At 44.0% G+C, this 143,792-nt stretch overlaps 3 protein-coding genes and 1 long non-coding RNA gene across 14 annotated transcripts; 1 reads left to right on the forward strand and 3 right to left on the reverse strand.

Moving 5' to 3' along the window:
* Positions 1 to 11,224: 11,224 nt before the first annotated feature.
* On the forward strand, positions 11,225 to 26,996 carry AMZ1 (archaelysin family metallopeptidase 1). Of its 2 annotated transcripts, none has more exons than XM_032703840.1 (7): positions 11,225 to 11,280; positions 18,526 to 18,851; positions 19,484 to 19,651; positions 20,541 to 20,669; positions 21,000 to 21,163; positions 22,618 to 22,794; positions 26,278 to 26,996. In XM_032703840.1, exons 2-7 carry the CDS (start codon positions 18,548 to 18,550, stop codon positions 26,845 to 26,847), a joined length of 1,512 nt encoding a protein of 503 aa, XP_032559731.1. In that variant the 5' UTR covers positions 11,225 to 11,280; positions 18,526 to 18,547; the 3' UTR covers positions 26,848 to 26,996. The 2 variants fall into 2 exon arrangements, with proteins under 2 accessions (XP_032559731.1, XP_032559732.1); XM_032703841.1 differs by lacking the exon at positions 26,278 to 26,996 and adding an exon at positions 24,459 to 24,507.
* Positions 12,049 to 28,879, reverse strand: LOC116794783. 2 transcript variants are annotated; one of them, XR_004359882.1, is made up of 5 exons: positions 28,860 to 28,879; positions 24,543 to 24,671; positions 17,400 to 17,483; positions 14,879 to 14,930; positions 12,049 to 14,080 (listed from the first exon to the last, which is right to left on the reverse strand). It is a non-coding gene; the product is annotated as an uncharacterized LOC116794783 (long non-coding RNA). The 2 variants fall into 2 exon arrangements; XR_004359883.1 differs by lacking the exons at positions 24,543 to 24,671; positions 28,860 to 28,879 and adding an exon at positions 20,988 to 21,276.
* Positions 28,880 to 32,164: 3,285 nt separating this feature from the next.
* GNA12 (G protein subunit alpha 12) lies at positions 32,165 to 74,053 on the reverse strand. 4 transcript variants are annotated; one of them, XR_004359881.1, is made up of 5 exons: positions 73,663 to 74,053; positions 61,501 to 61,716; positions 40,393 to 40,443; positions 38,621 to 39,414; positions 32,165 to 34,458 (listed from the first exon to the last, which is right to left on the reverse strand). XR_004359881.1 is itself a non-coding variant. In XM_032703842.1 (4 exons), the coding sequence occupies exons 1-4, from the start codon at positions 73,981 to 73,983 to the stop codon at positions 38,845 to 38,847; spliced, it is 1,158 nt and encodes a 385-aa protein (XP_032559733.1). In that variant the 5' UTR covers positions 73,984 to 74,053; the 3' UTR covers positions 32,165 to 38,844. The 4 variants fall into 4 exon arrangements, 1 of the variants encoding a protein (XP_032559733.1); XR_004359880.1 differs by having other exon boundaries at positions 32,165 to 37,617; XR_004359879.1 differs by having other exon boundaries at positions 34,897 to 39,414.
* Positions 74,054 to 93,130: 19,077 nt separating this feature from the next.
* Positions 93,131 to 137,933, reverse strand: CARD11 (caspase recruitment domain family member 11). Of its 6 annotated transcripts, XM_032704411.1 has the most exons (25): positions 137,557 to 137,933; positions 116,844 to 117,056; positions 116,108 to 116,245; positions 115,133 to 115,458; positions 113,997 to 114,176; positions 111,971 to 112,123; positions 111,752 to 111,877; positions 111,067 to 111,264; positions 110,402 to 110,581; positions 109,310 to 109,364; positions 108,010 to 108,107; positions 106,771 to 106,874; positions 104,467 to 104,519; positions 103,766 to 103,898; positions 103,049 to 103,250; positions 102,490 to 102,616; positions 101,153 to 101,393; positions 100,642 to 100,738; positions 99,487 to 99,582; positions 98,394 to 98,526; positions 97,778 to 97,957; positions 96,499 to 96,623; positions 95,550 to 95,665; positions 94,784 to 94,999; positions 93,131 to 94,657 (listed from the first exon to the last, which is right to left on the reverse strand). In XM_032704411.1, exons 1-24 carry the CDS (start codon positions 137,567 to 137,569, stop codon positions 94,795 to 94,797), a joined length of 3,492 nt encoding a protein of 1,163 aa, XP_032560302.1. In that variant the 5' UTR covers positions 137,570 to 137,933; the 3' UTR covers positions 93,131 to 94,657; positions 94,784 to 94,794. The 6 variants fall into 6 exon arrangements, with proteins under 6 accessions (XP_032560302.1, XP_032560306.1, XP_032560303.1 ...); XM_032704415.1 differs by having other exon boundaries at positions 93,132 to 94,999; positions 110,402 to 110,542; XM_032704412.1 differs by having other exon boundaries at positions 93,132 to 94,999; positions 99,487 to 99,570.
* Positions 137,934 to 143,792: the final 5,859 nt, after the last annotated feature.

Below are 143,792 nucleotides of genomic sequence, written 5' to 3' on the forward strand. Positions count from 1 at the left end.
ATGGCAATCCAGGTGGTATCAACGCAGAACATCACAGATCAGAAAGAAATTATATCTCTGGTGGCTGGTACTGTGAAAGGAAAAGATTACAAAGCTCATTTCAGCTCTTTGTCTGCATAGGGGCAATGTTATGTTGTCTGATCTGTACACAGGTATGAAATTCTCAGAGTTGCTTTCAACACATTTCAACAAAGCTCTGAAGAAAGGATTCATCCTTTAACTGCTCAGGCTCAGACAGACACAGGAGAGAATAAGCATCTTTGGCTCAGTCCTACACAAGCAATGGCTTTATGAAAGCTGCCAAAAGAATGGCTGCTAATTTTCTGGTTTAATACACTAGACATTTACAGTACAAAGAATATTCTTTGCCTAATTATACTAATTGCACAACTTAGAAAAAAAATGGTCCATAAATGACTAAGGCCGTTGCTTTAGCTTCGGCGTATGTGACCTGTGATTACAGATCAACCCATGCACATCTTTGCAATTTTCTTCTGTACATCTCCAATAAAATTTGCCCTACCTTTCAATGCATATTCATCAAGGCTTCTAAAACCCACTGTGCATTAGAGAGGAAACTCAGCAACCAACTTCACTGCAGAAGGTCTCAGCAATTTACAATGGAAAAATATACCAGTGGCAGCAGCTCTGTGTCATTTCCCTTCTGAGCAGTGGTTTTTGTCCTCTGCTGAGAAATAAAGCACCACTTCAACGCAGCCAGACCTCAGCCTGCGTCAGCTGTGCTGCTCCACAGACAGGACAGGTCTTGCCTTTAACCTTCGAGCCAGCACACGGAGAAATGGGATTCAAAGGAGCAGTGTGTCCGTCTGAACGAGGTGGAACAAAGCTGTAAGGAAACACACACATCGTGGGTACTCTCATACCTCATCCCCTGGTGGAAGGGGAAACGAGGAGTCCTCATCAAGAGTTCCTGCAGAACCACAGGTGCAATTACACAAAGGTTTACCTCAGAGCAAAATAAAGCTAAAGAAAACAGTGTTTCTGTCCGTGATATCAATACCGAGTCTCTGCAGCTGAGAGTGTTTATTTACGTTATAATAAACATATAACAGGGCTGCAAAGATGCCTTTCACACTGCTGCCTCCAAAACAAACCCCTCCAAACCAAGTTACTCCCCAGTTGCCTGGTTATTAAACTCTTGTGCCAGGGCAGGAGCTCACTGTCTGGGTCAGAGGGTGCACCCACTCCTTTGAGAGACGTTGCTTGATGAGATCAGACCAGATGTAAAGCAAAACCACAACGTTAGCTCCTGGAGAGTGTTGGGGCTTGAATTGTCACAGGTCTGACCCTTTTCCCTCCTTGTCAGTGCAAGATAGGTGGGAATTACCCTTGAGATGTAGATATCCTTCAGATCTTCAGTTCTCCCAGTTCATTATCTCTCGGGTCTCGCATTTCCAGCCTCCACTGACCCCATATTCCCCAAGCTTTCAGGCTGGGTCAGTAGAGGGGAGCAGGGAGCTCATGCTGCTGTGCCCAGGGACATCCAGGCTTGTCCTGGCTGGTCCCCTACCACTGAGCTTTGGCCTCAAACCAGCTTCTGGGCTGGGCTGTGACCAGCACGAAGGAGCTGCAGAGCCAGGTCTGGCAGATGGTGAATCCAGGCTGTATGTCTTGAAACACGACTTGACCCAGCCAAGCCAGCTTGAAAATAAACCCTTATTAAGCTGCATTAGCCATTGCACTTGAAGTTCTTCTAATTTAGCTCCTATAGGCTGGGGCACAGGTGAGCCCTGGAGCCCATCACTCCCAGTAACAAACACCCCTGAGAGGACTGATCTCATGATTACAACTCTTATTATGTGCCAACAACAAAAAAGCTGCAGTTAAAACACAAATGGCAATGGTTGCTAAGTGACAGCATCCATACAGGCTTGTCACAGCCCTGAGACAAACAGCTGTGGCTGCACAGCAATCCTGTCTTGTCCATGTAATTGAGGATAAAAATGCTGTTTTCATTACTGTCTGGTAACCTTGACTTCGACCTATCAGAGTATTTTGTGCTTTAGGTTCTGACAAAGACCCCCATGAAAACAAGGCTAAAGCCTCCACTGACTGTAGCCAAAGTGATTCTGATTCAAAATACTTTTAATATTGCATACTCCTTCAACATATTTTCTTCCCAGTGAAGTAGTACATAAGACAACAACAAGTCTTTCTCAGCTAAGTGGTCCATTTCTGACAAACAGGGAGCTAGTGACAGCATTTTCAGAGAGAGTCATGTGAAACAACAACAACAAAATCAGCAGAAAACCCCACCTGTCGGCTTCTAAAGTGAACCTGTGGTCTTTGTTCAACCACTGAAGCTTTCTGCAATATTTGGAAAAAAATATAACATTTCGGAGCTGCAAACAACACATAGCCTTATAAATAAAGTATTTAAACTGTAAATTTAAAATTACATGAAGTGATGGTTGAGTTGTTCAGGAGCCTGAGATCCAGCAAGGCACAAAGGGCTCACTTGCTCCAGTGAAAGGAGTGGTGGGACCAAAGCCCCATTTTTCCTGGGTGTGGTATTGCAAACCCCTAAATTAAAGAGACCCTAATTAGCACAACCGGCAGCAAAATGCATCCAAGAAAGATTATTTGTTTAAAAAGAGGAAAAGTAGTATTGCAGCAGGCTGTGCACAGTATCTTTCTTACCCTGTGTGCTCCTACATGCTGCAGAAGAACCTGTTCGAGGCCGCGCTGGCAGCAGGGACAAAGGGACGGATCTGTCAGCGGCCTGTGAGCAGAGCAGAAGTGACCAGGAAAAGCCACCACCCGGCTGCCAAACGGAGCGAGAAATGCACCAACAGGCGAGCACAGCTCAGCACACACAGCTCAGCACACACAGCTCAGCACACACAGCTCAGCACACACACACACCCCACAGCACACCCCTGGGAGCCGTACGGCACATCCATGCTGGGATCAAACACCGGGATCATCTTCAACTGCCAACGCAGAGCATCGTGGTGTGAAACGTCCTACCAGAGTGTGTGTGGCCACAGTCACCCCAAGCAGCAGTTCTCAGTGACTACCGAAGATAATTATACCCTTTCCTAATGAATTCTCCTCTGCACCATCCACAGAAGCCTCTATTTCCAGTGCCAGGAGTAAGAGCCCTGATCCTGCTGACAGCTCTAACAACACACGAGTTTTTGGTGCGGTCAAAGCTCATCCGTGTGGATAAAGCCAATTGACTGTTGCCTGTGGTCACTTATCTCCATGTCAGCATGGTAAACACTTCTATTTTGCACTGTGCCAGTGTAAAATGTGATTTTTTTTGTTCCTCCATATTTTATCCGTAAACACAGCACTTTCCCTGGCTGTTCTCATCCCTCAGATTCCTTCACCACAGCCAAGAAAACGAGTGTGTCTCGTACTGGTACTAAAACCCCGTGTCACTGCTCTCCAAATCCTGCAGCACAGGGTGAATATTGCTGTGCAGACAAAGGTCTGACTTTTCAGCAGCATTAGATTAGGCAGCTCAAAGGTGTAGTGGCGGCTGGCTGGATGAAAGGCACGTTCCCCTCGTGCGCCACGGTGCTGGCGGGCAGAGAGCTCAACTCTGCCACTGCCACAAACATGGCATCATGGAGGGGGAAAACAGAGAGAGAGAGACAGAGAGAGAGAGAAACCTCCTGTCACCCTAATTCCTGTTGAGAACTTCTGCCCCGTAGGGATCAGCCTTGCCTTCCTCCCTAGTTTGGGAGCATCTTCTCCGCCCTCTATTTATTACAACGAGATCAAAGATTCATCTCCATGGAAACATCTGAGCTCAAAGAGTTTCTGCACTACAGCTTTACATCCTGCACGTAGGGCTTGGCACTGGTTTTTGAAACAGAAGCTTTGAGATGATCAGCACTCGGGTCCCTACAGAAGTGGTTTGATTAGTAATAATCAATAGTCTGTGCAGTGTGGGTGAGTGTGTAACACACACACTGCAGAGAGGAACTGCCACTGTCATGGAATCTGTGGTCCATGGACCCTTCAGCTTCCAAACTGCTTCCCTCATGTCCAGAGCAGATGTGGGACACTGACAGAGGTGTTCCTCAGCAGTTGGCACCTCAGCACTTTGTCCTCACATCTGAAGTTTGGTAGGACTTCCAGCAGCTACAGAGACCAGAGACATGTGGGCAGAGCTGCTGGAGCTGCTTGGATTTACCCAATGGAAACAGCAAGTGGCCCAACACCCAGCCCAGCAAAGACTTCATGAATTCTGCCTTCCAACTGTTGCCTCTGGACCAGCAGTGCCTGGGGCACCGGGGATGGGTCATTCCAGTCACTTCCCTCCCAGAACCTCCTGTTTCTTCAGCACAGTCACTCCCACAACTAGTTCCCAGGAGAGGGGAAAATAAAAAAAATTAAGTAAACCAGACATGTTTAATGCTATTTTTGTTCCCTGTTCAGTTCACCACATGGCCACACAAACTGTTAAACTGTCGTGCTGGGGGCAGGAGCAACCAGCCGGGAAGAAGACTATTCAAACAGCCACGGCAGCTGCTGCCGACAGAACGGGGCCGGGGAGCCGCAGCCTCGCAGGAAATCCCGGGTTCTGCTCGACTCTCACATGAAGAAAAGGAGGAAAAAAAGGAGAGAAGCAGAACTCATTTGCAAGACTCACATTTTCACAGGCATGTCCTGAGAAGGGTGAGCAGGGCCTGGAAAGCACGTGAGGCTGCATTAGCACTGGAGCAGAGCTAAGAGCATCCACCTGGAGAGCATCAGCCAGCACCTGGGGCAGGAGGAATCCCCGTCTCTCACCGCTGCCAGGGGCAGAAACTGCTCCTGAGAAAGTCACACCACATCTCACTCTTGCTCCTGGCAGTGCTGAGCCCCAAGTTGCCCATATGCACTCAGAATGTGATTTTTATAATCATATTAAGAAATTTCAGAATAGCAACTGTGCAGAGAGCAATCCAGCTGCCAGCATTTAGCCTTATCCTAGGGCACAGGCAGAATACGGCAGCCATGAATTAATACTGCATAAGCTGCACCATGCTGAGTTTCATAGCTTAATTATAAAAGAGAAAGCAATAATCAAGGGATCTGTAAGGCTAATAAATGTTCTGAGAACACCAAATGTGACACAAGATCCGCAGCCAGTGCGACAGGACATGAATGCATTTAAAAAGCACATTAATCACACACCGTGTGTTAATTCACAGTTGGTTCCCAATGGCAGTGCTTGGCCTTTTGCCTCCTTTGCAGCATCACCAGGCACAAGTGGATCATCACCCAGCCCAGAGCAAACTGGGCTGTGGTCTACCCACCCAAGAGCAAAAACTCAGTCCAACAAGACACAGAGATTAGCTCTGATTTAAAGCTCTGCAGCCCTCTCTGCCTTGCGCCTAAGCTCCGTTTAGTGCTCCCACCTGTCCTGGCACGGGGAGGTTTCTGGGTCAGTGACGTGTCCACCCGGCTGCACAGCACCTGTCACCTGGCCAAGGACAGCACGAGGGCAAAATCAGCCCCCTGGCAAATCCTCCAGCCATCTCTGCAGCAAAATACTTGAAAGCGCTTCTGTTCCTCGGTGCCTCCAACTATCTCTCCCCTCCATCTCGTATTTCATCTCACTGCAGGGTTTTAATTATGCAGACAGCTCATTTCAAGGTCTCTCATTCACAGGCTTCCTTTCGTCTATAGGGAGTGATTCTGTAGGGAGGGCTTGTTTCAGATTACTGACCATGGGAAACTTGATGTCTCTGCACCTCTGTCTTAGGGAAACCTCTGATAAACCTTAAAACAGAGATGCCAAATTCCTGTAGACCGAGATGCCAATGCAGGACGTGACCCAGCTCTGAACTGGTGACATCAGCAAGATGCTCCTTGAGCTGAAATACTGCAGGACTTGGTGCCAGTCAGGTCTGCATGTATAGAAACTTGAAATGCTCTCAAACATTCACTTCTGCCCAATAATTTATTGTATCAGAAGAAGTTTCCTATCTGTAAACGTCTCATCCTCTTCACAGTGCTCTGCCCAAGGATCTATTATCAAAGATCTATTTCAAAAAAAAAAAGAGCTACCCTTCTTCACTCACTAATAATCCCAAATTTAACTATGTCCTACTTAACATCTCCTCTGAAACCAGGAATTGAGATGCTATTTCTGCTGGCCTCAATAAATGGGCTCTGCTGAATTCCAGGGAACCCACAGAGCAGACACCAGGCGGAGTACTGGGATGGAATGTTCAGGCAGCAGTCTCCTCCTTCCTCAGTGTTCCTAAGGCCTAATCAGGAGCCAAGAGGAAATAATCATGAAAAAAAAAGAAAAAAAAAAAGGAAAAAAAAGATAAATAGTCATGCTGTACATTTTCCAAATCTTCTAAGCCAGGCCAGATCTGTACAATGAAGTTGTGTTCTCCTTGCTGTAAAAATATGTATCTGCCCCCTCCTCTGCCTCTGCGACCATCTGGGTACCTGAAATCATGATTCCTCATGGGAATGAATCATGGAGCATCCATGCTGGCTTCCTACAGAGAGACTTCAAACACAAAATCACTGGTAAAAACTGAAAAAGACCCTTAAATTACTCTTAGATTGGCACAAGAAAGACTTCGATCAGGTACTGCCTAGATCTGTGGGCTGACATCTCTTCTCAAGAGTGTCCAACTCCAGTAATAAGTCTTAATTCCGAATAAACCCATAATATTAGAAGCTGCCCAGACACACACGGAAGCCTGATCTAGCAACTTATTTGCAAATAAATGGCTCCCTTTCATCCCCCTGCAGATCTTCTGCCCAGTGTTTTCATCCTCACTCCAGCGCTGTTCTCTTTTTCTCTCTCTTATCTTTTCCTCCAGCATCAGCTGTGGCAGCAGATTGCACTTACTAATCAAAGAGGGGCTGGGCTCTCTGTGTTTGTTCCTTAAAGTCTGTGGCACCACGGTAGCACCAGCCAAACACTTGTTTTCATTAAAGCTCCTCCCAAGCCTGCCAACAGAGCCTGGGCTGTGCCAGGACACAGCAGAGAGGGACAGTTTTGCTGGTCCATCTTGTTTCCAGACGGAGCACGAGCGCTGCCTTAGGGACACTAATGCCCCCACTCCATCACCTACCAGAAGGTGCCTGCTGCTCTCTTCTCCTCTTCTGCCACTTCCTACTGAGGGAAGGAAACTGTTCTTCATTGCTGTTGATCTCAGCTGCCTCACTTGGGTTTCTCAAGGGAAGCAGGGAAGAATGTGAGTACCACACTCGCGTTGCTATTCATCCATGAGGTTCATCTGTAGGGCCCTGTAGGAAAGGGTGATGGACAGGACACAAGTCAGAGTCACAGGGCATGTCCTGACACACAAATGGGACAGCTTGGGTAGCTCCCAAGGCAGCAGCTGGGCAAAGGAGGGGCCTTTCCACAGCACCAGCACAATGCACTGCATTTTTATGGTATCAGTGCAGGAGACAAGGAACATTTCATCTCCCTTCCATGTCCCCTGATGTATGGCAGGGAGCCAAAACAACTAATTTCAGTCAGGAAGCACAAAGCTCCCGTAGCCTTGTCAGCCACAGTCCCTCAAACTCCCCTGTTCAAGGTGAAATTCTGCTTTACTAATTCCTCATCTCCTCCTTCAGACTGTCTGTCTGCCAGAACCACCAGATCTTCAGCTTGCAAAGGGAATGAACCTGTCCCCAGACAGGTCCATGCTACATCCTCCCAATAATTCCATGGGAACTCTCAATCTCCTCTGCAAACCAGTCAGTCCTGTTTCTCCTCCTTCCCATCACCATTAATATGTAGAAGATCTCACCCCTTGGCTTTTGTGCCTGTTCCTCCTAGCAAATCTTGCAGTTGCCTCATTTCCGTAGAGGCAGCAACATGAGACCAGATTCTTACTTCTTCTATGTGTGCATTCCCTAATTCTCCTTCTTGTGCACAGCAGAGTCCAGAGGTGAAACAGCTCCTGGCCCAGCTGTGGCTGCAATTGCTTTAGGACCAACACCAAGTAGCTGCTAGTAATTCTGTGGTGCTGCCCAAACGTAGGTCAGAGCTTGGTGGCTGACCAGCAGGCAGAGAACATGAGCTGAACCCACATTGCTCTCTCTAGATTGCTGCTCATGTCCAAACTTTCAGAAAGTTTGCTTGGGTTCATTTATGCTTTGCAGTGGCAGCACAAACTGAAATGAAGAGGTGCCCTGGCCCCTTTGAAACTGCCTCAGGATTACAAACATGCAGAAATAACACTCTGACTTTTGAATAGCCAAAACTCCAACAACAGGAGAATATTTCACTCCTGCAGTGAGCAATTTGCTTTCTGAAAAACAGCTGCACTGATACTGAGAGTGCAATCCACTGGGAAGGAGCCCCTGCAGCAGCTGGTTGATGCTGCCTGGGGTCACCTCCCTTCAGTCAGGCTTCCAGCAGCCTCATGTCCACCTGGGGTGACAAATACAGAGAGACCCAACACAGGCCAACACCACCAGTCTCACGTGCACGAACACCCCACCCTGGATGGCAGGACAGGGTAAAAAAAGCCCCATCAGACAGGCTGGGTCTGAGTAATTCCCTGGCTGCCCTTGCCCAGCTGCTATTCAGAAGGGGACAACCCAGAGCAGCACCATCCAGGAAGGATGTAGAAATACACATCGAGAGTACAGTCTTTGAGTCATTTCCTAAAATCTAGGTGGGGCCACAAAGTCACCTCTTCGCAGAGATCACTACCTTTCACCCCATCCTTGCTCTGCTGAACCCAAGAACACATGCTTGGCTGAAGCCCGTTTGAGGAAAGGCATCTTATCTTGAATAGAAAACACTATCATATGGGAAGATTTTCCTTTCCCCAGTAATTTGTTCCAGCAGCTAATCAACTTTATTCTTTAAAAAATTAACGCCCATTTTCTCATTTCAGTTGGTCTGGCTCAGCCTGCAGCTGTGGGTTTGGGCTGTGCCTCTTCCCTCTGGCTTACACAGCTCGTGGGGTACCTGCCTTTTCTCCTCGTGGAGCTATTTGTGTATCTACACAATTTTCTTCAGATAAACAGCTACAGTTGCTTAAATTCCAATCTAAGGCATCAGTCTGGGGATTTTTCCATGCTGTTTCTCCCCAAGGACTTGCTGCTCCATGAAGTTTCCTGCACTCACCTGCCCAAGGCATGTGCCTCTCTATTTTACATCCTTCTGCACAAAGCTAACGCATCGTGGTCTCTCCAGGAAACACAACTCAGCATAAACAACTGAGTTCAGAGCAGAATAATGACTGCTGCTGATCACTGCAGATAAAGGCCACTTGTGGTGAGCATCATGCCTCTGCTGTGACCAGCTTTAATTGCAGCTGAGCTAATTCTGAGCGTGGCCATCCCGGTGTCCTTCCACTCCCTCCGTAGCCCCAAATCCCCACCCCTCCAATTCACTGTGTGTCTGCCCTCTCTAACTCCTGGTTGTCTTCTCATCCAATTTTTGACCTCTTCCTGCTCCCTTTTCCCTTCCCCTTCTACTGATCTCTTAATAAAACCACTTGCTTCCTAAAAAGTCAGAGAATGACTGTGTGGCTGTTTCATCTTCACTCTCTGTCCCTGCCTCCATCTCCCTCACTGCCAGCTCTCCTGGGCAAGGACTACCCACCTCCTCCTGTGCCTTTCCAGGAAAAATGCATCATTATGAGAATATTTAATAACACCAGTCCTGTTTACCTGTGTTGGTCAGTCAGTGGGCTGGCAGCTAAGCCAACTATTAATCATTAAGTTTACACAATAGTTTTCTTAACAAAAAAAATGATGCATTTTTGGAGCACGGTCTATCAGCACGTCTGGTTTTAACTCACAGCTTCCTCAGGTAGGAGCCGGCTCTTCGAGGCTGTGTGGTTCTAAACATGTTGATGGTGTACTTGGAGCAACTTGCAAACAGATAATTGAAGTTAATTAATACAAATAAACTCTAATTACAAGAAGCAACCAATTAAAACAGCACAGAGGGCATCTCCTGTGCTTGGGGTAGCAGCTGGAGTGGAAGAGGATGCTATTCCAAGGCCTTAGGACTCTCTCCTGCCCTCCCCACATGCTGAATCTCGGGAAGGTTTCCCATAAGGAGGATTCATGAGCAGTCACTGCTGCCAGGAGAAGCTGCTGCTTCGCCTCGGCCTGATTACAAGAGCAGCAAATTAGGGCAGTTTTTCACCAGTGATGCTGTCAGTGCCTTGAGAGCAATGCAGGTCCTGGGAACACAGGCTGCAGCACGCAGGGATGGTCTTATCCTGGTGCTTGCTAACCCTGCAGAACAGCACATGGGCATCTGTGCACTTCCATGGCCACCTTGTCTCCAGTGGGACGTTCTGCTGGCCCTTGCAAAGCCTGTGGTTGTGCCAGGTGTGCCAATGCCATTTGGGCACTACAGCTCCTGAGCCTGTAAAACATATTTTTTTTTCCTTAATTTCAGTTTATGTCACTTAGGGACACACTTACCCAGGAATACCCAGGCAGGGTATTCCTTTTACCTTCTATCTAAGGATGGCAGAAATGAGGGATCAAAGCACTCAAGGGATCAAAACATGAAAGGCAGAATAAATGAAGCCATGAAGAAATGGGAAGAGAGATCCAGTCCTTTATTGTAATTAACCTTTCCAAGAACAGATAATATTCCCAAATTAAAGGACATCGTGGGACGCAGAAATGCATCCAGGTCATGTGGGAGCGATGCTCTGAACGAGGCATCAAGGCGAATGCAAACACGGCTCCCAGGGCGGGGACGGCACCAGCCGCCGGCAAAACCAGTCTCCAGACACCCGCTCCTCGCCCAGCTCTCATTAGAGCAGAGATTAAAGGGTTTCCACCCCCCGGCACCGCCGCGCTGCTCAGCCCCGGGCTCTTGCGGGAATGCGCTTCCCCGAACGAGGGCTGACTGCGCTCCCGCTCCTCTCCCAGGCTCCAGCAGCCGGGCGGGACCCGCCGCTCCCGGGACCCGTCCCGCCCCTCGCCCCAAGGGTCCTGCCTCCTGCACCCCGTGTCCTCCCGGCACCCTGTGTCCCTCCTTTCCCGGTGTCCCTCCTTTCCCGGTGTCCCCCCGCTCCGTGCCCGGTCCCTAAAGCCGCCCCCCCCCTCCTTCCGCCGCCCCCCGGTGGTTGCCCCGCGCACCCGCAGGAGGCGGCTCTGAGCGGCCGCTCGGCGAATCCCGCGGGCTCCCGGCGCCGAGCCCCCCTTTGCTCCCCCTTTTCTTCCTCCTCCTCCTCCTCCGTCTCCTCCTGCCGCTCCTCCTGCCGCCGCCGGGCTCCGCTCCGCCTCGCCAGCCCCGCGCCGGGTGCCCCGGCCCTGCCGCACCTCCCGGCCTCCGCAGCCCCGGCCCGGCGGGCGGTGAGTCCTGTCCTGGCCCCTCGGGCAGATCGGGGGGGGGTGGGGGGAGTCGCAGGATTTCCTCTATGGAGGGGAGGGCACGGGAGTCCGGGCGGCCCCTGGATGCGGCGGGACCCCCCTGGAGGGGGGAGTGCGGGCTGGAGCATCCCCCGTGTGATGGGCATCGCTCCCCCGGTGAGGGTGGTCGGGCGCGGGGCATCTCCCGGGGTGATGGGTATCGCTCCGCCCGTGACGGGCATCACTCTACGGGCGATGGTGGCCACCTCGGTGGCGGCGGGTCACGCTCAGGGCATCTCCCGCCGGGGGCTGGTGGCCGCGCTCGGTGCATCTCCCACCGGGAGCTCGGGGCTGCGCTCCGGGCATCACCCCCACGGGCTCCAGGGGTCCTGCCTGGGCACTCTCCTCTCACCCTCTCCTGGGGTGCTGGGGCTGCCCTTGGTGCACCCTCCTGGGGGTTTGGGGTGCCAGGGGCTCAGCTCGGGGCATCCTGTCCCGCCGTGCTGGGGATTGTGCTCGATGCATCGTCCCAAGGTGCTGGGGGACTTATTCCTTCCCTGCACACCCATCCATGCGATTCCTGCACCGGGGATCAGCATCAACAGCCCCTTTTCCATATCACGGGGGCTTAGGTGTCCCAGGAGCAGCACCTGCTTTTGCAGCGCTTCCAGAACATGCCTCGTGCCCAGCAAAGCTCTGGCTGGCAGAGCTGGCTGGTGGTCAGGGCACAGCCCCTATGAAGGCTCAGGATTGGGGTCTGTCATTGTCACCCGCAGCCGCGCTGGTCGCAGTAACACCCTGGAGCCCCCTCCTTCTCCTTGGCTGTGAAACGCCCACAAACACCCCCTACCTGGCGGCACCACTTAAAAAGCACTCGATGCTGGGAGGAGGCACAGCCTTCCAGCGCTTTTGTACCGTGTGATGAACCACTTTTATAACGCCTGTGCTCCAGCAACCATCTCCCCTTAGCCATACCTGGAAAATGCAGCCTCTCTCCCGGCTAACACTGGGGTTGTCTCACAGAGACCATTTAGTCTGTCTAGACAAATATGATGAAGAGCAAAGTGCCTGGAGCTGTGAGTGATTAGAGCTCGGGTATCTCTGCAGTGCCGCGTTTGTTGTACAGCTCTGATAGATGCTGCTCAGTGCTTTTGGGTTGGCAAGTGCACAGCAAACAGCCATGGACTTGGGGGGGTTGTTCCGTGTCAGAGCAAGGGAAGGAGAATGCAGCCAACCCTTCATCACACATGTGCATGGGAGAAGCATCACAGGCAGTTTAACCAGACTAAAAAGAGCAGAGAAGGCACTGAAAATGATGAATAAATGGGTGGTGAGGGGGAAAGCCATATACTGCCAGCTTGCTTTCTTGAGGGTAGCACAGAGAAGTTCATGAATGCTTGTATGACACTTAGAGAGCCTCAAATGGCAGGGACTGAAAAAAAAGAGTAGCACTATGTACGAGCACAGAATAAATAAAATCCTTAGAAGAGAAGACTGGAACTAAGGATAATGTATGTCCTCAATACATATTAAAATGAAGAACAGCGTATTGAGAGAGCAGGCTCTCACATAAAACAAAATCAAGGGCAAAGTGGATGTGTATGTGTTCTTAAGTACTTAAGAACACTCAAATAAGAATATTTAAATAAGGATGGGTGGAAGCATCTGTCTCCATCTTAGGTATTTAATGAGCTTTACAAATCTAGTCTTTCATCTTGCAAACCTTTTTTGCATATTGGGGAGTTGTCCATCTGACTTGTCCAGCAGTCCAAGTTAATTTATAAGGCAGATTCATGGGAGGACAAACTTTCAGGACTGAGCCTTGTGGCAATAACATATTGATCACAGTTCCAGTAGGACAGGTAGATTCTCCTCCTAGTGAATGCATGTTTGAATCCCTGAAGGTTTCCACAGCACCCGGAATGACTCTTTCTGAGAGAGACCACACATACCATCTGTTTCCAAGTCACAAACATATTCTAGAGACATTACAAGTAAATATTATTGGGATCTGGCAGTAGGTGAGGCCAGAAGGCTTTATCTGACTTTATGGTCTGGAACATACACAGATCTGACTCGGTGTTTTGTGGCTGTTTAATGTGAAGTGAACAGAGGATGCTACAGTTCTATGTGGGTACAAGTGCAGAGCTGATCAGGTCCAAAGCATGTTTTCTCTGTGAGCAGAGGGGATTGATTCTGAGAAGTGCTGAGCATCTCGAAATTGCCTCCATTTCAGGTCTGAACACGGCCAAACAGATTTGGTCTGACCCCAGCAGCTGAGCAAGCTCGGCAGGCAAAGCCTGGCTCCGTGTGAGGGGCTGTGTTGAGCTCCTCAAGGAAGGAGCTGGACCAGTCAGAATTTTACTTGGACCAGGGCTTCTCAGTCAAGGAAAATCTCTTTCTGTATGTGTTAACAAGTACACTGAGAAAATTGCTTTCAGGCTGTCATCAGTGTGATCCTGGGAAGCACAGGCAAGGAGGGGCTGATCCTCGAGCAGCACTTACAGACACCAACTGCAAATCTCAGGGAAAGAGCTATTAAGCAACTAGGGCATGTGTTGATAATTAGTTATCGCTTGTTATGTTTGCTCTGGGCTTTTCATTTCTGTTGACTGGCGATGAATTTTCTGCACTATCACTGCTTGTTTACAGTACAGCTCCTAATGAAGGCAATTAATCAGTTTTAAGAGACTCCACTAACATCCCTCTGACACCCAAAGAGCCCAGTTAAGTCAGTCTGCCTCCAAATACTTCAAAAGAGCCGGGATGGAACTGAGGGAATCTCCTTCTGTGCATCTGCAGCCTGGGAGAGTCAGACGTAGAAATTACTTGCAGGCTGACTTGTAAAATAAACAACTTCAGAATGACCAGCTTAAAAACAAACAAACAAACCAACAGAAAACAAAATATACAAATACCATCTCTACAGTGTTAAGGCCAAATTCCATACAATACCAAATAAATCCATTATGCACTGAGTGCCCTTTCTGGACCTGTACAACACAGAATTTCTGCACACAAGACCCTTTCTGTCTTGTTAGAATATCCCAAATACTTGCACTGTATGTATTGCCTCGGCCTTTGAGAATTTCCCTGTTACTGTCAGCCCCAGGCATATCTATCCAAGAAAGCAATGCCAATATATTAGAGAATAAATGACATATCTGGGAATTACAAAAAGAATAATTCATAGCTAATTTTCAATTACAGAGAATAATTTATATGTGTCTGATTTGCAAAGAGAATAATTTATGAGTAACCTGAATTGCACATGAAGCACATTAACAGGTTACTGTGGGAAAGGGAGCATAGTGACTGCTCAGCTGTCACATGCTGAGCCTGGATTTTGGGGCATTTTGTGTGAGAACACTCACTGTGGAAAAAAATGTGTGTCAAATTCCATAGTAAACAGATTTGTGCAATATGCCCAATCTGAGCTGAAACCTCTTGTATGGTACTGAAAGCCAGACACACAGAGCATGTTGTCCTTGGAGCTCCTGCCTCATATCCCACCCCACAAGCAGAAAGGCCACAACTGAATCCTACAACATAATCATGGGAAAAGGCTGTTCCCAGCACACAAACAGCTAAGTACCCAAACCTTTGAGCTGTGTGTGGTTCCACTGCACTGCATGGATGTGATGATGAACAACCTGAAACAGCAAAAAAAAAGAGAAGAGTCTCCACAAACTGGATAAGGATTCCCAGCTCAGGCTGGCTCCTTCCCTGCCCTGTTAGGAGCCTGTGGGTGCCAGGACACAAACACGTTTCATGCTGCACAGAAGGACATTGCTTGTTCAGATTGGAAAAGGCCTCCAAGATCATCAGTCCGACTTTCACGGACTTCACATGATCCAACACGGGTGCTCCTTGTTTAGGAAAAAATAGTGTTAGTAAATGGCTGCAGGATGACAAAGTACAGATTGGGAATAGGATGTTTTCCTAAGGGTAAAAGTAAACAATGGCATGGGAGTGGAGGTGGTGAGTGTCTCCACTTGCAGCAGGTCTTTACATTATCATCTTTAAAGCATTTTCTCAAGTGTAATTCCAAATTATTGGCCTTTTAAATAAAAAGAGTTACTTTCTCCTTCCTGGGACTCATTAGCCAGGTCCTACAGTTTGTCATTGAACAAGAAGCCAAATTAACTGCTTTTTACTTTAAAGGCATGATATCTCCTTCCTAAATACCTGAAGGGCAGAAGGATGCACTGGTGCTTCCATTTCTTCAGCCTCACCTTGGCATCTAAAAAACTGAGGAGAAAGGGAGAAATATCCAAGCTAAAGTGCCATTCCCTCCTGAAGCACTGCATCAGGGAGTTAAACCAGGCACTCTCGAAAGAAGAGCTAAAAATTACAAAGCCCTGTTAAACTATTCAGTTAATGAAACACCATATCCATATATTAGATCAAGCACAAATAACATCTACTACAGTTAATGTTGTAAAATGGCTTCTTTTTTCAACTGCTGAAGTTGCCCATAAACATTTTCTGAAGCATTCATTTTCTCCAGTGAAGTATTTTAGAAAAGCTTGCTAAAGAGAAGTAATTGTGTTGGATTTGGAGAGTGCAGTGGGTTGCTGCTATTCTTTGAGAAGCAAACCCAGACACTCCAGGAGAAGGAGGCACATGTCACTCCAGACTGAATTCCTGCAAGTGAATTCCTGTGCTTGAGCTTTCGAGTCACTAAACTGTCACCATGGGCATCCTTGGGCATGGTGAACGTCACAAAACACCCATGGGCATAGCTGGGAATGTCTGGAGCTGGGTGAATATCCCCTTTTAGGGAGTCCTGAGAAACAATGTATAACCCATAGCTTTGGGCTCACTCTGTATTCCACGAGAGAGCCTGGGGGGAACACATGCTACAAGACTGTGCACTCATTGTGTTTGCTGTCACATACATCCACTCCTCGCTGCTTCCCATTCAGCAGAGAAAAACCCATTCATTTTCTAACCAGCTCCTCCTCCCCAGACCCACACTCCAGTTGTCGCCCAAAACACCAATGAAAGAGGCTCCAGAAACCCCCTTTGACGAGACCACTCTCAGCCTGGACCAAGTGCAAAGTCTTTCCCTCATTTCCCTGGGAGCACCAGGCAGGCAGTAGCTCACATCCTCAGGGAGCTCAATATTGCTAACAGTTTCCCAGTGAAAGTTCTGCATATGACCAGGAAAATGATGCTTGTATTTAAAGTTTGTGCAGAACAAGTGAAATCTTGTCCCTTAGGAAAACCTTCACCTTGCCCAAGGCAAAACTCCTGATGACCTGGTGGGGTCAGACTCTCACTTCTGTCTCCCAAATCTGGAAGCAAGTCAGAAGAGCAGAGATTTGGGTGACAAAACACAGAACAACCTTACACAAACTCTCGCTGCTGCCTGTAAAAACCAGCAGGACCAATTTGTACATTTTTCTGGGCAGCAAAAAGAGGCGTCTGAGAAAGCATCTCAGGTTGGATTTCTAAACTTTCCCTGGATTAGGGCCCTTGTACCACTTCAGATCCCCCTGTGCCATCTGCTGTCAGCCTTTAATGTGAGCGAAATAGAAAGCTTGCAAAAATGAAAGAAAACTGCTTTCCTGCTCCCTCTCTGGGCTACACACCCTTAGAGACAAAAAGATCACACAAAACGAGTCCTTTTAAGGACTGCTAATACATACACTTCTCTTCCCAAGGGTTAGATGTGAAGGAATTCAGTGTTAATTTTAATGGGCTGGCACCTTCCTCTTACAGTGCAAACTACCTCTGCATAACTGAGGAAAGACTTCGGCTCATTCGGTACTATTTTTTCAAATGTTGAATTTTCTTAATTATACTGCTGTCCTCAAGGGCCACTGAACGCCATTTACCTGGCAGAGCTAAACTGCAGACCTACTTAAATCATAGCCTTAACCAGCTCCTCCTTGAAATATTTAATCCTTTTCTTTTCTCTGATTGAATGCTGCTGTTTTAGCAGTGATGGTCAGCAGTTGATGCATTTGGTATCCACCCAGAAAGCTTGTCTGGCTCCTTCTAAGTTACTATTAACTTGCCTAGAAGAAGATAACACTTATTACTAGAAACCTTGTGCTTTTGTACACATACACCTGTGTGTTTTTCATTCTGCTGAGTACAGGTGGAGCACTTACCTGTGGTAGGCAACGTTGCCTGAAGTACTGCTCCAAAATACTCCAGTTCTACTTGGAATGACCTCCTTACCAAAAAATCACTGCCTTTGGAAAAATCCAGACATAGGTTAGTCAAAGAGGTTGTGTTGCCTCTTTTTCTTCCCTTTCCTCAAGCTGCCAACTGGAATTTCCATAAGTGCATAAAATGCAGTGGAAAATAGGTGCTTGACTCGCAGCTTTGGAGAACACCAGCCTTAGAAAGGACCCTGGAGAGGATATTTCTGGGATGCTCTGAATTAATTTCTTTGTGCTGCAGGCTTTCATTTGCTCTTTATTTGCTGCTTTACATCATCCCCAGCCCTGCTGATGCTAACACGGTGTGACATGAAGCTATTCATGAAGTGACATGATGGCAGCAGGCCCGTATGTGTCTTGGTAGAGAGGCAGTACCAGCACACAGGAATCTCACACACCAAGTCCCACCTGGGGGTCAAACCTTCCCAAATCCTGCTGGGCAAACCCTCCCAAATCCTGCAGCCTCACAACAGCACTGTGAGCCAGAAGGTGCCTGAGGGTAATATCTAAGATTAAAAGCTGTTAGAGGAAATCATCAGCAGTGAACTGCTGCTTTCACAAGTAAGTCAGAAGTGCAGGCTTCTGATGGACAGATAAAGGACAATTGACCTCTTCATGGACCTATTCCAAGGGATGTGGTTTAGCCCAAGCAAAAAGCAGCACCACCTTCCCACATCCTGCAAGGTCCAGCGCAACCAGTTGCACAACACCCAGAGGTATTTCCCATCCTGTTGGGCCCTCAGGATAGAGCACCAAAAAACCCCCAGATCCCCATCAGCCAACCCCAAACACCGATCAAACCATCTGATTTGCTCCAGATACCCTGCAGCAACCTGGGGCTGTGCATTCTTGAGCACCATCTACTGGCACAGGGTCCATGAGCTGGTGTCTGCACACACACGTAGAGAACCCTGTAAGAGCTGCTCAAGGCGCGGGGCTCCAGGCCAGCACGGTTCTGATAAGCTCCCAGTCAAACCTCACAGCTGGGGTGTTGGGGGAACTGCTGTGAGAGCAGAGGAGGTGTGCAGGTCCCTCAGGAGGCCACGGCTGATGGCAACGTCTCCTTCCTCAGGCAGTGCCACGGTCCCTCCGCGATGCTGCAGTGCAAACACGCCCAGGAGTTCAGCTTCGGGCCCCGCGCGCTGAAGGACGCGCTGATCTCCACCAACCCCGCCCTGCAGGAGCTCTATGCCAAGGCCTTCTCCAGGGCGGAGAAGCTGTTCCTCTCCGAGGCCTACAACCCCCAGAGGACGCTGTTCTGCTCGCTGCTCATCCGCACGGCCTTCGACTGGATCCTCAGCCACCCCGATGCCCCCGAGGACTTCGAGACGTTCTACCACGCCATGCTGAGGAGGAAGCAGAACTTCTACCGAAAGCACATCTACCTGCAGCCTATAGGTAATGTGGGCATCTGTACTGAGCCACCAAGGAGGGAGGTGGGTGGTGCTGAGTGCTGCTAACTCCCTCCTCTAAGGACTAACCTGCAAAATGCAATTGCCCCAGTGAAGATAAGCGTAGTAGCAAAGGCTCTGACACACCCCCAGTCCAGGGTCACAAGCCACGATGACAACCATGGGTAGACCTCCCATATAAATGGTATATGTGCCCCTGGCTGAGACTTGCTATGAATTTATGCATATATATATATATACATATACATATCTAACTATGAAACAATGCTGGAAAATACAGCATTTCTGGAGGTCCCTCCCTGATGGTTCATTAAACACAGCCACCCATTCCCACATTGATCTTTCTGCATAACTTAAACAAGAGACAATCTTCCTAGATATCTGCTCTGCTAATGAGAGCGTACTAATGCCTCAAGTCACCTCTCAGGAAGAGCTCCCTCTTCTCCTCTATATCCATAACCATCTAGAGGTGTCTGCCACATCCCAGAATGAGCAATTAACTCCAGAATGACCCAGCCTGCCTCCTCCCCAGTGGCTGTGGCCAGTCCCACAGAATCCCTTCAGACCCTGTGGTTCACCCTGCCTTTCAGGGGCTGATAACAGAGCTTCTCTTCTCAGACTTAATCGAAGGGCCTGCTGGGCTCTCGCTGCTGGATTCCCTCCAGAGCTGTGTCGAGTCTTTCTTCCTGGGTCTCCGTGTGAAGTGCCTTCCCTCCATCCCCGTCTCTTCCATTCACTGCTGCTTCCGCCACAGCCGGGACTCCGACAGGGTGCAGCTCCACGCAGGTGAGGACCTGGCACCAGGGAGCCCATAAAGGCACCAGCTTGGCACATGGGCATGAGCCCTCCCTTAGGAAATGCCTGAAACAGCCCTTCATTGCCAGAGCAGGGAGGGGATGAGGAAGGGAGTGAAAAGGGAGAAATCCTGTTCCCGTGGAAAGCCCAGAGCTTTGAGGCTGGAAATAGGAATGAAAAACAAAGTGACTTTCATCATATTTTCCTCTGCTGTTTGTATTTTTTGGTGCTATTATGATTAGGTCCAGCTCTGCAGAGCGATCGGATCAGCTCCAAGGGAAGGCACTGTTGGTTTGGTGTAGTCTGAGTTCTCCCATCTCTTGCCCCGAGCCAAAGTAAATGATTGGCCTGGGTGGTGTAGGTGGGGAACTCACTGGCCTTTCATGTTAGGAAACTTCGGTTCAAGTGTCACAGTTCCCTGGGGAAACAGGTTTTCCACCTGCCAAACTCCTGCTGCACAAACATCCCCCTGGAATGAGCTGTTTGCAGGTACCACAGGCAGCACATGCTCAGCACAGCCCAGCACAGCCCAGCACTGCAGCCATGTGGCTGTTCCAGCTCCATTCTGAAATGCCTGAAGGGAAATTCTTCTCCCAGGTGTTTATTTCCATGGGTTAGTACCCAATTCACCTACACCCCTGCCCTTAGCTCTGCTTTGTTTTAACTCTGTGCTCAGCACCACTTCCAAAGTCAGGTCTGCTCTGATTTCCAGGGATGGGCTCCACAGCTGTGGTTCTCCATCTGAGATAATGAATGGAGCAGCTCTGTCTGCCTGTGGCTTGGATTACATCCTCCTCCCCACGAGCAGCAGAAATTCTGGCTCTTAGGTGCCTTCCAGGGATGCTTCATTTTAATGAATGTCTCTCTGGTATTTTTCCAGATGGGATCCTGAATTTCCTGAAGAACAACAAGCCAATGGATGCCCTGTGCGTCCTTGGACTCACTCTGCTGGATCTTTATCCATGTGAGACCTGGAGCTTCACATTCAGCAAATTCCTGCCAGGACAAGGTGGGATTGGTATCCCATGATGATCTTGCACTGCATATGAATAAGGCAGCACTGTCCCAAAAAGCCTTCCCTAGGAGGCTGGAATGGCCAAATCTTAAAATATTATTCAATCCCTGATAAGGGGAACTAGGTTTTCCCAACTTAAAACTAAGGGATCTGGGGCTCCTGATCCAAGGTGCTACAAACCTTTTGGACCTTTTTGGAAGGGGGTCTATCACACCCTGTGTGCTCAACTGGGCTGTGCTACGACAGCTGTATTTTCATGCTGCCTAAGGTGAGACAGAGTCGTAAGAGAGTAGATGCCTAACTTGTACTCACCTCTCTTCACAGAAGTGGGAGTCTGCAGCTTTGCCAGGTTTTCTGGGGATTTTCCCCAGGCTGGTTGTAGCAGCTTGAACCCACCCACACAGAAGGAAGAGTTGTGTGAAGTCCTCAAGGAGAGCAGAGACCGGACGCTGCAGTTCAGTGCCCAGGAGATGGTCCAGTGCTGTAAGGTAGGACCAGCCAGCTCCTGCACCCCATGTTTCTTCCTGTGTAGGGTTAAATATTTCAGGCCTGGGCATAATCTGTGTCTCAGCCCAGCGAAGCAGGAATGAGGCTCTGCTCCCAGAAGGCACAGGCAATCACAGCTAAGGCCACACACACTTAATTCAGACATAAAAAGCTTGTGTTTTACTGCACTGTGTAGACAACAATACCATCAGTTATAGTGAAGCTACAGGACTTGCCTTATCACAGAATCACAGAATGGTTTGGGTTAGAAGGGACATTAAAGACCACCTAGTTCCAACCCCCTGCCATGGGCAAGGACACATTCCACTACACCAGGTTATGTCATGGAGCAGCACTGAGATAAACTCCTGCCCAGCTCCCAGGCTCATGCTTGGGTAATCCTGAGTACTTTGCTTGCCAGGCAGTGCAGGGCCAGTAGGATCTGTGAGCTGATTCAGAAGTTGGAGTTAATCAGAATATCTGGTGGAGTTGTGTGTAACTAATTAATGGCTGGGAAGGGGTAACTTCTTCCTCGGACATCGGCATCCATAAGGGGAGAGGTCCATGTGCCAGACCTGTTACATGGATGGATGAGAAAGATACCTGAGGCAGGTTTGCACATATAAATATATGCAGATGCCCTTAAACCCCCTTCATCTCCATCACATCCTCTTCAGGAGCGCTGTCCTCCCTCATCCCAGCATCTTCCCTGGGCCAGCTTTGTCTCTGGTGTTCCTCCCAAAGCTGGCCCACGTGGAGCAGCCACACCAGCACCTTTGATGCCATTTCTCTTTGCTAACCTGGCATTTGCTCAGGATTTTCAAGTCTGAGGTCTTTTCCTGTAGTAATTTCCAATGAGATTAGGTGGCAAAGGGAGGAAGAAGGGAATCCTCCATCCTCAGCCTTTCCACGGTTGCCAATTCCCAAGGCAGTAATGCTTGGCCAGCTGACTCCAGCTTAGTTTTTTTTGCTTTGGCACAAATGTTAATAGCATCTGTTTTGGAAGGGCCCAGATCTGTTATTGCCAATAACGCTTCTCAGATTTCTCACATGGACTGTGCTGCTCTTTTCAGACCCCAGTGGGACTAGTTTTCCTCCTTAAAAACCCCAAAACAACAAAAAACCTCCAAGAACCACAGTGTCCTTGGTGGAGAGCGACAGCAGCACTGCCCCACAGCTCCGAACATGCTGCCCACAGGGGCTTCCCACAGCTGCTTCTCCCACACCCACCCTTCCTTCTCCACAACACAAACATGGATGCTGGGGGAGCTGGGAGAAGGGACCCAGGTTCTCCATTCACCTCAGAAAAGCCTGTGCTGGAGGATTGCCAGAGCTGAGCAACAAGCTGGTTTAGACCATCAGGGTGTGGGGAAAGTGGAACAGCAGAGGAGGAAGAGGAGGGGGCAGTGGAAGCAGGAATGACAACGCACTGCTGTGATTTTTGCTTTCCTGAAAGGTGACCTGTCACGAGATCTGCCACCTGATGGGGCTGGGGACGTGCCGCTGGCTGCAGTGCATCATGCAGGGAGCGCTGAGCCTGGACGAGGCCCTGCTGCGGCCCCTGGAGCCGTGTCCCATCTGCCTGAGGAAGCTGCAGCACGTCGTGGGCTTCAAACTCATCGAGCGCTACAGGGTGAGACCCCCCAGCCCCCCCTGGAGCGAGGGGCAGAGAGGGGAGCAGGGCAGCTCCCCCCAAAGCACGGGGCACAGGTGCTGCAGCAGCGGGGGGAAGGCAGGCGCTCCCAGGGTGAGGTGCTAAGGGAGCAGCTCACACCTGAACAGGGGGGGGTTGGTCACAAGGAAGCACTTTGCACAAGCTCAGGGGCTTTTGGCTCTTCCCACGGGACACTGCCACAGTCCAACCATGTTTTCTTACTCCCAAAAATGAGGTGGGGAGGGCAGGCAGATTCCAAGCCGGAGCGGCAGCGAGCACCGATTCCCACAGCAACACCCTTTCCTGTGCCACCCTGGATTTCTGCCTCTCTGGGGCTGCTGGGAACAGGGAGGAAATATTAAATGTGTATTGTGCTGCAATTCCTCTGTTTAAAGACATGAGAAGGGATCCCAAATTATTACCCCCTAATAAGTGGAGGGTCACAGACTCACCTTTTGTCCCTTCTCTCCCACCCATACAACTGCTAACACCACATTTAGACAAATCAGGAGTAGTGCTAAGACACCCTTAGCTCTTGCAAAGGGTTTTCCACCTCTGCTCTGTAAAAAGCAGGATTTAAAAAGCAGGATTCAGTAGCCAAATGGCTGCTGTAATAGAAATAATGTCACCATTCTCACTCAGCACCCATCTCCTCCCTGGCTGTAATTCCTGCCTGACACACATCATGTTCAGAGACAGGATTTTCCACGGCTGCCTATTTTAAAGCCTGGGGGTTGTATTTGTAACAAGATAGGAGCAGAATGAGAAAGGGGATGCTTGTAGTTTCATTCAACTTGCAATCAGACACACAGAACCATGGCAAAGGATGTGGGAAAATACACATTGGTGTGGTTTTGCTACTTTTCTGTGGTGCTGTCAGACCCTTCTCTGACTCTCTGGGTGTTTGGTCCCTGCATCTGCCCAAGAGGAGTCTAAATTGCCCTCTAACAGAGGAATAAATTCTGCTTTGTTTAAACCCACAGCCTGTCAGCATCCAGCCAGTGCTTTCTAGACTAAAACTAACTGCTACCTGAATTAAGCTTTTCTAGAAACATTTTTGCCTTTACACCTCCAGCAAATACGGTAATTGGCTCAGCATCCTCCAGAAACAGGGAACACAAACCTGAAGGAAGGATACACTTGCCAAGTGTCACATCTGCTTCCTTGACAAGGCAAAGCTCAGTTAGATATAGTACAAGTACAATAAGAGAGTTGTGATAATCTCTGTAAGAGGCTTTGCCATAATGTCGAGAGGAAACATAAATGCCAGAGATGAATTAAATAGTTAAGGAACCTGACAGAAGAGAGCAGAAAGCATTTGGAGACAATATCAGCCAGCAAAGTTAACTTGCCAAGAAGGTTAAGTGCAAGTCTGAAGTCACATTTCCTTTTGGAAAACTATCATGGATCCCCACCTGCCTCAAAACAGCCCCAGACACTCCTAACAACTCCAGGAAATGCCAGACCTTAGTTGTGCCTCACCAGCAGCAGGTGAGGCACTGCTGAAGTCTGGGAATGAGACACTGTTATGGGAAGAGCAGCACATGGGGCAGGAAACCAGTCCTTATGCAGCAGAATGATCCCCTCTCTTTATTTATTTATCTGAGTTGCACTCAGAAACACACTCCTTTCTTTCATCACAGCTGCTAATTCCAGCATGAGTCATCTTGAAAACCGAAAACAAATTAATTCTCCTGGTGTTTCCCCACCACAACCAACATCTCTACCTGCTGCCTCTGCAGCATCCCTGGCTGTTCTGGAGGTGGCACCTCGATGTGGTTGCAGTGGCCACACACACAGAGACAACAGGTCTCAGTGACATCCTTAGGGTGGGCATCCACTCCAAACGCTCTTGCCTGTAGATAAGCAAAATCCATGCAGAGGTTATCCCTTCCTAGTTAAACAGGAGAACACAGGAGGAGGCTGCAGCCCTAAAAACCCACCCGAAGTCCAAATCAATAAACCACCCAAAGGATGAGAGACTGAATTTCGTGGTTCTGGTTGTGATCTCTAGTCAATCATCTTTTGCCTTAAATAACTCATATCTAGTGTTTGAACATCCACATTTCCACAGCTTTTTTTCTTCTTGGGAATTGGGCTAGTAGCAGCTATGATTCCTTCCCAGATTGTCTATTCCTGGGAATTTTAAGAGGCACTATGAAATCACAGGCTGGTTGCAGCCTTCCAGTAGCTTTGCTGTCCCCCAGTCCAGCTCCCATTGCAGCTTCTGGCGCCGCCTTTGTTTTATAAACCCAGAGGGAGGGAAGGGCCATTGGAGGTGGGATGAGGCAGGAGAAAAGTTGTCCCTTTACAATTTTTCTTGTCCCAGAGAGAGGGGGCAGGGTGGATTAACTAAGCTGAAAGAGTCCATTTTATTCTTGTATGAAATTCTTCCCTGAGGCTTCATGCACAGACTGAAATGAGAACCGGGGCCGATTTCTCCCACCCACTCAATTTGAGCTCTTTATCCTTTCTGTCACTTGCCTGAAGAGAGAGCAAAAGAGGAGGGAAGGGGGAGGGAGCAGCAGGGCACTGTGGGAGAAGAGAGCTCTGCAGGGCTGGGAAGCTCCTGCCTGCTCCTCCAACACTGCAGCTCACCCTGAGCTGAGCACGGATGGACCCAGCCTGGAACACCAGGGGTGGCATCCCAGGCTAATACTGTCACTGCTGTTCCTTAGAGCAACCAAGGCCTGTGCAAAGGTATCAGCTGAGAGCTACAGAAAGTAAAGATGAAGAAATAGGCCACAGGGGTGTGAAAAAAAATCAAAAAACACACAACTCTCCCCCCCTCCGCCCCCAAACACTGTCAACAGGGAGAGATCACCTTTTATCCAGGGATGACTGGAGTACTGCAATTCATTCCCTAAAGCATAAGGAATAAATGTGCCAGGAGAAATCTGTTTTATGCCTCATTGTAGCATTTAATATTTTAAAAGGAAATTGTCTCAGACATTTTCCTTTCATTAATTCTTTCCTGGAGCCCAGCCTTCCCACTTGTGCAATTCAGCTCGAGAGGGGAAGAGCTATTCTTAGGAATAAAATGCACATTACCACAGGCATTAACAACATGATGAAACAAGATTCTTTACCACTATCTCAGGAGCTTTTATAATGACACGGCTTCCTCTGGAGAGGCACTCGTTTGGCTCTCCTGGAGATCACATCCACACAGCAGGGAGTGATTTGGTGCAGTTTTCTCCTACCATCTTCACTAATAGGGCAGATTAAGTCCACATCTGACTGGAGGCAGCTCTGCCACAGACATTGGCTCCAAGAAAATGAGATAAGAGAAAGCCAGAGTAGGGTGACCACGAGTTGTCTGAACCCATCTTCTGGCAGAGAGGACTGTGGCAGCTGAAGCTGGGCCACCCAAGACGAACAGGTTTACCTGGCAAACACTGGGAAAGGTGTAACTGGCTTCTCTCATTCTCTACAATGAAACCTTTTCCCCTCTCACCACAGAAGCTCTACACTTGGACACAGACCGTCTTGTCCACATGGCCAAGGAAAGAGTCATCAGACCTGTCTGCCTCGGAGGACATCCTTCCGTTCAGCTCCGACTCTGGGATGTGCTGCGAGAACGACTCCGAGGCCGTGACCTCCCTGTCGGAGCCGCTGACCCCGGACACGTGCAGCCAGGGCCTGTCCATCGGCCAGGAGCTGGAGCAGGATGAGCAGCCCTGCTCCCTGGCAGAGGCACAGAGCCAGCCCCAGCTCGCCGGGCCCGCCAAGTCCACAGACACCATCAAGGACTACGAGCTGTGGCTGGAGATGTGCATCGCTGCCCTGGAGAGGAACGTCTCCGAGGAGGAACTGGCTCAGGTAGACAAGGCCGTGGATGCCCTGGCTAAGTGGGAAATGTTTACAGGACAGCTGCCTGCTATGAGGAAGGACCTGCCCTTTGCCAGGGACAACACTGGGCTACGGAAAGTTCTTGGAGACAAATTTTCCTCCTTGCGGAGGAAACTGAGTTCCAGAAAACTGTCCAAAGGGGAATCGTCCCCTCATCGTTGGCGGTGGGAGGACAACTAGGCTGGGTCTGCCTTGGGTTGGGCCAGCTTTGCTCCCACAGCTCTGGGTACGTTACTGCCCTGCTTACAACCTTCCTAACCCCAAGTTGTTGCTGTCAGAGAGAAAAAGCAACTCCCCACAGGAATAAAAGGTGTTTTGTTTTCTGAGATTGCTACCACGGTTTTGATGTGATCGGTTCTTCTCTAAGGGTTTTTCCTGTGCTGGTCTAAGTGACATGACCCCAAACCCACACCAAGCCATATGTAGGTGCTTGTATTTTCTTGCTGTGTTTCATTTGGTCTGAAGTTGGCCAGGAAGAGGTCAGCCAGGTCCACACTAAGCACTGAACATGCTCACACAGAAGCTTGGGCTGCCTGACCAAACAGATGTAAGTTAAACCTGGGCAGCTCTCCCGCATGCAGAGCTCTCCTCTGCTTAGCACTTTAGTCCCAGGCACAGATGATATTCCTCCCTCTCCTTTCTCCCCACTCCAAATGCTCATCTCTGCTCTGGCCCCATGAGCTGGAGGTTGTGCCGAGCACAGGAGCACAACCAAGGCTGATGGACTCTCGCTATGAGTTGGGGGGGGAGAGATGGAGGAGGATGGGCACAGAGTCAGTGAGCAAAGCAGAGAGATCCCTGGCACTGGGATCAGCTGCCACAAAGAGCAGTGTCAGTGTGACGACTGTCTTTTGGCCGACTCTCAAGGGGATCTCCAGAGCTGCTTCACTTCAAACAAAGCCAGGCTTGGAGCGTGAGCTGGAACTACTCACATCCTCTGTAGATTGGCAGAGGAGAGGAAACCTTTGGAAACATTCACACACTCATTGACTATTAACTTAAAAGGGGGAACTGCATGTGCATTCCTCTTTTTTTTTACCTTGAGAAGTTACCCTTTGGCCTTCTCTGCTCCGTAAGTCACCCCCTGAGCAGGAACGGGTGCTGTGCTGGCAGTAGGAGCGCAGAGCCTGCCTTCCCATTGCCAGGGCACGCTGTTCCCTGGGGCTATTTATAGCCAGAGCTCAAGAGGCCGATGGGTTTTTTGCTTTGTAACTGCAGAACACCAGGGGAAGGCCGACCCTCTCCATGCCCAGTTCTCCCAGCACTGATAACACTCCCACAGCTCGTGGCTACGCTTCAGATTTCTCCAGTCTAAAAATACCAGCAGGTAGGACCAGGTCCAGCACAGCTGGGAGGGAGGAGAGGATGTTTCTCTCCAAGGAGTGACGACTTTGGCTTTCCTGAGCACTTGCCCTGTGCACTTTAAGGGCCTCCAACCACGCACGAACCCCGCAGTACAATTTTAGGGAAGAGGATCACTGGGACGCATCTGAGAAACGCTTGAGATTTACGCACGCAGGTGAGTGGAAGAGATGATCCTGTAATAAATTCAGCTGGATTCCGGAAACACAAGCACTTCACATCCGCATGATTCATGCAGGGAGAGAAAGGGAGTTTGGCTTCGGGGCTGATGACGGCAATTCCTGGAAGCGTTTTTCCAGGCTGAGCCCGGACGGGCGCAGGCGCGGGGCCGCTGCTGCCGCCCTCTCCTGGCAGCCGCAAAGGTGATGGGGCTTCTCATCCAAGACATTCTTCCCAGCAGCAGAAATTTTCCAAACAAACCCTGCTTGAATTACAAATCCATGCGCTGCCCCCGCACTTGCTCGGTTGTTGCCTTGACAGATTTACTATTTTAAGCACGAGATTGCTTTCTGTTCAGCCTCGCTTGTTCTGTACTGAGGTATGAGGCTGAACTTTAGAGACTTTCCAGAAAGAGGCCGTAAACTCAGGATGATAGTCCTGCCTAAGGGAAAGGGGCAGCTTTCTATCATAAAAGTCCAAAGACAAAGAGGACAGGGGTGGCACAGGAACAAATGATCTGCTGGCAGAAGTCACAGGTGGGAAACTCCCTGTGACACTTCACTTAAAGACCCACCTTAGTGCTGCTGTGAGAGCAGGAATTTCTGCTCAAGAGCTGTTGCTGACCAATAACCAATATTTTTGACACCATCACTGACAGAATCATCACTTACCTGCTCAGCTCGTCCAGAAGTGCTCCAGGTAAGAAGCAAACGAGCACGGCAACTCAGAGCTTCACCTGGGCAGCTCAGCAGGGTCCACAGCCCACAGGCAGCTTTGCAGTGAAAGGCAGAAAAGTGACTGAAAACCCTTTTAAGCCTCAGGCAGCTGGAGCAGAGGGGTTCCTGCAATAACACTGCAGGGTTTGGTCATGCAAAGATATTCCCGTGGAGGCAGCTACTCTTCACACCAGCAAAGGTTTCCAGAGGTGCTGCTGTAAATTACAGCACAGGGTCTGTAAGTAGTACTTTGCACCTGGACTACACTACACCAGTATGAGTAAGGACTGGAGGCAACCTGGGTCTCAGAGGCATAAAAGGACTGGCCAAGGTTACACAGAAAACAAAGGTTACAGCCAGAAGTAAAGCTCAAAGGCACAATTCCTACTCTTCTCTGCACATGCCAGAGTTGTAGGGGGACAGAAAACAGCTGACAGAGGAATAAGTAGTAAAACAATTTCAAGATAAGCCCCTAAATAAGATTTCCTGCATTTTAAGCAGCAGGTTTCTGGGGAGATACTTCTACTTGGAAAGCTGTGGGAACAGCAGCATAACTTGCAGTTAATAAGCTGCTGAGTAAGCTGTGGAACTGAAATACAGATGAGATAATTAGGAGTCACTTTAGAAGGTCAAGCTGTGGATCAACCACCAGCAAGGAGGAGGGTACTCTATATATAAGTGCACACCCAGAAGTCACTTGCAGCTCAGCAGCCGGGACTGGAGTTGGCTACAAAAGGTCCAGAACAGTTTCCCTGCGTGGCAGGCAGCGGGCAGGAGACCTGGGTGTTGTTCCCTGTGCAGCCACAGTCTGGTGAGCCTTTGGCAGAAGGCAGGCAGGGAAAGGAACTGGGCTTTCAGGTGGGAAGGGCCTGTGGGTCCCATGGGGCAGCAGGCCCAGCAGCCCTGGAGCTCCCTGAGCAGGGGCTCGGGGCTCTGCCAGCCCTGCGAGGCAGCGCTCGCGTCTCTCTGCCTCGGGACTGTGGGCGCCGCGTTGTGACAGGCAGAGGATCCTGAGATGAATTGTGCACGTGACCCACCTTCAGGAGATCCCCCAGGGACCTCCTGCCTGATGCTGCTGTTGGCTTTCATGTAACAATCTCCAAGGCAATGGCACAACATGGACTCGTGTCAGACTCCTCTGGCTCAGAATATCTCCCAGACCACACCATCCTGTGGCTACCTAGAGCATCCTCCACCATCAAAGCAGCTCAGTCACACCCCTTCTGCCCCAAGCTCAAGAAGACTTGTTTTGAAGCAACTTGTAAAGTCTGTAATCCTGAAGAGAGCAGAAAACAGAGTCTTTTAATAGTTTTACGAGCTCATAAAGACAAATATCTTCTCCCGAGAATAAACAGGCAGAACATTCCACTCCTACTCTGAAAACAAGAACTTGCTGTAATTGAAGAGTGGGAGTACAACACAACCATCCACAGGAAAAAACACCAACAAATCCCCCCAGAGTCTTTACTAGTTAGGGGTGAATTTGCCTACAACAGCTTGGAAAGGTGGGAGAGGAGAAACCGGCGTCTTCCATACAGATTTCATCAGCAGTATCCAGCACTTTGTGATTTAACAGTGGCTGTGACCACCTCCCTCCCCTAAAAATGGTACTTTTCACTGAAGTCTGTTTCTGCTCTGCAGAATTGAGGCTTTAAAGGAAAGCTATTTTTTGTAAAAATCCCTGAACACTTTTCCTCATAAGTCTTCCTCCCTTAACACCACGCAGCTTCCCAAGATGCCAGCCAGCCTTGGGAAAAGTGGCAAGAAATTTGATATTAATAACTGAGCAAACTTCCTCCCAGATCTGTACAGGATAATGAGATACCAGGCTGGAGCTAGAAACCACAAGGATTTAATTTCTCTTCTCAAAGAGTTCTAACAAACACTTAAATATTACTATAACCTCCCCAAACCTTCCACCTTGTGCACTGGAGCAAAAATACAAGCTATACTTTGCATTTTAGAGAAGCCTCTCCCTGGGGAAACAGACATGTTTTCCCTTTTATCTTCTGAGTGTTGGATTACTGAAATTACAGAAGAGATGCTCGAGTAACAGGTAGTCGTGCAGATCCGGGAAAGAGAATTCCAAGTTAATAGATGGAGTTTAGGCTCTCCTTGGGGTATAGACATTCACTGGCACTGTGAGCAAACCTACCTGCAGAACCAACTGCTTCAGCCTCTGCTCTCATGGAGCAACATCTGTGCAGCTATGAAAGGTACACCTCACAAGAATATTTTGGCTCTGAAAAGGGCCAATTTGCCTTTGCAGAGCTGACCAAGGAGATCATGTGGAGCTGCTGCTGTTGCTGAGAGCTTTCCAGATTCCCAAGTATGTGATCACACCTGGAAACCTCCTATTAGTGCACCCTGAGTTTGCAATTCATCTGCCCTCACTTTCAGAGATGCTGAACACTGACAACACGTTACCTGAAAGTACTCATCAACTCCAGGGACAAAGAGACAATCATTCCCAAACTACACTTCCAATGATCAGTAAAGAGGACAAACAACACTCCATGAAGTATCCTGAATTGTGCCCCTGCCAGTGGAACTGAGCTGGCATTAACAGATCACACAAGAAACAACTAAGACTTGCCACGAAAGTCTGCCAGACGTGACCTTTCCAAGTACAAGGGAGGAAAGGTGAACAGCATTCCTAAGAACTGCAGCTCGAGTTCTGGCAGCATTAGCTGGCACAGGGTGGCACTGCCATGTGACAGGGACACCGGTGACTCTCCAAAGGTCAATGGTTCTGCAGTGCTGCACAAGGTACCAGGGCACACAAGTGAGCCCAAAAGAGTGGACTGGCACTGGGAAAGCAGCAAGTCCAGTTCCCATGGCTGTTTATTACCAGATGCTGCACAGCAGAGAGGAATCTCTAACAGGTGCTGGCAACTGCACAGGCTTAACTATCTTCTCTTGCTGAGCTTCAAATGCATAAGCAAACTCCAGCTGTGTCCCCCCTCCCACTTCCCATCAGTGCTAATGCCCCAGAATCAGCTCCTGGAACACTACAGAGAACGAGTTACAAGTTTTACACAGGTTAATGTCTCATCAGCCTTAGCTCCTGGACACAGGAAGAATGACTCAGCCTCGAAGTGGAGGGGTGGGAGATACCTAGAGATTACACAGAGATTTCATTGCATGACAGCTGCAGTTCCATGCTGTAATTTATTCAAAAAGCATTTCTCTCGCAGAAAATTTTTGAATAAAGCAAAACAATGTCACTTCAGACTGGTGAAAAGATAAAACCCATAAAGAACAGTATAACAAGTCAAGTTTTAATAGATTTATAAAATTCATATATACAAAACAGTAAACTAAGTCACCAAAGCTATAAAATACACTTTTTACACATCACAATATAATTTTATCTAGTACACAGTTTTCATAAGTTGAAACTATTACAGCAAGTAGCTGCTTCTATCACAGATGCTGTTTTGGTGCTAGAAAGACACTTATGTGAGCAGTCTGGAACTGTGCTTTTACTTCATGCATTTTTCACCTTCTTTTAGTTTGTCACTGGTTTTTAAGTACTTTCCTGTGAATTGTTAAGAAAATTAAGGCTAAACTCAGGCCTTTGTTGCCCAATGCAGTGAACTGGTTTAAAAAAAGACTGATATTGCATAGTATGTGTGTTAATGCATAGGCACCAGAGAGCAAGTACATTGCAGAATAGAAGATAACATTACTTGGCTTCCTAAGCTACGTGGTCATGTCACGAGATAACCTGGTGTTTTCTCAGTTTGCTTTCGTACATATTGGTTCCACAAACAAGACAACTCATCACTAGAGCAAGAAACACTAGCCATGTTCAGCACAGTCTCCAGAAATACTTTTTAATGTGTATCAACAATTCAAGCTCATTCCACATTCCAGGTAACACGAGCTGTCCACTGGAGGGACGCTCGTCATCCTACGGAGAGTTAATGGCTTCAATGCAAACGGGAGTTTGAACACTCATTTCCAAACCTTAGTCCACCAACCACCTTTCCAAGTCTCATGAGCTCCCAACAGATCATTTCTCTTCCACATCCCCCTTCTCCCTTCTGTCTCCTCTCAGCCTTTGTGCCCAACCACCTGCACACGAGCTCAGCACAAGAGATTGATGGGAAGGACCGGCAGAGAATCCACACCACTCCAAATCTGTCACTTCCCTCAAAAGATGCTCTCTCAGGTCCTAGTTCTTAAAAAATTTTGCTCTCCATCACATGCTCTCCATCACATGTAGTTTTTATTCAAATAATGGAAACAGCCTCTTACCCAGGTCTCTTACCTTCTCATGCTCTGGTATCTTGAAGAAAGTTTAAGTAGCTGTCAGGAAGGAGTAAGATGCACTGTCTGGCCAGAGATCTGCATAGTGTATTTTAGTAAAAATTGAGGTTTAGCACCCAGTTATGAACAGATGAAGAGAGATTTACAATGGCAGGGCCAGCCTTGCCAGCCTGCTGTTCTTAATTCACAGCCAATAGCTCTCTGGAGTCACTCAAAGCTTTTGGGTCAGTGCAGATGGCATTTCACTTCAATACAGTCAGTCCTCAAGCACCATCAGCTTTTGGGATCTGTTTAGAAACTAGCTCCCCTCTCCTGCTCCCTTCCAACATACTTTGGCTTTTTTTACCAGAATGCCCACCTTGGAAGTCAGTGCTGCTCTTTTTTTCCCCCTCTGACTGAGTATTTTCACACCAGACAGAAGATACGACTTTCAGACGAATGCCAAGAGCTGGGCTGTGATACAGTTCCTCAAGCCAGGCACAGAACCACTAGCACTGACAATCTAGTACCTCCACACTCCCCACCCCATAACAAAACAAGCATAGACACACAGACAAACTTCAACACCGCTTTCCAAATGCCATTAGAAAGATAAAAACGTCAAGAATTGAGCTGAACTGCCCAACCACCAAGATGAGCACAGGGACAGCATCATCTGGTAACACAGCAGCAGTTTCAGCTTCAAATGTCCTGGCTTTTCTCATTTCCATCTATGTAAAAAAAGATTAGTGTTAAAACAAAGAAGTGCCCACTTCACAGCACAAAGCAGAGATCACTCCAGCTAATTACAAAACAGGTATTATTAAAAAGCACTAGGTTTTGTATTGTCTTACCAATTATTCCTCACTAGGCTAGACAGTCCTCATCTAGAAGTGTGGGGAGTCAGTATTAACTCAGGCCAAGTCTGGCCCAGACCATGCCAGTCTTCCTGATCCATAATGGATGCTCCCTAAAAAAAACTGTTAAAAGCTCATTTACAAAAGTAGGCACAGATGTTTTAGAGTTGCTACTGAAACACCCCACCCAGCACTTTGTGTTACAGAATTGGAGTATGAGGTAAAGAGTTGGCAGTGCTATATTAAACCCCTGACTACACCACGTGATTTTATACTAGAAAAAGGATATAGAAAAGAGGCTACAGCTAAACTTACAGTTCTTGTCATGAGAGATCAGGGTCTGGCTGACAAGACAAACTGCACTGTGTGGAGGTGTTGTTGCATATCATGTTTGTCTCTCAAGCTGGTGTGCATCAAATCATCCATCAATCCAGCAGATACTCCTGAAAATTTGATGACACAAGCCAACCTAAGTCAGGTTTCAAAACCCAGAGGGGCCTTTTACAGAAATCCTGTACGTCCATGCAGCAGAACAACTTTTTTTTTTTCCCAGAAGTAAAGAGGTACATGCATAGAAAAGACTCCAAAACATAAGTTAATGTAAGTTTAAACATAGTTAATACAAAGACACCCATCTAAAGGCAGCAGAGGACTTGTTCTCTAAGATGCTGTTCTGTGGAAGGCAGCTGTGGCTCACTAAAGAAAGCTGCTGGTTTCTTCAGTGGTTCCGTTTCTATTCCTTTAATTTCTTCAATTCCATAATTTTTTGCAGATCACAGTAACCAGGATGGGTGAATACCTGGGGGCATGGGGCCATAGGGATGGGGGGACAACACATCAGCAGGATGGGACACACTTTTCAAATGCACTGTTTTTCATACCATATTTTAGCTCTCCTGGTGGAATTCCATTTTTGTCTGCAGTGCCATGGACAAATGAGTTCTTCCTACTCCATCTCCCTACAGTTCCTTTGCTATTAGTTTCTCCACTCTGCCTGCCTGGCTGAGGTTCAGGCTTCAGCTGCCTCAGAAAGCCTGGAAATGGTCATCTTCAGGAGCTCCTTTGCGCTTGTAACATGCCTAGTTCTAGGTTTTACACAGCAATAATTGAAAAAAATCAAATATATTATCAAGTTAATAAGTCAAATAATTTATGCTGCCATGCTTAATAAGATCAATTCTTTGTATCAAACTGAAAGAATCTTTGAGTTGTAAAATTGAGTGGCCAGTAACTTCAATTCCATAAACAATATTAATTTTAAACATTAAGAACCACTTAATTCCTTTTAAGTGACAAGTGCCTATTAAATATGTCACTTCCAGAAAACCATTCTTCCTTTTTAGTTCCAATTCCCCGTGTCACCTTGCAGTGCATCCAAGAATTGTTCAGAGAATGACAGCACTGCAATCTGAAGGAATGGGACTGACTGACACATCTATTAGCTTAAAGCCTGTTTTGAGGACAACAAATATAAAGTAGTGTTTGATAAATGACTCCCATTTAGTTAGTTTTTCTACTTAAACTGCAAGATTATGTAAGTCTCTCCCACAGGCACAGGCTGGAAGCACTTCCTCTCTTTGTCCTCAGGAGAGACAACCTGTTTGCAACACTCCATCACTGGTCACTGACCCTGGGGTGGCAGAGGAGGGACAGCAAAAAGCTGCTTTTTTCTTTAAAAAAAAAAAAAAAAAAAAAGGAGTTGTTCAAGGTCTCCATTTGGTTATCATCCTGCCTGTGACCCATTTCCTGACCAGCCAAATGAACAATAAGCCCATAAAGTTAACAAAAAGAGATGTTCTCTCCAGCTGTGTTTACCTGCAAAGTTCTCCAGGATGTCACTTAAAGTTTTCTATTTGTTTCTAGTGAAAGGACTAAGCAACCAACCAAGCCTGTCCCGAGATGTTTGAACAACCTCACCTACTTAAGCTCTGCTGTAGTAACTAACCGATTTACCATAACACGATTTTCTGGCTTTACTATACTAAAACTTACCTTGAAAAAACCCAAACACAAACCCCTCAGTTGTGGCAAGAAGTGGAGTGTATTTTGCAGAGGAAGCTGACACTTAAACCCCCCCCCCCCCACGTCCTTTTTACTCATGGGTCACCAACTTGGCAAACTTGAAAAGTGCTTGACTTTTGCAAAAAGAGTTTCCTGATCTCGGGTTCCTACTGTGATCCATCACTATCCAAATTTGACAGAACACTGAGCCCACAGAGCCAAACTACTGACTGGCCCCTCACTTAGGCCCATTCCATCAATGAAAAGAAGAAAGGCAACAATGGGCCTAAGGTGAGCAAACTGGCTCCCTAAACCTGACTTAGTGTGCAAAACTGCCATATTGTAACAAAAAAAAAGCTTGAGAGCTCAATATGAGATCTCTCATGCTGTTTCTTTTCCAGGTGCAGATTTTAAGTTACTTAAAATAAAAGTTGCATTATTAGCTCTGTTGAGAGTTTTAAATCCATAGGGTGACCAAGGATACAAAACCATGGATGAGTATCAAGAGAAAAACAGGACAGGAAATTCCATGCTATGCCTCCAGGTAAAACTACAGTAGATTCAGACAAAAAAACTGAGGTAATTCTTGAGAAAAAATACAGTTGAAAGGGAATGTTTAACTCATCTGAGAAAACAAGCATAATATTAACCCATCTGGAAAATTTAGTGAAAGAATAAAGCTCACAGCAAACTAAGAACTGAAGTCAAGTCAACCTAGAAGTCAGGTCAGCCCACAACTGCCTTCTCTTTCCCAGTGTCTTGTGTGAAGTGAAAACCACTACCAGGAACTCAGAAAACATCTGACAGCTTTGAAAGCAGCCTTAGCCTTCAGCCAAACAAATGGGCTTAGAGAAACCAACCTCATGTGATGACTAAACTTGTCTGCATCACACCGTGTTGGAACATTTACCTTTTCAAATGTAATAATCTTAAGATCTTCCTCCCATCTGAATATTAAGAGTCACAACATTATTCTCCTTCAAGGTTAGAAATGAATAAATATTTAAAAAGACAAGTTGGTCCTGGCAAAATAAGACTTGTTGCAAGGAAACTAATTCCTGTTTAAGTTTGCTCAAATTTAAGTTAGATTTTCCCATCTGCAACTTTTCAGTTGCTTCTTACCTCGGGACTGTGCCTGTTACAAGCACTGACACAGCCACAGCTTTTCCACTCTGGAGCCTGCACAAAGAAAGCCAAGGGGGCTGCTACATCAGGCAACTACACAAAAATACTGATATGAACATCTGCAAGCTTCAGAGGGGAAGAAAGATTCCAGATTTTATCCAAATTAACATGAAAGGACAACGGAACGGGACTTTTCTTTGACCACATTTCCCATGGGATTACCAGCTGAAGTAAAACATTGCTTGTTTTGACATGCCATTACAGGCTCAAAGGGGATAAGAACTCCAGGGAATCTGCTGACTTTTTATGGGTACAAACAGCCCTTCAGGTTTTATTCTTGGATAAAAACTACGACAAAAATTGCACAGTAAACTATGTGTGAGAGTTACCTAAAGGAGAGCACTACAATATCTTCGGTTTGTCCATGTACCCCACTGTAGTAGAAAAGATTCAATGTCTGTACACAAAAAAGGCACCTGACAGAGACTGAGAGCACAAGGAAATTCGGAGTTCAGATCAACATTATTCACAGCCTCTTACCATTTCACACACAATCCACTGCCCAAAACTGGCAACTCCAAACTCAGCTGTGCTCAGAGTTACATGTGCATTACTATAGGCTAAAGATCCCATTAAGACACAGATTAAAGGCTAATTTTACAGCAAGGTCTTGCTGTCCAAACACATCAGTGCAGCTGGAAAAGCTGGGATCTCTAGGGTGCTCAGTCTTCCTATAAGGTCAGCTGTTGGGACTAATCAAGCAGCTGCTGTGCTACCAAAACCTTTGCTTAAGAGTTTGATCAGCTTTTAAACCTGTGAGTGTAGATGAAGCCCTGTCACACGAGATACTGAACCTTCACACACGCTGCCCACTGTGAGAACAGTGCTGGGTTTCCATGGAGTACATCTCACTTGAGCACCCACTGTGCAGATACGTGGTTGGGTGCTCCAGCACAGGCTGCTTCACCAAGGAAATCAGTTTTCCCATGATGGAACAACCTTCACCTATAGTGCAAAATAAACCCTTCTCCATATCAGTGAGGCTTCAGCTTCCCATCCCATTCACTCCAACACGAGTTTCCTTACACAGCTTTAGATTTCTGCCTCAGGAGACTCAGGCAAAACCTTCAGACAAGAGCTGTGCATCCACCTCGGCAAGTGGACTGTAGACCCTTGGCAAAGCTGAACACGCACACAAGATCTGGTTATATTCCTAAGGGTTAACAACAGGACTTCCATTAACATTCTCCAATACAGCTGCCAATCTCATTATGTTTAGATTAGTTTGATCGATTCAGCACCTCCAAACTACAAAAAAAAAAAAAAAGGCAGTTTGTACGACTAGTGTCTCTGAAAAACGAGCGTATTCACTTAAAACAATGTGTCTTCCATACATGGTTTGTCAGAGATCTCTTTTTTTCTAAGAAGGCAGAAGGTGGTTTGTGTTGTTCAGCGTCCCAAAATTGGTACAGAACCTACCATGGCCAGGGTTCAGTAGTGTTTCTAGTCCAAATGATTCAGTAGCTAACATCAACATGTGACTCCTCCGGCCTATAGCTCCTGTTTGGACTGGCTAGTTTACAGCATTCCTGAGCCAAGTAATTCGCATGGGTCCTACACCGCATGCAAGGGCCATAAAGAAAGGACAAAAACTTTGATCTAACCCTCCAGCAAAATTGTAACAGAACACTGGCTGCTCTCCTTCACTGCAACATGATATCCTTCAGGTTCTCCTGCAGGATCGTGTCCTTCACTGCGTGGAACACGAAGCGGATGTTCTCCGTGTCTATGGCCGTGGTGAAGTGGTGGAAGAGCGGCTTGGAGCGGTTCCTCCTCTTCCTGTCGAAGCACTGCACCAGGTAACGCTGCACGTCCTCCAGCCTGTGAGGGTCGCCCTTGAAGTCCGAGAAATACTTCTTAATGCTGACAGTCTTTACCTTCTCAACGAGAAGATCCATCTTGTTGAGGAATAGGATAATAGAAACGTTAAAGAAGAGCTTGTTATTGACTATTGTCTCAAAGATATTCATGGACTCCACGAGTCTGTTTGTGCGCCTGTCTTCCATGAGAACCTGATCGTATTCGCTGGAGGAGACCATGAACAAAATGGAAGTTATTCCATCAAAGCACTGGAACCATTTCTGACGCTGAGATCTCTGTCCACCCACATCCACCATCTTGAAAGGAATTTTTTTAATGATGAAATCGTGCTCTACGATCCCCTTCGTGGCTTTCCTGGCCAGCAAAATATCTTGTTTGCTGGGGAAGTAATTCTGGAAAAGAAAGGAGAGAACTGTCAAAAGGAGTCCTTCAAAAATGCTGTCCAAGGCCAGAATACTGAAGTAATGGGTAAAATCACCAGGAGCCATACTTTTTAAATTATCAGGTGAACAATGAATACTCAGCTTTAAAATACTCAACTGTTGACCATTTAGCTCAACACTGGTGAACATCTAGAAGACCCTGAGACAAACAAGAATAAAAATACAGGACTAATCCACTTGTTCACATTTTTATCCTGCAAGCCTCTTGTTTTCAGGCTGAAGTCTATTTTTTCATGATCAAATTCTTAGTGTTATTTGTTATTTCCACTTAGTGTTCAATAAAGCAGATCACCAAGTCATCACTGAAAGGATTTTTTGTTTTTTAAAAATCTAGTTTTTCACAGTTCATTACTCCTAAAAAGACCATCTCAAAAGCTTTAGTGGAAATATTCCTTCCAGGTTCACACTCCCATGACCAGTGAGTACAGCAACACATTCTACCATAAGTTGTGGCCCAACCTACCACTGTAGAGAGATTTGTTCTTCAGCAGCTTATCATTGTTACTATTTGGGAAAATCATCTCCCTTCTTTCCCTTCCAAGTCTCCTGACAGATGTTTGAATCCTAGAAGTGCTAGTAATGTTTTTAATTTTTTTAAGGTTCCATTCTGCTACCTTAAGTAGCACCAGCCACCAGAGCATCATGAAAAGTGAATGAGATCCAGAGATTGCGTAGAAGGGCTGATAAAAGAAAATATGTGCATAAATACAACTTCCATCATCTGTCAAAAACGATTAAGCAAATACTAAGCTTCAGTTTCATAGGCTGGAGTCTACTATTTCTAGAGAAACAACACTGGAATTATTTACTACACTATTATTTAGAAAACAACAAAAAACCCCAAACAAAAATCAATGCTCATTGCACACCCAGGCTTCCACTGTCTCTTTGAGCTCTCTGGTTCAGAAAGAGAAGGTGGTGTCTTACCAGCTGACCGATGCGATCCAGGTTATCCAGGAAGTATTTCACCGATTCACCCTGTGGAAAAGGAAAGAGATGGGAACTAAGCTTGTTTCTAGGACAGCAAATCCAATTGAAGGCCTTTTCACTTTCCAACATGCACTGAGGGCTAACAGAGCAACATCCCAAGTGGAAGCTTGGACACCATCCCGATACACTTCAGGGGCTGGAACAATACAAGCATTACAGAACCTAATTCACAAACTGCTGATAACCAAGTGGGGCTGCCATAATATAGTACTAATGTGTAGGAAAGGCAGAATTTCTTCTAAATGCAGTTCTCTGTTAGGTCTAGAGAAATCAAAGGTGAGTAGAGATTTGAATAAATGCTCAAATCTATCCAGTACATCTTCACAATGAAAAGGAAGTGTCATTAAAGTCAGTTCTTTGACTTAAAGAATTAGGTTTTTTTCCCCTTGTAAGGTGAATGCAGTTAACTGACACTGAATGGGAGTAAAACGAAACATTTCTAAGAAACCAATGTATTTTGTTTAAAATTAACAAAGGCATATCCTAGACTGGGTGGCATATCTTCAGGAAAGAGAAAGATTTAAGTCACCCACAATTTGTGATGATTTAAGCTAAACTTGCTTGTCACAAACAAATGAAAAAAAGGAACATTCTGAAGGACTTTCTCTTTTACAGACAGCTTCCCTTTTAGGCTCAAGAGTTTAACAACGGATTTGCCCATCTTGTAAAAAGTTTAGCACTTATACTGAGAAGAAATAGGCAGCATTTACAGGGAAAAAACATTTTTTTTGGTGAAAATTTCCTCTTGCATAAGAGGTTTGTGCAGACTGCTCTGGGGTGAAACTCTCCTTCCAACACTTCCCCTGCATTTCTTCAGATGAAGATCTATTCAGTGAGAAAGTATTCTTCATTGTCCAGGACATGTGTCTTGCAGTTGTAGCCATGTAATGAGAGTGATAAAATGGAAAATCCTGCTGCCTTTTAATAATTTTAGGCAGCAAAACAAATTCTTTATCACGGCTGTGTCAGCAGTGACCTAACTGACCGTAGGTGCCCTCAACCAAGTCACTAACTCAGAATGGAACTTTCTCCAAGTACCAGCTCAGACTCCAAGAGCAATATAAATTCTTAAATCACACCTTCTCCTCGACACCACAGGCTTGAGGCAGCAGAACAGAATTATTCCCCTGCAGTACAACTGTAAACAGATGCCAAGACAACAGTTCATTGTGAGGAATCAGACTGGAGATCAGAGGAGTCAGGGTATCACACAAGTACACACTCCCAGCATAAGGCACAGACAAAAAGGAGCTGGAGCTGATTATTTCCTAACATTTAAAACTAAAAGTGTCTTTTCATAAAAGAGAGAGAACACAGTATTTGCAAAAGACTACCATGTATCAACAAAAGATTTACAGTGGATTGCTAGCAGAACAAATTATCTTTTTTTGAGAGAGAGTGGTAGTGGCGGGGGGGGGGGGGGAAAGTTTCCAAAGAACAATTGCTCTAAGAGCTTCCTTACAATCATGAATTTTCATAAGGTGAAAGTAATTTCCTGTATTTTTTGGCACTCTGTGGATCAGAAGAGATATCACAGACCGCATGAATAAGAGAAAAGGGCTTCCTGTACAGCATTAGTCATGTTTGGGAGATGGGAGAGCCCAAAAAGAAAAGATCACTGAAGCTACAAAAAAAACCCCTTCTCTCTCTATTGTGCTCTGTCCCACACAGTACCCTTAGATGTGCAAAAATACTGCAAAGGGGCCATCTCTGATACAGCTTCTTCCTATTTTCTAGCAGGAACCCAGTTGCTTTAAGAGGCCTTGCTGTCCATCCACCCTCCCACACAGAGCAGGAAACAGCTGGATGCCTTAAACTGCTGGGACACACAGGCAGGATCACCTGATTTACAGCTTCTGCCTCCCCTATTTCCCACCCCACACATCAATCACTTGGACATTTTGCACATTTATAAGGAGGTAAGAAAATAAACTGATTACTGAAGAAAAAAATGTTCATTTTTGCAGGGATTTAGGGAAAGCAGGCTTCTCTAGTTTCTTACACAGCTCTTCCTAACGCTCCAATTAAGCCAAGTTAATTAACTCTGGGAAATTTTAAGCAGTAATTGCAAAACACTTGGAGAGCTGGGTAACCAAGTCAGGTTGCTGGAACAGGTGTGAGCACCATATGCACGGTCTGACAGATCTGAAGGTGCCTGAATATTCTCTTCTAGCACAGAATTCAAAGACATCCAAGTATTTAAGTCAAAATATCTGTTTCCAGTCAAAACAACAAACCCCCAACAAGCTCCAGAGGGTCTGAAGTCAAAAAAAAGCTCAAAACATTAAAGCACACAAACATGAAAGGAGGAAAACCACCCACCAAAAAGCTCCCAAAACAACAACCCCAAGCCCACCACACACTGAAAAGCTGCTTTAATGATTCCCTGATTAAGTCCTGAGTTATGGCCTACGGAAGTGTGGATTCAGTTCCTGCTCCAAAGGCTTCTGGAATAACCTTGCCCTACATCTTAGTCAGATTCACAGAAAACTGGGATGTTCTGGGAAGTGGGGGGGGGCATTTCAGTTCATCCCCAGGCAGCACACAACTGATTCAGCATTGACTTGATGAGCAACTTGTAACATATTTAAATGAGGAAATTACTGAAACTCCAGGTTTTATGACTGTTCTGTGTTAGTATTTTTAATCAGAACAATTATACTAACTGAACATTCCTTTCTATTCAAATTTTTCCTTGGCATCCAGGGAAAATAGACAGCAATATTAATGAGATCTAGAAGGCAAGTTTATTTAGCTTTACATCAAGGTGCACTTGAATGCAGTTTTGAATTCCATTGATAAATTATTATTTTTCCAAAGCTACCTCGTGCTTCAGGTATTATAAACCCATACAAATGTCTGTGGGTATTTATATGCATGTATATAAAATACACACCCACAAAGAGTTTATAAATCCAAGTAGATTTTCCATTCAAGGCAAAGTATTACCAAAATAAAGTATCAGCTGCCCATCTCATGTTAAATTATTTTTTTCTCTTGAAGACACTGACCATAAAGAAGCTGGTTTGGCTCTTTTGGGGCAAATTCTTAGTGTTTCTCTAATATCTGTCTGACCATTCAGCTGCATTCAAAGCTGGCTTAGCACTTCAAATGCTCTCCTTCTCCAGATCTTAGCTAGTTATTTCTGGTTCAGCAGCATGACTTCCTATAAAAGTGGCAGCAAATATTTGCAATTGATTCATCAGATACTAAAAATATCTTTATGCAGATTGATGACTCCAGTTTCGGTATTTTAACAGTTCTAGTGAAAAAGAGATTTTTAAACTCGCCATCTATTTTAAGCCACGTTTGCAAGTAGCAAAATAGAAAGCCAAAGTTATTTATACTATATGTATATTATTTATACACTATATGTGTATTTATACTGAATGTAAATACCTAAATATAATCACTTCGTGGTGTGTTCACTTAAAAAAAACAAACAAAAAAGGTCCAGGTCAGATCTTTTACAGGCTGGTGTTGGGAAAAAAACTGTTGCAGCTCAAGAAACTTCCTTAGATCAATGACATTCATAGAAGGTTGTTGAGCTTTTCAGAAACTAATAAAACTCAAATCTTGTTGTATTTCGTTGTTAGTACATTATTTCCTTTAAAATATATTCTAACAATATTCATAAATAACATTAAAATCTGAAAGACTTTTAATTTCAACCACCACAGTACTTAGATAGGAAGCCCCATCACGTCACAGTCCCAGCAGAGTCTGCCAGTGAAGCACACGTGCACTGATAATTCTTATTTAATTCATTTTTAACAAGTAGTCCATTAGTATTTTCACATTTGAAAGTTTTAACAGCAAAGCCTGAGATGACCATCATGTATGTGGCTGTTGACACAAACCAGCTAGCTGGTTTTGGGGTTTTTTTTAATCCTCCTTGATTATAAATCAAGATGTCCAAGCGTTGTCCTGCACAGGACAGCGGTGGGGAAGGGAAGAGTGACCTCTGAGTTATGAATTTTACATAATTCAGACAGTCCTTTTGAGTGCACCAGAGCACAGACCATTAGTCCTCAGCTTCTTCTCCCCACACAAGAGTTACCACAAAGGCCTGGCTGACTCATCCTCTCAGTGCTAATCTCCTCTCCCTCTGCAGTACATATCCTCTGAGTAACAGTTTTGCCAACTGGGACCAAGAGAAGGAATAAGAGATGCTGTTCCCATTGTTCAAGTAGGATGAGTCACTGCACATCTGGGAACTGGGAGAATCAAGAAACACAAACAGAAGGCCAGAAATGAGCCCACAAGTTCCACAATGCAGCATCTCTACTGGATTTTTTTTTTTTCAATTATTATTTTTTTAACTGCCCTATCTGCAGCATGAAGTTTGGTGAAGCCAGACAAAATAGTACAATTTGTTTAAAAACTGACTGGTGGAGGAGAAAGGGAGGAAAGTTAAAATGTAAACATATATTCCTGCTTCCTGAAATAGTCCTCTGAAACTCTTTTTATATGCTAGATTATTTCGACCACGGCATTCTCAAGGGGCAAAGGCCATGAAATTAAGGAATTTTTAATCTCTGTATTTTGTACTATGTCAATGCCATCTTAACATTAGCTCCAAACAAGTCACTATGAAAATAACTAATTGAATTCAACATCCCTGTCCCTTCAGGCAACATTGGGAGCACATAGGAAATCTCTACACAGAAATATTATAACTAATCTGGCATCACTTCCTTTGCCATTGATAGCCTCATTTCGGGCAGGGTTCCCAAGCAGTATTCATTTCATGAAAATAAATGCACAACAGATCATATGCAGATTACTTTAAAATACCCACAGAAACTCAGTAATAAGACATGTTCTGCAAGGCCAGAATTTATCAACTTCTCACTCAGCCAGTTATTCAAAGTGACTCTTGGTCAGATCATAAGGGGCAGTGAAACATCCCAGTGTTCAGTTCCCTGAAATACTGGCTCATTTCAAACTTTTCCTTCTGAAAAGCAGTTCCTCTGAATTCTGCTCTGAACTAAAAAGACTTGAAAGGGGACCCTGTGTTCCAAACTGGTTTTTTTCCTTTCCTTGTCCCAAGGCCTTTTTGACATAATATTAATTTAGCCCTTCCTGATCATTCTGTCTCTGGCTGCTAAATTTAGAGTGCACAATTTAAGGCAGACCTGTCCGTCTCAGCTTGTTTCAGATGATGAATTAAACCACACACAGGAAGGAAATGCTATGCTTCAAGGAAGCATAAAATACACATCTAACAATTCCCATAATGCAGATCCAACAGGATTCTCACAAATACCACAAAACACCCAGAAAAAGAGATATTTTAATTGCCACAAACTGCAGCTGAATCTGCAAGGTGAAAGAACAGTGATCTTTCACTGTTGGGAACCCACCCTCTGCTCAGGAGCTGTAAATTGTTCAGCAGCAGGGCTGAGAAACACGGAGGAAATCCAGAAGGACACATGGGAATCCTCCCAGCCTTTAAGCTCTGAGATCTCAAATACACAAATACAATGGACTTAAAGCACTGACAGGTAATTTCACCCAAAGCTGGCCTTTATATAAGGCACCATTCCATTAGGGCTGCCAGAGACACATAGAGACAGAATGCAAACTTGCAACCAAAACCTTTGTTTTTCAAACATCAAGACCTCATTTTTTCCAGCTTTCCTGGGATGTCAATCATCTCTTGATTGTAAAAAGTTTGAATGTTACTATTTCAGATGTTTTATAAAAGCAAGAGGCCCAAGGGAAGAGCAAGGTTACGAGCACAAGCCGGATAAAATAACCAGGAGACAAGCATTTGAAAATGTTGGAGATGTTACATCAGCCAAGTTTTTAGAACCCAAAACCTCACCAGAAAACAGAGATACAGGAAGCACTTTCCTTAGTGAGCCCTACTGGACACAAGCAGCAGGTTTAACATCCTGCCTCCAGAACACACACAGCCTTTGGAAGTGAGCACAGGGACACGGCTCCAGGTTCCACACCCTGGTTCTGTCCAAGGGTTAAAATTTGTATGAATTGTAGAATTTTTTGCAACAACAAACAAACAACTCCCCCTTCCCAAACCAGCAGGCTCCTTCAGCACTTATTTCTAAACCTGCACTTCTTTTCAGCCTCACTGGTAGCAGGGCATGGATTTACTACAGCCAAAAGCTGTTCTGTTCTCTGTGACAGCTGACGAATTAAGTATTATTTTCCAAGGAGGTGAGCAAGTCTGGGCTTGTTCAGAATTCCCTCCGAGGATGCTGAAGTAACCTAAATTGCCCCAAAAAGCTGATGCCCATTACACCATAATTCTGTTCTACATCCTGTCTGGGCACTGAAATTTATTGACACAAGACAAACATTAATTTTTCATTCAATCACCAGCTCCAAGGCAGAGACCAACCACTTCTCCATATTTAAGCTGTACAGAATTTTAACTATCAAATCTCTCCAGTGTTATTTAACTTCCTCCTTAACAACAGACTGAGCTCCTGGCTCTTATCCAGCAACTCCAGGGCTTATCCAAGTCGTGGCTATCTGTACCCTACCAACACACCAACTACAAAAAAGTACCATATGGTTCTAAACTTCTAAAAATTACCTCTTCTTTATACTGCCTAGTTGTACAGTAGAGGTATCAGATGTTGAAGTCTGAAAAGATTTTCAAAATTCACTATTTGTCAGCTCAGTACAAATGGACAATGGAAGAATTGGTTTGTACATGTGAAGATGGGTTTTTATAAACTCATTCTACCTGACATGGCCAATCAGTGTGATTTACAGCACATGGATTAAAAAAACAGGTGATAAATATGTATTTGATTTTCCCCACGAAGTTTAGGCTAATCTGAGCTCCCACATCAGTGCTAAGATTTGTGGATCCTCGTGACTGGAATTCTATCCACAGCTAAGAAACACTCCTAAGAGGAGCAGAGTTCTTGTGCTGAAGGGTGACTCTTTAAGATGTGTTAGCTTTTTCCAGCAATCAAGCACAGCAATTCTTTCTCAAAGTGCTGCAAGGGAAAAATGAAGTTACATTTTTTCCTGAAATGCTACGTGTTTCTACATCAACAGGATGTAGATGAGATAAATTACTTTTGGTGCTATGTTAACAATTTTGTCCATTTGTCTCAAATATGCACAACAGCAGCAGTGCTTCCAGCAGGAAAGGGACTTTCTGTTAACAGACTAAGGCAGGCTCATCCTTCACTCTAAGCTTCAAGAAACATTAACAAAAAAATCCCTATTATTTTGATTTTACTCCTACTTACTGTCTTCATCACTGCTGTTCCTGCTTCCCAGATTCACAATGACTGGAAGAAAAACAGGTGCAAACAGCAGAGAAAACAGTACCGGCCACAAAGAAAACACAAAGATGCAGAGTGAACACTAACATGCGAAATTTTAGCTTCGAAAACATAAATCTAGAAAAATCCTTAACCAAACTTGCACATTAACCACTGACTTGCAGCTAAGAAGAGCGAAGGAGCAGATGCAACAGGATATGTACCAAATTCACGTGGAAGAATGTGTTTAGACAATGAAGAGAGTTTGACTGCTGTGTCCAACATCAGCAGCGAGCCCGGCTCACACACACTCATCCTGGCACGACTGGGCGACAGACCTACTCATAAGCATCCCATGAAAGGATTCCTTCCTGTTTCCCTGCCAACTGTCTGAGGGAATACATTGTCTGAGGCTGCTGCCAGAGCCCTTTCATCTCACACACCGGAGGTTCTCCGTGAAGCTGAACGAGCACACGCCAGCCCAGCTCCTCACTCCCGGCACAGCCGGCTCCACTGCTGCCACGGCTCCAACAAAGTCCTGAGCTGAAAAAGGAAGGATGGGTCCAAGATTCTGGCCAATCACTAGTAAATTACCCCATTTATTCTCAGTGGGCAGCTGCCATGCAAAAATGGGCATTTTCAACTAACACGTCAGAATTTAGAAGCGACGGGATGTTTTTACATCACCGGGAATGATGTGCAATCCCGTTAGTCTGTGTCCCAGTCCTGTGCTTTGTTCCCAGCAGAGCAGTATGAAAACCTGAAACTTGCTCTGTTTACAGAAGACATCTGCAGAACTAGAATAGACACTGACAATAAAAAAGTACCTTCTGAATTAATCCAGTCAGCAGTACTGACTATCTGATCAAGACGAAATCACAAGTTTACCAGCGAGTTTCCCTTCCAAATCTTATCAGATTGAGGGATGGGAAATAAGTATCTTAGATCTTGTGGGCTGAAAAGGCAGCTAACACCAGCCATCAGAGAATGTTGAGCTTGGACTTTTCCATGGCAGGTGGCCAGCTGGAAAACTAAGCAACTTGGATGCACTTACAAAAGGCATAACCTTGAATATCTCGCAGAACGATGCTTCCTGCTCCACTTACACACCAAAGATCTGCTGCAGTGCCCTAATGCTCCACTTTCTGTGGAAATATCAGCTCAGACATGTTTTACTGAAATTTGTCCATGTCTGGTGTTGAAAGGTGACTATGAGGATTGGAAGGTGTCATTTATCCCTTATAATGCTTTAAAAATTTGTTTTGAACAAGATTTTCTCCTTTTGTCTGTATGTATTCAACCAAGAGGTTTTTAGATGCAATGCAGATGAAAATTACAGTACTGAAAGATTCAGAAAGCTGCTCAGTATGTGAAAATTAGGTTTTAGGTGGAACTCAACTGACCTAAAATGCAAGCTAAGTCTTAGTTGCACTCAGGTGTGCTATTTAACAGTTTGATTGCTATAAAATCAAGTGTGTAGAGAACAGAGTGCAGAAAAAAAATTAAATTCCACCTTGCTGACATTACTCTGAATTTGTTCCCCATGCCCATTACCTCAGCACTTGGCAGGCTCAACCACAGAGAACAGAAGGCTTGCAAGTCTGAAGGACTCCTCAAGCCAGTTTCCACATCTGATTTTCAAAATTCATTTGGCCCAGAAACAAAAAACTCCTTTTTCCAATAATAGTTTGGTATTTGTTAATTCTAAGAGACTGACCAACTCTGAAGTTTATCAGCTGTTACTGTATTTGCTCCCCCAGGGACTTTCAACTCAGTGGAAATTCAGAACATGCACTACCTTGCTCTCAGCACGATGTTACTCAACATCTTGTGTTCACTCACATCAAGACTTGTACTGGCTTCTACCAACTCTGACCTTTACACACACCTGTAAATCCCCCAGATCATGAGTGATCAAGTTGTCTCATGTTTCCCTCTGGAAGTGACTGCCCTCCCCACAACCTCATCTCTCCTGCTCCAGTGCCAGTGCCAGCCCTGTGTGTCAGGTTCAGCAGATGAATGAACCTCAAAGGAACTCTGGTGACCTGAAATAAACCTCAGTTTCCATTCACAATCAGGTTAAGTGTTCACAGTGATCAGACTTATGGTCATTATCTCAAAACTTGTTTTATTTATTCATATCTAATCACATCATAGCAACTATTTTAAATATTCTCTCCTCTTTTAAAGATTGTTTTGGCATGAGGAGGGGAAGTTCTTCCAAATTTGCACTTAAACCTTAGCACTACTGATACTTCAGTGTGAAGGTTTCAAGCACACTGAACTGCTTTTTATTTATTTTCAGAATTTGTTCTCTTTCAGATCTGAAAAGAACTCTAAAGATGAAATAAGTGATTTGAAATAAGTGACAGGTTCCATCCTTAAGGCCTCATCCACACACAGAAATTAATCAAGCCCCAGTGGAAAATGAAGTGGGTTTAACAAACTTTTCCAAGCTGTTGAGCAGACTAGCCTATTAAAAAAAATCCTAATTAAAGCCTCAGTCACATCCTACTGAACTGCAGAGAGGGCAACAGTCCAGCCACGTGCATGGCCAGCTGAACTCCCTGCAACCAGGAATGCATGTGCTGGAACAGGGGAAAGAAGACAGAAAAAGAGGATAGAGTAGGTGGCTCTTTTGTCTCCTGCCCACATCTGACATCATTACTGATTCAGTGCTGTGCTCTGACCAGACTGAAACTACATGGATCAAAGTCTTCAATTCAGAGATGGAATTAAATGGGAAAGAGTTCCATCCATAAATCACTGCTTTTTCAGTTTGAGATTTTACTGAGTTTTCCAAAGTAGAATTAAGTGAATATCAAGGAAAGCAAGTCAAATTAAGAGGCTTTGGGGGTGGGGTGGAGAGAAGACCTTCTAAGGACAAACACCAGCAGTTTGTTCAGGAGTAAAGCCAAGTGAAGCACAAGTCTGCCACAGTCTGACTGCAGGAATCTGTGTTGTATACAGAGGAGACATTTGAAAGGTGTCAATAAATTACTTCTCAGAGCAACATGTTTTCCACTTTCTCAAACAGAAAATCTTGCATGATGTTTCCAAGAAGTTTTCCTGCCCTCCCCCAAATACTAAGTCAATAATAGAGCAAAACAGGTTTACTCCACAGAGCTGCTTTAGGTATAGCTGCAAAATGACGAGAAGGTGGAGACCATGCTGCCTTCTGCTTTTGGGACAGAAGCCTTCCAAGCTAGTGCAGGTCCAGAGAAAGGAGAAAGTGAAGTACTGATCATCTTCTTTGAGAAGAGACCTCAACGCCTCTGCTCCTTCCATCAGTGTTCAATCATCAGTTTGTGGAAGTATGGAGCAGGGAGATATTTTCTGCAACAGGATCATGTTTAGATGCATCTTAAGTCATCCCATCTATGAAACCCTCTGTTGCACAGCTATCATTGCACATAAACTCAGAAGTCAAAAGCCAAACACTGTGTTTCCTCCCTCCCTCTGCTCACCATGTCCTCCTCCACATTCAGTACCTGTGAAACAGAGCCTGGATTCGAACAGTCTGAACATTTCAGATACTCAAAAAACTTGGAACACCAAAATTTAAAAAACTGATTTTTGAGGTACAGGCATCTTATTTTAGCACCAGGAAAGATTTATAGAGGAAAGGAGCCATTGTTTGGAAGAGGGATCAGTGAGACAAAGACAGCATTCCTTGGCATGTGCCAGGTTAAGGCGACTTGTGATCACTTGTGATGCCACTTGCTCGTTCCTTCACCAACACCACAGCACATCCCTGCCTCAGCTGTGCTTACCTCAGTTGCAGGGCTGCACTCTGCCTCACATGAGCTTCCCAATTTACAGCAGGGTTTCCAAGAAAACCAGTTGTGCCAACATAAAGAGGAGCACAATGCAAAGCAGAACTCCCCAAACCACCATTTCCTACTGCTCACCGTGATTACTCTGTCCCAGAGCTACAGCCCAAGGGGAGCTGTAAAACACTCCATGTTCAGGGCAAAGCAGGCTTGTCTGGGAGACAGCAGGAGCAGGGGAAGAAATAGAAGAAAAGTAGGTTAAAGCCAATTACAATCTTTTCAAGAAGTCATTGCAAAAAGATCAGGAGAGTCAGCAAGAATAAAACATCACCAAGAACAAGTTACTGCTGCCTAACTATCCCACCTGCATCTTTCTTTTCAGCTTTCTGCCATGTCTTTTAAAGAACATGGGCTCATTGAACAGAATGCACTGTCACAGTGACAAGAATTACTTCAAATCTCTGTTAAATATAAAAATACAGAAGATATGCCAATAAGACTTCCTCATAAAAACAGACCTAGTTTTGTTCATTTGTTCTTGTTACTTGTTCTTGATCCTACGTAGCTTCCTGTAAACTAGGATATTCAGGAAAGCCTGAAAGCATTCATTACCCATTATCCTATTAAATTCAGTGGCCCCTTTGAAAAATCCAAGCCTTAACCTCTTACTGCTTTTTCTCAAGGGAACCTTTTAGAGAATTTTTAAAGACACTGAAATCACCCTTGCTCGCTGTCCCAATTCTAGGTGGAGAGAGCACAAGGTTTGGCACCAATAAAAAGCTGAACTGGTACCAAAAGAAAGCTGAATTACTACAAAGAACATATAAATGAGGTGCAAAAGGCTGACTTGTAAAACTGGAACTTTCTGAAGTGCATTGTCAGCACTGCTGTTCTGAGCACAGAGCGAGCCACGTCAGGGACACAGACTGAACAAAACCAGTCACCTCTTCTCGTGCAGAGCCTTTTTTTTGGCCTAATTTCCTGAAATCAGCCACAGGGTCAGAAAACTGCTAATACAGCACACAGCAAGCATCAGGAGCTCCCTCTTTTATTTCACACATCTAAGCCAGTCCTTGCTGGATCTTCAAGTAGTGGATATAGGTTTCATGCACCAAAAACTTTGAACACCCATATCATGGGAACACAAACATTAAAGTCTCCTTTTCAGCTGTATCTTTGAGACTGAAGGGTTGAAACCAGTCTGACCAGTGGAGCCCTTCCACTAGAAACCATGTTCTTTGATTGTTTTTCAACAGATAAATATTAATATATGCGTCTCTGCATAATTCAGGTATTTTTAATCCAACTAAAAAGTTGTCCTTGTGCTACCATGGCTTTAATGTACACATATGCTCATTACCTAATATATGAGCTCTCCTGCTTCCACCAAATTTCAGTAGGAACTCTTCATTAGACTTCCCAAGTCACACAAAGGGTGCACCTTTAAATGAGCCTAACTTTTCAGGCTTCTGGAATATATTTTCAATACTGGGAATCTCTAGGGAGATACCGGTTGCCAACTTTAAGGTCTCTTGAATTATTGAGATCCATTAGGAACTTTCTGAATACGAAATTAAATAGCATAATCAAAAGCTACAGGCTGCTCACTGGGCTGGATTTGCCTCTGCCCAGACCTTTCCTGCACACTAGAAAGGGATAAAGAGATTACTCCAGTGGTTTGTAGCTGCAGTTGGGTACTGGCTCAGACAGCCTGAACTGAAAGTTTCCTTCCTTGTTTCTCACAGCATGTGCCAGCATTTCTTGATGGGAATGCAAAGATTAATTACAGCTGTACTTGCTCTGAACAAATCCTCATATTCAATACAGTCCTGCAAGATTTAGAGTAGCACTAATTAGGGCTTAGAACAACAATTCTGCAAAGACAGACACACCGAGTATTTTTTCTAATTATTTTAAGCATAATAAAATTAAAGCTCCTTTCCAGAAGCAGGGTGGTATTTATTCTCAAGAGCTGGGAGCCAAAAGAACTTTTCCAGTCTAAGAACATTAGATTTAGTGTTTCAGTGCTATTGCTGAAGGTTAAGACATCAAACTATAACTGCTTCCACACACATACAGAGAGATAGGGATGAGCACAAAATCTTTTGGGACACACAGACAGTTCTCTAATGAGCTCAATTACCAAGAGGCAAAGACAAAAAAAATTTTGTACTTGGCAAAATACACAGCAGTAAATCTTTAAACCAGAAAAATGGCAATCATTAGGCAAGATGCAAACTCTTCTAATGAATTTTCAACATGGGAGCTGTAAATATGAAGTTGTTTCTCTCATTCAGCTTAACCACACCAAAAATACAGTCACGATGTATTGGCATCCAAGGGCCAAAAGCAAAAAACCCCTACAGGAAGCCCTACCCAGTACCATAAAAATACCAGGCTTTTTAATCTACCTCCAAGATTAAGGAAGTTAAAAGGTAGGGCCACACAAAGTCTGAATTTCAGCCTTTTGGTACCCACAGACAGCAGGGTATTAATGAAGTGCATTAACTGTACATCTTATGGACTTCAGCAGTGATTTTACAGAAAGTTTTGATCTTGAAGTAAAATAAAAATTTAAAAAAAAAAAGTAAAGTGCTGGGAATTCACTATACAGAGTACTAGGACAGCCAGTAGCACAGCTCTTTTTACTCAGCATCCATCCCAGTTCCCATATGGTAGGCATATCAATTTCTTGTTATCCACTTATTTATTATGTATGATCTGCTCATTACTTTCCAACTTATCCTCCCAATTCCATGCAGGCTACATTTCATCCAGCTGTTGCACTTTGTCATAATCTAAGGCCAGGAGAAATTCATGGCAGGAATCCTTTTTTTTTTTTTTCCCACAGAGAATTTAACACAGAGGCCTTTAATGCTAAGAATTCAGGTAGGTACAGTAAGAGATTGCTGTTCTCTAACACTTTTCCATTTGCACCATTTTAAAAAAAGTCATAACTCATGACCTTTCTGGTTCTTATTATTTCTCTCCAATAGCAGAAAGTATTTAAGAATGGCTAATAACTGTTTTACCCATCACAGCTTTCTGCTTGAGAGAACAGCTCCTGTCCCTGAGAAAAGATACTGCACGAGTGGATTTTGCTGAAATTCAAAATGATTTGCAGTGTAAAACAATCTACAGCCTTTGATTCTCTGAATGGTTTTGAATCCAGCCGGCTTTAAATGTAGTTCTTCTCACCTCTTGCTCAGTGGCACTTTAAGCAGAACTGAGACTCCCAAGTGCAGAATTCCTTCCTAGGGGTGACAGACAAGGTGACATCTCCAGCTCTGCCTCCTGCTCTCAGCCCAGTCCTCAGTTGGAACCTCTGACTGTCAAGACACGCTGGCACAGCCAAACCCCACACAAACACTGCTCCAGGAGCTCTCTGGTGGCAGCAGGCCCATTAACATATCTCATTTAAGCATTTATTTTTAGAATACTGCAAATATATAAGGAGATTGAGGATATAACTCCTGTAGATGCAAACTGACAGACTCTAGAGCATTAGCCAACACCCACAGAATTGTGTGTAAAGGTTTTTAATAAAACCCAAACTATAACTCACTGACTCTCGCCTCCTTTAACAAAATGCCACTTTTGTTAGAGAGTTCTTACTTAAGACCCTGATCTGAAAAAATTTTCCTATTTGGTCATAGAGACAGGATTAGAAGCCAGGGACTCCAGCTGCTAATCCTTCCTGCTGCAGACCTGCCACGATGCTTTGCCGTGTTATACTTAAACAAGCAATTAACTTCTGCTGCTGTAGGAAGATGAGTCAGACTCCATAACTTGACCATAAACTTACGAGGTCTTGGGATCAGAGAACAGAACTAGAACTAAGAATTTAAATCTGGGTCTCTGGCACTTAATTGCCACACTACTTGCCTAAAACTCTGCTTAGATATTTAACTAAGGAGAAACATCTCCATAACTCTCCCTGGTGTATGAGTCCAGAGCCGGGTATTTTTCATGCTGCATTGATAAAATCTGCAAGATAGTGACCTTTTAAATTAATCTTACATTCTATGTCAGATTAAGCCACTGTTTCAAAATATTAACATAAGAAAATCAGATTATATAGGGCTGTTACTATTATTTTTATAACAAGCAAGTGGCAAAATTAAGGGAAGGCTTAGGTTATATATATACATATAATACAGCATTATCATTCCTTACATGTCATAGCTATAATTCAGACAAGCCTATTTCCCACCCACTTGTTCACAATTTGCTTTAAAAAAACCCAAACCTTTTAATATTCTTAGATACAGATTTATACTTGACTTTCAGCACTAATGGTGCAATGCAATTATAAAGCATCAAGGCAACAGCAAATGTGAGTTTCTGCTTTGTAGCACTACTGTCAATCCCTTGGTTTTTAAAGAATTTTGTGGGTTGGAGTGGTATGGTCCATCCAGATCTAGAAAATTAAAAAACCCACATAACTTCCCCAGCAATAATTTAGTTTCACAGGAGCTCTGCACACTAGGAATGCCCATGCAAAGCTCAAAAGCAATTTGGCAAAGAGTTGCTGCCTACTCCCAATTACATGCATTAAATGGTAACAAGATTTCCCAGGCTGGTGCTTTGAGCAGCGTGGTTATTCCCTTTGTACAACTCTCCAGCATTGGTCAAGCCCCACTGGATTTCACTCATGAAATATGAGAGTTTCATGGCTCTGGAAAAAAAAAAATCATCCTTGCAGAATAAGCAACATTCACAGTCTCTTGTGTAAGCTCATGTTCAAACAGTAGTTTGCAAAAAGAAGAGCTCATGTTTGTGTTGCAGCCAATGGGATAAGCTGGGCTTGATTTGACACTCGGTATTTCCTCAGGAGAAAGTGCATTAGCAGCGTGTTACATCAATGCACAAGCACTCCTGCATTTCAGGGCTGTGCCATATGTGCTCAAAGAGTAAACTGCTTAGGAACATGCTTTTAAGGCCACCTCTACTCTGCCACTGCACCTTAAAAAGACAAATTATCAGTTGGAAACTTTACACTTCAGGATTCAAGAAATCTGTTAAAGTGCACTGAGTAATTCTGACAAAACGCAGCCCAATCCTGGAGATTTCTTTGAACGTGCCACTTCAAAAGTCACCTACTTCTGCTGCCCCACCTCTCAATTCACTTGGCTTCTAGAGGCAGTCAAATGTTGCCACAAAACCTCCCTGAGCCTCAGCAGCTGCTGTACAGCCCAGTTCCTGATCACATCGCTGCTGTACCCAGCACTTCCACACCAAAACAAAGACATTTCAGCCACAGTTTGTCCACTCTGAATCAAGAATTAGTGCAAAAGACTAGTGCCTCACCTCCATGCTGCCCAAAACACACAGCTGGCTGCCTGTGAGGTTTTGAAGCCATCAGCTCCTTGTAGAGGGAGAAGGCAGCAAAAAGCTCTACTAACCCCAGGCTGTTCCCTGTGCAGCATTTCCAGCACACTGTCTGTTCTGGCAGGCACAATTTAACCACTTCCATTTAGTTCAAGTGTCTGCTTAAAAAAAAAAACAAACCAAAAAACATGGTAATTTATAGGGGGAGTGACCCATATCCTATGACAAACACCCTCCAACTTCCCCCCAGCTCAAAACACCCAGAGAATGGTGAATCAACAGGAAAAAAAAAAGGGTCTTTAAAACATTTTCCAGAGTCTTCCCACATCCATGGCTTCAGAGGCTCTTAGTATCTGAAGTATTAATGGAAATGTTCCATACAATTCCCTGTGCACAGATCTAAAAATAGGTATGGACACAGTAGTAAGTTTTTGTCTATATTTGCAAGACTCTTACTTCCCTCTCAGGAACCACGACTTCCCATTAACACTGACATGTATTATTTAAAAAAAGGAGCTATTAAAACACCAGAAATTCTTTCAACAATGCAGTGAACATCAGTAATAATAATAATAATAATACATCAACAGCAACCATTAAATATCAATTGATACTCTGGTGATGGATCACAATTTTTCTTTAAGAATTGCTGAAGCCAGTTGATGGCCTTTGCAGATCTGCTCATCATCAGCTGAAGCTCTCCAGCAGAGCCAGCACACAAAATACATCTGTTCTTACTGTGACAAAAATACCCTTTGCATGCCAAGCCCTGTTTGTCCCATCTTTACCCACAATGACATCAAGCATGCCAAGCTGCAAGAAGTCAAAAAAGTATCTAACCTTGCTTCAGATTTTTTGTTCTGGACACATTAAAGCTGAAGTGAATGAATCTCACATTCTCCCACTAAAGACCTGGGAGGATGAAAAAGACCCAAAAAACCAAAACACCCAACAAAAGAGAAACCACCTGACCAAAGCAATTCCTACCTTGGTCTTGCTGTCCATGGTTTGTGACTTAAACAGAAACATCATTTATGGGTGAAAAAAGATTGCAACTGAGCTCCTAAATACTTGTTACTGGGCTCAAACTGAAGACACTTCCACCTTCCAGCTAAATCCTCCTGGAAATCCCAAGGCCCTTTCTCCAGAAACCATTCCAAGTGGGATTTGTCTCCCTCTGGTGGCAATGGAGGATTTACAGCCAGTTGCCCAAACTACCAGAGGCAAAGAACAAATGTTACAGGACGTTTGGAGACACGTGATCAGTGTATTCCTTTCCACCATACAGACAGAAAATGGGGTGGGATAATGAGGGGAAAGGAGAAGGGGGAAGAATCACATCCTGATTACAAAGGAATTCCTATTCTAGTGGTTAAAAACGAGGACACAGACGTGACAATGTAACCAAACATACAATGAGGCTTTTGTCCCCAAACTACTTGGCTTGTGTACAAGGAACAGAGGAACTTGGGTCGGTGGGGACTGGCTGGGGCAGGGGAAGAGGGAGAGGCTGATGTTTGTGAAAAGAAAGAGAAATTGGTTAGTCTGCTTTAAGAAACGCTGTAGAGAAAAAAAAAAAAGAAAAAAGCAGCCTGCTATTGTAGAATCCACCCACTCACTTCTGAAATGCTCAAAGACCCAGACAGGGATTTACAACCAGCACTTCTAGCACTGAGTGTGAAGCAGAAAACACTCAAATGCCCAGAGGCAGTTTGTGTGGTGCCAGAGAAGCAGCTTTTAGATTGCACAGGGTTATGGTCAGAGCCATTTTCTTTCAACAAGTTTGTTACTGCTGAGTCAGTCACTGAGCTTGGCATTACAGACCATAGGAAGGCACCTGCACACTGTGATTTTCAGCTCTAGTTAACCAACCAACACCAACCAACATGTTTTACTTTTTATTTTTAACAGTCACACAACTTCCTGGAGAAACAAGAGCATTCAAAAACAGGCCAATAACCTTACAGCTTAAAAAGCCAAAAAAATAACAATAATAATAATAATAAAAAAAGAGCTGGTGTTCAGTTGACTGCAAGACCAGGGTAAAGGAAATGCAAGTGCTGAGTGAGGTTGTTTTTTCAAACAGTGTCGAGACACATTCAGAAAGATCACAGTAATGTAAAGCCTAAAAATTTTGGTGATGATTTAAAAACTATTTTAAAGACAATAAATTCAGTTTAAACCAAGCACATTCCATTTAATACTTCACTTATACTATGGAAGAAAGAGAGTGCTGATGCAGAGGTTTTCTTCAGTCTTAGTTAAAATCAGTTCAGAAAAGATTTATTTTTTCAGAGTCCACTATATCTGGCTTCTATTTATTTACATGAGTCTATATCCAGCAAGGGTTTAAACTAAATGAAGGTATGGGTTTATACATATCATATGCAGTTACAAATTAGGAATCTCCTTAAACCACCTCTTTCTTTAAAAAGTTATGCAGCTTTAAACTTTTTTTCTTTTTAAAGGAATTGGACTGTTGCTGATTCCCATGTATTCAGGGAATCAGACTCCTGCTGAAGCCAGTAGCAGGGCATGGAAACTTGTTCAAGTGATTAATTTGTTTAGTGATCAATCCAAAAGCAGCATTTGTATCCTTGAGACCAATCTACTCCATTTAAAAAACTTTTATGCAGCAAGCGCTTTTTTTTTAAGTTACAGCTGAGTTACTTTCTAATCCCCTGGTGTTGCAGCCTGCACAATAAAATAACAGCACCCAGGATTTTCAAGATGCTGACACTGGGACTGAGTTACACACTGTTTCTATACTACTCACAAGGGAACAGGGCTGGTGCCTGCAGCAGTTCCAGCTGCCCCAGTAACATCACACAGGTTATGTGAATGCCACCCAAAAAGATGCACCAAAGAACTAAACCATGATATTGAAGATGACAGAATATTAAATGATCACTTCCATGTCTGCTTTATTTTTCGGGGGCTTTTTTTATTTTTTGGCATTTCCTGTTTAGCCCTCAAAGCCAGAGAATGCAGAGGTAGAGGCCTACCACTCTTGGAACACTCCTTATCCACCAACTGGGCTCTTTTTTCCAGTTTGATGCAATTTTATTGTGGGAATGAATCTCCCACATGATCCCAATCTGAATCTCCCTCTACAAACAAAATCCATGCTTGATCATAGCCTTTCCCAGGAAAAGGAAAAAAACCAAATAACAGTCTTAGCAGGCTGCTGATGCAACTATTGCTTACTATACTGGATTGCCCTGGCAGTTGTATCATGATAATTTCAAGTTCCCCGTGGCACGAACCATCTTTTTATTCCACATTTGAACAGTGCTTAGAACAGCAAAGTCTGTGTCTGCAGATGCAAGGAATAATGGAACAATTAATCCATCCTCTCTCCCCCTCTGCACATCCTTCCCCCCGCCCCCCGTGCTGTAACATGGAAATTGTTTCATTTTTAGCCTAAGGAAGTGAGGTTTATACAATCATCCTGTGACAGCTTTACCTCAGCATTTCATTTATTCTTGAGCCATTTGGCAGTCGCACGAGGCTTCAGAGACAGATTTCAAAGACGTGCAACAAGACTCAAACAGGCACCTTATTAGTGGAGACAGATGAGCACCTCAGGGCTGCAGCACGAGTTTAACTATACTGTTAGACACCAGAGAACCCACAGAGAGGAGCAGCACGAGGAGACAATCAGAATTTCACTAGTGAGTTTCTCTACTTCTCCTTTACCTGTATTTGTAAAAGAATCTAAGGGAGACTGTGCAAAGCCATGTTTCTATCCTTTAATTCCTCTAATGAAACATACATAACACATCCAGGCATGAAGAATTTCACCTTGCACTGTTTGTTTTTTTGGTTTTTTTTTCCCCAAGAAAACCTGAATATAGTTTGGGGATAGAACACCCCAAAGAATGAATTCTACCTGCAGACTGAAGCTTAAATAATACACTAAAATCATAAACTAGATTTATTAGAAGAATTAGGAAAAAATCCTATATAATTTTCCAAGGACTAGTAACCAGTAACTAGTAGCTTGTTTCACTGAACAAGGAAAAATAGAGAGAAAAAAAAAAATCATCTCCATCTGAGATTGGAAAAAGGAGAGGATTATGAACAGCTGACAGAAACATATTCCATACCAGAAGTGCGGCTATTTTGGCACAGGGGCATGAAAACCTCACAAGAAAGCAGGGAAGACAGCACATTTTTAGGCTCACTGTCATCTTTCAGCTGCTTATCCAAGTTTCCCTTGCAGCCGTCAGGATGAAAAGAACCAGCCAAAGAGCTGCAGTGGGATGGGTGCTGCATTCACTTCAAAAGAGCTGCATGCAGGAGGAGTTTGCCAGTATCAATACACTGCAGGCTGGCAGGGCTGAGAAGTTACAAATTAAGTGTGCCTTCATCAGTGACCTACTATGCACAGACCTACTGAGCTGCTAAAATATTTTTAGTTCAACCAATTCCTGCCTTTTTTGGTTCCTCCTGCTCTTCCAGTTTATCCAGTCGTGTGCACTCTTCCACTCCCTCTTACTGCCATGCAGTTTTTCGAGTTTGGCTCCAATTACCACTTGTGTCTGCTGCTGGAGTGCTCAGATTTACAGCACTACTGCAAACAGCTCGGGGGGGGGGGCTGAATGGTGCAGGTAGAGTGCTCTGCCAGCTGAGGAGAGATTTGTCCAGCAGGGAACTCCTCCTGCCCCTGGGAAGATGGGTGTACTCACCAGCTGGTACTCGCTCCGACGGCTGAAGGCTTCCTTGATTCCCGAATCCCTCCAGAGCGCGCCCAGGGCGGGTACATAGAGCTGGAAGGTGGCAGGCTCGATGGGCATTCCAGCTTTGTTTTCAAAGGCCATCAAAAACATTCCGTGCTTCTCGTTCTCCGTGTACTGCCAAGGGATCCCCAGCTTGTCCCGTGCATCCACCAGAACCCTGCAGCCCTAAAGGACGATTCAGATAAGAAAGTCAGTGATAAAAAGACGAAAGTGCAAAAGAAAAAGGACTTGAAGGTACTGGAAGATTATTTTTTTGACACTGTTCTGGTGAGACTGAACTCAGCCGAGAATCATGTTGTTTATTGCAACATCTCCAACAGAAATAAGATAGAGCTTGCTTCTGTAAGCAGCTCAGCCACAAAATATTTCTCCAGGTGGAAGAAGTATTAGCAGCAACAGCTACTGGCAACAAGCAATGCTGCCAACAGATAATGAAAGTAAACATCAAATGAGCAAGAGAAGTGTCTGGGAACTGATGTGTAGTTTTAAAGTAACATCATGCCTGAAACCATATTCTTCCACCTTTTATTTTTTTCTTTGCATTTAGGGTTTAGATACCAAAAGGAACATCCTGGCTTTCTCAAACAGTAGGAGATCAGAAGAGCACTAGAGGACTCAAGACATGGCTCCCATGCTCAGAAAAGCAGGTGCAGTTTTTCCCCAGAATCAGCTTTCTTTTTGAACCAGCCATACATCTGCTAAGCACTGTGTGACAGGTAGGCTCTGGTACTCCAATTCTAGAAAAGAAATCTGGGAGCAAAGTGATCTTGTTCTCATACTTAACTCAGGATTACTGAGCTGCTCATTTTAACATTTTGCAGTTTTTATGGAAACTTAATTTCATATTCATGGCAGCAAGCCAAACACACAAGGTTAAGTAAATTTGAAACTTCAGTCTTGACTCTGATTTCACCTGTACTAAAAAGCTTCAGATTTCTCAATAGTGAGCACCATTTTAATAATGGACAGATCTGTAAATGGTGGCTTAGCATCTCCACTGCCATCAGATTCACAGGTAAAATCTGTGGGTTACAGTGAACTACTTTTCTTATTGTGTTGATCTTTTGGTTTTATAGATAGGAAAATAAATAAAATAAAAACCTCCAAAACTGAAGCTCTGTTTCCACAGCTATTCACATGAACCTCCACATTACTGCACTGATATTTGTTTTGCATACTTTAAGCTATCAAGACTGCACCTATATTTTCTCAACACTCATACCTTTCTGCTCTCCAGTTCTTTAACAGCACCACACAACAACAACAACAACAACAACTTTTCCAATAGAAACTAAGGTTGGAGAGGGAAGTGAGAAGCAACTTAGTGGGGTGTCACAGAATAGGAACTCAAAGCAAAGTGTCACAGTTGTCACTATGCAACAGTGTTCCTGAAGTGCAGCTTCCCAAAAATGTAAATATTTATGCTTCTCTAGTGATTGTTATTTTGTTTTATAAAGTAGAGAATATATCTCCACAATACCAGGAAAAGATGAAAACTGAATGTATTTACAAACTGCTGCTTTAAATTCCAGACATAACTATTTAGTAACTCTGTCATACCGACCAAAAGCCAACCCTCATTCCTAGTTACAGAGTTTATCCCTTTAGTAACACAAGTCTTTGGATCATTATTTGAACAGCACTAACAAACATCAGCATGAAAACCCCGCTTATAAGGCTCTGTCTCTGAACTGCAGATGCCTCCACGACATCTCACAGCTTTAGACACTTCTGCAAACCCTCCCTTGCTCACAGAACACCATCCTGGCTGCAACTGAAAGCCAGGGGCAGCTCCCCACTATGCCCAGGACTTGGAGATTTTCCAAAGTGTTGCGGCAACCGAGACCAATATGACACAGCTATTTCTAGGTTTTTAATGCCAGGTTTGTCTCTGCTCAGTGGGAAGTGAACAGATCACCATCTCTCCCCACAGCCTGCCCACCTCTCCCCACGCTGCCCTGGCCCTGTGTGGAGCTCCCAGCCCACGCAGACCAGCCCTGACCTTTCGCCTGCCTGGGCCCCAGCTCTGCAGCTCAGCTCCAGCTTTTCCATCTCACAGCTTTGGGGCTGATTTAACCCTTATCCCTCTCACAGACCCTTCAGAGCGTCCCAGTGGAGCGATGGCAAAACCGCCCGATTCCTGTTCTGATTTCCCCACATCTCACTCTGACTTTCCCTGCTCCCACTGGAGACACAGAGGTTCTTGAGAGACTGTTGTTAAGGAAAGTTTCATTATTTGTTTGGAGAAAACCACAAAACAGTTTCAATCAAGGATGTAGAGACTGCTCCAGTCCCAGAATAGTCACTTATCTGCTGGCTGCTGCTCCTTGGAAATGCAGGTTTGAACCTCCCTGAGGCAAGAGAGGGAACTAAACTTAGACCTCACCAACTTTATGTGAGTGCACTAACTACTGCAGGGTCACCCATGGGGAGTGTGTGGCATCAGCACCTTCCTCTGACTGTTCTAGAGACAGAGGTGGCTGCCACCAAAATCCATGCAGAGCCCACTCTGGGACAAAGAGGCAGATCCAGAGGTAGGGATATCAGCACTAACAACCAGACACACACTGAATGAAGGAAAAAATATAAATAGGATAGGGGTTAGCAGGAATGCTGTCCTATGCACATCCACAGGAACAGCACCTCTCAAAATCTGAATTTTTAGAACACAGCTGCTTCAAGGTGTGTATCTCCAATGCACCAGGAGTCAAAGCTTTACATAACAACCAACCAACTAATGTTTCACTCTCCCAACTCTGAGCAGTTAAAAGTGTAAGTGACTCAGCAAAATCTCCAGTAAAGTGAATCCAAACATTTCTCCATCTCCACAAAACAGCTCCATAAATGCTACAAACAGATGTCAGAAAGATGAGGAGAAACAGAGAAATTGCTAAATTTAGATCCCCTGTACTGCTATTCTCGCATCTCTGAGTTACTGGTAACACTATATTTTGCAGCCTCACTGAGCATTTGATAATCCTTGCCTCATTAATCTGCAGAACAAGTTATGAGAGGAAAGGTTTCCTCTTACTGAAAGCCCATGCAAAACACTTTCCCTGCCTCTTTGCTCCAAAAAGACCATTGTGGGATGCAGCCAGAGAGTCACTTTCATCTATAGTTAAAACTGCTTAAAGGTTTGTATATACTGTTGATGCCCAGAGGTGAAGGTTTCATTTAGAAGATTAGATGTAATTAAAATTTCTGGGATTTCCATTTATTATAGGATGAACAGAAAAGTTGCATATATTTGTAAAGTAATTTTATCACAACTGAATTTAGACTCAAATACTCTTGGTACAAATAAGGAAAAAAAACACCAAACAAGTCTTATTACATGGACAACCCTCCCTCTCAAGCTCTGACAATGAAGGTAACACCAGACTTAGTTCATTGCATCACTTAATTCACAATAAATCTTCCCAACATTGCTGTAACAGTTTTTCTGATCTTCTACTACTACAGGAAACATCAATTCACCCTTTCACGTAGAAGACTGAACACAATCAATTACCATTCTCTTTTCAAATTTGGAATATAGAAAAAAAATGTAGGGAAAACTTTTGATGTGAAATAAATTACTGAACAGTTCAACTGATCTAAAGCTTTTGTGCTGCAACCAAAGCAGGACCCAGAATAAGCTCAGATGGAAAGAATTAAAATTCACAGGTAAGGACAGTGTCAGGCATTAGAAATGGCAAACCAGCAGCATAATGGAAGAACCAGCTAGAGAGGAAAAAATATAAAATTCTCCATTTCATTCCTTTCCTAATAATTTCTAATATATTCAAGTAGTTGTATAAATCCCTGGCACACACAAAACCTGAATGGAGACAAGGTAGAAAATGTGTAACAAGAATGTGATGTGATCTAACTCATGAAGTATCATATCTTACACAGAAGAAATCTAGAAATCCACAGATTCTAAAAAAGATAACTAAGGCATGATATACAAGAAATCTACAGAAATTACAAAGAACCTGCAGAAAGGGAGTAGACAAAGTAGACAAAGACTGTTCTTCTCCCTCCCCTTCCTACACAAGCACAAGTTATCAAACAGCAGGTTAAACTAAAAGAAGAGGTTTTCCTGCACACCCCCAGCGAGACAAACTCATTCACACAGGATGTTGGCCAAAAGTATAAATGGACTTAAAAAGCAATGAAGACAAATAGATGGAAGAAAAGTCCAAAGAGGACTATTCGATTACATTCCAGATGCAAATCCTGGCGCGAGAAGTTTCCGAAGCCAAAGGCTGCCAGTAAGTGGAAGAGCACACCAAGGGATCACACTGCCTTGTGCTCGTACCCTTTTTGGTTGTGGGTTGTTTTTTCATGTCACAGACAAAGCTGGAGCTGCTCTCCCTGACACAGCACAGCTGTTGGCCCTCAGTGTGTTTGCTGCTCACCAGCAGTATGAAGGTTTTATGAGCATTTCCACAAATGCTCGTTACTAGGACGGGCTCAAATGTATTTTTTTCTTTTACTTTTGAAAGCAGCCTAGCATTGAAAAAAATCCAGGTTGCCTTGTACTTTTAAATAATACATAAATGATTTTGTGGGAATTATTAGAAAGGTTATCACCAGCTAATGTCACTTGAAGCCAGTGATGTTTGCCAATACATGAAGTGTTGCAGTATTTAAAGAGCAGCATGATTTAAAGTTACCTTACATTAGTAGTTACACTGCTACATAAAACACAACATTCACATTTTAAATTATTCACATACTCCAGTACTTGAAGGATTCATTATCCTTAAAACCTCACACCTTTCACCAGATGGACCAACTCAGAGGCTGAGTGAACACATCTCAGTTAAGCACCAAACACACAATGGGAACAACAGGTTTGGGGGACACTCACTCATAGGCAAGGGCAGGTTTTTCCATGCACACACCAGCAGCCAAGGGATCAAAAAATTTGATTATTCAAGCCAAGTGTCTAGAGAGAACTTGCAAACCTCCTTAGAGTTTGTATACAAATACAAGAGTCTCCTACAGTGCATTTTCTCGAAATAATTTTAAGGAACTACTACGGGATATGAGATCACAGACAACAGAGTAACTGTTACACATGAAATACTACAGCAGCTACTTTTGAAGCTTTTACCATTAATTCACTGTTCAACCTCCTACCAAAGCTCTGGATGTGCAGTATCTACATATCACGTATGGAAATATCGTCCTGAGAGAAGTGCTGATCGCTGCTGAATACTCACTGGGGGACTCCAAGGCACAGCTACCAGGCAATACTGTTCTCCTGTGGTTGTAATCCAACAGGAACATGGCACAGGGAGATTGCAATGGGTTTCCTACTGTGTGTTTTTCCTCACTGTTGTTGACAAGAGACTGACAAGGTCTGGGAAATCACATCTCACAGAGACCAATACAAATCTGAACTAATGCCAAAAGGAGGGTTCCCACCTTGACAAGATATTTCTTCGAGCCAGAGAAACAGTACAAGGGGATGCAGCTATGGGAACACAGGTCCAGCTGCACCAAAAATCTGCAACAGCTCCATATTCACTGCTGCCAGTACACGAGAGAGCTGAATCCCTCAGCCATGGATGGAGCTGGACCTCTCAGCAGCTTTCTGGCAAGCTAAGAAAGATGATAAAATGTAGCCTACATGTATTTTTAGAAGACATCTCTCAACCTTTTAAAAAAGCCATTTTCGATACAACTTTTAAAAATAAAGTTGTCAGTGTTTGCAAATATAATCACATGCACTTTATTAAAATTGCTGTCTGGAACACTGGAGAGAAGGTGACCTACTGCTAACAAGGTCATAGCAAGACAATCAGATTTTTACACCACACTATCATAAAAGCATTAACAGAGCTTTGCTTTGATGTGTGTCCTTGGACCATTCCAGCCAAGCAGTACCCAAGAAGCCAATGTCATTAAGGATAAGGTTTCACATTACAGAACAGTCAGTCAAATGACCAGGTACCATCAAAAGGGGCATCTTTCCTGGCAGCAAAGTAACACCCTCTCCTGTTTGATATGTCTGTCATTTGTCTGAGCCCACAATCCAATCCAATGAGCAAACATCACCTAAATCCTGGCCATTTATACAAAAAGTGGTTTCCACTGCCTATATTAGTTTGCTGCAAGGCAAGACAGACACAGGGGTAGGGGTGGGAGCAGCACCAGTTAGCCCAGTCAGACAAAAAGGCTCACCAGTTGTGCATGCATTTTCACCATTCACAAATTCCAGTGCCACCCAGGTGAGAGCAAGGTAAACAGCAAAGACGACCTACCTTCCAGCCAAACTCACAAATAAAAAATGGGAACAAAGGAGAAGTGTCATTTACTTAGTCCACAGGAACACAAACATTAAAAAACATTTGGATTAGCCACTGACTCTCTGGATTGGGAGCAGCAGTGATGTCTGCTTGTCTGGAAACTCTGAAAAGAGTCCTTGTCTTTGACTGAATGTAGCAAAATGACGACAAATGCAGCAGAAGAAAAATATTCTCGCTGCAAACTTTACTCGTAACTGGGCCCAAAGCAGAGAGATGATGACCTCAGAGGTGGTGACTGGTGCAGGACCTTACACAAAATTAACGCTTTCAGAGTTGTACTACCAGCTTTCTCCTTGTCCTGAGACCATCAGGCCAACATCTCGTTCATACTTAGTTCATGCTCTCAATAGAGCAGAAGTAGAATCTGCAGTTCCAAAAGTATCTCCATCAGGTTTGGCAAGACCCTGCCATGCTGCCCTCAGGAACACAGTACCCAGCACGTGCTCAACACACAGGGAGGGCCCTTCAACATCAGTTCCTGACCCTCACTAGAGGGAAAAAACCCAAGCAAGTTGAGGGGACTCATTTGGAAACTCTGCAGCCTCCGATTCCTTCCAGCTTTTCCTCTTATTTCTCAGACAATGTGTACAGGCTTGCTCCAAAGTTTTCCTGTAAACACTGTCAGTAGCACAATTTGCTTTCTTTTTGCCAATGCTGTTTCCAAGTTAATTATAAAAATATATGTATAGTCAACCAACTGAATATAATGTAAGCTCCCAAATTTAGTCACTCAAGTGACTAAACTTATGTCTGGAAAACATCAAAGTATGTGTCTTCAGTCTCCAGGGACTAAGTCATGTTCTGCAATACTAATGACTACATCTCAAGAGCACTGTGAGCTCCATTTTGGAATAACAATGAATATTTATCACTTAAAACTGACCAGGACTCCTCTTCCACTATCTGCTATGATGAAGACAGATTGCTGCCTCCCAGACCAACCAAGAGACATCTCAAATGCAAAGGGACCACCAGAGTTGATGGAATTCACACTGAAGACACAGAAAAGACATCACCTCGAAGTCAGCAAGAGTTTCAGTGTTTAAATGAACCTGGAACAGTAAGAACAACAAGACTCAGGGGTTTTTTCTTTTCTACATAATTTGGTGAATATTATTTGTTCATACTAAATTAAGCTCAGAGCAAAGATAATTGGAATTAAGAAGCGGTTCTAGCACAGAACTTTAGCACTTGTATAGTAAATGTGATGGAAAAGGTCCTGATTAACCACAGCTCCTACGTTCTCCTTGTCACTCCTCTCAAAAGAAGCTGTCCCAGCAGAAAGGAGACTGACACCAACTACTCAAACAGCTGGATCCCAGCTCTGAAGTAACAGATGGAGTGTCACCATCATCACCTCCTAATGGGTTTCTGAATTCATTTGCATGTAAACCCAAGGAAGTGTGGAGTCAAGTCAATTTAAAGAGTAGCAAGTTCACATAATGAAAAGATGTATTCCCACCTTTGTTTGTAGATTATTGGAAGAGATGCTTGCATTGTGAATGAGTAGATAACTTGGTCACTTAAACTGTAGCTCCCAACTAAATTGAGGAATATTCTTTTTGCCCTTCCCACAATTTGTGTCTGTACCTGACTTAAACCTGCAAGCAAGTTTTCTTGGTTGGTTTGTCAATGACAGGAGGTACAACCACCTCACAGGCAGCCACCATAAACAGAACACAGGTACATTGCAGGTACACAGAGTCCCTGCAACAACAATCCACATTTTGTAATGGCTGCAGAAGTCCAAAGTTCTTCTTAAAACTGCCTTCAGCACAGACCACTTATTTTGCCTGCTTTCCTGCCACTCATTCCTGCCATCAAGGAGAAATGCTCTCAGGTGTGCCCACGTGTATTGCACTCAGAAGTCCCAAAGGACTGTTCCTCAGACAGTTTTCACGTTTAAAATCTTTCCTTGTTTTTCCACGCTCAGAGCCCACAGTTGAAGTTCCACATCATTTCCTGCATAGTCCTTCCCTCTGCAACTCCAGGTTTTTCAATTCCTTAGTCAATCATTACAACTCAGGCCACAGACAACAAGAAAACACTCACAGATGTACTGGAACCTTGAGCTGGCCTTCTCATTTTCAACACAAAAACTAACATTACCAGAAGAGCTCAAGAGATTATACTTCAGGCTTTTAAAAGCCGAACATTTTCTCTCTTCAGATTGAAATCTCTCAAACAAGCTGGTGCAAGTACCACTCTGGTGCTTGTAGATTGCTTTAATTATTTTCTTACACAGCTAAACCAGGTTTTTTCAAGCAGCATGATATTCTCGTACTTGAAACAAAAAAACATTTAGACAAGGAACATCAGAGCTGTGATTCATCGTGTATCTGAGCTCTTTAACTGTTATCAAAGGAAGCAAGTAGAGTAGCAAGGCCAACCCATCTGTTTTGAAAGGTATCAGAAGATTCCTTCAGCTACAGTCAGAAAGCACCAAAATGCTCACGTAACACCACCAGACTTAAGGCACATGAAAGTTTTCCAAGTTTCTCTGTATAACCAAGAGTCACCTTAAAATTCACGCTGCCAGCGTCAGCCAGCCCTGTCCTATCCACTTTCCTTTTCCAGGTGGGTGTGCTGAAGTCCTGGAGCCTGTGTACTCATACCAGAACATTAACACTGCTGCTTTTCACTTCAATCATCAAAAAGTTCCAAAAAGTTACTTTGAAACTTAGCCTCGATTAACAAGCAAAACCCGAGTTAACCGATGACTATTTACCTTAAACCAAAGCAAAACTAATGTATTTGAATACCACCCCACAAATGCCAGAAAAAGCCAGCAAGGCCCTGAACCATCACCTGTACTAAATGGAAAAGTAAATTCTGTAGCACAGATTTATTTTGTTTCAGCATTTTGTTTCTAACTAGGGTTTCCCCAAAATGGGGGATGAGAAGCAGAGAGAACAGGGTAAGCAAAGAACTCAGCATTAAGAAGATATCAGAGAAGTGAGAAGCTGAAAACTCAAAGTGGAGGCTGACACTAATGTCAGTTCATACTTAGCACTGTTATTTTCAAAGAGGTTTCACGTTCTGTTCCCTGAATCAGTTCCCTCATTTTCAGTAAGTTGCACAAAGTGCCTAAACACTCCTGCAATGAGGATTTTAGAAATACCCAGCTCTGCTAAGAGAGTAGGAATGCTCCTCCTTCAGAGAGCAGTTTAGTCATGGCTGGAAAATGAAAATTGACCATTTAATCCCAGAGATTTACACTGCATTTATAACTCAGATCTCAGTGCTGCAGAAGCTTAACAGAACCATTGTTTGACCATGCTGAGAACTGTGTGGAAAAAGGGGCTAAGGTTGCTGCAGCTGGACTTCACAGTGTCACACAGATTTACATGCTATTTCATAGGATTGTTTTCACTTCACACTGTCAACATATAGTACTATACAAATTCATCTTATATCTTTTCCTGTAAGTTAAGTCTTAATGGGTGATCGTTCTGAACTTCCTGAAAAAGAGAAAAGAACCTGCAGCCTAAACACTTTAGAGCAGCAGTCTGGTCACTTGACAATCTGCATTGTCAAAGAAGTAAAGTAAGTTTACTTTAAACACTCAATGTTTATTCATGAACAAAGTTTAATACAAGACAGTATTCCACAATTACCCTAAAATAAACGCATTGACAACATTTCTCTGTTTTCAAAGTCCTGCAGTTCTGTCTCGGTATTTGATTTCTTCCTGATGATTACAGCAGAATATCAAGGTGTTATCAGATTTCTTTCTGATAAGCAAAACACAAAACATCTACTGTCTTGTCCCCACACTCATCCCAGACCTCCTTCCTACCAGGAAACTCTCTTAGTTCCCTTGGTTTGCTCTCCCTCCTTCTGCCTACTCTTTCCATAGTAACCCCTCCTGAGCCTACGAGGGAAGTGTCAGTTGTATTCTTATGTGCAAGAGCCACCTCTGTCACCTGTAGAAGTAAGAGAAGGAAGAGTCTGACACGTACCTAAAGGAGAGCCCAACCTTAACACTCCCAAATAATAACCTGCAAGGCCCAAAGGGCGATGGATCTGCTGAACTCACTTAAAAATAATCCAAAATTTATTTTGACAATTAGAAGACTTAAACAGATGTTCAGCTGACACAGCCCAAGCAGTGTTGTTAACTATCAGAACTCCTGACTGCTACCTCGAGGACCTGGATTTTACTTTAAATTCTGCAGATCTGCCCAAAGCCATCCAGCAGACAAGTGTTTCAAGTGCATAACTCAGCCTCCCCTACTGCAAGCTGGAGACACTTACTTTCCTTTTCAAAGCACACCAAGTTCTACTGCTGAAAGCTCTACACTTTCTGCATACATAAAATATTACATCATTTTACCATAACTGGTATTGCTTAGACAACTCAGAAGAGGAAGGAGTCTCAGATTTTTCCGTTTTCACAAAATGCTTCCTTAAAAGCCTCTGCTACCACTTGAAATCAGTAGCACTAAAAAATAAATCACTGGCAAGACCAAAATAAGCATTAAGACTTAAAATAAGAGTCCTTATTTCTAGGTGTATAGCTAAAAGAAATCATAATGTTCTTTGCCTAAGTAACTACAATCAGAGAGAAGCTTCTGAGCTTCAACTTTCTTGCAGTTAATGGGCTCCAGCCTGAAAATGGATGAAAAAAAAGGAAAAGAAAATTAGACAACAATTTTCCTGTTCACTAACAGAAGTGAAAGCCCTTCATGGAATAGTGGCATTCTTAAAAACAGGAGTCATTGTATGCTTGCACTTATTAAGTGCACATAAAGCTTCTATTTAAACACAAGTCTGAAAATTCAAAAGTAACTCGTTATCTTTAACTTGCACAGTTCCCTTTCCGTTAACTTTCTCTGAAATCTCATGGAGTCTCACAAATCCATGCCCACATAAGAATGGAGGCAGTCCTACAGAAAAATCTAGGCAGGAAAGTAGCATTTCTTTTAGGGAAAGATTATGAAGATGAGAAGAGATATACTCTTAAGTCAGCTTTTTATGCATCTTCAGGTATTTTCTGAAATAGTGGCACAGGGCCACCTGCACAGGGCATCAGAGCTTGCACCCCTGAAAGGAACAGTATTTGTCAAGGCTGATCTTCCTTAATTAAGGAAATATTGGTGTGTAAAGCAAAGGCTCTACCAGTAGCCTTTATATTCTCCAGTCACTACAGAAATATACTGCCAGCACTATAAAGCCTGCACACACACTGAACAGAAACTTTTTGCCAAAGGTACCAAACCAAAGTTATTTCCATTCCAGCGCTGGCTTTGATAACACCCCCATGCCCCACTCCAGGGGCCTGCACTCCCCCATTTCTGAGGATGTACCAACTAACAACCACTTGCAGCCACAACATCTACACAAGGACGCATTTCTCATCCCATCTCGAGCAGACAGGCTCGGGGGCACTTCGGACAGGCAGAGGAATCTCCTCATTTCTTCAAACCTTGAAGTTTCTCCCGTTCTGACTCCGAGGATGCTCTCGCAATGCCTTTTCCAGAAGGCAGGCCACACCTATATCCTCTTTCCTCTGCGCTTCCACAAAGCTTTCCTCAATCCCCCTTTGCGGGGGAAGTTTCCTTTGAGCCTTTTTCGTCGTCGGGCAGCGCTGAAACCCCCATCCCGGAGCACAAAGGTACCCGAACACCTGCGCCGAGCCCCTTCCCCGGGGGGGAGCGCCGGGAGCGGGGCCGGGGCGCTCGGGGGGGCCCCGCCCGGGCTCACATCCCTTCCCGACGGCGACCCCGGGCACGGCCCCAGCTCCCGGCGCTGCGGGATGTGCCGGCGCCGGCCTCCATCCCCCCGCTTCCATCCCGCCCTCCCTCACCTTGAGGATGTTCTCGTAGATGGTGGCCCGGAACTCCAGCAGCGCCTTCTGGTCGAACTCGCGGCCGTGGATGATCCGCATCTGCTTGAGGAAGGTGGACTTGCCGCTCTCGCCGGCGCCCAGCAGCAGGATCTTGACGAGGCGGCGGACGGCGCGGCGCTCCCGGGCGAGCATCGCGTCGATCTCCCGGCTGCGCCGCCGCGCCTCCCGCTCCGCGTCGCGGCTCCGCTCCTTGGCGTCCCGGCGCGGCCCGTCCCCGGCGCGGCCCGCGGCCTCGGCCGGCAGCAGGCAGCGGCTCAGGGTGCGCACCACGCCGGACATGGCGGCGGCGGCGGCGGGCCCGCAGCGCTCACAACGCCGCCGCCGACACCCCGAGCTCCGACAGCATCGGGCGGAGGCCGCCGAGACGCTGCGACCCAGCGGGTGGAGGAGGAGGAGCAGCCGCCGCAGCCCCGGGGGCTACGGGCCGGGACCGCCCATTCCGGCCGGGGGGAGGGCTGGGGGGCGGCGGGCGCTGCCCGGGGAGGGGGCACGGCCGGCCCGCGGGGGCTCGGCGGGGCCGGGGGCGGCGGGGGCGCCCGGGCGGGGTCACGGCGGTGCCGCGGGGCGGGGGGCGCGCGGCCCCGGCCCCTCACAGCGAGCGCCACCGCCCGCCAGGGGAGGGGCCAGCCGGCCCAGAGCCGCACATCATTGGGCGGCATCGCTGTCGGTCAACGGCCTACCGCCTCCGATTGGATGAGTCGGCGCGCGGGGCGGGGCTAAGCCGGAGACACGGCTCGGGGCGAGGCGGGGCGGAGCGCAGAGGGAGAGAACCAATCATCGGCGAATGGGCGGGGCGTTACTGATGGAGGCGGGGCCTGAGGGAGCGTTGGGCGTGACGTCACGGCGCGTCCCGTTCTGTTTCCGTGACGTCACGACCCGTCCTGAGATGGTGGGAGGGGGGAGCCGAGGCCCCGAACGGACCCTTCAGCATCCCAGGGCCAGCACTGGTAACGTGCTGGGGAGGTAGACAATCAGCGGGGTTCATTTTCACCGGAGCAACCCAGTGGCCAAGTTGTACCAGGTCATGCGGTGACGTAAATGTGTCATCGGTGACGTCATCGGCACATGCAGTCAGGGCATTGCCTTGCTCAGCCAGTGTTAAAACGTGCAGGGATTTCTCCCCACAAGCCCGGTTGCCCCTGGGAGCTGCTCCCAAGTGGGTTCAGCCTGTCCAGGTGACATCTGACGTCCACATCCCACATCCAGGCTGAGCCCAGGACACTTCACTCCTTGGCTGACGTCAGGCGTAATTCCCTGCAAACATACTGAAGCAATTCAGCGCTGGGCTGATGGCAAGGCAGGAATTAAAGTATCCAAGTGCACATCTGAAATGAAATCCCCCCCTCCCGGTCTCCTGATTAGGGACTAGAGGGAAAAAACATTTTGGGAAGCAGCTGGTGTGTGATCTCAGAGCAGTGGCTGGGATCCCAGGCCTTCTGGCTGCTGAATGAAACCAAAGCAGACAGGCACATGTCCTCAGTTGTACAAGATTATTTGTCCTTTCTGCATTACTTCCGTCTGTACATCCAATTATTTACACGGTAAATATTTATTCCAGTTTGTTGCAGATAACTTATTCTCCCCAGGTCTGTACCACACACTGGGACAAGTGACGCAAATGCAGATTGCTGAGGGAAACTACTAAAATGACTGGGATTTCATTGAAAGTTAAGGATGTTAAGAATCACAAAATGGTTTGGGCTGGAAGGGACTGTAAAGTTCATCTCGTTGCACCCCCTGCCATGGGCAGGGACACCTTCCACAATCCCAGGATGCTCCAAGCCCTGTCCAGCCTGGCCTAGAAAACTTCTAGGGATGGAGCAGCCACAACTTCTTTGGGCAACCTGTGCCAGGGCCTCATCACCCTCACAGGGAAGAATTTCTTCCTAATATCCAAATTAAATCTACTTCTCTTCAGCTTAAAGCCATTCTCCCTTGTCCTATCACTGTGTGTCCTTGTACAAAGCCCCTCTCCAGCCTTCTTGTAGGCATTGAGACATCCCAAAAGATCAGGGAGTCACAGATTTAAAGCAAAAACAATTAAAGAAAACCTTTCATGAAAGTGAGAATTCTGTGTGAGTGTTAATTCCACTGAGATGCTATTGTCAACACTTCCCCAAAGAACAAGACATTTTCTCCCTGGGAAGAAGAGACACCCCCAAACACCTTTAGGTATTGCAGATTTCAGGAGAAGAACAGCAGAGGAGAATAACAAGACAGGACTCTTAGCCATGAGCCATTCACTACAGAACCTTTCTTGAACAGTTATTTTCCCATCCAGGATCTTATCCTTCGATTCTAGTTGGAGATTCAGGTGCCGCTGTATCTCATTCCATGTATAAAATGCTGCTGTAGTTCAGGAGTTTCCCACTGGATGTCATCCTTGTCCTGCCAGAACCCAGTCACACCGGTGGGATGGAGACAAACCAACCAGCCCCGAGCCCCCTGTACTCTGCAGGCCTGATTTTCCCAACAGCTGAGCACTCAGGACTCCTGCTGGAATCCACAAATGCTAAACTGCTTGGAAATCAGGCCCTATGGAACTGTGGAGTGCCCAGATTGGTGTTTTCTGATTAGCTCAGATTCTCCTGCCCCATCAGCTTTGTCTGTGCCCTACTTGACATCCTCTTCAGACTTCTGAGGTTGTGAGGGGTTTTGGCAGAGATTTCAAACAACTACAAAGTCCAACTCCAGCAACAGGCCTGCTTCATCTGGGAGAGTGAAATTATGGCATACAATAAACTAATCAAATAAATCAGTTGCCAGACATCCTTAGTTCTCCATGCATTCATCCCTGAAAGCAGCTTTCAACAGCTCCCATCTAATTGTCAAAAGGAAAAGGTCCACCCCTCCCTCCAGCTCCCACAGCACTGTTGTTCCTCTTCTAAGCATTCAGAAGCTGCCCTAAAAGCAGGACAAAGCAGAATTCTGTTTACTCCTGCAGGTCTGCAGCAGCCACTGGCTGGTTCTGTGCCGAGGGACGGGGCAGAGCCCACAGCCACACGTGATCATCCCTACTGATGTTTCTGCAGAGGTTTTGTTATGAGCATAAGCAGGAGGTGTGAGAGACAGGCTTGGACTCAGTACCTTCCCTCTCCCGATTTCATCTCCCTTCTTTGAGCCTAGACTGAAATTAAAACCACTTATACTGACACAAAATAAACCAAAACAATATCAATTACTTAATTTTGCTACTCTTTCTTTTACGTTCTCAGTTTTCCATTTTTTTACAGGTTTTTTTCCTGTTTCTACTGCGTTTCCTCTTCCCCATCTCTGTTTCTTCCTGTAACTCTTGTTCTTTCTGCTGAGATTAAAAATGCTTGTACAGGTCCTTCTCTTTCTCCTTCCTTCATCTCCCATAGAGAGGGGGAAAAGGAAACTAAAAGATGGAAGAGAATAGAGAACTGGAGGATAGAAAGAAAGAGGCAGTGAGTGCAACCATTTCACTCATTGGCTCCAAAGCAACTGAATTATGAACAGAAAGACAGGGAGCTCTTGGGGGAACAGGTAGGGAAAGGACTCCTGAGGCCCTGGCCCTAAAATATTTCCAGATTGAAGCAGGAAAGCTGTATGGGAGTTGGAGAAGGTAGTGGACTGTTTGTACATGAAGAAGACCTGATTGCAGATGGGAGTGACATCTGGACAACTCTGGTGAATAAAGAAGTTATGGAAAACACACTGATAGTGAGGCCCAGTCAGTAAACTCCAATTAAAGTACAGAAGAGGACGCAGCCTTGCTGTTAAATGCTGGCACAAAGTCTGTGGAATGAGAAGGGCTGAGGTGCCCGATGTTGGCTCCTTTTATCTCATTTGAGCCCCTTTTTTTTTCTACCTGGGTCAAGCACAAAGAGGATATATGGATTTAGCCCTTGAAAGGGTGCAGTGCTGTCACTGCAGTGTCTTGAATTGTGCAGTTGACTCATTCAAAGATCTTCCCAGGTCCCCACCTGGATGATGATTCTTTATCCAGTGTGTCCCATAGCTTAAAGACTGTTTTTCCTCTGAAAGCATATTACCAACATCGACAGAGGAGGCTCAGTTTAAAGGAGCTGCTACCACTTCAGCTGAAAGTGCACCTGATGGACCCTGTAAGTATTAAAAATGGACTATTTGTCCATACCTAGGACACAGCTGTTGTTTTCCTGAGCACCACCAGACACTGGCACTGCCAGGAAGAATATTATGCTCCGTGAAACTGGGAAGCAGATAAACCACCAGGAGGATATTCCCATGCTACAGTACAGCACCATGCAGTAATACCAGAGCTAGTGCCAACAGAATCAAAACTTCAGAGTTTAGGCAAGAACCTGGTGATCTTAAGACAACAGCAAGAAAAAGTGTGCACTGCTGGAGCCACCTGAGGTGATAAATCACCCACCTCGTCCTGTCTGACCACTGTGCTGGGTGAGCAAACTGAGCCAGAATATTGAGCTGTTGCTACCACAGGGCAGATGCACTCCTGGCTCAGCCTGGTTTATTTGAAGATGTCTGGGCCCTTGAGTTGCTCGTTGTGCATTCAGGTCGCAAAGCTTGTAGATCTGAAGAACATTTATGATCTAAACTCCTTTCGCCGCTTCTCTGTTGAGACTGTGACTCTCTTTGCCTGAGGAGGTGCTGGAGTTTATGTGCACTTCAAGCCTTACCTAAGCTGGCAGTTTTGTCGTGTTAAAAGTGCCATGTTCTGCTTATTGCATTCTCGAGGTTTTATATGGCTTTTTCAATGGCCTTCTCCCTGCACACTCCCCGTGGCAGAATGAAAAAGTGGAGAGAGGCAAAGGGAATAATATTCTCCCGTGGAGGAATGAAACAAGAACAGTTCAAACAGATCAACCATTTTCTAGTAAAATCATTAAATATATGGGAACCTTCTGGTATGAATATATTAGTTTTTTGCTGTAGGTATTGAGCCCTTGGCTGGTTGTTATCTGCAAGGCTTTATGATCCCTATTGTAACACGCTCTCTCTGAGAGGTCCCAATTTTTTGAAGTGATTGCAGTCTTAACTCCCATGAAGCTGAAGAAAACTGAAGTAGTTAGGCATCTCTCAAGAAAAAATCCACTTACTAGTGAATTTGTATCTCAGTATTTACCTTGTCCCTTTTAACATCTCTGGAAAGGCTGAGAGAACTGGGTTTGTTCAGCCTTGAGAAAAGAAGGCCCAGGGGAGACCTTACCACCATGTTCCAGTATTTAAAAGGTGGCTACAAAGAAGATGGAGACTCCCTTTTTTATAAGGAATCACATGGAACAGGCAGGGGTAACAGGTACAAGTTATTCCTGGAGAGATTCTGATTGGACACAAGAGGAAAAATTTTCACAATGAGAACAATCTGCTCACAGCTGGAATAATCTCCCCAGGGAAATGGTGGATTCTCCAACACTGGACACTTTTAAGGTTCAGCTGGACAGGGTGCTGGGCCATCTTGTCTAGACCAGGCTTTTGCCAAGAAAGGTTGGACTAAATGATCCTTGAGGTCCCTTCCCATCTGAGGAGGGATTCTATGATTTCAGTGTATTCTGATTTTTAATTGTGTTTTCTTTCTCATTTGCCAGCTGTGAATACAGAACCTTTGGTTCATACTATTTGAGAGTTCATTACTGTGGATTCTCTTGCAGTGGCCCAGCCCAGCTGCCACTGAGCAGTAAAAATGCCAAATTACACCAAAGTAATGTATTCTTCCTTCTTTTATTAAATTGGTAGGCACTATTTTTTATTTTCCGTGTGATATTTTCATCTTCTGTCCCACAGAAGACACATTACTCATATACATAAAATATGGGAGTCGTGACACTTCATGGAGTTAATTTTCACTATTTTCAGACTGCTTGACAGCAGCCTGTTCTCCTTCATTACACACCAGCCAGCGAATGGATTAGTTTACTTTCAAAACACAGAACCTCATATTAATCCCCAAACAATTAATTATTGAGAGAAGACAAGCATATTTTGAACCCAGCCTGTGACTTTTCTACTTATTTAATGCAGCAAGGCATGATCTGTGTAATTCCAGGCATGTCCTGCCAAGCATCCTGCAGTGCTTAGTGTGAAGACTGGATATTAGCAAGAAATTCTTCCCTATGAGGGTGATGAGGCTCTGGAACAGGTTGCCCAGAGAAGCTGTGGATTCCACATCCCTGGAAGTGTTCCAGGCCAGGTAGGACAGGGCTTGGAGCCAACTGGTCCAGTGGAAGGTGTCCCTGCCCATGGCAGGGGGGTTGGAACAAGATGATCTTCAAGATCCCTTCCAACCCAGACCATTCTGTGATTCTATGAAGTTACTGTGATGACACAGGGAGATGATGTACCTTGGTTCTGAGAGTACAGAAAGACCAGAAATTAAGGCTCTGCTCCAAGGTGTTTCCTCAGAGGGCACAGAATCTGGGCTTGTGGGACCAGAGCTGTGCTGCCTCAACAGCTCTTGCTTCTGAGTTCTAGATCTGGTGACACACTCCTATGGCACAAAGGGACAGAACAGGCTCGTGCTGCCTCAAGGACATGTTCCTGGTGTACACAAAAAGTAGAAACAACCTAAAACCAGACATAAGTCCTGAAAGCATTCGGATCTCTGATTTTGAATACAAAAGGCTCAAGCACTAAGTAGCTCTGTCAATTTAGGTGCATTTTTTTTAGTCATTGATGACATAAAAAGTCACTGGAAACCAAGATGAGTGACATTAAGGGGGGAGGGAGGAAGGCACAAATCTATGAAGTGCACAAAAAAAGCCAAAGCCCTGAGAACAGAACCTAATACATTTGCTGCCAAGCTATGTCCATTCTTTCTGCATTGTTTTTAAAATGACTTTTCAACTGGTGATGCAGAGCCAAAATATCTCCACGGGTAATGCGTATCTCCCAAAACTGGTCGGAAATTAGCAAGCCTTAATAAAATTTATGCATGGCTTGCTATTGCAGTTCCACATCTAAAGGGAAAACAGATGTTCTCTTTAGTTATTCTCTTCATGTCCGAAGGAAAGCTGTTGGTTACAGTTTGTTTTTTAAAAAGGCTGGTGTTGAAAAGGTTACAAATGATGCAATTTTTGCAATCCTACTCTAAGGCTCTCTGTGAACCTGAACTGCTGAGGCGACACTTGCAGATGCCTGTCACCCACTTACCAGCCTCATATTTCTTAACACCTACACTCCAGGATGAATAAATGGAAGAGAGTCCCCAGGATTTGCTGAGATCACTGGCAGGGTGGTGGGCCAGGCTCCAGCCCCTCACTGAACCCACTGTGGAGTTCCTCGGCCCCAGTGAGTTCCAAAGATGAGGCAGAATGGATGTGCATCTGAAAAGTGTTACTAGAGTTGTCACTAAATGGGCCTCTCTAGGCTTCAGCATGGAGAAGAAAAGCCTTGATTCCTCACCTCCTTCACCTGCCTCCCTTCACTGAGCACACGTGCATCCTGCCCACGGCGTTTTCCACTCCCGTTGCAGATGGGCAATCTTTCCTCTTCCCATTTTTACACAAATATTTTCAAGATGTGCAGAAACCTTGGCACTTACAGTGAGTGTTTGCCATCTGAAAGTGTTTGCCCCTGCAAACACGGATGCATGCATGCACATATATCTGGGATTCATCCTTTGCTTTGGGGGTGGGAGTCAAACACAGAGGCTTTCAAAATGCTAATATTTGTTTGTTTCGACAACGTATTTATTCATTGCTCCCTGAATGGGGGATCCCAAGCCTTCTTTATTCCTCTGCAGCTACCAAGTGGACATTAATACAAAAAGCTGCTCCCTGTCCACAAAAAAAATGCCCCAAAACAACAGCAAGCGCAATAAATTGTAGACATTGGCTTATAATAACCTTTATAAGTGTTTATCCAAACAATCCTTTTTTAGCCTGTGAATATTCATGGTCTTACAGGCAATATGAAGTGATAAACACACACGCCACACCTAAATGTGACTACCAGCTAATTTAGGAATTATTACTCTCCAAAAAATGGAGAAGGAAGAGACTCTGTCACTTAAAGAAACGACAGCAAATGATGCAAAACCCAGGTGGTAGGAATGCAGAGAAGAGCTGGCAGGAGCTAACCAGATGAGTGATCAGCATTTTATTCAGACAGTGTTTCAGTGTCCACCCAGAGGAGATTAAGTATCCTGTCCTCTCAGTGCAAAAAAAGGAGAAATAAATCAGGTTTTACCACAAGTAGGGTGGCAGGGAGTTAATTAGGAATGGAAAAAATATATTTCAGTTTGAAAAGGAATAAAAAATGGACAAATGAAAGAGCTAAAATACACTGAAAACATGTTGGAACACACCTGGGCAGCTGACTGAGAATCTTGCAGGGGGATCTGCAGCCCCAGGGGACTGACACAACAGGTGATGCAGACAGCTCAGCTGAAAGCTGCAGTCCAGCAGCCAAATGCTGTTGCTTTGAGTTGTTATATGAAAGCAGACATTTTCCATAGCCTGTCTCCTGTCAGAGTCTTTCCAACCACAAAGCATATAAAAAAGGCAAGGTTGCATAAAGAAATGAAAGAAGCTTAGTTTTCCTCTTAACGTAGTTTTTAAAAACCACAACCCTCATTAGAGTCCACAGGAATTGCTCCACATCTCTTCTAATTTGCCTCTCAGGATTTGTGCAAAACTAGAAGATGACAGATTTTGCTATTAAAACAAGCAAAACTACACCAGAAAATTAGTAGAAACCACAAGCAGCAGACCAGTGGTGAAACCACCTTATTGCCCCGTGTTCAGCGATTTCCATCAATGATTTAACAGTAAAGGTCAATTAAGTGAGTAGCAGACACTGATACACACGGGCTGTGGCTCTGCTCTGTGTTGGTGGAGCACATGCATATGGATATGTTAAAGCAGGAGAAGCTTCCAAAGGCAATGCACCATTTCTCCCGGGTCTGATCCGAGGTAGATGTGCCTGGGGCATGTTCCTCTAGTCCTAAGGAAGCTCAGTTCCAGCCTAAGAGCTGCCAGTCTCTGCCTCAGTCAGCTGGAGGACAGTGTTTTTAGGAGGGATGAGGGTTTCTGTACCCCACTGGGTTTAAACCCTGGGTACCAGTGGGTTTGGGGGCACGTTGCCTTGCAGGAGGCAAAGTCCTGTCTGTCAGCTGATGGTGACAACATCACCTCTATGGAAAATGGCACAGGTCCTGCTGCATGCCATTCCAGATCCCTTTCTGCCAAGAATGCCGTAGGCTGCAGACCACTGCTCAAGAGGAAAGGCTTGGATGTGAATGAATGCATGAACATGGCTCCTGGCTGAAATATTTAATCAGTGTGTAAGTGACTTTCTGCCACCAGTGAATATCAACGCTCCTCATTTTGGGTAAAGGCTGGGAGTCACATTTCAACAGTGTATTCAGAAAGCACCAATATATTCACATGGCACCCGCTGATGCAAGAGCACAGGCTGTGGTCAATCACCATTCCAGTAATTCAGGAGAGTGCAGAGGAAGGAGGGCTGGCTTTTGACTGTCTCCATGTTTGTTATTTATACACTGTGTCATCTGGAGCTTGTTGTTTGCTTGTAGCTTTGGGCTGACAGTTCCCTGATTCCAAAGGCAATTCAGCCCCTGACATAAAGCAGAGGAACAATGCACAGTTCCTGTAAAACAACAGTGCTCCCCCCGCCACTGTCAGAATGCAGGGATTAGATGCAGAATAATGCAGTCCCTGATCAAACCTGCAGCTGTAATTCAACCTCTGGACAGTGCTGATGCCATAAATTTGGGAAGAAAGTGCAGCTCAAGCGATTTGTGAACAAGAGCTGGTGAGTCCAATTGAATTACAGTGGTGAGAGCAGCCGGGATCCCCCTGCACCGAATCATTACTAATGAGAGCCAGAGAGTGATTACTTACAACTTTAATGAAATTGAATTTTAATTTATAACCTTGGCTAGAAGAAGGAAGAAACATACAATGAATATTTGTGGGTGACAGGGCAAAACTACAACCAGAAACCCAAAATAAATGGATGGAGAATGCATTCTCCTGGAAGAGACAAGGTAACATTTTATCTTCAGAAATAAATTAATATTTTAGGAAACAGTGGGGATACAGTGAGAACGGAAGAAAGCTACTCTATAACACAGTTCTGATGATGAAAGACCTCAGGAAGAAAACGTTCCAATATGTTTTCTCCAACCCATTTATGATGCTCAGAAGAAGGGAATCTGTTTAGCTGAATCTCAAGCCATCACTGCCTATTATTTTTGCCTGAAATCAGCAGAATTGTAACTACAAGCACCACTGACATAAGATGATCAGATAATGCCATGGAACTCTTTCTGAGCAATTCTTCCAACTTCAGCACTGAGTGGTTATTCACTACTGGAAGGAAAAGCATAATCAACACTAAATACTGGTTTAAACAGAACAATGTTTGTTGCTGGTTCCCATATTGGAGGCATCACTCTGCTATTTTAATATCCTTTCTGATATTTCACTGTTTTTACTGGGCTACAGTAAGAAGGTAAAGAAAAGTGGTTTATGAAGTTCATCCCAGATATGGAAATGTGAGGAGGGAGATGGAAAAACAGAGAACTCGAGTAAGGAACACAAAATGGATGAATAAGGGAGCACTGGTAGCTGACATCACAGACCACACAAGTTTTGCCACTTAAATTGTGAATCTGCAATTTGGGGATGATTAGAAAGGTTTGGGATGTGTAGTGGAAGGTCTGAGACATGGGACTTGCAGCCAGGGTCACACCAATCAGGCAGAGTGCTGCAGAGGTGTTGAAAAACACTCAGACTTTTGACTTTACATTTATTTTACAGAAGGTAAATCAATATCTCCTCACCCCAGTGCACTTGTGTCATATGGCTTTCTGTTACAAGGTGACCAGGGCTCGGACATGTCTCTTCTGAACTGAAAACAGCTTAATCCAAAGGGATATTTTTTCTGAAGAATGGCTAAAGCACTGTATTACCTCATGCCACAGGGTGATGGGATCCAACCCAGTGTTTTATTGTACAACTTGGGAATCAGCAAATAGAGACTATTACTACTGAAATAGTAAACCATGCCAATTGAGTAGGAATTCAGTGCTATTTGCATATATTAAACTATTTTGTTAAAACAGGCAGTATGAAATTGAGATTTGTTATAAAAGAGAGGATTTTCAAAGAGACTGGGTTCTACTGGGAGAAATGTTATAAAAAGAGATCTCTGATAGTGAAGGGTCATTCCCTTCTTCAAAGAATTATTTTACATAAAAGTGTGTTGTCATGCTCACTCACCCAGACTCACATGCCCCGACTGATTTTGGGAGCCGAAGCTGTTTCCCATCACCACTGGAGGGAGACATCATTCCTTTAAAAAGCTGTAAAACTTCTGCTGTCATCACTGCACTTTGGTAAGAAAGAGGAAAAAAATAATCTGGAGAAATACAGCTGCTGAATTTGATCCAGGCTGGACACGGTAAATCACAGGTTCTAATAACAACAATAATGCAGCAGGAATGAAACAGTGCCAGATTAACAGAGATACTTAATGTTTCCACTCTGATCAATACTGAAGTGAGTTTGCTCCAGGTGTCTGAACTTAGTCCTGGTTAAATCCACCACCAGTGTCTGACATATTCCCCTCCCTTCTTCCTCTCCCCCTCCCATCACTCACAATCTGTGCTTGCAGAAACCACTTGTGATGTTAAACTCTCAGGCTGATATTTCCTAACCCTTTATCTCACTGTGACCTTAAGTGCGACCAACAAATGTTCCCGCCAATGGCGTTATTTTCATTTTCACTTAACTCCTAGTGGCCTAGTGGCCTATTTTACAATCATCCAATTACCCCCACTGCTGCTGAAAAAAACACAGGGAGAAAATAATTATTTGGTGCAGCTCAAGGTCGTCAAGCTGCAGGAGGAGGGGGAGCCATGAGCTGAGCTCCAAGTCACTCAGGCACTGTTGGCCCACTGACAACTGCATGGATGTACTTCAGAGAGGGGCCAGGGCACTACAACTCAGCTCTAAACACAAAAAGCTTCTGCTGGTAGGACAAAAGAGGCAGTTCTGCTAAAAACAAACAACAAAAAAGGAGCAATACTCTCCAAGGTCATGTGGCACACACCCAAAGAGGATGATGTTGGTCATGTATGTATGGACTCACTCTGCTGTGTGGTGCACACAGATGTGTGTTTACACATGTACATGCAGTCACCCATCCTGCCTAAGTCACAAAACAGCATCTCAGCAAGATAAAACATGTGATAACAAAGAAATTCCTGTGTGAGGGACTCTCACATTCCCAGTAACAGTGAGGAGCCTACGGAAACTTTCAGCTCAGCTGACTGTCTGTGGTTTGTGTTTTGAGCTCCACTGATGACACGTGCTGCCACCTGTGAGCTGCCTCCTCTTCACTCCTCAGGCAGGCTAATTCTAAAATTAGTGCAGAAAATAAAGCTTTTGTTAAACAGATATTCTCATCACCTCCCCACGCAACTGCATCTCACACCTACAGCTGCAGCCAACCATGAGTTTCCTGTTGTACTCACTGAATGGGGCAATTTCAGAGTAAATATAGTTCAAACGCTTATAAATCTCTAGAGTGAAATCCCTGCTGTGCTGAAAATAGGAGCTTCACCACAGATTTTGATAGTTTTTTCAGGCAGTTTTTAAGTTGCTTTTGGTTCCCAGCGAGCCTTGTTAATGGCAAGGGGATGATTAATGCAGTCTTACAGCCTGTGCCGTCCTGTGTCTTTCTGTTGACCTGCACGTCAGCTTCCATAAAGCACCACGTGCCTCCTGACAGTAATCATCTGCTCTTCCCTGATGGCTTAGATGTGCTAGCTGAAGTCTGCAAGATCCAGCTGGTGATCTAAAGACGTTAGAGAGGAGCTAGGAAGGAGCAGGAAAAAACATCATCGCCATCAGCCCCATTAATTTTACTGCAGGACAAAACCTCACCCTGACACCACCAGATTGTCCCAGCCTAAGCATGAGTGGGGCTGTTCTCTCTGCTTGTGCCTTCCAGCTCCAGCAGTGATTCTGGTCAGTGCTGAGGATTTGTAAGGTGTCATCTTGGAGAGCTAATCTGTGCTCTGTATCCATGATTCTCATGGGTTTCCCTCGGACTCCACCTGCAGGACTTCACACACTGGTGGACTCTCACTATCACAAAATCTCCATATGCTGTTTTAGAGCAGAGAAGGTCATGGCTTAGTTGCTGGAAGAACCCACTGTTCTGACTATCACCACAGAAAATAGCAAGAGCTAAATAGAAGAGAAATTCAAATACATACCCCTACTGCACAGTGCAGTTCAATCTTCCCAAGGCATGCAAAGTAAATAGTGGTAATAAAATGTGATAGGAAAATCAATTGGAACAAATGAAGCACTGTCTGTGCTGTATTCCAGCTCCTCTGTCCCATTGTTACTGCTTTGATTAATAAACAGCAATCTGATAATGAGCAAATCAGCTCAGCACCAGGATATGGCAAAGGAAATGCTGCAGAGCTGCTACAGGGACAAAGCTGAATCTCCCCAGCACCAGGTTGTGTTTGGAAGGTGCTGGACTGATCCAGGGGCCTGGTCAGAGACACCATGACCACCTCAGGGCTCTGAGGGTGGAGCTCCTTAGGAGAGAAGCTGCTGTAAACCACTGGATTTGATATTTATAAACGTGCACTTAGAACCAGGCATCAATTTTTCACATTCATTTAATAGAAGTTTACCCCATTGGGTTTCTCTAGGGTGCAAAGATGAAGGGCGCAACAGCCCAAAATTGGCTCTTAAAACAGTGTTTTAAGAATACAGTGATTTTGGTATAAAGAACTCCAACTAGGTCAGAGTCAATATCCAGCTTAGTTCCTTCTGGTGCATATTTAGACAGAACTGAGGGCTAATGGAATTGTGTCCGTTCATGCCAGGAATAAATCAGTTCGATTATGAAATATTCTTTATTTCTTAGCGTGTTTTTTTCTTTCCTGAACATTCTGAATGTCCCCATGACCACAGCTAGAGATGGGCTTTGTGTAGCCCTTCCTGAGCATCGTCCTGCTGTGCCCTGGTGCCTTCCTAAGCACTATCAGGAGTTACTCACTGAATACCAGTGTTTGAGCAGGGGGTTGAACTTCAGCAAGTGTCAGTGTCTGTTTCTGTTTCCTTGCTGTTTTGTTGATGCCTTGGTAGATGCAATCGCTGCAGGCTGTGCCAGAGATCCTTGTTAGTCCCCCACCTCTGTGAGCAAAAATTATCAGATTCAGTGACATTTCAGACACAAGGAGCAGCGTACATAATTGATGTGAGACCACTGGCTGCAGTGAATTTAAATCAGAAGTAGGGAGATGTTGTCCAAAGAACTGGGTACACCAAACACTTGTAATCAAGAAATGGTTCCAAGGGCCAACTGCTGACCACCAGGAGGCTTTTCTACCAACTTGTGAAAAAGAAGTTAATGGGACGGGGAATAAAGAAAAAATCCTAGTCCTCAAATGGAATTTTTCCAGATTGCCAAGGTGACAAAGGGGCTATGTTGGCAGTGCCTTGAAAAGTCAGGATGGCTGCTGTACCTGAGAGAGGGACAGGTGGAGTGGTAGCTGTTACTGTTCGGAATGTTTTGCAGCAAGGGAAGTAAACTGCATCCCAGGGCTCTTCCACACTCCATCCCAGCTCCACTACTTTGCACTACTTCCCATTTCCCCTGGTGGGAGCAGCCTGCTCCTGGTCCTGGCCCTGGTCCCAGTTCTTCACCCCTAGGATGGTAACCCTTCATTCTGCACAGACTCCTGGCAAGCCTGAAGTGGATCTACCCCATGTATCCTTCCATAACCTCTAACCTACAGGCTGCTCGTACCACCCTGATGGAACTGGGGCCTGCAGGCACTTTACTGCCTCATCTTTGCCCAGGCATGATGGGGATCCTCTGAGAGAGCCATCTCTCTATCTTTGTCTTTCTGCATCTGCACTTTGGAAGAAAATCAATATTGCTGTTTGTTGCTAAATTGTCAGACAGCTTTTGATGCTAATATCTGATGAAGCAGACATGCTGTTGTAGATAGTTACTCTCAAACAGGTTCTCTATCATCTACCATCTGCTTTTAAAGGGTCTGTTTTTTCCCTTTTTTCTAGTGACTAATGGTGCATTTAACCCCGGAGAGTCTCTGATCTGAACATCAGACAGTTTCCACTGCAGAGGAACAGAAAAAAAGGAGGTGAGGGAGAGAGGGTGGGTGAGCTTCCTGTTGTTCTAACTTGGCTTACTGGTAGGGTTCTCAAATCAAATTAGGGATCTCACCACTTGGGGCAGGTACCACTCAAACCCTTGATGCAGCTGCCAGATGGAATCACACCCTGGTTCAGAGTCTTGAGATAGAGCAGCGTAGCCCGAGGGGAGCCAGGTTGTGTCTCTGGCCCATCTGGACAAGCCCTCTCAGCTCTGTCCACCTGCTCCATCTGTACCAAGACATTAACAGCACCTTCTTCATAAAGCAGCATTAGTTCTACTGATGACAATTGTGGGGATGGGAGGCCACCTGTTTGCTTTCGCAGCCTCAGAGATGAAAATTTACAAGGAACCAAGGAAAAGTCCAGTGAAAAGGGCACAGGTTCTTCAGTGTTTGGGTACAGGATCATCCCTGAGGGACAGACAGCTTTCCAGAGATATCAAGTGTGATTTCTGGGAACACAGCAGAATTCTGCTGTGCCAGTGACTGTACAGCCATCCGAGGTGCCAGTGCTAAAGAGCCCTAGTCACTGTGCTTGAACCAAAATGCACACTGGATTTGGTATCCAAAGCCAAAAGGCCCATTGCCTTGATCCATGAGAGATGAGTCTGGAAAAGCAAAAGGTTTTTCTGCAATTACAGTTTCAATTTACAGACTTTCCTGAATCTTTTGGTGCACTAGACCACTGCACAGAGCAGTGCTTTGATGAGGGATCTCGGGGCCGAATCAGCCCTTGTGTTACCCAGGGTGGAGGGCAAACAACTCTGGAAAGTGAGCAAGCAGGAGAAATGGAGAAAACAAGGTAACTTATAAGAACTGAATCACAATCTCCTGGTTGAAATCATGTACCTCTTTGTGAGGTACTGTTGAATTCTCAGAACTGAATGAAAGCAAGGGAGGTGGAAAGTGCACCAAAGGGGAAGACATTTTCACGGTATAAGCTGATTAAGGCTGAATTACTTGGAGTACACAATATAAATAATTGCAAAATTCTAGAATGTTGCTCTCCCAGAAGCTCTGCCTAACTTCTATGTCTTGCTTTTCCAGTCTCCAGGGAGCAGCATAATAATAAATGCTGTTTAGACAGCTCAGCCTGTGTGCCCATGCAGTGCTGAAACCCTCATGGCAGCTCCGGGGCTCAGCCCAAGCAGTGCCTCTGACTCCATCCTTGCTACTGAGTTTTCCAACCCTAGGCCATGAAAATAGCTTGGCATAAAAGAAAACAGAAACCTCTAACAGGTTTATAGGCATTTTTCCAGCTTTGGCATCTATTTCCACTTAAAGTTTGTAGGCTCAAGTCTGCTTTGTGTGTGTTCCTACCCCCTTGCAAATTGTGCTGCCAGAGCTGCCTGAGCTGCAGGAGGACCGATTGACAGCTTTGCCTCCAGCCAGATTTCTGATTCAAAGCAATATCCAATTCTGTGTAATAAAGTTTGCATGAAATTTTTACCTGCAACAATTCCCCAATGTGCTGAACTGCGTGATACCGACTTATATAATACATCATTTTTGCAGCAGAGTTAAACAAAATGCAAAGCCAGACTCAGTTTGATTTTTCTCTCGTGATCACAGACATTATACCACATCTGAGAGCTATAAGCTATTACCTCCATCATTTTTTAGTATATAAACATCAAATACAACAAGTGTTTAAATCAAATCAAATGTTCAAATGTGGTCTTTTAAAAATATTTCAACTACAAAAATTAAAAATTAAAAAAAAATGTTTCCGGGTAAAAGATTGGAAGTACGTGAAATATTGAAAAGGACTGCCTCAGTATTATTGAAATATTCTAGATTTTTAGAAAATGAAACGTTAGAATGGAGAGATTTCCACAGACAATTGATTTAGATGAAAACATGTTTTCTAACAGAACAAGATTCCATTGAAAAAATTTCCAATTGCATTTCCTAGTGGGCAATTTTTCAATGACATTTTCAAAAGAACAATCTGCATCTGAAAAATTTTCCAACAAGCTCTTGTGAGCTCTTAAGGGCAAGAAGAAGTAGTTTTCAAATAATCCATTTTGAAAGGCAGTTATTATTCTGTGTTTTATGCCTTTTACAGCAAAAGCAGCAGACCAAGCACAGGGCAGTTTCCAGACTTTCCGTTACCTCTTTTCTTAACTTAAAATACAAATTACTGAGAAATGTTCCCAGACTTTAATTAAGAACCATGAGTAATTTTAAAATGGGTTGTGCTGTAAATGTTGCTTACCTTCGGTAGGGATACACACCTGGGATCCAGACACGGGTGTGTCAGAGCTAGGCCTGAGCTCTGGTGTCCAAGCATGGCCTCCAGTTCAAACTTGGGTCTGCAGCTTGATTTTCTTCCTTATTAGACTGATTTAGATTATAATCTGAATTTTGGTGGTACCTGCAAGTCCAGTTATTGATCCCAAATCTCATAGCAAGTACTGTCTAACAGTACAAAACCACCCAAAGAATAACCCAACATAAAACTTGTCCCGTCCTTACCCTTTGATGAGATCAGGTGAAGAATCTGCCTGGGATTCTGCTGTGACACTGTTTACAGGAAAAATTTACATTTCCAATTCCCCTTTTGTTTTCCTTATTATTGCTCCCAGTTTTTCAACCACACAATCCCTCCTGAAGCTGACTATGCCTGGCTGGGCATTTGTGCATTTGAGTCCAGGTTTGTGTATATGGGATGTGTATGTGAGGAGGGAAGTGGCTGGTGGCTTCAAGTGACACCTCACAAGCGAGATTTAGCAGAATTGAAAATACCACAAGGATCTACAGCCCAAGTTCCAAGTTTGCACTTCAAATCTGCCAGTTCAGGACTTGGAATCCACACTGATTCCAGCAATCTGACATTTAGGGAAAATCATGGCCTCTTTTCAAGATTTGAATATATTTCAAAATATGCAGAGGTTGATTTCCTCCAATTCAGAGGGACAGCACTTAGATCGAGACCAGAACCACCCCCCAGCCAGTGTAAATGACAGTGGCCTCTTTCACTTTGTGGCTGTTCTGCAGCTCAACTCTGGGTACAGATCTGCTCTTTGAGTTCACACCCAGAAGTCAAGAGGGAATAGAGTTTTCAGTCCTTCTCCACTGTCACAGAGAGATGAGAGTTGTGCAAGCTACAGCACACAGCTGTGTCATGAACTTCACTTGACAGGGTCTGGTTGCTTTGCATCACGTGAGTCGACAACCACAATGCCTTCCAGCACCTGCAGAGCTGGGAATTTACAGATGTACTCGGATACAGAGAAGAAAAAACTGTTCCATGTATTCATTCCTCTCTTGTTTCACAGAAATAATTAGATCTCTTGTTCTCTGCCACAATCTCTAGTTCCACTTTTCCCATAAGCTGGTTTAACTGTCCTAAATTACAGATCAAAAAGCTAAATGCTAAAGGCCAGGCTAATTCTCTTGTTTCTTTCTCTGTGTAGTCTCTGAAAACCCCAGACAGTTCAGAGGGCAATTCACCTCACCCTTGGATAGCCATCTCCAGTAAGTCAGACAAGGAGGTGTATCCCTGTTCACTGCAGAAGGAACCTCCTCCAGAGTTTGACATATGCCTTTCCTGTGCCGAAAGTGCAGTGGGATAAATCACATCCACAGCTGTTGCCCATGTACAGAGGGCTCAGATGTAAAGCTGTGGTGAGATAAGATCACTGCAGAAACAACCATGGCAGCCTGAGATACTCCATCCCCTCTGCCCCACCAGCCATCTGTTCCAGCCATTCCAGCAGATGGTACTGATCCCTGTGGCACAGCCAGTGGGACACGGACATCCTCCGCGTTCTGTCCGGTGAGCAGTCAGCTGGTTGCTCCTGGAGGCATCTGATGCTGACCTGGCTGAACTTTTTGCTGAAGCAGCTGAGAAATGTTCCTACAGTCCCTCCCCTTGTTCAGCTGTGGACTCAAAAGCTCTCACAAGAGGGGCAGGAACAAACCACAGGCAGCTGTTCCGCAAGGTTGCGATATGAGGACACTAGGAATGAATGCAAAATGCTCCTGGAAGGCTTAGTTCTTCCAACTGATATTTTCTTATTTCTGCTTGAGCTACAGAGGATCTCTGAAGAATTATGCAATTTGTTCTATATATACCCCAACTGGTTGTTGTTCTTTGCCCTGGAGGGAGTTGCAAATTGTGTGTGCAGCCTGTACTTTCTGGAAGGAGATTGCACACAGAAGTATCTCCCTGCTTGCACAGTCCAAGCAGATGGCACTGGGCAGGTAAAGAGCTATTCTCTGAGAAGTGGCAGCTATGAACAGTCTTTCAAACATTAATAACTCAAGAAACATGGTAGCAGAAATTAGATGTAAAGCGACGCAAATTACTTCTAGAAGGTTCCATTAGTTAAAAAAATGATGTGCATAAAAGAGAAGAGCAGAAAAGCACAATCCCACAAGCCAACAAGGACTGATCTAGTCTAACTGAGACACATCCACAGCATCAGGAGCTCATTGCAAAGACAAGGGAGCAGCTAATCTAGTGAGGGCAACCAGGCCAGATGTTTGTTTGGATTCTGATTGTATTTTCTTGCCAGCTGCTGTGCACTAGCCCACGGCCCCAAGATGGGGGACTTGGGATGAACACAGAAGCAGAGGTAAACTTACTATTACATGCATCTTAAAAGGGAGGGATAGGGCAAGGAGTGAAGGATCTGAGGACAATGGGATGTAAAACTCTTCATCTGTAGGTCAATTTTTATTGCATTTCAGATCAGCAATTGCGCGGGTCGTTATTATTGAACCAATTTGACAATCTCAATACAGCATCTAATGCATAGGGGAAAGATGTTAAAAGACTGAAGAGATTTAGGAGTCTGAGCCCCACTCCTGATCGGTGGAGCTTAAACTCTCCAAGGACTTAAGTGCTTTTGAAAATGGGACATGGTCTCCTTAGTCATGTACACACTTCTGAAAGAATTCTCCTCCTTGGCCCCAGCACAGCGTGGTGCTCGCTGGTCTCCTCGCTGTCAATCACAGCACAGAGGTCAAGGACTGAGTGGTTCACAGCAATTACTGGCTTATGAAATTCTCCTTTTCTTCCTCTCAGAACAGTCCCTCCTGTTGAGAGCAGGCATGTTGGCAGGCAATGATGTAGAGAAATATTTCAGTGGAGAAGCAGAGAAACCTGTTGTCTGGAGGAAGCACCATCGTATTTTCCACAAGTAAAAAAAATGTTAAAAATTGAGAGATGTACAAATGAACAGGATTCAGAGGCAGGGATAAACTAAATGAGACACTGGCAGATCTGGAAAGATCTGATGTGCCACTGGGACAGTGTAATCTATTTTCCTATAAGTGCCAGGACTACAAAGGAAACCTGAAAGACTGTTAAATAAAACTGGAGCTTTCATTTTAATTAATGCCAGGAAGAATAGCTATTTTCTTCTCTTCTGATTAAAATGGTTATGGAGAAACAAGGCTACAGAGCTGCTCCAGCCATCAGTGGTTGTGTTGCTGCTGCTACCAACCAACAGTTCAGCTTCCTCAACTGGGTATGTTCAGAATCTCACCTTGGGGGGTGGGTGGGGCACATCTCAATTTCATATCCTGTAGCCCAATTCCCACGTTTTTTTCCTCTCAGATTCCACTTCTTTGGTCTCACCAGACGTTTTCACTAAGCCAGGTGAGATCTATATTTTTAACATAATAAATTACCCCCATCTCCCTCTCAGCATCTTTGTCCTCACGGTTTAAACAGCTGCTGTCCCTTAGGAGATGCTGGTGCATCAGGAGTTGTGGCAGTGGCTGTGGTCTGACCCACAACCTGGATCCCAGCACCCGAGACACTGGCTCTTCAACACGGCTCCAGTTCCATGCCATACGTGCATCCTGCCAGCAGAAGTCCTCAGCCAGCGAGGGTGAAACAGGAGTGAGCTCTGGGCACCCAACAGAGAACTCTGGGAGCCCCTGCTCCACCTGGATGTGTCCTTTGGTCGCCAAAGAGTTCCATTTTACCTGTTGTTTTTTTACAGCTGATCTTCATCCACCCAGATGGTTTTACGCTGCTCTTCCCCAATCCTGTCTTTTATTATTCGGATGAGATCCTCAATGCTGCTCCAAGCATCTGCCTCCACAGAGGCATAAAGGCAGGGCAGTGCTTCCAGCTCTTTCTCCTTCAGACGGCACAGACGTAAAAACTCATCCTCAGCCTCCGGCTTTGGCAATAGTTTCCTGTATCAAATGAGCAGACCAAAAATAAATGTCTTACAGTTTAGGTTAATCCTGCAGTCCCAGCTGTCCCATCAGAAATTTATTGTCTACTAACTATGTACAAGCAATAAAAGCAGTGCAGAACACAGCTACTCCAGGCCTACCCTCCCCTTACCTCCACGCTGCCCCAAGGAAAAATTTTTGCTTATGGGGAAACAATTTAAGAGGATTGAATGGAGGAGAGTGCAAGTGTTTACAATCTTCCCTCTTCCAGCCAGCACTACCTTAAGAAATGCTGTGGGAGTGCTGAGCACAGAGAAAAACACATATTCTTCAGTCTCATCCTCCCACAATGCTCATTGCTACCAGTGACAGTGAAAGAGTGCTAGATTTGGGGAATTCCTGCTTTCTCCTGTTGTAAGATTTCAGGGAGGAGTCATGGGAGGAAACAGTGCACATACATTAAGAGAGATGAGGTCCTTTATTTCTCTCAGTGAGAACATTATTGGACTCAAGAGTTATTCACCGAATAAGATGGGACATCAAATATGGAAAAGGTTTGATATGTTACCTGAACCTCTTGATGTTTTTCTCTGAGACTCTGATAAAGAGAACAATAGGATATATCTTGGCTTTGATTAAATCCTTTGTGCAGCTTATTCCAGCCTCCAGGAGACAATGCTTGTTCTAAAAACAAAGTCATAACATTGTCACAAAGGAATATTCACTGCTGTGAAATCTCATGGTAAAGGTATCCAACCCTTATGGGGTCAGCTGGAAAGCTCTTTATTTACCATTGTACTGATTTAAAACCTTTTAATCATATATAGATTTAAAGTCCAACTCCTTCTACTAGTTTAAACTAGTCAGACAAATAACAGCTGAGCTTAACAGCTTTTTAAAAAGGTTTAAATAGAAATGATTTGTTCTAAAGATGAAAAGTATGATAAAACACCAGTTTTACATATAGGCACAAACACACAGACTTGCTTTTTGTTCAGAAAGAACATCCACTGCAACTACTTGTGAGAGAAAAAAACATCACTTTAATTCTCCTTTTTTTTTCCATGCTGTGCATCAAATCTACTCTACTTGACATCAGATCTCTGTCTTTGGCATTGTTATCTTTGTTCTGAACACCTTTGTGTCTGGGTTTCAGGCTTTCCTTTCCTTTGTCTAGGTCCTCGTATCTCTTACTCTCTCGTGTATTCATGTGTGCTTATGATACGAAAAGGAAATGAATAAGGGATAGAGCACAGAAAACCAAAGGATATTTTGCTGCATCAGTGTGGGTCATCACAGGGAAAGAGCGAGAATATAAAAGGATAGGGCTGAGGATGGAAAAGAAAAGGAGAAGCCAGAGCACAAATAAAAGCCATTGGGGGGAATAAATACAAATCTGAGATTGAAGGTGGCCAAGAGAGAGAACGTGCAGCTGTAAATTGGTCAGTCTCTTATTCAAAGCACTGCAGAGAGGTTCACAGCCAGCCTAGTGAAGGGACACTGAGGACTCTGCACACCTTGGCAGTGACAGCCTCGATATTGGCAGGTACAATACATTCATACGTGTTCAGATTCTTTTCTCTGCTGAAGATGACAGTCTCTGTCCTTTGCTTCCTTAAGAACTCCTCCTTTGTTACAATATCTAGAAAGAGATGTGAATGGGGACAAAATCAAGTTTACAACAGCAGAACATGTAGAAAACTATTCAATAATACTTCACCCGGGATGCAAGGATGGTTCAGGGAAGGAAGACGAGCAATGAATTGTCTTAACAGCTGCCTCATTTCTTCCATTGAATTCAATTAAAGCCTAATCTGATCACAGCTGAGCATCTCAGCTATATCCTGCACCAATGAGTCCTTGGGCAATTACTACAGCACTATGAAGACATTAAATTAAAACAGTAAATACAATTCCAGCACCTAATGTTATATAGCAACAGTTCTGGGATGGAGGATGCTGAGAAGTGCTAAAAAAAGGAGGTCTCTTCAGCACAAGATCCTAAAGCAGGGATTTAGTGTTCCAACATTTGTGTTTAAAGTTTCAAAAAAATTTGGCTTAGGTTGCAATGTGTGATACCGGCCCCCTTGTGAATTGCAGCTCTACATCAAAGCTTTTGTTTCATGTTGCAAGACAGGGGATATTTATTACAATACTTAACTTCTCAGCTTCTGTGTCTGGATGACGGTAAGGCTGCACTCTATGCGGTGGGTATTCAATATTAGTGTAAAAATGAAACGTCAGCTCAGTTTAATGCTGTGTTGTGTACAATCCTGCCCTCCAGCCATCACGGTACTGCTATTGCTTTAATAGTAAATACTTAGCATGGAAGAAAATCAGTCTTTCGAGTAGATCAAATGCACAATCTTCACAGCTTGGATGAGACAGAAACCTAAAGTCGCTCTAGGGAAGATATTCCTCATAATAGCAAATACTAGAAACAAATTAATCAAAATTTCACATTGCCTAGATATGCAGTATGCAAACAGTATGCAAACAGAAAGAGCACTCGCAGCATTTCAGTCTCTGAGGGGCAGCCTAGCAACCACACAGCATACACATGGATAATATTTATAGACACAGAATCTCATAACCATGTGCACTGGCTGTCTCAAAAACATTCAAATATCTCAGATAGTCTCAAAAAAGCAAGATTTACAGCTACACATCACTCTGATGTGACTTGAAGTACCTCAAGCAACTCTCCCACGCTCATGGCCCTACGTGTGTGCGCATATATATGTTGGTATTTCCAGCACTGAGGGTGGCAGTCATGGCCCTCTTTTATCCCGTTACCTGGCTTGCATATGTTGAATTCCAGGGCACCTCCAGAGTTGAGAAGCTTCTGTACCAAGGGCTTGGCAAGCATGGTGGGGGTGAAAAGCACGGGGCGCCTGCGCTCACAGTGGATGGGTCTCACCAGGCTATAGGGGATCAGACTGAGCTTCTTATTGATTTCACTTTCAGAATCCAAATCTGAGTAGAGAACAAGACATTCATCCTCTGGTTTCCTCTCCATCAATATTTGGAGAAAAAGAAGAAGAAACACATGAACCAGAAATAACATGGTCAGTCATACTGGTCCTCCTTTCCCTTTTGCCAGGATTGTCTTTACTATGTATGCAGCAGTACGATGTCCAACAAAGCACTATGTAATTTATGTGCCTTTTGCTTTCAAGAGATTATTCTATAATCTCTTCAACACAACACTTGCTTGGGGACTCTTTCTGCTTCTTAGCCTGACTTTCTTTGAGTTAAATGTTTTTGAACAAAAAGCAAGAAAGCACCTAGGAAGATCTTCCAGCCAAACAGGAAGTTTCAGTGTCCTAAACTTGCTCGTGAAGGCTTTAGTTCCCCAAGCACTTGTAGCAAAATCAGTGCCATGTGTGTAAAAGCTATTTTATGTCCATACCTTCTAGTTTCTCAGGCAACTGCTTCTTTGCTTCTGATGAGGTCCGTGCCAGACCAGAGGGCCAGCCGGTGACGATGCGGACGCGCTCGTTGCTGTTCATACGCTTGTATTTGTTTTCAGACCTACTGACAAACTGAAAAAGTGAACAAAAAAAGAAAAAAAAAAAAAAAGAGATTTGACCCTCATTTCTTGCATTGTTTATTCTCCCATGTATTCATCAGCCAACACGTGTTACCTACGAGGTCTGAATTACCAATGTCTATCAAAGACAGGACCCCATGGATCTGTTGACCGAATTGTAAGACTCTTTAAATATCATAGATCTGATTCAGAGCCTTTGCTAATCCCCTTTGGGATTTCTTGTTTTGTTCTCTGCTCTTAAGAGGCATGGTTTCCCTTCACAGAGCTCTCTGCTATCTCCAGTACAAGCACTGATGTGCCCTCAGCAGAGTAACATACCCAGAGTATGTGCACAAATGTGTCACAGGTTATACCCAAACTGCCTCTTCTTTGCTCTACCAGAGAGACTTAAAACCTCCCAAATGGCATCTTTCACAGTCATTTTACATGAGAAACAGGTTTCATGCTTTCCTTCCTCATCCACCCAGCTATTCCTCTATCCAAATATTAATTCCTCCTCCTGTGTATTTGCTAACCTTCACAACCACCTTCTTTCACAAGACTATCTTTCACCCACACAGTCTCTGTCACGCTCAGAGTCACTGACCCACAAATAAAGAACTATTTTCTGATGGAGCCTTATCTCACAGACTTGGAGATTTGGTGTAGCCCAATGGATTTGTCCTTATGGTTCAAGCAAAACACATTTCAGCCTCTGATGGTAGACATGTGGGATTCCTCAAGGTACATCAGTAATGGAAGGTATGCTCTTAAAAATGAACACCCCACATCACCAGAGAAAACACAACCCATCCTTCTCTTTCATGTATTAAATCTCTTTTTGATAGGAATAAATTCTGATACAGCCTCTGTACCTGAGCTGGGATTTCTGGGGGAATTAGGGTAGCCTGAGAATATCTGCTGTTCAGATCCACCATTTCAAACACTGCATTGAAGATTTGAACTTTATTACCTGTAAAATCTGACCCAAAAGAAAGCTGGCTCTGGACAGGCGAGGGCTGGTTTTTGGGTCGTTCGGCTGGGCAGGCTCCTCTGGCTGCAATGTATTCTATCAAAATTAACACAGGAATTTTTCTTCCCCACCCTCTTTTATATATATATTTTTTTTTTATCATAACAACTGAGAAAAAAAACAAACAAGCAAAAGCAGATGCTTTATATTTCCAATTAAAGGGATACTAATTGATATCTATTCCAAATACAATGTTCTGAACAAACTGCAGACATAGCATGGCCTATGCTGAGAAACCCTGCTCATTCACTGCTCTTCCACATTCCCTTTTTCATAGGAGACTGCTCTCCACACCTTAAGAAAGAAGTAATTTGTGGACCAAGACAGAGAGCATGCAAAGCTCTTGCTTTCACCAGCACCTCTGCCAGCGATCTCTGTCCCTCTGATCAGTGGGGACACAAGTACAGAAGGAATGTGTGACATTTAACCTTGACTGAAATCAAGTACAAGCACTGTCTACCTGTCCCTGCAAGTGTTAAAAGCATATGTGTCTCCCAGACTCTAAAAGTAACTTATGGTAACTAATACACCCAGAAGGTAGTTTTAATCATGTAAAGATGGAACTTTGGAATCTAGAGAAAGAAAAATCAAATTATTTTGACTGATGAAAAAGGAGAAATTAGAAAGGCTACTGTGTGTGAAGATTTGATAATCCCAGTTCTCTCCATAGCATGTAAGTTGGAAGAGACAGGTCTTTCTAATGTGGGACAATGGGCTCTGTGGGTTAGAGGTTTGTTCACAATAGGAGAGACATAATTCTGATTATTAACTCCAAGGACACAGCTTTCTCATGTACATATGAAAGTGCATTGGAGGTTTACAAGCTGAGAAGAATGGAAAGGATTAACTAAAACACAGAACAGAGATCTGACTTTTAAAGTGTGCTCCCTCATAGCTGGAAGGGTTAATTGTGAGTCAGAGCTACGTTCACAATATTATTTAAAGTAAATATAAGGTACCCATTTCCTGGCAGAATCAAAACCTACACAGAGTGTAAACAGGACTTTCTGTAAACTGATGATGAAAACGGAAAAATGAAAAACAAGTACCAGGGAAGTATCAGGTGTTAAAAAGACCTTGTTTGTACACACTTACCCGGAGTGCCCGAAGGGTGTTATAGGAGTTTTCTGTCTCATCTTTGCTTCCTCTGTGCATCAACCGCTGCAGTTTCACCAAAAGAAGTTGCTGGGCTCTGAAAGAAGGAACGGGATCGCATTGATCAAGACATTTCTGAAACCACTCAAAAGAAAGCTGGATTGTAATGGCTCTGTGCCTACAGAAAGGATTGAATAGAAATAGCAGTGAGGACTGACTGAACCACACAGTAAATGCAGGAACAAAATAATGAGCAGAACTGCAGTGCAGTTAAGGATTGAAGAATCTCCACGGCATATTTTCACATGATACTTTTTTGAGTAACCCACATTATTCTTTCAAGTAACAACTGGAATCTCTTTTCTACAGCTTTATAGCTTGTATTGCAGTTTAACATCACCAGCCCTTATATCAAAAATTAAGACATATACCTCTTTCCTTACACCAGTTATTCATGTCCCTGTTCACAGAGCCACTGCTCTCAGTCGTGGTCACTCAGCATCACACTCACCTGCTGTAGCTGGGGATGGTCCCCATTTCCAGGTCTCTGTCCGTGAATGGATCCACCCTGGCACAGTGCCACTCACACCTGCCCTGGTACATGGTGTCCAGGATGTGGACGATCTCGTCACACCTCACGGACAGGGAGCAGCAGTCCAGCTGGCTGGAGATGTTCAGGTTCAGGCGGATGTGGAACGAGTCCCCCGATGTGATCAGCCCTTCCTCCAGCTCCGACAGCAGCTTCCTGTAACCTGCAGCAGTGAGGGAAGGGCTGAAGCAGGATCTCACGCCACGGTGTTGCTGCATTCCCGGGAATCCTCTGTGAGAAGCCACAGCACAAACTCCTGAGGCTCCTCTGAGAGGGGATCTGTACTTGCAGAGTGCTGGTTACACTGGTTGCAGCAAGGTCGTGAGTCTGCCCCTTAGAGACACCAATGGGGCTCAGGGACAGCTCATGCTGCTGGGGTCAGATCTGTGAGAATATTCTCATTATAATGCTACTTTTAGGGAACTCCGTTTTCAGTACTCCACCCATGACCTGTGAAACAGAGAACTCTGCAAAGACACACACACAGCCATAGCTCCATCCTCTAAGTACAGGGTGAGTTCTGCCACCAATTTAATGACAAGCTATTCTCCTTATTATAAGCTCTAATTGGCACTCCCAGAATCTATAACATGCTTTATCTGCAGTTAAGTGGTGCTCAAAAAAAATTGCAATAGCCTTCCCTACATCTGAAAACATCAAAGAAAATCAAAGACATCACTTTGTGCGTGATCTATGCAGCTGAAATTCTCTAACCAGCACCCCCCCCCCAAACAAAAGCCAATTTACACACACCAGTAAAAAATGGATTTTGGAATGTAACTTTTGATCCATAACCTGAAATTATCATTATAGGCCATGAACACAAAAATCAAATTCTGTTTGCCAAACATGAACTCCAGCTGTTAAAGATAAGATAAAGCCACAAAGGTAATAAACAGGGCAACTCCATCAGGTAAATGCTAAATCGACCAGCTGGGTAAAGATCACTCAGCTCACCACATTGTATTGCAGAAAACTGTATATAAAAATAAGCTTGAATGTGTTTTGTGATTCATGTCTTCATTGGCCCACCATGTAAATTCTTCAGAATCCTGTAGTGACAAGCATATGGGCTTTTTTTGTTCTCAGTCACAAGGCTAAAAGCTGGAACAGTTCCAAAGACCAACTGTAATTAACACCAGTGGCATTCTCCAGATTTATCCCAATACAAAGGATGTTCTGGTTTTGTCATTCTCTTCCAGACAGACTGCTGTAACAGACCTGGGACTATTTGAGATAAGAAATATTTCTGGTCTTACCTTCATGATTTGATTTATACTGGAGTGTTACTGGACCACTGCACCTCTGAATTGTCCAGTGAACTTCTTCCTTTGTGCAAGTATCCAAGGGAACACTCTGATTTTCCCCTTTAATGCAGCCCTCCAACTAGATATGAAAGAAATATTACTTTCCAGTGCAGGTTCAATCTCTAAGTCAATTATACCATTTTTTTTAAAGTGCCATAATCTTTTTCTGATTAAACAATGCAGACACTTCACTATTTGGATGTAAATTATATTGTAATTATTTAATTTCTTTTCTCTCAAATTAGGAATGCCAGAATTCAACACAACTGCAGCACTTTGGCAATCCCAGGCTTCCCAGGAGTAAGTTGTGCAGGAATATAAATTGTGGGATGGGGTTTTTTTCCCCCTTGGAGGCATTTTAATAGGAAAATATTTTGGGAACATTGGCAATAGAGAGAAAACCGAGCAAACAGAAATTTAGCAGGAGCACTGTTGAACTTATGTGAGGCCAGGGACAGCATACATAGGTGGCCAGACACCCAGAACTGTTTGGTGATTATTTCTGGCTCACCAGGAGGATTTGGTGGCCCTCTCGAAGTCCAGCTTTCTCCGCAGGTGATCCTGTCTTGACAGAGCTGATGAAGCTCCCCCTGTCGTTGCCCCCCACCAGGGTGATCTCGGAGTTGAGGCTGTCCCCGCTCAGCGTCACGCGCTGGATCGCGTGGCACGAGTTCCTGAGGCGGCCCACGGACGTGACAGAGGGACGAAAGGGCCTGTGGTCACAAAAGGAAGGGGCAGTTACCTCAGTCTCAGTTAAATGCATGATAAATGAGGGACATATAAATAAACTTTCAGTATTATCAAGCACTGAGGTCTAAGGACTCCAAAAGAAGTCCTTCTCGATGCTGCACAGGTTCTGGAGAAGGGCAGCTGGACAGCTTCAAGTGCTCTGGCATGACTGAGTAACTCAGTGTGCAACAGTACTCCACCCAGCAACCTCTTGCAGCAAGATCACAAGGATAAATTCAAGCCTTTAGAAAATTTTGTCTGCCTCGAAGTTTTTGAAATTTTAGGATGACCTTTGTGGGTTTAGAGGACATGAAAGGGCTCCAAGATAACATGTTATACTGCCACCATAAAGAAGTAAAGACTTAGCACAGTATCATAAGGTATTTGTGTCAAATAACAACTTGTGGCATCATTCCTGCCATATCTTCAGCAACTAATAGATAAACAGAGGACCTCTACCATAGCAGACTGTCCCCTCAGTTTCTGTCATCTCAAATACCTTTCCAGAGAGAACTTCCTAAACAGGGAGTTGACATGCTCAAGGTCATAGGCATCCAGGCCTTCTGACTGATGAGAAGAAGAGGAAGAATGCACTGAAGGAGCTCCATGTGACTGCCTGTCATGACTGTCATCTGGAAAGAGAAACAAGAATGAAAATGAGTCCTAGATAGAGTGACAAAAATGCAAAAGGGGAAAATAAATGTTTGATTGGTCCAGCCAAAGCTGAAGGAGGAAATTCCTAACACAGGCATGATTCATACCTGCAGGACAGAGCACAAGGAATGCCAGCCTTGCTTACTGGACCTTCCTGATCACTGTCACAGAACAGCAAGTGGGAAGGGGGCTCTGGAGACTTGTCTAAGTCACTGCTCAATGCAGGTTCAGCTCAAGGAGATTGCTCAGGACTTGGGTTTTGAATATCTCCAAGGACAGAGACTAGTCAACATCTCTGGATAACCCTGTTCCAATGTTTGACCACCCTCATGGTAAGAAAATTAACCTTCTTCCCACTCAGTTCTTCAGGAATAACTGCTTTCTCATTCTCACCACTAGCTGACCCTTTGTTTTCTTGATTTATTCTCAGATTGTGTGTCCCATTATTTAGAGCAGGAGTTGGTTATTTGCCAGTTTCTGATTAGCTGGGGAGCTAATCACACAGATCTCATAGCTCAACTACACACATGATATCCTCTTGCTTACCATCCAGCTCCAAAGCATCACATCCAAAGCTGTCATTGTCCTCTTCAACCAGGCTGGAATTAAAAACAAAGCATGAGATAATGGAAGAGAGAGAGAGAGAAAGAGAGAGAGAGGAGGGGGGAGAGGGAGAGACAGAAAGCTGTTCACTTGTCAGCTTTCAGCAGATTTCCAACCTCAGCAGATTTCATTAAGTTCTGAAGGAGGAACTTCTGTGAAAAAGGAAGAAGTTGGAGGTGTTGCATCAGGCAATGGCACAGCTGCAGAAAATCAAGCCAGCAATGTACTTGTGGGTCCAGGGAAAATGAGGGAAAATGGCAGGAAGACAATATGTGTCAGCCAAGATGGGAAGCAGCAGAAAGGTTCAGAGTGAAGAACTGCTAACAGCAGTGAGGGAATGAAGACCTTGCTGAAGCCAAGGGGAAGCTGCTGACTGATGGTCTCATGTGTGACTCACACCACATCTGCTTCAGCACCGAGATAAATGGCTGCATAATGCCTGCTGTACATACCCTGCACCATGGGCTTTTTCCAAGAGATATCAAAAATGTCAGAAGCTCACTGATGGACAGAGAGAATGCAAGGGAAGGGACTGAGGTGCAGCAGTAAAGGAGTAATTCACCCGCCTGATTTAAAACCCTTGAAGCATTTTATATCAGTTTAATGGTACCTCACACCTTTACTCAGGTACCTACAGCACAGAATGAAGGTGTACCAGGCACAGAAACTGCCCCAGCTCTGCTCCCAGTCCAGCTCCCACTAACACGGCCCTTCCTGTGAAAGGTGCCTAAATTGGTTGCCCTTATAAACAAACAGTGAAAATTAACCAAAATTTTTCTCTTCCAGGGATACTGGGGCTGTCCAGCCAAGTGAGTGATCTGCCTGCTTCCCTGGAAGGACTTCATTAAAGCATGTCCTTTGGTTGCAAAGCTGTTTAAATAACAGTTTGTTGTTTTTCCCATTCAGAATGATTTGTAGGTCTCCTGTGGAACTGATATTCCTCATATTTGGCTTCAGATGAAGGGTGAATTTTTGCAGCCAGGCTGCAGAGAGTCAGCTATTTTTATACCATGCATAAGCAGAGAAATAATATACCTTCTCCTACATTAAGTGATGATCTCACTTTTTTTTTCCCCACACAAATTAAGATCAGATGAACTGTAAAACCTGCATCTTGGCATGTTAATAGCAAGTATTTGGTATTATGTTGACAAATAAATTAAAAAGAATTTACCAGGCTAATTATAAAGTTATAAACTACAGTGAACTTTTGGGCACGTTCTTGAGGGAGAACCAGCTGAGGATGCCCTCAATGGAAAGCTGTCTTGCAAAGCTGTCCAGAAAGAGAGAGGCAAGTGGTTGTCTTCCCAAAATCAGTTTTGAAAAATGTAAAAATCTGAATAAAGTTCTAACAAAGATTAGATATTAAAACCAGATCTAATAAAGACTCAAACCCTTCACATGTGTTGCTTTCTTCTAAATTGCTTTGCTTTGGTTTTTTCCTCCTTCTGCTTGAGACCTTTGGGGACTGTATTTGTATCTTCTGATGTTTCTGATGCAAACACTGATGCCATTGACACCAACACAGTGTGACATTGCTACAAACCTTTCAGAAAAGGAGTCAGTGCCATTTAGGGAACTGTGAGGCAGGAGAGGTCTCTCTCCTTCCTGCCACCGACTTCCCACTCACCAGCTGATCTGATTTCTATGCCAGGGGAAGTCCACAGGGCCGTGACCCCACAGAATTGGAAGCTGCAGCAGAAGGTGAAGCCAAGGGCAATGCCTCTCTCTCTCTCTCTCCTCATTGCTATGCTGAGATACAGAGCCCTGAGCCTGACAAAAACCACCTCCCTCCTCCACTTCTCCCCCCTGTTCTTCACAGCCATTCAAGCAGCTCTGCTCTATTTTGGCAGCTTTACAGAGCAGAAGGAAGGGCTTTGAGAGAAGGGGAAAGGACAGGGACAGACACAGGCAGCAAAAGGTGAAGCTGTATCAGTGTATGAAGGTAGAGCACTTTCTCCAATAGCACTGGTGCCATTTCAGTACTATTTCTATTTATGTACATTAAGAAGTCACTGTTGCAGGGGTATCACTATCATTCATCCCAGCTGAACTATCAGAGACCCCTGAGTGTTTTGGACAAGATGTGGGATCAAGGACTGCAGCCTTGAGAAGTTTAAGCAAGTTAATCCTGCCGCCTTATAGAAGCTCCTCAACTAGAGCCAGACACAAGGACATCTGTGGTCCTTTCTGCCTTCTCCTTGTGACAGCAGGTTCCAGACACGTTTCCCCAGCGTGGAGACCCACCTGCAATGAGGGGCATCCTCTTTGCACCGCCGGACTATGGAATCATTTCCTGGAGGCTCGGGAGTGGTCGACATGATGCTGTCGTTGCGATTCCTCAGCGCTTGCTTTAAGCAAAACACCAGAAAGGTGTCAGCAAGGTTATCTGTCTGAAATGTGCTCTCATTTCTAACTCACAGCTGCATTAGCCTGTGGTCCTCCGCTCTGCACACAACAGTAAGAAAAATTGATTCTGGCTGTGCAGAGTGCTGCTTACAGGAGAATTCATTCATTGCAGTGTCTCAGCACTGTGCACAGCTTGGGTGCTGGCACTGTACCTTTTCCTGGGACCACAGGGCTGCCTGATTTACTAAACCATTGTAACTTTACCCTTGATGTGTGCATGTGTTGCACAGCTGACATACAGGATGAAGAGGATGCAAAGCAGAATGTATGCATACTTATATATATATATATATATATATATATTAATCTCCCAGTACACTGGAAACTAAACTTTGAATTGTAGGAGGGGGAAGACAGTGTAAATCATCTAAACATCCAACAGATATTCCAAAGAATATTCCTAACCCTGCTAAGCTTATTAAAAGTGGCAGGGAGTTCTTTCCTGGCTATTCTTGAGCATAATTTTAATTTCCTGGGGGCAGCATTTTTCACGGTGTTCTAGAAAGATGTTTTGTTCTTTGTTATTAACACTCTGCGAGAGCACTCTCTCTATCTAGTTGTCCTGCTGTGTCAGTGCTCACATATGTATAATGGAATATCTACCTTGGGAGATTACGGGGATACAGCAAGCAGGGAAGAAATGGTTTGAGTATGGTATGCAGAAATTTCCAACTGTGATCTGCACCCCTTTTCTCACTCACTGATACTTAAAGACGGGAAAGGCATTAGAGAACTCAAAAAATGCTTAAAATTTTCTTAAATAAGTTACAAAGCAGCTTTGAAAGCAAATCTCTTTCTTCTAACAGTAAATGTGAAATGGCATGAGGAGACAGCAAGAGGTCATAAATACCTTTGAAACATCTTTAAATAAACATAAACCAATTCTGTTATTTTGGAAAAGGCTAATAACATGGTTCTAACAAAATGCTGGTAAAAGGATTAAGGGAGTCGCTGACAAGGGCCTTGAACGTGATCACAGCTGGGATGCTGGGAAGTGCTAATGCTAGATTGTGAGAGATCTGAGCTACAACAGGAGGAACAGTCTAGACAGGCCAGGGGCACGTGGAGGCTCCTTACAATCTTGCTGACTTCAGAGCTGCTGATGGAGACAGAAGAACTCGTGTCCGTGCGGCCGTTGCTGGCGTCGGCCCCGTCCTCGTCCTGCGCTCTCACTGCTGCACTCGGGGGAGACAGGGAAACACAGACAGCACAGGGAACCAGGTCAGATCACTGCCCAGACAGTCTGTCACAAATGTGCAACAACAGTTCGGTTATCTTCCCATTTGATCTTGTTTCCCCTACCCTGTACTGGACACACTCTGTGCCCTGCAGCTCCGGTTCCCTTTCCTTTCCCGTCAGCTCCCAACAATGCACACAAAGACCCAACACCCTGGACAGACTCTGTCTCTCAGCTCTGTCCTGTATGTTTTTAACAGATCTATGAATGCTGTCTGCAAATTGAAGAAGGATTGTTTCATCAATTTCTGTTTTAACTTCATCACCTGAACCTGGCAGTCTGCAATAAGGCTGACTCACTGATCGTGCTTTTTTTCACAACAAAAAATTCACAGCAGGGACCAAGAAGCCTGAGATCCCTCAGCAGCCCCAGATAAAACAGTGTCAATGTCTTTGTGGACTCCTTCCCTTCCTCAGCACCTCTGATTTGTACTAGTGATGCTCAATGCCTGATACCAAACCTACTATTTAACATGGAATATCTCAGAGCAGAAACAGCGTTTCCCATCATATTTTGTAAAAAACAGGGATCCCACTGCCACACATAACAACTAAAGGAAGTGCTGCCTACAATGGTGTTTAATAAATAAGCGGAATTAGGGGTAGTTCAAACATGACTATACAGCAACAAACTTGGTAACTTGGCAGCTGGCTGGTGGGTGGGTCAATCACCCTCCCCCAGCCTTTGCAATGCTTTAGATTTAAAATTAATTCCCTTTTGCTGAAGGACAAAAGAATTCATTAGACAATGACTAGATGAGGGCCTTTTCAGCTTGAATGATTTTTCCAACAGCAAAGGGAGAATGGTATAATGACTTCTAGTACAGATGTTACACAAATGACTTTAAAATTTTTGTAAACTTAAAGGGAAAATCAAGTAAACAGAAAATTTAGGTAAGCTATGGGCTGCAGTATTTTGTGTGTCTGTGGAGTTATCTTTAGATGGAGAGGACATTCAGATAGAACACTAGAGTACTTTATATTATGACATTGGTAACTATGAGAGAAACTGCCTATTTTACTGACTTGGACTTAGTTAAGACTTTCCCTGGTTGGCATATTTGTTAAAACAACTTAAAGAGATTAAGTGAATGAGACAAAGCAGTGGAAAAGGAATAAGGACATGGATGTTCTTTCTGACCTTGAAACTCTGATGTTTTGTTCATGCTGACAGGGGATTTAGCTCTTGGACTTATCTAAAAGAAAGAGGACAAAAATCAGCACAAATGCAGAACACTTGCCACACACTGTAAACCAGATATTTTCACCCTTTTTTTTCTTCACTGTTATGCTGCAATATATTTACCCTCCTTTAAACAACAGGACCCCAAATTCAGAAGATATTTAGCTATTTAAATGCCATGGCAGTCATCGAGGGTTGGCTACTTGACTGCTTTGGAAAGTCTGGCCTAAATGCCTTGCAATTTCCAGATTCTGCCAAGGGAACAAAGAGACAAAAGGTGAATTGGGTGCCTTGGGACTGGTTTCAGGCAGCTGTTAATACAACAGGCATCATTTTGGAGGGCGCAATGTGAAAAATGCAGCTCTGTTGCCATAAGTAATAACGACAGTCAGAGCTCAGAAAGGTTATGAAGGGCAGGGACAATTCAGACGCAGATAAAAGGAAAGGGAACCTCAAAACCCCAAATGTTAGATTTTATATTTTTTTACAATTCATGAATGTAGCATCAGGTAATAGCTCTGTGAATGCAGCTAGTCAGGGAAATCACGAACCTAACCCATGCTGCCCCTTCCTCTTAAGGGAGAGGAAATTGCCATAATTTAATTCTAAATTAGACAGTTAATTTTGCTCTAGATTGTGTCCATTTCTTTCTATTTTTCCTTCCAGCTGATGTGAGCTTTTTCACCAATGCTTCTTTTTTCTCCTTCAGTGTGTGTTGGACCTTGGGCATTATGTAATTTTTTTTCCCACTAATGTTAAGGCAGCAAAGAATCAATTTATTGACAATGCTCCAAGAACGTGAATGAACAGCAGAAGCAAGATGAAAACACAAAATGGGCAGAAGGGACAGAAAATGGCCTATGAAGCCTGATTATATCTGCTCCTCAAGATGCAAATCACCACAGGGCAAAACCTGACAGCTCACTATCATACACGAAACAATTCTTATCTTTACACCACAGCCCTTTCAGAGGCCTGACCACAACATGTGTTATGTCCCTTAGTTCTATCAGTATCAACATATCAGTCCAGCCTCACATTCAGACACACCTGGATTCCCTTTAGATTCAGTCTTCTCTTGAGACGAGCTTGATCAGGCAAGAAGAACTTGTTGTCTTCTGGAGAGTCTTCAGAAGTGGAGGAGTCATCGGCTTCCTGACCGTTGGCTTTTGGGCTGGAATTCCCGAAGGTCTGGGAGATAATGGTAATGGGTAGATTCCGTGGCAAACTCTAAAGATCACAAGGAAACACTTTACTTCTGAGACCAGCTTGGTACAACTCATGACCTTTCTTTAGAGTAATCTGGTTGAGCACGTTGTGACTCCAGTGCCTCAGAAGCTCACGCAGAACATGGCACCAGACCCAAATCAGTGATTTAGATTATTTGTGGGGATTCCTGTTCACTGGAGCATATTCCTCAGAAGTATTTGTAGTTTCTATCCCAGTGCAGAAAACAATTGGTTTGTTGCATTTCATTCCCTTCCATTTAAAAATCAGGCTGCGAAATTCCAGCCTTTGGGAAACCATGTCCATGACAGACAAGCTGAACCACACTACACAGAAGAACTCCCAGCATTCACATTTAGTAGGAGGAGATTATTTTTTTCAGTTAATTCACGGAGAGAATTAAAAAAGCTCCCTCTCCCTTCCACACCAAAATGTTTGTAAAAGCAAGCCTTAACCAAAGAAATCACATCTGTGTTCCTCAGCCCTACCTGGTCGAGGAAGTTGTTGTCCTTGGAGAGCCGCCGGAGTTTGCACTCCAGGTTGACAATACACGCTTCCTTCCGAACCACCTCGATCCGGAGCTCGTCATTCCTCTCCTCCAGCTCTCGGATCTGCTTCCTGTATTTATCCTTCTCGATCAGACAGTGTGAGTACTGCGTCTGAGCCTCGTCGCGTGAGCGGAACGCCTGCGGTGGGGAGGAGAAACCTCTTCGGCACCTGGGCACCAGACACTTCTCCTGCTGGGTTTGTTTGTGAGGTGTTTGGAACAGGGACTTCAGAACTGGCACCCAGTCACCAATTAACACAGCAGTAAGGAGCTGGATGTGCCACAGCAGAACCATTAAAAATTATGATGATGAGGGTGGTTCATTTACAGCTCCCTCTTGGCTGGTGGGAAAATGCTCCAGAGTGCAAATGGGGTGACTTAACACTGACATAAAGCCTTGCAGTGGCTGTTGTTAAGACCTTGGTCCTGCCTGCCAGATGCTACACAGTGGAAACAACCCAATATTATCCTATGCTTAATTACTGTAATGCAAATTCCAACAAGTAATTCTTTTAACTGCTTATTTTATAACAGTATTTTGGGCCCAATTACCCACAATTCCCCAAAGTGACACAGAACAGATGAAGCTGTTGCTACTGATTTCCCCCACTTTAACTGTTAGATACCTGGTCTCGCTCCTTTTCCACCTCTTCCAGCTGTATCATCACAGTGTTCATACGGTGCTTGTACATCTCACAGTCTTTTCCTAGTGTTGAGCACTTCAACTCCAAATCCTCTTTCTCCTCAAGATACTGGAAATGACACACTGTTAACCACCACTGCTCTCAGAGGCCTTTTGGGCACCACCCTGAGATATTCCATCTCTCTCCCCTTCCACTTCTCACCTTGTCTCTCAAGTCCTCCACATGACGAATCTCCTCCTGGAGATTAAAGATCTTGTTGACCAACTCGTGACGATCTTCCAGTGCCTCCTTACGGTCGTGTTCCAGAATATCCAGAATTGCTTTGTCTGAATCCGGCAAACTCCGCTTGTCAGCCTGAGGAAAGACATTGTCATGAACCAGGCCAGGGAAACAGAAGATACCATTGCAAGGAGAGAAGTAACAGAGACAGTAACAAGCAGGAGGAATAGAAAATGAACAAGGTATTGCAGTGGGAAAGCAGGAGAAGAGATAGACATCTGTTCATATTTTAAAACAGTGTCAGAAAAGATAAATAAAGGCTGTCTTACTGTCAGAATAGTCTGATGAAGGAATTGTTTTAGTGGTCTATTGTACTGGCTGTAATTTGATCCATATTGGATGTAGTGACAATTCTTCTCTCCAAGCCCTGCATTCAAAACTTTTTTCTATTAATCAGCCCTCACTGAGCACAAAAATCACCCTTTGCCAAAGAGCAGAGCCTAAGAAAACATTCAGGGGAATTTTTAAAGCATGCACAGCCTTTGCAGGGCTGTGCTCAGAGAATATTAAACATGACTGGAGTGGTTTGTACCATTGTTTCATTTTCTGTACTGTCCAGCAATGTTATTTCTTTCAGATTTAAAATTAACAAGATTGCCAGAACATGTTCCAACACAAAGTGCCATCCAAAATTTACCATAAAAGGAAGATGAAAAAAACATAAAATTGCCAGCATGGAATATGCATATTTATTTTTGAAATACCTAGATTAAAGTCGAGATCTTAGGGACACTTTGGTTATCCAATATTTCTAAGCATACCTAAGCATTTCTAAAACAAACTGCTTAGAGTTTGTCTATACTTTTGCTTTGGAGTATGTCAATCCTATTTTCAGATATTTCATGATTATTTCTCTGTTCCTTTAAGTGCTATAAGACCATTTCAATTAATATAAGAGATTCCACATGGACCAGAACTCCCAGAACTTTCTACACTACACCCTTTTTCAACCTTTGAATTGGATTTGTGTTAGAACTAGGAATCATTAGGCACTGCTAGAGGCTACAGCCCCTTCTGAAAGACATTCTATTGATAATTTTTTGAGTGTCATTTTAAAATGCCACAAGCCTTTTCCAACAAAGTGCTAAGTACTCTCACAGGTACCCTAATATTTGGCTAAGCTTTTCACAGAGGAGTTCTAAATTTGCTGCATCACATTTTTCCCTGTGCAAGTTACAGCAGAGTTCTACAGGGCACCCTGGTACCCGCTGACCACCCAAGCACAGAGACCTTTATTACCTTCTGCTCCATTAAGACTGTTTGGCACAGATATGACAATAACCTAAAATGGGGTACACAGAGCCACTGGCAGAAATTTCTGGGCTGCATTTAGCACAGTTCTGTAGTGACAGGCTGGTACAAAGAACCACAGCAGGGCAAACCACAGAGCTGAATGCTCAGCAATTAAACAGCTGCACTCTGCACCTTGAAGGAGCCAATGTCTCCTGTACACCTTGATTTATTAGATGACAATTTCTTTTTTGGAGCACTCCTCCTCCTGCATGTGCTTGTGCAAAGAGCACCACAGACAGCTGGGAGCTGTACAACCAACCTTCTGTTTATCCAAACTCTGCACTTATGCTTGTTGTAGCTTTGCAAGTGGAGGTTTCACCCAGCACTTCCTGCACTATAACAGGAGTGTGTGCGAGTTTAAGGTGAGGAGCAGTAGCAGAGACCATGCCACTGCCTCCTGTCCATAGGTACCAGTTTCCCTGTTAGACACTCATCTCCCTGTCTCTTACTGAAAACACACAGGAGCTGTCACCACTCTCCCAGACTCCTCCAGACATTTAGATCCTAAAGGGCAGCCTCCAAGGCAGGTTGTGAGGAGATGTGGGGGTGCCTGGACACAAAGACTGGTTGTAACCTGCTGAATCCATCCTCAGGGTAAGCAGGAGGGGCAAGCTGAAGCATCAGGAATTTTAAATGTAGCAACCTCCTTTTATACCTGAATGATGGACTGTAATTCCTGGATTTTGGTCTTCATCATCTCATTTTCCCGTTCCAGCTCCAGAACCTGTTCCTTTTTGGGCCGGTTTTCAATGTCATTTTTCAGCTTCAAAGACTGGTTCCTCTCCAGCTTGCACTCCTCCTCCACCTTGTTCAAGCGATGCTTCAGCTGGTCAATCTGGAGCAGCGAAAAGGAGAAACAGGAAAGGAAAGAAAAAGATTGCTCTGATAACACTCACTTCCAGGTGAAAACATACTGTCATAGGTGGAAAAGATATCTTAAACTGTGAATGCTAACAAGGAGCAGACAATTGGGTGTATGTGAATGTGTGTTGAACTCTCAAAGCACAAACCTGTTACTTCCCAGCTACAGCTGGTATGGCCTGGTTGTGAATTTTTAGAACACCTGGACTGAAAAAAAAAATGTGGCACATTCTCAATCCTCCAATGAATAAAGAATAAAGAGATATGAAACAGAACTAACACTTAAGGGGCTGACCACACACTGCGCTTTTTGCACAGGAAAAACAAGAGCTTTGAGTTCTGGATAGGAAAGAAAGGTTCCCAAAAAATAAAAAGTAGTGTCTGATGTAAAATGTTTGATATCATGGGTTCAAAGTTAAAATGCAGCATCCACTATGGGTAGTTGTTTGCTCCATCTCATCTGTCACACACACACACAGGCATGAATTCTATGGCACTTCAAGCACTTCTCTGTATTTCCTAAATTACCTCAACCTGTTCCAATGCTCTATGTGAGACTTCTCTATGTGAGACTTTTTGAATAGATCTCCAGCAGCTGTAGTGCAAAACTGGACAACTGATAACAGTAATACCAAGATATTACTGAGCCTCAAAAGTTAAAATTATGTTTTTAGCAAACAATTATGTCTTTTAAAATTTTATTTTTACTTCTGTTCTGCTCATCCATTGCAAGTATGTAAATTATCTGCTATTAATACACATCACTGCAGTTGGCATTTCTGTACAGTCATGCCTCTAATCATCTGGGTGAGCACAGAAAATGAGAGCTCTGCACCTTTCTGCTGTCAGAGAAGGTCTTGTTTTGTCAGATGCCACTGGCACCCTCCATTGCTGCTCCTGACTGAAGCCCCCCAAGAGCATTTCTCTCACCTCTAGCTGGAGGTCTCGGCTCCTTATCACGGCCATGCTCTTCTCGTCACTCAGCTGGGCGTATCTCATGGCCAGGTTGTAGTTCTCATCCTTCACCTTCACCAGCTCGTCGTTGTAGTTGTTCCTCTCCTCCTTCATCTTGTTGTACCTCTCCTGGAAGGTCAGCAGCTCTATCTTGTTCAGTTTGAGCTGCTTCCGCTCGTCCTCCAGCTGCCGAGACTTGGCCAGGAGTTCGCAGCGCTGCACGTCCTTTGTCTTCACTTGCTGCTGGAGCTTAATGATCTCATTCATTAGGAAATGGGTAAGGCCTTCGTGTCCCTCCTCCACTGAAAATGTTTGAACAGCTTGTCAACATCCAGTAAAGCATCTTATTTAAGTTATTTTATTAATAAGGTAATAAGTAGGATCGGCAGAACTGAGAAACAAATGGTCCAGAGTATGCACAGAGGGGCAGAATTTGTACAAATTCATACATGTTTGTATATCTAACTGGGAACAGTACAAATATTCCACAGCACACTGCTATCAGAATCACAATATAGGCACATGCAGCTTGTCTGGATAGAAGATGAAGCCTTTACATTTGTCCTGTTTCGACTGAGCCTGTGGAAACAGCACAAGTATTGTAAAATGAATCTATACAAGTACAATTAATGTGAATGCCTCAAACGTGCTGCACATGTGTAGATCATCAGTGTGATTTAGTCCACAGTTCCAGTGTTACTTCCTCTCGGGATTTCTGGTAATGCCTCTCATTCAATTTGAAGCTCTTCAGCTGCATTCAGATAGCTGAGATATCCCTTCTCTTTATATATTACCTGTTGCTATCATGTTTTGCTTTGAAGGGGACTGAAAAACTGCAGAATGCTACAACAAGATTAGCTTTTATTTCCATTTCCTGCCTGAAAAAAAACAAACTCAGTTTCCAAAATAGTCCTTACTTCAACAGGCTCCTCCGTGATTGATTCTACTCACCAACAATAGTGGAAAATCTCCGTGTAGGTTCTTTCCCTGTTACCAGTTTGTAGAGCTCAGGGTAGTAGAACTCCAGGCTCTCTAAGAAAACCACGTAGCCCCTTTGGCCCTTGGTGTGGAGGATGTCCAGCAGTCGGCCTAAGGACAGACAGAGAGGTGACACATCAGCACCATCAGCAAGCACCATATCCCTGAAGTCAACTCTGCTTAAGGTTCATCTCTGCCACAACAACGGGCTGAGCACAATCTGGCTGATTAACTGAGTTCAGCTGAACTCATAAAGCAATGGCTCCAATTCCTTATGTTTGTGGTGATGGTTATTCTGAAGGAGTGCTGGCAAACTGGTCTCTGGAACAGAGATTTCAAAAGACTCATTATTCAGCAGAGCCTTTACAGGCAGGGATGGCAGGTCCTTCACTGACAAATCACGAGGTACAGCAAGACAGCTGGAGAGCTACTCCTGGAATGGCACTGGCTGCTGCTCTGTATTAACTGAAATATTTACCAAGGCTTTGATGGGAACATGAACCCCAAGAGCTCCAGTCTGCACAGCACTGCAAAGAGTCTTTGTTATCAAAATAGCAGCAGCAGAATCCCTCCCTACATTAAATCTTCCACAAACGAGATACAGGGTTTCCATTTGATAATCTGTAACTGGATAGAGGCTCCCTCCAGGCTTAGCAAAGCAATGCCGTTCACAAAGGGATGCAGATGCAGCCATTCACCAAATAATTACCTGCTCTGTTAATTTTGGAGGGCAGCATAAGTGAGTTGAGCACCTCATCCTCGTCCTGCTCGTCGATGACCTTGCACTGCCGCAGGTAGGGGGTCAGCTTGGCGGGGTTGATGTACCGGCTGAGCATGTGCCGGTTGCATTCCACGTTCTCCCACAAAGCCTCCTCCTCATCTTTCAGTGTCTCCAGGCAGTCGTCCATCTCTGGCTCTCCTCCTTAACAAGGGAAACAGTTGGCAAATGAACACCAAACAGGACAGCTTCAACCCCAGCACTTTTTTTGTGCTTCCATGTCCTATAGGATGAGCTTGGAACCATTCCTGACTAACACTGAAACTGTTTGAAGCGAAGTGCAGCCTGTCCACAGCTCGTCTGGGGAGTGGCAATTCACAGAAATGCTGTCTCCAGTCTATCAACTATTGCTCCTCGCTCTCCAGTGATGGATCTGCACTCAGCCAACTCCACAAAGGTCTCTACAAGTCAGAGAATCCCTCTGCTCAATGGGAGCAGTGGCAAAGGGCACCGTGCAAGGCAGGAAGGGAACAAACCTGCAGAGCTCTGAGCAAAGACAAATACTTGCTGCAAGCAAGGAAGGTTTTCACCCTCCCCTCCTTTGCTCCTCCCAGCTATACCCATGTGAACCTGCATATATGTAATGAGCCAACACCTGTAAATGGCTGCACACAAGGAGAGTTAATTCATGAGCAGACAGCTCTGCAGCCAGGCTGGGATGGTCTGAGGGGTGTGAGTGCAAGCACCTGTGAGCTCAGACCTTGCCTTTCCCCCGTGAGTGGGTAGGTATGAGTGTTGCATCACTGCAGGCTGAAAATGTTCTTGACTCATGCAAATGTTGTCACATGATTTCTGAGTGCTTGATAAGCAATTTCCTGCCAACTCCTAATTTGCACCCACCTCATTAGAGAAGGTTATGAGGCAGGCAACACTGAGGCAAGAGAACTTGTATTGAAGTTAAAACTAAAGAAACTTTGCAAGAAAAAAAAAAGGCAAAAAACTTTCCTTCTTTATTCTGTAATAAATGTTAACCTTTAAACAAATCCTATTTTTGCATTCTAACTTTCGCAGGGTCTTGTGATCCAGGTGGCACATGGAACACAAGCTTCTATTTCAAGTTATCTTACCCCATCAGAGACTGTGGTGAAACAAGAACGTGCAGTTCTTGGGTCATAGGAGACGAGAGCTGTGCTTTATGAGGCTTTGCTGGTAATCAGTAACTAAAGACCTCAAAAGCAACATGTTTTTCTCAGCTTCCAGCTTCAGGAACTGCACAGCAGCCTGTGTTACACTGAGCATCCCTGGGCAAAACCAGCTTGTAAACTGCAAAGCCAAGGGCTCATTTTGAAAACTAAAGCCAAAAGTGCTAATCTGCTAAATAATGTGTTTGTCAGTGTCCTTGCGTGATGAAATATAGAACATTCCTACCAAAACAAAAAACCAAACCATGCTCTCTGCTTGATGCTTTTAAAAGCTTTCCCAATTTGTCAAAAATCATAGTCTGGGTTTCAAAATCCCTGTGAGAAAAGTTTAAGTTTAGATGGGTTCTCCATAGTATGGACAGCTTAGAGGAGAATTGCCAGGGGCTCTGCTCTTCTCCTGTACTCCAGCAGCTTTCCCAGGGTTCTTTTCATTTTGGGAACCACTTATTCTGCATTTGCTCTGTAGATTCATTACTCCAGTGACTGCTATTAAATGTTCTGGGAGAGACAATGGTCCTCATAGGGTGAAGAAGACCAGGGCTGCTCAGTGGGATCCAGAATCATGGGGGCATGGCTGTAGCTGTGGGAAAAACCTCCCTGATCTTATGAACTCCACACAAGCTGCATGAAATTCTCACTGAAAGCCACAGTATTTATGCAGGGTAAAGATGACACTGCAGGAACAATCAAAAGAAAGGTAAAACAACAGGAAAAAAAGCTTTCTAAAGCTGGTAGCAGTGGGAGGAATGCTGGAGGTGAAAGAGCCTCATCTGAAATCCACACACATTCTCATGAACCTCACTCTCCACCACTTATTCTGGAAGTAACTGTATTTCACTTCAAAGGTGAATTTAACAAACACCACATAATTGGAGAAGGTGAACTTTTGGGAGTAGAAGGCAGTGAAGCAGAAGGTCACACAGTACCTCAGTCATCTCACAGCCACAGCCACCTTCTGCAGCTAAAAAAAGGAGTGTGGCAGGCCCTTTAATTCTGGAGTGCAGCAGGGAGCTCACAGATGGACCTCAGAGTGCAAAGGAAGCACTTGCCTGAATTCCATAAAATGCAAGATATCCTGTAATCTGCTGCACTGAACCAGGAATTATTGCACACTGTCAGCAGTTCCCTCAGGACATTAGTAAGGGATTTCTCCATTAAATGATTCCAAGAAGAGTTCACTCATCAGCGTAATTCTCAACATGAACACGCTTTTTTTTTTTACCTGACATTAAAAATACCTTTATCAAATAGTCCCTCGTGTATGGGCATAATACATCCATACTGTTATTTTGGGGACATAATGTTTAATGGGAAAGTAATAAGTATATTGCATGAGTGGCTAAGAATTCTAAAAGGAGATTTCTGGTAGCAAACTCCTGTTAAACACAGTCTATTATCAGGAGCAAGCCCTGAGAAATGACATTTAGTGGAGTGGTCCTTCACTGCCCTGCAGGAATATCAGAATCTTCCTTTTACTTTCTTCTCTGGAATTCCACCTTGGAAATGCCAGAAGGACAGCTGAGCTCTGTCCTAACTCCCTGTCATCCCCTGCTGTTCATCCCCTGCCAGGGAGGTGTAAGAGGGATCACTCCTCTCTCTCCTAGAGCTTCAGGCATTGCCTTTGTTGTGTTTCTTTGGCCAGGCTGGTGCACAACCCCCACATAACTCCACTGTCCTGTGGAGCCACTCCAGAGAAAATAGCCATGGACAGCTGATATTAGTGCAGCACCCCTCTTAAGGAGCAAATAGTTATTTGATTTAGTATTTAATATAATATTGAATAGGAAACAAAATGTTTGCTGTTGGTGAGAATTTTGGTGTGCTGGTCAAAACCCCACATGTAACAACTAAAACTCAGTGGGAAACCAATAAAAGTTTTGTATTACTGGCTTTAATTTCAGAAGTTTTTCAGCAGCACATGCATTTTCTAGGCATTTAAAGGCCCTTATTCCCTTATTCTGTCCTTTGTTCATATGATGATATTGCAGAAAACTTTTTTTCACTTATAAAATTAAAAATGAGAGATTTAATTTTTTTTTTTCAAATGTGTAATCACTTATTTAACCTGATTTTTATCATCATTACCTACTTTCTGATTCCAACACCTCTTGAGCTGTAACCTAACACATTCAGGAGTTGTGATATGTCATAGAAATACTATGGCATCCATTACAAATCACAGGTGTGAAGTCACAGACTTGGACTGACTTCAACAGGCATTAACCAAAAAGAAATCAGAATCACCACAGCAGTTAAAAAATTGTTCTCCTGCTGCTCCTTTTGGTAGTTAGTACACAAAATTGCTTTTAACTGCAGGAGAGCTTAATCCAGTAATAATCTCAGCTAGTTCCATCTATTTCAAAGGTCTCTGTAGACACAGACAAAAGAGAGAATCCCTTTTTACATTAAAAGGAACACTCTGCTTCCTTGTCTCCTTTTCTCTCCCAGGGACTATCCCTCTCCTGTTACACACAAATGAATTGTTCTATGTGTTTGCTATTTTTTTCTGTTATATTTTTCAGCAGAACAAATCACCTTGCAGTTGAAGCTGCTCCCTGTTCTCACTCAGACTCCACACTCTCATATGTCAGTGACACTCTCCACTGATCAAGGGAATAAAGCCTGCAGGCTTCAGACCCAGGGGTTCTATAAAGTCCTCATCATCAGGTCACATCTAAAGCTTCTTTTTTTATTTTTTTTTTTTTTTTTTTGTGTCTCGTTTCATGATGGTGCAGAAATTAACCCTTCAGCCGTTTAATTATTTGCATCCCCGTGCTCTGAATTCCTGTCAGCCTGTCAATACTGAGGAATCCCCGTGTAGCAGACTGCAGATGCTACATTTTTTGAACAGAAGAGAGATAGAAGTAACCAAAACCAACTCTCTTAACTGGTTCAGAGAGCTCTGGAGGCATATTCATCTGGTTTCAGAGGACAGAAGGAAAATTCCCTTTATTTGCAGCTCAGGTTTCTGATTTCCTGATATCTCCTTTGTGGAATATGAAAAAAAAAGGGGGTTGTCCTCCTGCTGAGAAGCAGGAGGAAGTTTATTTTGGAACAGGTAATCAATTGGAGTGTTTTGGACTTGTGTGTTTTTCACAGATGTTCACGGACTGGCAGAATTTAAAAAGAAACCACAGCACACAAAATGTTTTGCAAATTATACATTAATAAGAACAGAAGTTTATGGTAAATATGTGTATATAAACCAGGACAGAATGACATATAAATCATCACACTTTAAATCAAAAATAAAGATGCAAATAGCACTCTAAACCTGTGTATATAATTATCCTCAACATTTTGGGGGTGTTGTATCACATCCTCTCCCCCTGCACATCTCTAGATTCCGTGGGGCAATGCCCTTTCTCCCTCAAGTTTGTACAGCACCTCACATGACAAAGTATAACAATTGGGCGATTTTCTCAAAAGCTGCTTGTGTGGATATGTGCAGATTTGCAGCATCAGAGAACCACAAAACCACAAAGGGATTTAGAGCTATTTTTACTTGTAGAGGAAAGTCACAGTTTAAAGTGTGATAAGGAAATTATATTCCTTTGCTTCAGGACAGGAGAGCTCTGTGTGCCCTACAGGCTTTCCGAAACGCTGAATACCAGCAGTTTCCAATTATTTTAGTGGCACTGCTGGATGTTCTGTGGTACTGAAAACCACTTTTAAAAGGCTTAAACGTTGATAAAAAAGACTAAATTTGCTTACCTATACTTGTAATTTTTTTCAATGCAGGTGTCTACACCTGGGCTCCCAAAGGAGAGGAGGCAGTGCCTTCATCTGCCTTTAGGAATTTGCACTTCATATTCATTCTTTCTACCTCAGTGTCCCAACCTGAAAACAGGGCTGGTAATAGGTATGTTTATGACAAGGTAGGACTTGCAAATTAGTGATTGCGAAGCACATGGAACCACCAAGATGGGAAGGCCCTAGAAAAACATTTATTATTAGTGAAGTTTTATTAGTTTATACTTTGCAGGCCCCAGAATACTTTCTGAAGCCACAGCACTGCTGGATGAGCTGGGCTGTATTTCTGTTTTGGGTCACAGTGTATATGGAAAGAACCATTCCATGTATCTCAGAACCTCTTTTTTATAGAAAATATTCAACCAGCTTACTTATTTCAACAAAATACATAAAAGAAAAAATATAGAATAAGAGATACCAAAGTAATAGAAGAGCAGGAAGCTTTAAACATGAAATAGGATTATTTTTGCACAAAAGTATCCTATTCAATTCCATTGAGTCAATCTTCCTGTTACACACAGCCTACAAAAGAAACCCCAAACACCAGCAGAGCTGCAAGGCTTCAGTGAGGTGAAGCCAGATGAGAGCCACAGTAATGAACAGTACTCCCATTTTTTGAACAGAAGAGAGATAGAAGTAACCAAAACCAACTCTCTTAACTGGTTCAGAGAGCTCTGGAGGCATATTCATCTGGCTTCAGAGGACAGAAGGAAAATTCCCTTTATTTTCATAACTATAAGCTCAACAACCAAGTGAGAGAAAAAGAAATGAAGAATTCTATCATGTTACTCTCATTCAGTATCTCTGCTCTCTGATGAAAAAAAGGAAGCAATGGAACAAATCAGAGATTTGTGTCTAGTCAACTATTCCTGTCCTAACAGAAGGGGGTCAGAAGAATTAATACTCTAGGAACTCTCTTTAATTTTCTCTTTCTTTGTCTTTATTTACTTTCCTAGGAACAGATCCATATAAAACTCCATCTCAGAAAAAAAAGGAAAGGGTAACACATACATAAAGCAGGGATCAGATATTAGTATTGTTAGTCAGGACACCCAACAGTTTGCTCAGTATCACCTAAACCAGAAAACACTGTGTGCAACAAAGACAGACAAGTTCTCAATATTGCAGGCTAATACTGCCTAAGAGCTGAACAATCCTGGCACTGAATTCCACACTGACTACATTGAGCTTTTGCCTGTTCTGAAATTGCAAATTAAATTCTTTACAATACCTATCACTTTCTGCAGGAAAAAACTATTTACACATCAATAATGTTGTTCTTCCCAATGAAATATCGTTGAAAAGACCCTAATCAGTGCAGTAAAACTTATTAGGACTCTGTAATGATTTCTATTCATAAAAGACTGAGATCTGTGCTTTCCCATTTTGCACTCCACCTGCTGAGAGTGTCTAGTCTACATCTTCCTCAAGTCTGGCAGCTTCAGAGCCTCAGAGTTCCTATCATCTGATCTGGGAGGAAGGAAATGACTCATTTTGCCTCAATGGTGAACCCACAGCAGGTTGTGCTGCCTCCAACATGCAGCACTCAATCAGGTGTGGTTGTAGAGCACTTATTATCAACAATAAACAAAGAGGATGGAAAAATACTCCTCTACAAATATGGTTAAATGATGTTTTGACAACTGTCACTTTTCTGTGTGTCACTATTTCCTGCATACAGTGAAGCTGTTTTACCTCCAGCAATAACACCCTGTCTAAGCACTACTGATAGAGGAGCAATTTTGGGGGGTGGATCCATCTCACCAGTTTGAATTAGGCAGATGTTTTAATTTAGAAACCTAGTTCCTCTCTAGTGAATGCCAAATGCTCTGTTCAAAACTTCCTTCCATCATTTTATACTCCCACCTTGGAATGCCCTCTGAAGGTTGGTTTCAAGCCACTCCTGGTCACTTGGGTTCCTCCAGGGCCCATGGAGAGAGATTTGTCCCTTCTGATGTCAACACCTGCACTGGTGATTAAATGGAAATTACTTTGTTTTCACATATTGTTTGAGAATCTGACTCCCAGGTTTCAGAAACTGCCAGTGATACCATTTCAATGATAATACATGTAAAATTAAATGAGAAATGAGAGAGGTGAGCAATGAGAGATGGAGAAAAAAAGTGAAGAGGGGAGAGAAATACAAGATTGGAGGATGAAAAATGGTGAGGTCAAGGGGAAAGGAAATATAAAAAGGGAGCAGGAAAAGAAAAAGAAAGTTAGAAAGAGGGGGACTCAGAATGAAAGTGAGGAACACAAGTGAGACAGAGATGGGAACAGGAAAGGCTTAGTATAAAGGCAAAAGCAAGGAACGTGGGGTGTAAAGCAAATAAAGGAATAAGTAGGGAAGGACCTACCACACATTAGAAATCAGTGTTACTTCTGAGCATGCAAATCAAGATAATGGAAAAATAATTAAAAAAAATAATTTACCGCAGGACTTCAGTGCATCTGTTTTAAAGGATTTGCAAAGCAGCAGTGGAGGGTGAGCACCTGACATTTAACAAATGCTGTAATCTGCACATGCTCCATCCTGCTCTGCATGATGATGAGGAGGGCAACAGAAATTGCTGTGCTGACAGTGGACAAATATGTTTATAGAGCTGGCCCTCTGTTCTGGAGCATCAGCTACTGACACAAGCACTTCCTTCCAACTAATGTTTGCTAAAAGCCAAGATCTGAGGAAGAAGCTGCCATCCTCAGGCTGCAGAGGGCTCATGACAGTGCTGGCCCAATAAACGCCTCAGGAGTCACTACCAGGTCCCAGGTTCATTTTTCCTTGAGACTGACTCAGTCTGTTTTTACAACTGATAATGAGATTCTCACCAGCTCAGGAGGAGGAGGAAGAGGCACAGCTGGGGGCAAGCACAGAGTCCTGGGTGCTTAGGAGGAACCCTGAATTAAAAATTCAAGTTGCCCAAAGGTGCAAGTGGCTTTGATGACCTCAGGTCCTGGTAAAATGTGAGCTTGCATTACAAACCCCAGCACATTCTGTGGTACAGAGAGCCAGTGTTGGGAGGGATTTCCATGGACTGAGCTATATAAGAACCTGGTGAGGATAAAGGTTCATTATTTGATATGTACCCTTGCACAGCCAGCCTGATTCTTATTGGTGTTATTAACACTTCACTTCTATTAATACAAGTAACATAAAACAGGAACAGAGAAAGGAGTGTAGCTCTGCCAAACAAACTCCTACTTAGTCCGTTTCTTAAAAAAGCTGCCACTTTCTGCAAACTCTTCTATTACACAAGTTAAAAAAAAATAACAAAAAATCCTCAGAGAAGAACATATTCCACACAGTCAGATAATGACTCTTTGTAGGTGATATTCTTGTCTCCAAACAGTTAAAGGATAATGCAGAACATGTTCCAGGAGAGGACTCCACTCTGGTTTAACAATCTCCAAATTCAGAAACAACTGACAGTAAATGTGTAGGCCATTCTTAAAACAGAAAAGGTCACACTCCAGTCTTGAATACTGCCAGATAATCTCACTGTGATTCACCATGGCCCAAGAAAGTTTGAAAATAATATTTCATATAGCAAGCTTTATAACATGGCAGGAAAATAAGATAGAACCCTACATGAAGAATCATAGAATCTCCTGAGTTGGAATGGACCCACGAGGATCATCGTGTCCAACTGCTGGCCCTGCACAGGACAACCCAAAGATCACACCATGAGCCTGAGATCATTGTCCAAATGCTTCTTGAAATCTGTCAGGCTGTGACCACTTCCCTTGGGAGCCTGTTCCAGTGCCCAACCACCCTCTGGTGAAGAACCTTTTCCTAATAACCAGGTAAGCCTCCCCTGTCAGTGCTTCATGCTGTTAAAGAATCCTACAGTTAGTCAAAATACACGAAATATAAAGAAAGAACAAATAAGAAGCCAACTCTCATAACCTTCATATTAAGATCAACCTTAACAAACTACTCCAAACACATGAAAAACAACCCACATGCAAACTGTTCACTGACTTGTAAGAGCACTGATTGTAATGAGAATATGCTTCAGTTAAATATTTTAAATGCACTGTGCAAAGGTATAATTTTATGTAAAAGCACAGCTTCATGTACAGACAACAGATACGTCCACATTATTTCTTTTTGTGACCTGTTGGTAACTATTACTTTAAAACAGACTCTAATTTCAAAGAACAGGCTGCTCTCTTGCACATGCAGCTCCACTGAAGCTTGAACAACAACAAACATACCAATATAACAAATACCTGTAGCCTTTCCACCTCAAAGTCACTGGAAGCAGTAAACTTCACTCCTAGTCACAGTCTGCCATAGTCCTTGACGTTCTGCTCATTGACCAGATCCTTGTGGTTTGCTTAAAGCTTCATGAACATCTCAGCCAGCTGTGCTCAACACACACAGAGGACAAGTGGAAGCAGTTTGACAAGAAAAAGTCTACAAGAGATCACAGCAGCCTGGCCTAGGAAGGGCAAACCCTCTCCAGGAATCAGAAGGAGCTCTGGAAATTAGAATTTTCCTTTCACATGGAGATGGTTGTACTTGTTTTATGAATAGGTTGTTCCCACCTATGCTTGCTGGTCACCTCGTCTTCCCCTTGCTCTGTGTCCTCTCTCTTTCTGCACCAGTGTTGTGGGACTGTGTCACGTAGCCCCGGAAACACAACACCCACCATCCCCTCTCTCAAGCCTCCTGTCTATAAATAGCAGACAGAAAGGTTCTGGGGGCTGCCTTACTTCCCTTTTCTTCTGAACAGAGGGTGTGGGTAACTTTCAAACACGACACCCCCACAGAGGAAAGTCTTAGAGGAAGTGCTGTCCCAGCCACAGAGAGCTGTGTGCTCTGCATGGAGCAGGAAGGGCCTCAGGAGCTCCTCAAACAGGTCCCTTTTTCCTACAGGTAACACAGCTGGGTTTTCTCAGCCATTCCATGTCACCAAAAAACCTCACCATAAGGCTGCAATTAAGAGCAGAAAAGCAATCCCTGGAAAAGAGAGAGACAATTCCCTCTCCATCCTGCAGGAAGGCTCCTGTAAGTCACCTCTGCAGCAATTTAAAGCAAAAATCGTCTGTTTTCACATTGTCTCTACATTATTTCTGCAGTGGTAATGTCTCCATGACCTTCTCTTGCTGTCTTGGGGAAGAGATAATACCAAATACTTGTCAATTGTATATTTTCTACCTTCAAAGCATTGCAAGGAGGAATTAAGCATCTTCTGTTGCTCTCTCCATAACTAAGCCCTTTGCTCTGGTGATAGAGAATAAAATATTGTAAAGCTTTCATGTGGAAAATTTATCCCAGAAGAATTAACTAACCATGGGAAGAGACTAAACTCTGGTCTCATCAGGAAACTCTGACCGGTTCAGTTCATGGTTAATGTGTATTTTTTTGTAAAGACCAAAGAAGTGAAGTACTAAAATAGCAATAAATCTGACTATCTGTCTTCACCTGGTGTGGTTCTTGAGCACGAGTCAACATAAGAAGTATGAGAACTGTAGTGAATTCTCTGCTGACTGTGGAAATAAATATTTGTGGAAATAACAATTGTGAAGTGGTGCCAGAATTACATTCCATCTGTGACCATCCCAGTCTTTAGGCATGGGCAGCTGCTGTTTAAACAGCATCTACAAGCAATATTACACAGGCAAGATTTTCAGGATTATTTGCACCCAAACCCTGATCTTAAGGAGGTGTTTGATGTTATGAAGGGTGGTAACCAACTCAAAGTCAGAGGAAGTTGTGTTTTATTCTCCAAATTTATGCCTTGAAGCACAACAATTCCTGAGCACAAGCTGACAACAAAATCATCTGCAGAATGTGCAGAAAAGCCTTTGTTTTAAAAGCAGTGTTGCTTTTGTGTCTGCAGTGAGGTTACACACAAGATGAGCACCAGCAAATGGCTCCCACGCAGGAGGATTGATTTCCCCTATTTCTCATTCCCACTCAAGGGCACAGCTCATAATTAGGGTCAGGTTTTCAAAGAGTGCAGGTGGTATTTAGGCATCAAAATAAATGGCCAGATTTTTGTAAGATTTGCCTCAGAGTGTGGGCTAAGATAGTGCTATGAATCACAGAGCTGCTGAGCGTTAAACACTTCTTAAAATCAGGTCTTTTGTACACACCTAAATTGAAGCTGAGCCCTTTCAAAAATCTTCTCACAACTGGAACATCCTTCAAATTCTAAGTATTGGAAAAATGGGCCTTTAAAGCTTTGTGAGGTGCTAATTTTTACATGAATAGGGAACTGCTCTATATAGTGCCTATAAATCTGGCTGGCAGCAGTATTTAGGTGGCTCTGATTCTCTGGTGCTGTATAAACTCTCCAGCAGTACACATTCCACAGGGAAGGGGGCAGATGCTGTGTGTCAGCGCTTACCTGTGTTAAGTCTAACCCTTCTGAAGCTGTGAAATAAATATTTTGCCAGCTAACAGGTGATGGCAAACACTGCTGATGCATCAACCTCTTTTCAGCATATTGTCTACAGCCACAGCTGAGATTTTAAGAATTAAATGACATTTTAAGCTTTGAACCCTCTGAGACATAATAAAAGAAGGGTTCTTTCTACATGACTAACAGTATTTATTTCTAGGAGGAACCAAAGCTTATTTATTTTTCTTATGCTCAAAAGCTAATACAGTGTAGAAACTGTATGAGGTTTTAGATTAGACTCTCCTTTCATCATTAGTTGCTTTATTTATCTTTTTTTTTTCCCCAAAGCCGGTGAGTTCAGCCTTGCAGAATCCATGCTGCTGACTCAGCTAACTGAGCCAAAACTCATAAAAATCTATTTAAAAAAAGGTCCAATGATTTTATTTTCTAATCGTAAATATGAAATTTAATTAGCATCTCGTTGCTAACGAAGTCACCGTGGAAGACAAGACTGAGGAATTAGGCCTGGGAACGGAACACAAAGCATGAAACAAAACAAGTGTTATGCAGGAGCCAGTTTAACTCCTGCTCTCCTTCACCCACGTTTCAGGTATTTTAAGAATGATGTGCTGTGTTCACAGGTTTCCTTCTCTGATAGCAAGGCCCTTCTGTCCTCTGTGGCAGTAATTACTCCAGCATCATGTGAAATACAAAATAACAATAGATAAGGTTCACTCTGGATTAGAAAAAGAAGCAAGGCAGAGCAAGTTGGATCTGAATTCAAAATCCTGTTTTGTCATAAGCTACTCAGGTCAGCAAGTGTTTCCAATCCTGTAAAAGCAATAGACTCATCAACTGAGAAGAGAACTCTCATTATTCTCCAGGGTACTGCAAACATCAGGAAGATTAAAGGAATTTTTTTAAGGGAAGCATATGGAGAATTTTAAAAGCCTCTTCAAATAGGAATGTGTCCAGGCTTTTCATTGTTAGCACTCCTAGAAGCCACGTCCTGGCTGACATCAGCACCGAGGGTGGCATTGCTGGGTTCTGGCACTGTGAGGTATCTCTGCCATCTTCTCTCTGCAGTTCTCGAGAGGTCAGGAGCTCTTGCTCTGACTTTGCCCACCCACGTCTGTGTGAGGGGGTCACACGAGGACATTGCCCTGCACAGCAGCACAGTTACCTGGGCTGAAGGCAGGGACAGGTGTCCCACTGCTGCTGCTCCACGAGGAGCCTGGGAGAGGGAGCACCTCACAGAGACCATCCCAGGAGACAGGACTCGTGGGGACGAGAGCAAGGACCGTGGGAGAGCTCTGCAAGGGCTGCTGAGCTGCAGTAACCACAAAAGTGTACTTTCTCCTTAGACTCACACTGAAATTGTTCACAGCAAGTCAGTGTGGGAGGAAGTGTTTACAGGACCTGTCCTGAGAGCCACTAATTACTAATAATTCCCAGATTGCTAGAAGAGCTTGAGGAGTAACTCTGTGAGTGGGCATTGCCCCTTGGCTGCTCTCAATTCTCTGGGGTAAAAAGGGCTTTATTAGTGCTGGTCCTGGTTACTTAAATACATCAGGACAATTTTATATTGCTGTTACATGGTCATTCACTTGCAGTAGCAAACAGCCACAACCCAGAGATGTCATTGCCAAGACTGACTTGGGGAACACTGGATATTTTATCAGCAATGTTGGTGATGAGGTGATTGGTAGAGCTGAGGTGAGCTGAGCAAGGACAAACAGCTTTCTTCAAACATCACAGCCCCTGGTATCTTCAGTGGAGCGGTGACGTCAGTCTCTGTAAATCAGACTTATCCCAGTCCAAATTCCTGAAATAACTCTTTGTTTCTTTTTAATATTTATGATGTCACTCACCCCAGCAAGGAAAAAAAAGAGGAACTTAAGCTTTCTCACTCCATAGTTTGAGAATCTGAAATAAATAATTCTAGTAAAGCATATTTTAAAAGAATAAGGCAAGTTTAAAGCAATAACCATATGCTACTTTTAGATTTTTATGTGCAAGCTTTTGGCACTTAGCCAAAAATGTTGCTGTTCCTTTTCAGGACGGAATGGTCCAGCTGGTGGCTTAGAACCCACATCCAACCATCAGAAGGCGTTCATTCCACTCACTGGGTTTTTCTCTGGAGGAAATAAGGATTGCTGGTTTAGGCAACAGACAGCTGGGCATTTTCTCTTGGACTTGCATAAGGTCAAATTTGTGGTAGAAGATATTTCTGGTCTGAGGTTACAGAGTTCAGTGCCTTCATGAGGGGAGGGGGAAGGTGGGCAGGAACTCATTTTTACCCACAAAGAACACAATACAGAAGGCCAGGATGTGCCCAGCCCACAGAACCTGATGCTCTGATCTGACCCTTTCCAGCAGCTCTAGATGCACAGCCAGAGGGTCACTTTTGGACCACATTGTCTGAAACCCAGTACAACAACCTGAACAACCTGTACTGTGCAGCCAGCTGTTTGTGTTAAGCATTCTCCACAGGAGAAAAGAAGTGGAAGAATATCCCAGCTGAACATATGACTCTGTCAGTGAGGTCAGAACCCTTGCCAAGACACAATGGCCTGTCTCTGCCTTCACACAGAGTTTTTTCTTGATTTGCTGTGCTTGATGCTTCGCTTCATTTCCCTGAGGATCAGTCACAAAGGAGGTGACTGATGCCTTCAGCTCTGGAGTCTGCTGTACACAGAGAAGTTTGGCAGTTCCCTTCTCTCACCTGATGCATCTGCCTTATATGGGCTGAGAATCAGAATCAGGGAGGAAGAGGAAAGGAGATATTAAACAAGACAAGTGAGGTGAGTCAGACAAACCGGTCAGTTTGAGGGGAGAGAGGGCTTAGGATGTCCTGTGAGGACCAAAGGAGCAATAACAAACCACCCTGTGCCTTTTCTCATGTTCTTTCCTCGCAGTAGTTGAATGTTCAAATCATCTTTACGTTCACTCCCTTTGTGCAGAGACTCTGCTAGATCTGTGCTGACAGCATTATATTTAATAGCCAAGATTTCTAAATGCATCCAAGATTTCTAATATCATCCTGCTCAAATAGCTCTGGATTTCTGCACTATTATCATGCTATAATGATGCAGTTGCAATGAGTTTACATTTTCCTGCATTGCAGCACGTACTACAGTGTATCAGTAGCTTCTCAATAAATCCACAGCCTTCAAAAGGGCATTCAAATTCTGATCATTCCTGTCTCAGACACAGCATTTTCCCGTTGTTCCTTGCAGGTGAAAAACTTCCATCCTTCCTGCTACTGTATTCTCACATGGCTTCTAAGGCAAATATCGAGCCAGACACCATCCTCCCAGGTGTGCAACCCTTGTTTTTCAGTGATTCAGTGAAGGTGTTGCTGTCAATAGCATTTAATCCAGCAAAACTGCCTGGAAGCTGCTCTCAGTATGGATATGGATGAGTCACAAACCCACCGTTCTGTAGTGTAACACTCCATATGAAAATACCCAAGTATCACTTTTCCTTCAGGCCACGGACTTACAGATTAAAAACCCCAACCAATTCAGTGTTTCCAGCCTTACAGGAAATGTAAAACTCCTTAATTTTTCTCAAACAACTCAAGCCAAAGAAAAACACACTCTTTTCTTTCCTGACGCAACAGTTTAAATATTTTCTGTTTCATACTGCATTGATATCTTTCATGGCATAAATTGCAAAAATGAGAGAATAAAAGACAGAAGGAAATGAAACCTTCTACAATAAAACCTGTTAGTCTTGGGTGTTCCTGAAAAATATGTAACTGGAAATACAGGAATCTGTTACTGAAAGGATGAAACACACCCAAAATCTTCTTAAACAATCAAATATTGAGATGTATTCTGACTTAACTTTGGCAGGAACTGTGAAGGAAGAATAGCAGTGCAGTAGCAGGGAAGAGTCTTATCTTAAGCTTGTTTTTTTTTCTCAGAAGAAAATCAGCTCAGCAACAGTTAAGGTGCTGGGGAAAATTTATGGAAATTTATATTTTCAGTCAGTGCAAATCATTAGAGAAATAAGTTTGATGATCTCACTAATTGCCTCAAAAAACACATGGAATGGTAACTACCTTGATGTGATGCTCAGAGGCACGATTTAGTGTTGGATTTGGCAGTGCTGGGTTAATGGTCTGACTTAAAGACCTTAAAGTTCTTTTCCAAACCAAATAATTCTATGACTCAGAAAAAGCCAGGAAACAGAGATGCAGGAAGCAGATGCTGGAAAGACACTGTGACACTGTTCTTGTGAAAGACTGGGATGCACCAGTAGACTTTGGGTCAAAATTGCAACCAGGGAGGAAAGTTCTTTTAAACACAGACTCTATGAATGGACCTGCTTGATCAGTGAGTAGTGTAGGTCACTGGTATTTTAATTGAGATTTAAAAGCCAAAAGCTTTCAAATGATCTTATTATGTGATAATCTCTCCGTTCATGATCAAGGAGAAAAGTTTCAATCACCATTTCCACTGTAGTTTGGAAATGTATTTGGTTTAATCTTCAGAAAATGAGTTAAAACAGCCATTGGGTGTTTTCCCAGTTTTCTCAGGAATCAAAATTTCCAGAAGGAAATATTTGAAAGGTGTCTTTATTAGTGTTTCAAACCTTAGAGGAACTTACTTTTGTGCTCAAATATATTAAATATGTGTAACAACCTATTAAACATACTCATCCTGATTTCAAATATGGGCACAGATAGATTGGAAATGTTTATACACATATAGAGCTATAAAAATGAAATTGAAACAATCCATTAACTGCTAATGATAACCAGATATGTACTGCTAGCACACAGCCTTTTCTGCATTCAAAAAGCAAAAACAAAATCCTTATCCCAGTTTAAACAGAAACCTTATGTTACATTTACTCTTCAGCATCTCAATTACAACCTGAGGAGAATTTGCCAGCAAACACCCAGTGCTCAGGAGGTTGGTGGGAATCTTTTCCTTGGCTACACTGAAGCTGATTCTCCCCTGAACTACAAAAACCAGGACTGACTTGGGCAAATAACAGGTATCTTTGTGTAAGGCCAAACTGGCCTCAGGGACCAGAACAAACATATCCCTTGACATTACACCAAGTTACTTCACACAGACAAATTCACTGAGGCAACAATTACTGCAAATAGTATCACATACACAGCTGTATATACATTTATCCTTTTGACAAAACCAGAATGTTATAGCATTCCATTTGACATTTCTGATAGATTTCCAGAGAGATTTGACAAATTTCTTTTTCCTCTTGAGCTGCTAAACGGATTCACTGAAGTAGATGGCATCAGAAAGTAATGCCCCATCCAGCCCTGAAGATAAAATGGGTTTTGCACACTAACTTAACAGGAATATTCTCCTCACTCCATGTTCAGCCGCAGACAGTGCACACCAGGTTGCCAATTTTTGGTGCTGTAAGTAATGTACTTTTACAGGCTGTGAAAAAAAAAAACCATGTGTTTGCTTTTTGTATAAGAAAGTACAAAGTTCTTACCTGCTGGTGAAATGTTACAGGCACCCCATGTAGATCATTAAGCATGAGAACTCGTGGTACTCACAAACTATCACCATTCCTAGAGCCCAACTATTTGGCAGAAGGTCATGAAGGAAGAAAAGTGTTAGAAATCAAAGTTCAGAGAAGACCTTCATGTTTAGAGAAGACCTTCATGTTTAACCCAAGTCAGTGAGCAAACCTCCAGCCAAACCCACAGCCCACAGCTGGGACACCCCATGCCAGGGAACATGGCAGAGCTGCTGCTTTGTCAAACTGCACTTTAAACAGCCTGGCACTGTCTTCTCCTCTTGCCTGAGAGGAGCAGAAGTGAGAGGATGATATAGGGAGAGAATACAGACAAAAGCAGCAGAGAGAAGGAAGCTTTTATCACCAGTTGGATGTGTGCCACAGAGACCAATTATATACATTTGACAGCAACCATTATAATTCCAGAGTCCTTGAACAAATCACAAGCAGAAAGGTTACCTTCCTTGAAAATGTTCATTGCCATTAAATAACTGACCCAGACTAGAGGGTGAAGGCAGCACTTAAGAGAGAATTTGGGGGAAGGGAGGAAGTGGAGAATCTTATTACATGTACACCTGAGAAAACCCCATCGTTTGTTCTGAAAGAGGAATTGCAGATTCACTGCAGATACTGGATTTGCAGCAGAGCAGACAGTGTTCTGCAAATGCAAATCCTACAGACAGCAGGGACAAAACAGGCGAGAGAAAGAATTTCTCTCTGATACCAGTGTCAACACTTGACTAAATTTGGTGAGGTTTATGGTTTCGCCCTCCAGTTTAAAAAATCACAAGGCCTGGTCCCATATTCCTTGTGCTTTTAAGTTTAGATTGCTATGGAGGCTACTGACAAAGAAAGCTGCCATAGATCAGACTCCACAGTTACACACGTAATGACCACATCTAAGTGAAGGATTTATATTTCATGAAACATGTATTTCAATATCAAAGAGAGAGTTGAGGCATCTGCTAACAAGTGGGTACCTTGTTCTTTCTCTGTAACAGAGACATGATATTGGGAGATCTCAGGATCTCTATGGATTTCATCCTCTGTGAGCAATCATTCCATATACCTGATGAAAAGCTTCACCAAAAAACAGCAGATAAACTAAGGTGTTTTGGTACATGGCATTCAGATTTCTTCAGCACATCCCAGTTATTTGGGATGTATCCTTCCAGAGAAGGTTCAAATTGCCTTTCATTTTAACAGATACATGCAGTCAGATGGTTCTCTCTTTTCACACATGTTGAAACTTTATTGTTCTTTTAATTCAGAGTAAAATCTAATTGGAAATCACTATTTGCAAAAGAACAGGGAGTCAAACATGATTCTGAATTTCTGTTCTGAGGTTGGCTCTTTCAATACAGGATTTGCTGGGTAGGATAGAAAGTTCCCAGGCTCTTTCCAGCTGAAATTTCTCCTCTGCCAGACACATGATTCAAGAAACTAGACATACACACACACAAAAAATAAAATTTCTGGCTCCAGATCCTCTTGCAAATGTCACAACCCAACTTGGACAATGCCTATTTTTAACACAACATACAGCAAACTATCATGACACAAAAGAAAAAGGAGGAAGAGAGAGAGAGAGAGAAGAGATGTTGGCTCAGTCAATTTATTTCTGGGAGAGATCAAGCCTTTACAAAAAGAACCAGTAATGAGGGCACAAAACGCTGAAGAAAAGAAAAGCACAAAATCAACAAGTTTTGTAGAATGACTCAAAGGAACACAAGTGCTGTTCACAGCACAAGGTGACTTGTAACAGAGTAAGAAAGAGTCATGTTAGACCTCTATGTATAAAATGAGCTCTTATTTTATTGTTCTAGACTTGCGGACTTTTTGCAAGATCCGAAAGGCAAAGATATTTTAATGTACCCGTTTCTGTATTCAGAAGAGAATGCTCACAGCTCAAAGGCCACAGTTTTCAGCTCTGAATCAGAAAGGATATATTATAATTGCAAACATAAAATTTAAGCTCCTTTCACTCATAAGAAGAGGGACAATTTGAGAGAGCAGGACAGATCGCTAAAGAGAATTCTCCCACATAATAATTCTCTTATTAATTCAGATGAGTTTAATAAGTGATCCTTCCTCAGTTCCCAAAAGCCTGCACCAGAACATCCATAGAAATAAATCTTCAGTCTCAATGGTCCTGCTTAAGAAGGTGAGGCTAAAATGCTTCATCAAAGAAATGTACTTATTTGTCACATCTGATTCAAAGTTTACAAAATTCAGCAAGGAATAATACCTGCTATTGTCCTTGGATGCAGTTTTCAGCCATGCCTGATCTTGGTGACTCACCAATATATCTGGTATAAAAGAAATGAACTGTTTCCAGATCCTAGGAGCAAAGTTACTCCCACTACAGCACTAAAGTTGAGAACCTCTACCTCTGAGACTTGGAATCCCACAAGGATTCCACAAGGAATCAACAGGACAAAAACTCCGCCATACGTCAGACCAGAAGTTCTGCTGTGGGGCAGGAAGTCAAAAAGTCCATTAAGTTTAGTAAAAAGGCTTATGAACCACTAGAACTATTTTTTTACAGCTTTCCAAAGACAATTTGCATTGTGCTCTTTCATTTTTTCATCTACTTTCAATTCCATCACTAAGCTCTTCCTCTGCTGCAGGTTGCATAGTCTGCAGAGGAAAGGGGAGCTGGGAGACTGCAATAGTTCCTCCAGTTTACCTGCAAGGACACAGTGGGCATGGTAAGGCAGGAGAAAGCAAGCCCATATGCACCAGTAGTTCCTCCTAATTCGAATGCAACATCAAGATAAAAACAGATAGAGAAACCTGATGGAGAGCTGTAGTGAGGAGATAGGAAGGAGTGGGATGGTAGAAAGAGAAGGGATAGAATACACAAAGTCAGGGCAGGCTGTGTTTGGGAGTGGAGAGAAAGCCAAGGGGTGTTATAGGTGTTAGAAAAGTCTGATTTTGAGACAGAAACAGAGACACAGGATGACAGTGGTTATTTGCTGTGAATGACTAAATGTGAGTCTGAGAAGTGGAAGGAAGTGCAGAAGTCTTGTATTTTGGGATGCACCCCCCAAACCTGCAAATCCTGCACATGTACATGACAGACAGGACAGAGATGTGTGTGCAAGGACAACCCAGTGGAGAGACAACACCACTGTGTGTGCAAAATACACAGTGTGCATGAGAGAGGATGGAGCGGGAAGTAGGAGTGTGTGTGTGAAGCTAGAGGAGCACTGGGAAAGGGGAACACCAGAACAAGAAGGAACTGACAGAGGGGAAGGAGACAAAGATTAAGAACTTGGGGGGGGGGGGGATGTACAGTCTTGCACAGGCATGAAAGAGAAGGCAGAGGGAAGGGAAAGGAACCAACAAGGGAAACGTTTGTCACACAGAAAACACACTTGATGAAAAACAGGTATAAGAGGATGGTGAAAAAGATAATAAGAGATACATAGGGTTGAGAATAGAATAAAGGAAGTGCGAAGAACAGATTAAAAGAGAAAAAAAAAGAACAAGAAAGATTTATTAGTCAACAGAAAGCACAAATCTCAGTGAAGAGATTTAAAGAAAAGGCTAAGGCACAACACACTATGGGCAGAACCAGAAATTCCTTGCAGACCAGCCCTTTCATCTGCCCTTTCCAGACCTCCATGTCAACTCTCCTTCCCAGTGGACTCCTCCTTTAAGAACATGTTTGCACCTCCAGCCGCAGCCTGTTTGCCTCCCTGAACCTGGGGCTCCAAGGATTGTGGCTGTTGGGGGCACGGAAGGTGCGAACGGAGCCACTTCCAGAGAAACACCGTCTTGAAAATCAAGACAAAACCAATGAAAGGTGGAACCTGCAGTGGTCAGAGCCAAGTGCTGTGCTGGTCAGGGAGGTGGAGCTGCTCTGACAGCTGCTCTCCTTACCTTGGGTGTTCATGAGTGACCGGGCTGTCTCGCTGCAGCTGCTGCAGGCTGAAGCTCTCTACGTCGCCTCCATGCAATTGTATTTCCAGGAGTCTTGGAGAGGTTATTTGTGCTCTGCAGCGGTTGAAAAGTAAAGGAAACACAAGGAGCAAAGCAACCCCTGGCCCCTTAAGGACGAAAGTTTCGGGAGAATCTGGTGCACTGGTGTCAGAACGAGCAAAGAGCCACACAGAAAGTAAGAAAAAGTGTGTCAGAGACTGGGAGGGGCGGAGAAGGAAAATGCAAAGATCTGACAGGAAACCAGACTATAAATCTGCTTAGGGTTTGAAAAAAACACATTTCTGCTCCCCAGCGATAGAGCCTGTTTGCAAATGACTCTGCACACAGGTGACAGCAGAGCCCCAAGCACTGTGCAAGCAAATAAAGGGGCACCTTTGCCCCTTCCCCGGGAAGAGCAGTGGGCAGAGGCAGCAGCAGCGCAAAGCCTGGCTCAGACAGAGAAAGCAGCCTGGCTCCACTGCCTCACTTCCAGCTCTCCAGACTTCCATGTTCCCTCAGCCAAGAGGGGACATGCTGAATGCCAGCCTTGCTGCTGCTCTGCCTCTCCCACCACAGATAGTCTCAGGGCACATGCTGGACTAAAGCAGGAGGGAAAGGAAAAAGAAAGAAAGAACTGAAGAAAACAGTTTCAAGAACAACAGTTCCAGGCAGAAGGAGTTCTGGGTTTTCCCGAGGTTTCAAAGTTTTTTCAAGAAACCATCTATTTTATTAATAGGTGCTTCTGCTAGAAATGTAGTCAACAGGGTTTACTTTATGCATTAGATTATTTTGCAGTTGAATGATACTTTAAACAATGCATTTTCCAAAGGAAGTTTTGCTGACACAAAGAAGCCACAGCATCTTGTATTGCTTCAGTGCTGGACTCCAGGCTTAAGGCCAACAGGCAAACCTGTTGATGGGTCTCACTGAGGACATTCACCTCTAGGCTGCAACCAGGAGCCTCCCACCACAGGCAAACCGACCGGAGCCAGTCCCTGCCCTCGCTGTGCTCCCGCTCCTGTGGGACCAGGAGTCACCATCACTTCTAGAAACATCCTTCAGTGCTGCTGCTATCCTGCTCTGGGATCCTGAGCCTGGACACCTTGCATGATGTGCTAGTTCCTGTTCTGCTGCTGCCTATTTAATCCCAAGGGGGGAAAACAAGGCACAAGTGCCATTGCGGTCCCGGTCGCTCCCGAGGCTTTACCTTTGCACTGGGCAGATGTGCACAAGTGAAGCCTCACTGGAGTCAGGAATAGGTCCTGGATGTGTGAGGATCAGAGAAAAGACCACTTGAAGGAAGAGTTATATGAGTGTGATAAGGATGTGTGTTTGTGAGGGTGATTGCCAAGCTCACCAGCCTGGAATACATTCTGCTCCCTGAATTTTTGCGAGGTTGTTTTTCTTTGAGGGTGACCAGAAGAAAGCAACTATGTATATATGGGTGTGTTTTTATTTCCTGAGAGGAAATAACAGAAATAAAAGCAGAAACACAAGGGATAAAAAGCATAAGCGACGTATGATAGATAACTTAGGAATGTGGGGAGTGGAAAAGCACGAGGACAGTAATGGAGTAAGAGAATGAGAAAGGAAAAAATAGCTGGTAGAGAATAAAAGAAAACACAACAAACGGAAATAAGTATAAAAGAACAGTGGAAAAACGATCAAAGGATACAGGGGCGTCAAAGACAACAGAATGGAGGAAGTGAGATGATAAAGTGAGAAGAGGAAATGTGAGGGAGAAAATACATGGCTCAAAGGGTTGTTACAATAACATGCAAAAGTGTTCTTAGCAAACTTAAAGCCCGAATCCTGTGAAAATCGCGAGGGAGCAAAATGTGGAGGGCAGCTCTGCCTCAGTTCTCTCTGATTTCTTCTCTAGTTTCACATGTTTGTACCTGTACCTGGACTGGTGAGGATGTAAGTTTATCTGTAAAGTTGATACTGAAAGGAATTCTGGAAGGAATTCCAGTTCTCTAAATCAAGATTTCTCCAAGATTAAGGAAGGCAGGAATTTCTGTCTCTGGCTGAACAATAGCAGAACACACTATGTGTCCCTATCAATTTTTTTCCAGTGAGGACTATACTGTTTTGTGCTACTGATATTCACGTGCAACTTTACCAAAATTCCCTGTTGAACAAACTTGGAGCTGCCTGTGACAAGGTGCAGGAAATCCTCCTGCTTTGAGCAGCCAAAAAAATCTATCCATGTGACAACAGCACAGGCGAGGTTCTGCAATTTCTGACCGGGGGAAAGTGATATTTTGGGGAAAAAACTGTGAAACAGAGCTGTAAGAATCATGGCCCACAATTATTCAGTCAAAGCCAATATATTACTTTTGAGTCAAGCTTTCTGCTGCTTTCACAGAGGAAGCTGATTCGTGCATGCAACAGAGGAACCATTTTAAGCACAACCAGAGAAACTCTGCTGGCGGGAGGCTTTGTGGCTGCACTTCGATTTAAAACCCACAGATCTTCCACACATGGTTCCCAACCTGAAAGGAAAAACATGCTAGAAATTCAAATCAAGACTCACCAAGTCTCATTACAGCTTTCTCCTTCTGTCCTTGGTTTCTTTGGCAAACAGGGTGTCAGACAGCACACTCTGAAATCGCCCTACGGAGCCGAGCAGGGGATCAGGTATCATTTGTTCCTGTTTTTGCTTTTGGTTTTTTGGTTTTTTTTTTAATGTTGTAGATTACAAACAGCTCAAAAAGTACAACAACTGTTTTAAAGGAGATCCCACATTTCCCTGGGCCTAAAGTGGTGCCCTAGAGATGAAGCAATTATCCAGTGAAGCCTGAGCAGCTTTAAGGAATCTATCACTGAAACTCAAAGGACCTAAAATTCTCATAGTCATAAAGGCTTTACTGGCAAACTGAGATTAGCTGAGCAGGATCCAGCCATCAATCACAAAGCCACATGTAACTGAGCATCAACTTTTTCTTATAAGAATTTACAGTCTTAATCCCAGTTTTCGGTTATAAAAAACTCTCTCAAGCTATAAAAGTGTTATGGTGAGGTTACAGTTCCTTGAGGCTGGTGGACCGAAGTTATGTGTTTCACACAATGTAAGTGTAGAAAATAATTATGTTCTGTTTGCCAACCAGAAAATACAAGAAAATTCAGGTGCACAACCTAAAATACAGCAAAAAGCTGCAGAGTTTGAATCGTGGGCTTTCCTGACCCAAATGTAAGGTCTAGGACCTTGACTAGTAGAGTTCTAAGCAGGAAAATTTCCTTTCTTTTTTGGTGAGAAAAAGGAATTGCCTCAAAAAGATGCCTGTCTTTGTCATCTGTTTCTTTTTTTTACAATAGTAAAAAAAAAATCCACTGGAATTTTCAGTTTAACATGCTGTCCAGTTAAGGGGTAACAATAAACAATGCTTCCTTTTTTTTTGTTATTTTTCGTTGGTTATGGCTTCTCAAACTCTTTTTATTAAACTTGGTATAGGAAACAATAAATTTCACCTCTGCCTGCAAAGTCACCTGGAAGGACACACCTGGTGTATTTGCTGTCTCCCTCTTTCCCAGAGACTTCAGAAAAGAAGGGTAGATTTAGTTCCTACCAATCACTCTGATTTTGCAGGATCTGAGCCCTAATGGTATAACCTGAATAACAAATACACGTTAAGCCCTTTGGTGGTGCTGCACCTTCCCTTCCTCCAGGCTTTTACTTTGGGATCCTTGCATAAAAAAAGCCAGCAAAATTTCAACATTATTCTACTATTCCATTAGGGTGATCAAACAGTGGGGAAGATTTGGAATCTCAGATACTCCTCCCCGTTGTTGCTGGCCTCCTAAGTATTTTGCTGACGGGGACGTTCATACCGTGACATTGTTATTGGTATGAAATCTATGGAAAGTTTCTCTTCTTCTCATTCTTAAACTTCCTACACTGGTTCTCCTTCTACACCATGACTTCCTACAGAAGGCCTTTTTACAGAGGTGATTCATCAGCTCAGGAGAGGCCGTAAGTCAGAACTGAAGCTGCCACAGAGCTTTAAGTAGCTGCAGACCGAAGAGTTAAAAAAATATCGGCATTTGGAAGTAAAGAAACACGAAACTATCCAGCTCTTAATCTGCTGCTCCTTTTCTTCTATCCCCTTCTTCTCCCCAGAGATCCATCCCAGCCCGCGAGGAGACTGCCCTTGACTCCTTATCAGTGTAACAGTCCTGAAAATCCCTGGATACCAGAAACGCATTTCACAAACTAGTGATTTGAGAACTAATATATTGCATTTCTCCTGCATGCCTGGGCACAGCAGCACCCTCTATATTGTTAACACAACCCTTCCAACTCTTTAGAGCAGAGAAAGAGAAGTATTAAATATTTTCCCCGTTTTACATATTTTATATTATCAGCCTTGCTCAACTATCCTCAGAGACTATCACTCTTACTTAAGGATGCTCACAATTTATCATTTTTCTCTGGAGATCTGACTTCCAGAACAGTAGTATTTCCCTATTCAATTCACCAGCCTGTGGATAAGCAGCTGTTAGTGTTCATTTGCCTTTTCTAGGCATTAACATCAAAAATGCCCCTTGATCTTAAAAAGTGACACACGGTGGGATTTCTTTAACACCTTTGGGGGTAATGGCTTAAATCCAACAGGGAAATGTTCTTATCTATAGGTTTATGATACACATTTAACAGTGTTTCAATTGCCTGAACTATGAAATAAGATGACAGGCAAACATATATCAGTGGGGAACAGACAGAATAAAATTTCCTCTTTCATTTGACAGTGGTAGGGGTTATGTATTTTTGCACTAAATGTACAATCTCTGTTGAGTTCAACAGCATAATGGGATTTATCTGAGTCAGATAGTAGCATATGCACCCATTATGGAAAATTTGGGTTCAAATCCAATTCAGGATCCGGGTTCCCAAGCCATGGCACAGGGGGTAGTGCCTTGCCAAAAGACCAGCCCTCCACTGAAGCAAAGAACCCAGATTTGGGGTTCTGACAGGACAAGGTGGAACAGCTTTAGGCTGAAAGAGGGTAGATTTAGGTTGGATATTGGGAATAAATTTCTCCCTGTGAGGGTGGGGAGGCCCTGGCACAGGTTGCCCAGAGAAGCTGTGGCTGCCCCAGCCCTGGAAGTGTCCAAGGCCAGGTTGGACAGGGCTTGGGACAGTGGAAGGTGTCCCTGCCCATGGCAGGGGGTGGAACTGGATGGGATTTAAGGCCCCTTCCAACCCAAACCATTCTGGGATTCTACAATTCTATGATTCTATGACCTATTCTGCCCCTTCTTGGGGTCAAAGGGAGGGAAGCTCCAGACTCTGATGCTCTTTCCAGAAAAGTCAGAGTTAATTTAGTTATTACTCCAACAAGTCTCTTTTCATCACACATATATAATTCAGTAAAACTGGGTATGAGCCATAGCTCAGGTGTTTATGCTCTTCCTTCTGTTCTTAATTACATGTCCATAGGGCTTAAAATCCAAGGATCTTTAAACTTTCCAGACAAATAATTCAGTTTCACAGCAACCAATGAGTTACATATTTATATCCATACTCAATAGATGATGAGACAAAGTATTGGGGTGATAAGAAAGGAATATTTATTCCCCTTAAAAGTGTTTAAAATGGAGGTATTTTCATATAATTCAATTCAAAACACCCCACAAAACAACAACTGGAAAAAGTTAAAAAAATCAAGGCCGAAACTTATAGCATTTTTTATGAAATTAAGGGGGACAGGAAGGAATCCAATCACTATTACTGAAAAAAAAAATAAAGAGTTCAGGTCATTATCACCAGAACAAATACTGGGAAAAAAATCATTTTAGTTCAAAAACTTCTGTTAAAATTTTTTGTAAATAAATTAATCAGTCCCATATCTCATCTTTTGCTTAAAATACAAGGTCATCTTTCCCCATTTATGCAATAGCAGCATTGTCAGTATGTATTCTGATTATTAGACTGAAGGATTTAACATATCTGCAATCTGAAGGAATAATCTATCAAACTTGAAATTTAGAAGATATATGGAGAGATTGAGTTACTTATTTTTTTTGTTTGTTTGTTTGAAACTGGAAGGTTTCTTGTCTTCTTTATAGGTCAGCATTTATTCAAATTATAAAAGTATGCAGATTTTTAATAGAGACAAATTGAAAGCAACTGCAGAATGGGTCCCATCCTTCAACATTTTCTCTCTTTTTAATCTGTACAAATTCTTCAAAAGGTC

This window comes from Chiroxiphia lanceolata, chromosome 16 (assembly GCF_009829145.1).
Source record: "Chiroxiphia lanceolata isolate bChiLan1 chromosome 16, bChiLan1.pri, whole genome shotgun sequence".
Classification (NCBI taxonomy): Eukaryota; Metazoa; Chordata; class Aves; order Passeriformes; family Pipridae; genus Chiroxiphia; species Chiroxiphia lanceolata.

Bases quoted from the DNA above. Each gene is read 5' to 3' on its own strand.
- CARD11 (XM_032704411.1), bottom strand. The intron at 109,365-110,401 runs GTGTGTCTGAAT...TCTTTCTTTTAG, and splicing joins TGAATCTAAAGGGAATCCAG to ATAAGTCCAAGAGCTAAATC. The intron at 106,875-108,009 runs GTAAGGAGCCTC...TTTTGCTTAAAG, and splicing joins GCTCTGAAGTCAGCAAGATT to CAAGCGCTGAGGAATCGCAA.
- GNA12 (XM_032703842.1), bottom strand. From the start codon at position 73,983: ATGTCCGGCGTGGTGCGCACCCTGAGCCGCTGCCTGCTGCCGGCCGAG. The intron at 61,717-73,662 runs GTGAGGGAGGGC...ATCGTCCTTTAG, and splicing joins TCTACGAGAACATCCTCAAG to GGCTGCAGGGTTCTGGTGGA. The intron at 39,415-40,392 runs GTAAGACACCAC...TTTCTTTTCCAG, and splicing joins TGGATCGCATCGGTCAGCTG to AATTACTTCCCCAGCAAACA.
- AMZ1 (XM_032703840.1), top strand. From the start codon at position 18,548: ATGCTGCAGTGCAAACACGCCCAGGAGTTCAGCTTCGGGCCCCGCGCG. The intron at 18,852-19,483 runs GTAATGTGGGCA...TTCTCTTCTCAG, and splicing joins CATCTACCTGCAGCCTATAG to ACTTAATCGAAGGGCCTGCT. The intron at 19,652-20,540 runs GTGAGGACCTGG...GTATTTTTCCAG, and splicing joins CAGGGTGCAGCTCCACGCAG to ATGGGATCCTGAATTTCCTG.